At 37.9% G+C, this 122,916-nt stretch overlaps 6 protein-coding genes and 1 pseudogene across 12 annotated transcripts; 3 read left to right on the top strand and 4 right to left on the bottom strand.

Moving 5' to 3' along the window:
• Positions 1-4,819: 4,819 nt before the first annotated feature.
• LOC148872295 (uncharacterized) lies at positions 4,820-8,363 on the top strand. Of its 2 annotated transcripts, none has more exons than XR_016106669.1 (3): positions 4,820-4,946; positions 6,156-6,232; positions 7,728-8,363. XR_016106669.1 is itself a non-coding variant. In XM_088967821.1 (3 exons), the coding sequence occupies exons 1-3, from the start codon at positions 6,074-6,076 to the stop codon at positions 7,967-7,969; spliced, it is 324 nt and encodes a 107-aa protein (XP_088823947.1). In that variant the 5' UTR covers positions 6,002-6,073; the 3' UTR covers positions 7,970-8,363. The 2 variants fall into 2 exon arrangements, 1 of the variants encoding a protein (XP_088823947.1); XM_088967821.1 differs by lacking the exon at positions 4,820-4,946 and adding an exon at positions 6,002-6,078.
• Positions 8,364-9,778: 1,415 nt separating this feature from the next.
• LOC148872294 (threonine-tRNA ligase 2) lies at positions 9,779-13,918 on the bottom strand. Of its 3 annotated transcripts, none has more exons than XM_088970716.1 (4): positions 13,691-13,918; positions 10,640-10,682; positions 10,460-10,551; positions 9,779-10,382 (listed from the first exon to the last, which is right to left on the bottom strand). In XM_088970716.1, the coding sequence occupies exons 1-4, from the start codon at positions 13,763-13,765 to the stop codon at positions 10,275-10,277; spliced, it is 318 nt and encodes a 105-aa protein (XP_088826842.1). In that variant the 5' UTR covers positions 13,766-13,918; the 3' UTR covers positions 9,779-10,274. The 3 variants fall into 3 exon arrangements, 2 of the variants coding, with proteins under 2 accessions (XP_088826842.1, XP_088826841.1); XM_088970715.1 differs by having other exon boundaries at positions 10,460-10,584; positions 13,691-13,913; XR_016107409.1 differs by lacking the exon at positions 10,640-10,682 and having other exon boundaries at positions 10,460-10,584; positions 13,691-13,840.
• Positions 13,919-19,307: 5,389 nt separating this feature from the next.
• Positions 19,308-34,894, bottom strand: GPDHC1 (6-phosphogluconate dehydrogenase family protein). Its single transcript, XM_088970308.1, has 5 exons — positions 32,911-34,894; positions 31,307-31,528; positions 22,204-22,451; positions 19,977-20,116; positions 19,308-19,717 (listed from the first exon to the last, which is right to left on the bottom strand). Exons 1-5 carry the CDS (start codon positions 33,563-33,565, stop codon positions 19,594-19,596), a joined length of 1,389 nt encoding a protein of 462 aa, XP_088826434.1. The 5' UTR covers positions 33,566-34,894; the 3' UTR covers positions 19,308-19,593.
• Positions 34,895-35,339: 445 nt separating this feature from the next.
• LOC148872292 (pentatricopeptide repeat-containing protein At4g18520, chloroplastic-like) lies at positions 35,340-75,730 on the bottom strand (annotated as a pseudogene).
• Positions 75,731-76,484: 754 nt separating this feature from the next.
• LOC148872291 (zinc finger BED domain-containing protein RICESLEEPER 2-like) lies at positions 76,485-76,946 on the bottom strand. Its single transcript, XM_088970114.1, has one exon. The coding sequence runs from the start codon at positions 76,944-76,946 to the stop codon at positions 76,485-76,487; it is 462 nt and encodes a 153-aa protein (XP_088826240.1).
• Positions 76,947-80,131: 3,185 nt separating this feature from the next.
• On the top strand, positions 80,132-89,774 carry SFGH (S-formylglutathione hydrolase). 3 transcript variants are annotated; one of them, XM_088970306.1, is made up of 8 exons: positions 80,132-80,315; positions 80,392-80,583; positions 81,816-81,933; positions 84,429-84,476; positions 86,063-86,259; positions 86,595-86,693; positions 86,805-86,870; positions 89,432-89,774. In XM_088970306.1, the coding sequence occupies exons 2-8, from the start codon at positions 80,446-80,448 to the stop codon at positions 89,609-89,611; spliced, it is 846 nt and encodes a 281-aa protein (XP_088826432.1). In that variant the 5' UTR covers positions 80,132-80,315; positions 80,392-80,445; the 3' UTR covers positions 89,612-89,774. The 3 variants fall into 3 exon arrangements, with proteins under 3 accessions (XP_088826432.1, XP_088826433.1, XP_088826431.1); XM_088970307.1 differs by having other exon boundaries at positions 80,202-80,315; positions 87,009-89,774; XM_088970305.1 differs by lacking the exon at positions 80,132-80,315 and having other exon boundaries at positions 80,328-80,583.
• A 26,872-nt stretch (positions 89,775-116,646) lies between these two features.
• LOC148872289 (putative disease resistance protein RGA3) lies at positions 116,647-120,218 on the top strand. 2 transcript variants are annotated; one of them, XM_088968251.1, is made up of 2 exons: positions 116,913-117,052; positions 117,183-120,218. In XM_088968251.1, the coding sequence occupies exon 2, from the start codon at positions 117,284-117,286 to the stop codon at positions 119,906-119,908; it is 2,625 nt and encodes an 874-aa protein (XP_088824377.1). In that variant the 5' UTR covers positions 116,913-117,052; positions 117,183-117,283; the 3' UTR covers positions 119,909-120,218. The 2 variants fall into 2 exon arrangements, with proteins under 2 accessions (XP_088824376.1, XP_088824377.1); XM_088968250.1 differs by having other exon boundaries at positions 116,647-120,218.
• Positions 120,219-122,916: the final 2,698 nt, after the last annotated feature.

Raw genomic sequence — 122,916 nt, 5'->3', positions numbered from 1 at the left:
GCATCTATGAAGTTGAGTAGCTCGTACACAGTAGTGGCGTCGACAAGGTGGTCTATCCTTGGTAAAGGAAAACTGTCTTTCAAGCAGGCTTAGTTAAGGTCTATGAAGTCAATATAGATCCGCCATTTCCTGTTAGCTTTCTTCACCAAAACCACATTTTCCAACTAGTTTTGGGTAGTGTACATCTCGGATGAAGTCGGCGTCGAGTAGATTGTCAACTTCCTCTCCTATGGTCTTCCATAACTCCGGTGCAAAGTTCCTCTTCTTTTTCCGAATTAGCCTAGAGCTCGGGTCCACAATCAACCTATGAGTAATGACCAAGGGGTCAATTCCAGGCATATCAGCGGCGGACCAAGCAAAGACGTCAGCATAAGTACTGAGGAAACTTACCTGTTCGGATAGGCGTTTAGGGGGAAGGTTGGACTCGACGTGGACTGCTTTCTTAGGATTTACCTCATCCAGGGGAACTGAGACGAGGTCCTCAGCCGACTGGCCTCAGCTTGATGGTTCCTCCCTGAGGTCGAGACCCTCCAATGATAGGGTCTCCTTGTTCTTGCCCTTTAGCATAGCCACATAGCACTGGCAAGTGATCTGCTGGTTCCCACGAACAACTCCAACGCTGTGCTCGGTGGGGAATTTGAGGACCAGGTGGTAGAAAGACATGGCTACCCTCAGCGCGTAAAGGGTAGGCCTCCTCATTATTACGTTGTAGGGGAGCCAACCTTCACTACTAGGAACTCATGCATCCAAGTCACCTAGTCCGGTTTAGTTCCTACTATGATGGGCAGGGTGATCTTTTCCTTTGATCTGATGACATTATCGGAGAAGCCAACTGGCTGGAGCCGCTCGGGCGCGAGCTTCATCCTTTCGAAGGTGTCGTAGAAGAGGATGTTGACCGAGGAGCCGCTATCCACTAGGATCTTCTTCACCTTGTGGTTGGTGATGATTGTTTCGACCACGAGGGCATTGTCATGGGGGACTGTGACCCCCTTCAGGTCCTCGCCCATGAAGAGGAGGGCCTTCAGATAGCTCAGTTCCTTTGAAGCGCCCGAATACTTCTACTTCTTCAAGGCTGGCCTTAGACGTTCAACTGCCTGTCGTAGGCCTTGTGGCCCGAGGCCGAGGCTCCACCCGAGGCCATGCCCCCGGTGATGATGTCAATGACGCCTACCACTTGTTGGTGCTACTACTATTGCTCCAGGTGGTAGAAAGACATGCAATCCTCCATGTACATGCCCGGTCCATGGTGGTACTTGCAGTATTTTTTGGGATTTCCACTCCTAGGGTTCCTTTTCAACTTCTCAGGCCACTTTACATACTTCTCCTCCCCGATTTTCATTAGTGTCTGGGAACGGGTGGAGTTAAGTGGCATGTACTCCTTGTAAGCCAAGGCTGAAGGCGATGGCTTCTTGTTGTCCTTGCCGTTGTTGTTGTTGTTGTTGTGGGGGTTGTCTCCACCCGTCCTCTTCTTTTCAAGGGGCCCATTGTGGCGCTCGACTTCCCTTTCTTGATGGTCCCCAGCCAAACCCTCTTCAACCGCAATATACTTCTGGGCCTTCTTAAGGAACTCCAACTTCGTCTTTGTGGGGTCTTGGCAACCGAGCACTTGAGGGTCGAGCTGATGTGGAGCCCATTAATAGCGGCGTGCATAGAGACCATGGGGTCGAGGTCACAAATCTCGAGCTCTAACTTTTTGAAGAGATTGATGTAGGACTGCAAGATTTCTCCCTGCTTCTGCTTGATCGACATCAAGGAGACCACACTTTTCTGACATTGTCTACTACTGATGAAGCGATCAAGGAATAGACTAGTAAACTACTCCCATGAGTCGATTGACCAAGGTGGGAGGCTGGAGAACCAACGATGAGCTTCCTCGCTGAAAGTGGCATGGAAAGTCCGGCACGTCAAGGCATCAGAATACCCATAGAGTATCATGAGTGCTCTGAAACCTTCTAGGTGGTCATCAGGGTCGGAGCTCCCATCATACGTCTCTAGCGTGTAAGCCTTGAAGTGCCGGGGGAGAGGTTCCGAAATGATGTCTGGGGTGAAAACGTCCATCCTCCCCGTCTGATTGCTTTGGTCGATCAAGGCGTCAGCTCGACTTTTGTGAACTTGTCGGATCTCATCCCTGACAGCCCCGAGCTCAGTGATACGAGGGTTGATAGGAGCTTGTGCCCCCCCCCCTGTCTTCACAGACACGGTGGTGGCCGGCTCGGACTCCAGAGTGTTCCAAGGCGGGTCCGCGTGTCTCCCGCCTTTGTGATAGAGATGTGGTGTCAGTCCTCGGCCTTGGAATGGGCATTGTGACGGCCGAAGCACCGCCTTTGTCTCGAGTGTTGTCCCTTCTGCCATGGTGATGTTGCTCGAAGGTCTAGTGGTTGTCTTCGGACACCACTGGTTCTTCCTCCCTTCGGCTGTGAGGCCTTTCGTTCCTCCGAGGTGGGTTGAGGGGTCAGCTACTGCCCAACTCAAAGGGCTCTACCTGCCGAGTATTGACTTGACTGAGGGCTAGTAGTTCGGTCTGCTCGTGCTGACCCTGATGTTCAGACACCCCAACGAGGCGGTCGCCTAGGGGGCGACCTCCTATCTTGGGGCATGCTTGCTCCATGCGTTGTGTTAAGTATTCCAAATGATCAAGGACCGCCTGGAACTGCTCATTTGTAACCAGGTTTTGAGTGTTCCTAGCTCTCCATACCATGGTGTTTGAAGATGGGGAGGTGTTTAGTTCTTAATGCTTTAGGGGATCGTCTTAGCAATGTTCCCACAGAAGGCGCCAATTGTTGATGCTTGGATTGGTGAGGACAACAAGGTAATTTCATTCTCGAGCTTCGATGAAGATGGTAGAGGCTCCGAAGGTTTGGAGGAGGGGAAGCCGAGGTCGAGGACTGTCTTCGAGGCAAAAGGTCTTCTTCGGATACTATAGGAGCCAAAGGCTAGCACCGTGTACAGTGTGCGAGGGATATGAAGGAGGTCCTGCAAGGACAGAGGTGTCAAAGGCCTCAGGTGGGTACTCTAGACAAGGACTTCGACAATCAAGTTAGTATGGGGGTTGAAGAGAGGGATCTGGTGCAGACGATGGCTCTGAAGAGGGTGCTCGTATGCACTAGGCTCCCAGGAGGTAAGGTCCTTCACTTAAGTTTCGAGTTAAAGATGGTATTCAGGGGATCCTTTACCTAGAGGGGGGTACCCCGTTTTATACTTGAACTGCCTAGAGGTTGGTGGAGATGGACGCCCCCGATGAGCTTCGTACGAGGGTGCAACAAGAAAAGAGGGGACGTTGAGGTGCTCCGCTATGAGCTCTGTATGAAGAGAGCAAAGTAGCCCCCGCCGTGCTAGACCGGGACCCTGGCTGGTGTCCGTGGGCTGGGCCCTCCCGTAATGGGCTGGGCCAGATTACCCTACCTCAAGAAATATTCTTAATTAATTTAACATTTTTCTATTATTGGTGATTGTAAATCTTATGGGTCTAAAATCCGGATTCACAATTAAAGGACCTAATCTAGATTTGAATCATGTCAGATTCTGCGGGAAACATGCCGCAAACGGATCGGATCGGATCAAATAAGACATTACCCAGTTTGATTGATTAACATTTGGATTGGAAATCTTATCCATATGATTTTATTGGATTAGAATTCAAATTGGGTATGGAATAACATCAATAAGTTAAACTAAAAATGATCAATCTATTTTATACTTTTAATAAAATGAATTAAAAATGACTTTCGTATTTTATAACATTGAAAAGATTTCGAATCATATCAGATTGGATAGGGTTGGATCCATATTCGATCCATTATAACTGGATCAAATTCTACACACCCTTTTATTGGATCGAATTTGAATTGGGATTATTGGATACAATTTGCAATTGGGATACTGCAACGCGTATCATATTACAGTATATGAATATTCTAGGTAGAGCCCTTGCCCAATGTTACATTAAGAAATGATCAGTAACTGGAATCATTTTGGTCATTGGTTTTTGAGTCGATAGTTTAATCGTCTAGTATAAATAAATGGTTTATTCTGACAAAATAATTAAAAAAATTAAAAAATTAAAATTAAAATTAAAAAATGGTTAAAATCCGTTGAATAGGTCAAATGGGTCAACAGTTCAACCACCTGGATCAACGGTTTATTGACCGATTCAACAGTTTTTGGCCAGGGGTCGGGTTTGGGGTAAAACGAAACCGGTTGTTTGGATAGTTCCCAGGCCAAACGGTCCGACTGTCCGAGTCAATGGCGGTTCAAAAACCATGCCCTTGCCTCAGAGAAAGACAAGATTTCCTGCAAGTAAACTGTGTACACACTCTGAAAGAACTGAAATTCAACATCTCCCCATAAATTTAACATACTTGTATAAGAGATATTCCCGGTGTGCAGCTGGATACTATGTCAGCTTTGACACAGAACGCAGGGCTTAGACTGGAAACTTTTTGCCGGACTTCCCGGCCCGGCTGGAACTCCGGGCTGACTGGGGATGATCAGTTGATCACCCCTATCAGACTTACAGACCCGACTATTAATCGGGTCAAGGCTGCAGACTGTACCGATCTAAATCTAAGACTGGTTGTGTCAGGTGATTGGTGTTGGTAGTTGGTAAACCATTGAACTTTCATTCTCACTTCATTTATTCGGATTCTCATGTACTCAAAGTACTCAGGAGAGGAGAGAGCAGAGAGGCCTAAAAAATATGAGAGAACAGACAGACTTTCATGTTAATGGAACTGCAAATTTCGTACCAAAATGTGTAGAATTCATTTGGTTTCCTTGTATAGGAGATGCTCTGATCAACTCTTTTTCTGCACAGCTGCTTCAGTATCAACACTCTATATATGTAGTTAAACAATCACAGAAGAGAGCTGAGAAGCAATCAAGAGAGGGAGAGAGTTGTGAAAGTCGGGAGTTGAAACTTGGGAAGCTTGAGTTCTTGACAAGAGAAGGTATGTTAGAGTGTTAATTTGATCCTGTGTTTATCTTTGTTTTAGTGAGTTGATTGACTGGTTTTAGGGTTTTTCTTTTGCTACTTCTGATCGATAAAAACAAATTAATAGAATGTTGTTTTTGTGGGTTTTTCTTTCTGATCATTGTGAATGCCTCTGTTCAAAGCAATGAATTGTAGGTTGTGTAACAACCAAGCTGTTTGAACATTATTGTAGCGATATTTTTGGTACATATCTGGTTCAACCTATAAACCCCAGGAAGCAGTTTGGTAGCGACCACTGTGTTGTTGTGTAAGATTGACCAGGATTTCTCTAGATGACCCACTAGTTCTGGGTTAACCGGGTGACCCGGATGGGGTGGGTGAGATTTGCCTTAAAAGCTTATCTGAAATAGCTATATATAACAACATTTGGGTATCCAAGTTCCATAAATCCAACCTAGCCCAGCCCATAGCCCACTGTGTCTGGAATTGTACCCAAAAAACAGATAATATCAGACACTCAGATCCGGTCTAAGCACAGCCTGGACCGGTAACTCATCAACCGGCCAAAACTTCTTGAACCGAACTTATAATGTTACCCACTTACCTTATATCTACCAATCTGTTCCACATTGGCACCAGTTAATAAGACTCGGCCTGGACCGGACACGTTGACTGTGAAAAATGGGAACGGATGGCCTTTCCGGGTCCTGGTTAAATGGCAGTTTTGGCAGGTTTTCATGGGTTGAATACCGGTTAAAAAACGGACCCTTGGGGCATTCCGGTTTTTAGTCTGGTCCGAGTCTTAAAACACTGGTTAATATCATTGAGTTCAAACTTCAAAGGCTCAGTGTACTGGTCCGGGAATGGCCGGACCAACATGTAGACTCAAACTTAATGGGTCAACCTCCAATCCGGGTTTGAAAACTGGACTCAGATTTAAAAAAAAAAAAAAAAAACCATGTAGACCGTGGGTCCCAGAAACGAGGCAATCAGCTAGAGTGGCGTCTTCTCGAAGTCTTGATTCTTGAGTGCAAAGTAAATAGCTCTCAGTAGTCAAAACACAATGAAAACCATCCTTATTCCTTGTTGGGGTTCAGCCGTTCAGAGCTGAGGATTGAAGAAATTAACAGAGGCTGAGAGGTTATGATGTATGAAAGAACTCAGAGTTTTGTTTTCTGCATAAATAAAGCTTAGATTAACATTCTAAGTTGTTTCTTTCTTTCAGGGCTTCTTACTACTACTTGGTTGGATCACGCAACAGCATGGACTCTCATAACTCAAGCTTTCTACTTCCACTTCCAGGTCTCTCTCCCTCTCTCTCTGTCTCTCTCTCTCTCATTATATAGAAAAAGGTTGATCCAGTGATTTACATATACATGATATAGTAAGGGTGGTAAATCGATCAAGCCACATGTTTGCCACGTCACTCTCTTCTCAGTCCTATCTTCATGTGACACTTTTCAGGAGAGGACCCATTTGCCACGTGGCAAAGGGAAAGGGAAGATACCTCTATACACATAAACAATACAGTAGATTCACGGCCCTCAAGCCTCTGTTATTTTCAACCAACTGGTGTGGAGGAATGTGACCCGTTCAATATGACTGTCAATCAGATTTAAAATCTTCTGGGTTTTCCCTATACACACAAACAATACACTCTTCTGGGTTTGTTTTCAAGAGTTGGAATAATCCAAAAATCACAAAACTCACTTCCAATCACATTTTGTTTTCAAGCTTTGAAATCTATACTGTTGCCTTGTAGATGTTTCAATTTTTTTTTTTTTCTTTTGTTGTCTGGGATTGGAAATAACAAAATGAAACCCATTCAGAAAAATGCATTTTCCTTCAGTAGGGCTCATTGAGTCTCTCTTGTTCTTAGAATAGCCATTTTTTTACTTTTCCATGGAGAAACTTTAATACAGGTTTTTCTATATCACATGAATATAGAATAGCCAATTTGATTTTGGATATGCCTAAACCCATAAGTGCTTATTTAAAGCAATCCCAACTCAAAATCAACAGCAACTATACTTGTACATTCTATAAAGGACCATTTTCTACTTTCTTCAACCCATGCCTTTTTTTTTTTTTTTTCTTTCCCTAGCTCTTTAAGTCATTAACCCAAGAAACTAGCTTACTCATCATTGAAATTATCCATAATTACAATCTTTGGTTTCATTAATTAAGGCTCTGTATGGATAAGTTTTTGGTGTCGAGCTTTAAGCCGTGAAAAACAATTAAACAAAAGGAGGTTAAAAGTATTTTGAGCATCTGGTAAGAATTGCTTTTATAATACTAAAACACTTTTAAGCCCCACAGTACAAAACCAAACATCGGGTCTACGTGCTTTTGTGCTTTAGAAGCACAAATTGTGATGCTTATCCAAACAAAACCTAACTCTCCAATTTAATGTTTAATACCCTGGAAGATTACAGGCAAACGTGTAGCATATAGGTCATCAATTTGACGGCCCTAGGGTGCAATTCCTGCAAGAAAAATAACTATCCTTAATACACAAATATACCTAAGAAGCCATCATTTCATTAACAGTTCAAACATCTCAACTTTTTGATGCATTGAGTTCTGATTCGGTTCATTCTTCTGTGCACTGAGAAGTTTCTTTTGCAAGACTCCATGGGTGAAGGACATTTTGGGTTGATAGTAGCTACACTTAAAAACATAATAATAAGTCATTCAGTTCAGCCACAATCTCAATTATTCTGATTTTTATTACTCACTAGAAATGTTTTCCAAGACTTTTAACTTTTGTGAAGTAATAAATTTAAATTTCTGTTAGGAGATTCGACCAAGAATCTGTCCAAGCTGAATATGTTACAAAAAGAGTTGGAAGATAAGGAATCAATGATTAAAGATCTGAAGCGTGAAATCGAATCAACGGAGATTCGTTTAAGAACTAGCAACCATGAAATTCCAAAGGAAAAGAAGGAAGCTTTCAGAACCTTGAGAGAACAGTATAACAAGCTGCGAGATGAGTATAATGCATTATTGGCAGAAAATATAAAGAAAATAGAAGAGTAAGGTATGATCAAGTCTTCATATTCCAACTCTTACCTCCATGTGTTTATCAGAGAGAGAGAATTTGGGCATTAGTAGTTGGGTATTGTTTTCTTAGTAAAAGATCTTCAAGGTCAGTTATGTAGTAGCAGTAGTACAACCATGGCAAGCTATCTTTGCATGAATCCATGTTTTTCAGATGAGATTCTTAACAAGCTTGGTTATGCTAGTTTGTTTTTAAGAGCCATTAACAAGGTCAAAATTGTTGAATGACCGCGATTAAGAAAAACTGCATGAAATAAAGTGGTTAGGTTGATTCAGTCCCAGCTCTTCTGCTCATGGCTTCGTTGAAGCTAAGGTGGCGTTTGTCAAATCTGAAAATTCATGTGAAAAGTCAAAAAGATATTAAGTGTCTGAAATCTGAAAAGAGGCATAGAAGCTTTTCTACTTTTTAGAGGATCTGAATCCATAAGTTTGTTTGTATTGGATCAACCCTTTACAATCTAAAATTTACTGATTTTACTATTTTACCCCTAAAACATATTATTTGGAAATGTCGAGTTCAATTTGCATTATCTCATCAAAAATAATTTTCAACCTCAAAATAATATTGAAATGATACAAGTAAAAAATAATAAATTAATAAATGAAACAATTAAAATCTAAAAAATAATGACTATAAAAATATTAAAATAATTAATAATTTACACAAATAAAAATTAAAATAAATTTTAAAAATTAATGAAATAATTAAAAATTACTAGTTAATAAAAATATTTAATAATTAATAAATAACACAAATAAATTTAATAAAAAATATAAAAATAATTAATGATTAATAAAAATATTATTATTATTCACTAAACCACCACTGTTGCATGTTGCAACGACGGTGATAGTCGAGCGAGAGAGAGAGAGAGAGAGAGAGAACCGATAGGGGGGAGAGAGAGCCGCCACTGCAACTTACAGCGGCGGTGGCGAGAAGATAGGGCGGAGACAGGGCAGAGAGAATGAGAGCAAGAGAGAGAACTGGGAATACAGGGGGGGAGAGAGAGAGAGAGAGCCGCCGTTGCAACTTACAGTGACGGTGGTAGGAAGACAGGGTGGAGAGAGAGAGAAATGGGATGACAGGGCAGAGAGAGAAATGGTAAGACAGGGCAGAGAGAAAGAGAGAGAGAGAAACCAAACAAGTCTAAGCGCACGAGAAGACAGGGGTAGTGCACATCATTTCCAAAATATTGTAAGGGTTTTTTGGATTATGCACCAGCTTTGAAACGCCTCTGAGCAAGAATCGGCCCAATCTTTTCATATTCAGACCTCTGAAAGTGCAATCAAATGACCCCTAATAGTACCGTTTTGCAGATTTTGGAGGCTTTTTGCATCCTTGTCCCTCCCTATATCTTTGTAATTTTGTATTTCTCCCTCCATTTTTCAAAATTTGCATTGATACTCGTATATAATTTTATGGATTGACTGCATCCCATCCAATGCCCCTACTGTTGAAAGCAACTCAAAAACAGACCCCTAATAGTACTGTTTTGCAGATTTTTGGGGGCTTTTTGCATCCATGTCCCTCCCTATATCTTTGTAATTTTGTATTTCTCCCTCCATTTTTCAAAATTTGCATTGATACTCATAATTTTATGGATTGACTGCATCCCATCCATGCCCTTACTGTTGAAAGCAACTCAAAAACACTGTTAAGACTATTATATCAAATATGAACTCTTGTACCCTAACGACTTTCATGTGAGTTGGGGTTTGTTGTTTAACAGTGATAAGGTGCTTCTAACAACAGGTGCAGAAGTAGTCAATCTGAAAACAAGGGGAGAATGCAAAATCTGAAAATGTAGGGTTGTTGATAAAAAAAATAAGGAAATGTAGGGGATGCATACATCTGGGCCAAGATATTGCCCAAGCACAACCCAAACTAAAATTTTGAAGTCCTAAAAATTGCTAAGACTCGGTACTGGGGTCAGGGTGGCCCTGCCCCGGCAATAACCTTTCTTACATACCCCATCTCCAAGCCACTGAAGTTCCCATAATGAGGGTGAAGGTAAAGAGAAATAAATATTCATACATCCAACTCTGTTTAGCTCCTGTCCAACTCATTTTTCTCTCAGGATCTTTTTGATGTGTAGATTCCAGGAAATCAGTCCTCCCCCTGCCCCCCCAAAAATCACAGTTTGTGGCAAGTACAGATTCCACCATGGAAAAACTGAACTAGACTTAAACAATGATGCCTTAGGATAAAAGAAATACTGTGATTCCTGTCATGATGAAAAGCAGGAAACATATTCTCAAATGCCATTAACTGCAGTTAGTAGATTCAACTTTCCAACTTGCAATCTGCCTCCCTCAATGATCGGACTAGATGGGCTATTCGATATTGGAGCTTTGCATTTTCAGCAGTCAGCTTCTGCATCTCCTTTGCAGCCTATACACATCATGAGCAAATGTAAGTTTTATTCATCACCTAGGAAATCTACAAACACAACAAAAAGTAAGCCCTACCTTCTCTCGCTCAGCTAGTTGTTCTGCTTTTACTTCATCTAGCTTTGACTGGAGTTCACTAACAATTTTTGATAATTCTTCATTTCCAGAATCTGGATCAATGATGAAGCCAAACAAGCTTTTACCTGTATTTTCCAATAAATTAGTTGGATGAGTAGAAAAGCTTGGATTGGAAATTACCTCTCTTGTCACCAAGTGCATTTTCAAGTCTTGCTAGTCGATCCTTCAGTGAAAACAAAAATACTAATCAGACAGGAAATACATTCATTTTCTCAATCCATTCATAAAATTAATCCAATGAGTGCACAAGGAAATTGATGCAACATTTTTCATCCATGTATTGTATGGTCTTCACAGGATAAGTTACAAGTAGGGTTGAATCAAATGCAGAACCATTTTAACATTTTTTAGCAAAAAATGGACCTGGCCAAACAATTCTAACAACTAAATAACAACACTACCTAAATAATTAGCCCAATATTCTTAATTGTCAAATTGAACAAAATTGATTGGGCAATGAGATCAGCCTCATTGGGATGAGTATGGGTTATTCATATAAGCTGGTTTCCCTTCAGAATTTGCACTATTTTGAGCCTATATAAAATCCTATTTGTTACATTTCGAAATCTAAAAATTATTTTTATTTTATTTTTCACTTCAGATTTTAAGTGCTGCCACGAAAATCCTAGTGCGAGTTTACTTGTTGGTTGTCTTGTGTGGAATTAAGTCCTTAAACCTTACTTGATGCTTTAACTCTATCCACCCCTGCATAGTGTAATTTGCAGGATTCCTGGAACAGAAGCTTGCCCTACATCATAGTTCATAATAGTTTATACAACAACACATTAATTATTATCATTATCTATCTAGTCTTAAGAAAACACATTAGCAAGGAAATCATATAATACAAAATATTTTTGTAAGGGACAAGTCAAAAGAAAAGTAAAAAAGCAATTACATGGCATAAATCTAAGAAAATATTGGTGAGTGAAAAAGGAAGATAGGAGAGTGGGAATTTGTATAAATGGGTATTATTCCCACTTAAAGGGATCACTTCAATATAATCTAGCGTATAAGAACCAATTCAACATAATTAGATAACATATATAATTGATTCTACAAACTATCATTATAACTCCTACTCAGCAGTCATGCAAATAGAAAATCCAATTTTGACAAACTGAAAATATGAAAAGGAAAAAGAATCTTCTGGTTTTTGGCATCACTACTTTCTTTTTTTTCTTTTCCTCAAGCTTCAGCTATGTAGTTTGCAAGATCTGGCAGGCTTCTTTCAGGGAGTCATCTAGGTAAGAGGTTGAAGGAACCATAGAGGATTGTAGAAATGTGCTTTAGTAGAAAAAGAATAAGATCACAAACCCAATTCATCACTGGCAAAGTAACTCATGAGTCACAACCAATAAAGAACACCAGTGACTAAATGTTAATAGTTGCGAGTTGACTCTGATGCAACTGTTCTGAATATATTGTTTCTGCATGCAAGTCTCAGAAACATAGAAATAAAAATCCTGATGGAATAAAATGTATTTCCGGAATGTATTGGCTCAAAATATGCAGAACCTTATAAGCAGAAGAAAAATAGCAGAAATAAATAAATAATTATTCCAGAATAGGAAATACTTTATGTTCATATTTACGTATAAATATTTCTAACAATATGCAACTATGCTTACAAAAGCTTGTTTTACACCAGAATGGTGTAATGAACTAATACATGGAAGCTTTATTTTACTATGTTTTCTTATAGTTGTTGAAATCAGAAGGGAAAACATCTTAAGGAATACTGAATTCCTTGCAATGTATTAAGATCAAAATATGCAGGAACTTCTAAGCACTATAAAAAAATGCGGAAAGAAATAAACAACCATCTTTTAATACTCTTTTTTTATGCTTGTACATAAAAATGCTGCTGATAATATGCTTGTTAAAGGTTGCTTTCTAGATTTTGCACCAGAATAAAAGTGGTACTGGAAATTTTACATTGAGAAATGTTTCTACTAACGCACAGCATCATCATTCTACTACATTTTCTTAGAGCTTTTGACCTTTAAACTGAAAAAATTGAAGACACATTGAGGAACTTCTGTTCCTGGAAGGAAAAAATGTTGTAACATATTATAAAAGCCAAGAGCAGATATAAAGAGAATTCGTTTACTTATTAGGGATGGGCATAACTGTATAAATTTGAAGACAATGTGATTATGAACAATTAATTTAACTACATGTGCCATTGTTTTACATAAACTTATGCTTTAACTTGGGTTGGTTGTATTGTTAACTTGTGCCACATTGTCTTAGATATTACAGGGACAAACTGAGTATCTTGACAATCATGGTACTCCATTTAAGTTAATAATTTTGTTTCCTTTTATGATTCAGAACCCATATCCAGATGTAGTTTACTTTTTTCCCTTTTGTTCAATTTTAGGAACAACTTTGCATTGTCTAAAAATTTTAGTAAAGTAAATAGAATATTATGAGTACGATAAATGGAAAAAGTAGCTACTTTCAGCACCTCCCTGTATGGTGAATATGCTTAGACAGTATTTCATGCTATTATATTTATATTTTAATGAACCTCTAAATTTTACCATGTTTATGGCACGTACCCTCTACTAGTCTATTTGAAAGGAGAAGAAAAAAAAAAAACAACTTCTGTTCATCTTATGAAAAGCTATTTTCTAGTATAAACAACAACCTAGAAAGTTACTGTTTCTCCAATATGCCAACAGTTTGAATGAAAACAGAGCATTTTTCTTTGTTTTACAGATCATCTAAAGCTAAATATAAATCCAAATCAGTTAAAAGATAACATCTATGCATAAAAAAAAGGTCTCCAAAAGAAAACCTAATACCAACGGCTTTGCTTTGCCTCATTAAGATCAAAATTACCAAATTTTATCTCATTTCCCGGAATCCATATCCTATTATCTCATGTAAAATTTAAATTAGAACCTTTAGCGCCATGAGCAACCATTTCCATATCCAAGTTACTCGCTCCATCACCAAAAGAGGAAAATGAGATTCCAGCATATAACAAAAAGTAATAGAACAGAAGCTACTTGTTGAGAAAACCCTAATTATGGGTCTTAACAGAAAAACTAATTCAACAACAAATAAAACCCTAAAAATTTATAAGTGGTTCGAGAAAATAAATGTTTAATTAGGAAAGAGAAAAGGAATTGGAGGGGATAGAAGATGGGGTCCTCTAACCTCAGCTTCAGATGCCCTCTGATAGAAGGGCTTCAACACCTCCTTCAGATCGTTCGATTTCTCTGCTTCCGTCATTTCTCGACACCAGACCTTACTTGTACAGAACGACTTCAACTGAAAACGGCGCGGCCGTTTAAAACGTATGGAAGTATGGAACTTTGGAAGTCAAAGAGTTTTCCAGAAATTACGAGGATGCCCTCGTCAAAACTGCTTGCTTTAGATTGAGTTACCTGTACGACGCAGATAGGTTTATTTGCAAAAAATCCGGCAGCGAGAAAATAACATTTTAGGTTCAGTTCCAAAAATACCCTTTTTGTGTATTTGTGAGATCATTCTCAAATAATCAAACGCCTCTCCACGCTGACATTCTCGCATAGACATCAAATAATATATTTAATTTTTTGGATGATGATTTTACTCTATAGAATGATATAAAAAATACACGAGAAGGTAATTTTTTAGATTATGTAATGTTTAACTGACACACTACTAACCAATGGACCCTATGTCTATTTTTAAGAGCTCAGGTATTTGTCACTACCCCAAAAGTATAGGATACTTATTTGTATTTTACCCTTATTTTTATCATTTTATTTATATTTTATGAATATATAATTATTATTTTATTGGTATTTTGTTATTATTATTTTATTAGTATTTAATAATTAGTATCTTAGTTTTCATCATTAATTTATAAATATTTTATTAATATATCATTATATATTATTACTTTAATAATATTTTTATTAAGAAAAATTCCCGATTAGTACCTTGTACTTTGGGCCTAATGCCACTTTGGTCCCCAAACTTTACAATGCAATAATTCAATACCTAAACTTTCAAAATATGCCAATTTAGTACATACCGTTAAAGCTGCATTTGAAAAGACAAAAATGCCCTTTGAGTGTCATCTAATTTTCTTTATTAACCATCCAAACATTGATAAAAAATGAATAGTCTCACTCCTATTCAAGAAAGTTGGGGTCACCATAATGCCCACTAAATGTGACCCCAACTTTCTTGAATAGAAGAGGCAAGGATTTGAGACTATTCATTTGTTGTCAACATTTAGATGGTTGATAAAGAGAATTAGATGGCACTCGAAACCCAACTTTCTTGAATAGAAGAGGCAAAGATTTCTGGCTATTCATTTTTTGTCAACATTTGGATGGTTGATAAAGAGAATTAGATGGCACTCGAAGGGCATTTGTGTATTTTCAAATGCCGCTTAATGGCTAGTTAACAGTAGGTATTGGATTGGTACGTTTTGAAAGTTCGGATACTGAATTGTCATGTTTTAAAGTTTGAGGACCAAAGTGGCACTAGGACCAAAGTATAAGGTACTAATCGGGAATTTTCCCTTTATGTTGTTATATTTTATTAATAAATTAATATTTTATTATAATATTATTATTTTATGAATATTTTACAAATATTTTATTATTATTTTAATTATTAATACTCTTATTTTATTATTATTATTATCCTATTTTTACTTTCATAATATTTTATTATTTAATTATTAATGTTTTATTATTATTATTATTTTATGATTAATTTAATTATATTATATTTAATATTTGTATACTTTATTATTATTATATTTAATAATTAACATCTTTTCTGTCATTATTAATTTATTAATATTTTATTCTAGTACTATTGTTTTATTATTATTTTACTAATAACTTCTTAATATTTATTATTTTATTATCAATATATTATAATTTATTATTATTATTATCTTATTATTAATTTAATATTTTACTATTTTATTATTTTATTAATATTAGGGTTTTGGGGGCTTTAGATATTATGTATGAATTGGCATGGAGAAGGCAACATGCAACTAGAGTGAGAGCCACCTAGAGTGAAGCTCTTGGTGGTGTACAAATGAACATGATAAGAAAAATGTTGATTTGGCAATGGCATGACATTGTTTATCAAAACACTTATCACAAAACGCCCACAGAACCAAACATACACTTTTAATGTGTTTGATTTTTTAAAATACCAATTTTACCCTATCTCTATCAATTCAAATATAAATTTAAAACACCACCGAAATGTCTTTCTCTTGTCTTGGAATGTGTAAATACAAGTTAAAATATATTTTGGGATATTTTAATAAATTTATATATGAATTTAATAAATTCAATCTAAGTCAGGCTTGGGCAAGATATCAGGCCCATAGGCTTGGGCTCAGGCTTGACCTTTTTTTGGGTCAAGCTCAGGCTTTCTCAAAAAAGCCCGGCTCGAGCCTAAGCCTGACTTAATAATGTATTTATATAATAAAAATAATTTTATACAATAAATATATATATATATATATATATATATATATATATATATATTATCTTTATTATTCTTATCTTTTTTTTTTGAAGTAATAGTAAAATCTTTCTTTACTTTTTTAGGTTTTAAGGTCTTTTAATATAAATAAAATAGTTTTTATATTGAATAAAAACAAATATTTTTTCAATTTTCTGACCAGGATCGGGCTTGGACCCAGGCCCAGACTTCGGGCTTTATATAAGGGCAGGGCTCGGGCCTGAATATATTCTGTTAATACAGAGATAAAGCCTGGCTCGATTTGGAGTGTTAGGGGCTGTCTAACCACTAATAACACCCATGTTAGGACTAAGTCATCAAAGTGTACATATCCCACAACCATTCCAATTTATCACTTTGCATGCATGGCTGATTGGGCGTAAGGCATTACCATTACTTAAACAGCGCCTAATGCAGTCATCAAATGCAGCTAATACTGTAATACCATATAGAATTGGAAAGTTGGCATAGCATATTTTGCAAATTCCTTGTTAAAGGTGATGGGAGTATGAGAGAATACCATATAGTTACCATATTAGAAACCATTAGATTAAAGAAAATGATTAGGGCTGTCAACAGGTGAGGTCCAAGTATAACCAAAACCGACTCAATCAGAAATACTAAGGACCCAGAACTGAATCAGACCCGATAGGGTTTATAATTTTAGGTCCAGTATCAAATCGACCAGTTTTCAAGATAATCGGATCTGACCCAATGGATTGGAACAATATATCAGAAACGGGAACAGGAGCCAATCCATCAGTTCTAGTTCCTGGAATGAGAACCTACCCAATTGGTTCGGGCTCATTGGATTGGACCTGACCCATTAACAGTCCTGGAATAACCCTCTACTGTAAAGTCCAACTTTGAAAAGAAGAAACCTGTGAGATACTATTTTTTTAGGGTAAATCTCTTTAAACCTCCCCTTCAACTTTGGCCTACCCTTAAACCTCCCCTGACTGAAGAAAGAAGCAGAATCTAATAGTTGGCTCAAATCTTTGACCCTCTAGACCTATATATTGATGGGGATCACAGAGTGTATGGTTTTGTATGTAGAACTAGAAGCAGAGGGTAGAACCAAAGCAAATTTGTATATAGCAAGTTACAGTGTATGGTTTTGTCTTTGTGAAGATAATGTGCTTTCATGAGCAAGGGGAAAGAATTGGTCCACAGATATATACAGACTAAACCTTGAATGCCACATCATTTTACCCTTTTCCCGATTTTGAGATGGGTGGATTTAGAGTCTGACATGTCTTTTCATTAGCTTCACACTGGGCTTGCCATCTTTCATGCTTCCACAATTTAGGTTTTGTGCATGCCATTTTCAGAAAACCAATGACTTGGATTATAATTAAACATTTTATTTTGGAATTTTGGTTTACAAATCAATAGAAACTGCCAACAGCTGCATTTGAATTGGGTGTTGTTGAAAGCACCCAACCTGGGGTTTGTTAAAATATCATTGAAAGTTCATCCTTTTGAGAAGCCTGATCCATAATCATGATATCACTGGAACCGAGGGGATGAGGCAAGATTCAAAAGTGCATTATAGAAGATAAAGTAGGTGTACCATGGATCCCAGTCAAATGGGTGAAATAAAAATGTATTTTCTTTTTTCTTGGGTATGGTTGCAGTGATTGTTTATGGGTTTCTGGCAAGGCAGGCTATGTCTTCTCCTTTGTAGTCAACACCCATCATTGAGCTTCCATTTGTTTGGTTCATGGACTGGAGACTTGACAGAATTGAGACTCATCACCTGCATATTTCCCAAGTCCAAACTAGATCTCAGTTTTCCATCCAAGCATGTAAACCAGTTTGCATTCATATGTGATTAGGCTGGGTTTGAATCAGGAAAATCCACAGGGAAGATTGAATTTAGACCACAGGCACTCTCGCTCAAACTGAAATGCAAAGGGCACTCAGAAAAAAAAATATGTATAAGCATTGATTTCTATTAGTTCAGCTTGAGTTCAAAATTTTGTCTTGCTGTTGATCAAGCCTAGAAGCCTACAACCCAGAATCACCTCAAATAGCTCCTAAGGTTTGGCACTGTAGTCAGGCTTTATCTAAGGATTGAGCTTGGGCTCTGGCCCTCAAAACAAATTAACCTGCCAGTGCTGTGCTGGATCCCGCTCAAGAAGCTCAATTACAGGACACCCAGTTCGGATAGCCATCTTTGTTAAGTTATATGCTTGAGTTGGCTTGTGATCCTCTGCAGATTGTTTGCAAAAAATTTTGGGGAGTGCAAATCATTGAAGGAAAAAAGAGAAAAACTGGATAGAATTAAGGCTGCATTTGGGTGAGAAAATTATTGTTAACGATGTGATGCACTGATGCTGACACCCAGTTATGAGCAAGAAGCAAAGCCATCGGCTGTACCTTGATCTTCAGTATCAGGAGCAGCATGGCTATACCAGTGAGGTCTCAATAAAGTTAACAGGAAGGGGAAAAGATGAAAAGGGTAATATGATCATTTTGAACAGAGGTTAACTGCTGATGATTTGATCTAGATCTGTTAGCCGCCCCCGCTGGTTTGAGTAGAGAGAGAGAGAGAAGAGAGAAGAGAGGTCGGAAAGGAGGATGATGGAAGGTTGCCAGTTTGAGTAAAAAAGATGGTGATCTTCACGTATAAATAATCTGTAACGGAAAACTTAACGGGGAAGGAGTTGTGCGACAATTGTCAGAAATTTACCCTATTAATTAATAGTGGCAGCATCCACATGTATTAATTGTCCACTACCATGCAATGGCTCTAGAATAAATCAGGGATATGAATCAGAAAGCACATGCTTACATGCGACTTCTGTAACATACTTTTTTATGCATAACTTCTAAAAGTACAATTAACTTAACTCAAACGATTTGAATTGATTCTCCGAAATCCAAATCAATAATTTTAAATTTCTAACATGGTTCTTCTGCAATTGCAATAGCTGGGGCCTTGGACAAAACCCATAAACTGATCTGCATGTTCCTGGGTTCTCTCTAAGAAGCCTGAAAATGATGGGGCTTTGAACACACTCCCTCTAAGGCTTGCACCTAGTGCAGTATTTTTTTTTTTTTTTGATCAATAACTGTGTATCGTATTAATATTATGAAAAGTTACAGAGTAAGGAGCTCAACAATCTTAGCTCCCGAGAACAACCATTGAACACCAAAAACACGATTACAATACAGCCCAAAATATAGAATTTCTGTTCACCCCTTGTCTAGCTAGACCATCTGCCAATACTGCACCTAGTGCAGTATTGATATATACCAAGTAGTCAAGGCACAGATACTATTTCCGAATTGTTACTTAACATTAACTATAAGATAAAAATCATATGACATGCTATCAGGAAAGCTATTCTGGAATACTGAACCTTCTACAAGATCATAATATCATATATAGCAGCAAAGATACATATGAATGAATTTAGATACATAATCCATTACAAAACCCTCATTCTCATTGATTTTACAAATTGATCTACAACTTATAGTAAAGTTATCGATCCCCCTTCCCAACAATCTTGCACCATTTTGAAGAGTATCCACTAGAAAACAACCACAGCATCACCAGTTGATCAAGGTTGCCCAAGAAGTGATGGTCTGTAGAAGGAATGGCTCTGTGCAATCTCAATACGATCACGAGGATCATACATGGTTTCATCCCTTAATGCTTGTAGAATAGCTTGTGATGGGATTTCCCTGCAGAGATGGGCCTCCAAACTTTCATAACCAACTTTGGACAGTCAACTGAACAAAATGGCTTGTCTTTTAAACTAAAGCTAACAAATCTAAAGACATCAATTTCTTTCTGTTTTTAGCCAAAAAAAAAAAAAACAGATCTTTTTGTTTCTTCTAGGCCATTTACAGTTTTGCAACTCCTTGAATCAGAACATTCACAGCTTTTTCTATGTAAATAAAGATCTTCTAAAAGAAAGATAAGAGCGATAGATTTGTTTACCTTTTTATTAGAATTTTATATAAGGTCTTCAAGATGGGGCAAAGCTCAACAGGAGCAACAGGTTTGTTTTCATCAGGATGCAACACACTTAAGCTAGACTGACTTAGCAGCTCATAAAATGCTCCCACAGCAGAGACTCCCTGACAAATTCAAGGCAGAGTAAGCATTCTTACTAGGTATGACAGTAGTACTGGAAACAAAAAACAAGGGAAAAACATTAAAGGTTAAGTATGTGCAAGAGTCACTGTTAGAGGATTTAAAATATCACGAGTCTATGAATTTGTTTTAGTTTTTTTTTTTTTTTTTTAATTCATGGCAGTTCAAATATTCCAAATTCTCTCATATGTAATTGAGAGTTGTGGTAAAAATTTTCTTCCACATTTTTTCATATGTTTGTAGGTCATTCATCTCATTTGGTATCCACACAGATTTGTCGAGGTGAATAACATGAGACAATAGTTCCCAGTAACAGCTGCAAGTTGAGTAACAAGGTTCATTTCCAGGTGATTTTCCAATCCAATGAATAGATAGTAAAGACTACTTTTTTTCTCTTCCCCATTTATCCTTTTTCAGCCATTAATTACATTAATTATATGATACCCAACCAAAACATTTTCCATTTATGTATTAAGAAAGCAGAAATATTCTGTACCATACCCAATGATAAAAACACTATTTAATGGCTTAGTATCAAAGAAATACATAGATGCATTAGGGTATAAAGACCCTATCCAAACTTAGCATACCATATTTAGTATCCTGACTAAAAAGACCACCTTATGGTGATTTGGATTGAAAAGAGAGGCACTTCGGAGAAGGGTGGTGGCCTACAAATATGGGGTTATTGGCTTTGGATGGAACCCTAAGGAAGTGAAGATATCTTATGGAGTAAGTGTAAGGAAAGGGATTATGAGTTTCAAGGCAGCTTTTCTCAATCTTGTTTCCTTCAGAGTTGGTGATGGAACAACAATCAAGTGTTGGGAAGATGATTGGTTGGGTATTGGGAAGCTTCCCTCCCTCGGCTGTACAACTTGGGCATGAAGAATAGCTCCATTTCAGAGAATTTTGAGATTAATCAAGGCAGAACAATTTGGTGTCCGAAATTTAGAAGAGCTCTAATTGATTGAGAAGTTCAAGAGTGTTGAGATCTAGCAAAATTACAATTAGTGGAGCCTCAGGTGGAAAGGAAAGATTCAAAATGGTGGAAAGAATCAAGAAATGGTTTATTTTCAGTTAAATTCTTTTCAGTCCCTCTCAAGATCAAGTGGACATGTCTCAAGGGTGAAAGGCATTTGGGGAAACCCTATTCCACCAACGGTGGAAGTGTTTGCGTACTTAGTGGCTTGGGATAGTATCTTGACTTTGAATCACCTTCAAGATAGAGGTTTTTTCACTTGGCTAACAGATGCTACCTTTGTGAGAATGCCAAGGAGAATGTGTTCCATTTTCTGGTTGAGTGCCTAATTCTCCAAATTTATTTGGGGGTTTTTCTTTAGGCTTTTCAAAGTGGGTGGATGGTCTCCCATCTCAGTGGATGAAATTTTATCTAATTGGCTTAAGATAGCTGGGAATGTCGAGGCAAAGATCACCTGGATATGCATTCCTTTCGCAGCCTGTTGGGAGATATGGAAAGAAAGGAACAGGAGAATTTTTAATGGAAAAGCTCATTCAAGGGATCACATAACACACCTATGTGGCAAACAAGTCATGGACTGGATCTTGATCCTCCCAAAGTTCGAAGGAATCTCAAAGGAAGATCTTGGTACTGGATTTTGGAATACATAGCAGTTAGCTTGATGAGATTTTGCTTTTTTCTCTTTGTTCTTTGTTTTTGGGCCCATGCTTATTTGAATCATCTCTGTTGCTGTCCTTCCCTTGTATTTTTCCTCTTTTGCTCTCTCTTGTAAGGCTGTTCTCAAGTGATATCTCATCATTTCCAGATGTACTGTTTTTTCATATTAATAAAGCTTTCCTTTTATTGATTACCGAAAAAAATCTTTTAACAATGTCTTAGTCTCATGAAGTGCTCTAGACTTTCTTAATTAAGCTAATCCAATACAGTAAACATTTTATTTGGATGATCAAGCAAGAACAGCAATGCAATGTCATGGTCAAAAACATAGTTCTTGAACCAACATGCAGTAGACATGTTTGAGTAAAAATTCTAATCGTTGAACTTAATACATAATTAATGGATCTAATGAAGTACTAGAATCAGGATACGGACCTGAATCATTCCTTTTCCCTTGATACTGTCACCCATATCCAGGCTCAATTCTCCCTTAGCTAACATCTGACCATACCATGCATTACGACCTTTCAACAGGGTTACATAAGTGTCAGAAAGTAAAGGCCCAGCAAGTTTCTCTGGTTCTTCAGCCAACAGGTGTGTAATAAAAATCATTTCTGATGTACAGTGTGCAAAGTATACTGACTTGCTGGTAGCACTCTCATTGGTTAGAGCGGCTACCATTCCTGTGAGAAACCAAAATTAATAGTTACATGTATTGTGATTCCAAAACCTAGTATCATTCTCAAGACAATTGATTTGTTATTCAAAGTACTAATTCAAAATCTCAACAACTTGTTTATTATATAGTATTTTATAGATATTCTTGATGCTTCAAATAAAGGTTCAGCATGCTATTCATGAAGACAAGCATATAAATATGTTTGTGTAGCCTTTAAAATGGCAGAAACATGGCAGGTCATGTATGTATATGTCTGTATGAACAGATAATGGGGTCAATCCAAGCCATTCAACAAGTTGGGGCCTGGAGGCCTTCTGGAAATGCCACCTTTTCAATCCTCTTGCCCACATCATCCTTGTATAATCGTAGCTTTTAATGGAGTAGAGGGCATAGTGTTGAAATCAAGAAGTTCAGGGGGGTCTGTGTTGCAAAACAAAGTTCAGGGGGCTAAGTCTCACCACCCCCTAAGTACAGGGTAGCAGTCTGTAATTCACCCTTATAAATACACATGGATACATAGATATGGGTATTCCTTGTAATAAACCCTTTTTAATAGTAAGGGAATATCTGTTTAAGAGTAGCGATGATTGAAGAAAATTGATTTAGTTTATTGATTTAATCCAAATAATTAGTGATTGAGAACATCATGTGTTCCTATTGCACAAAAATTGTAATTCTTAATGCATGAATTGATGAATGGCACAATTGTCCTATTTTTTTCTTCTATTTTTTCCACAAGAAAAAAAAAGAGAAGAAATCATCATGCTAAAATTAAAATAAAACAAGCACTCATGAAGTTGTTGGTTTCTGAACTTGCATTAGGAAGCTAATATAAGTAAGGTAAGCCTATAATGTTTTTATTAGTATTTGACTCATAAAGCGAGAATAACAAGCTTGGATTTTGAGCAAAACTGTCTAGCCCATTCAAAATGATCTTTTATTTGTCCCCTAAGCTATGTTAGTTCCTCACTGCTAATTATACATGCATTAGCATTTGATGAGGCTGCATCTGATAATTGATGGTAACAACTCAAGATGAATAAAAATCTTCTAAGATATAATGATCTGATAAATGGATATACCATCAAGAAAGCTAATCTAATTATGGGTTAAGTGTGTATTGTAATTATGTACAACAATTTTCCAAAGCTAAATTAAAAAAAAAAAAAAAAAACAAATTTCCAAGGTTGAATCTAGTTAGAAAAGAATATGCAGAAGAGATATCTGTTACTTTGGCAGAAGTTACATCACTAATATGCAGAAGAGATACCAAGGTGCTTTGGTATGTCTGTAAGCATAGTTTTCAAGGCGCCAAGGCGAGGCTAGGCGACTGGGGGGCGCGCCTTGTCGCCTAGGCGACGGATTTTTTTATGTTAAAACATAGATCCTAGGATAGTTCCCTAGGTACCATAACCATATTTCTTTAATAATTATTCATGATTTTCATAAGAAAAGTATAAATTTCATATTAAAGTATAGAAAATCAACATATTCATGAGAAGAAAAGGAAGAAGGAAAATAAAATTCAAAAAATATAGGGGCTGAACCCTTATTTTTGTTATTGGAAAAGAAGAAAATAAAAAGTATTGTAGTAGTAGTAGTAGTAGTAGAAGAAGAAGAAGACGATATGGAAGAGGCATATGTGCTGATTAGATAAAATTTTAAGTTCTTCCTTACTTATTGGTTCAGGTTTTTAAGTCTTCAAGGGTTCAGAACAGCATTTAGCAATGTTTGTGTTGATTAAACCCTAATAAATAAGAAAATAATAAAAAAATAGTATATAAACACACAAAATTAATATTTTAGTTTAATGTCTATTTTATAATTATAATCTCAAAAAAGAATGAATAAAAAAGTATTTTATGGTAGGAAGTAGAAAACTGCTTGGCGATTAGGCGAGGCGAGCCTCAAAGGGCGCCTTGTCACCTTGACAACTATGTCTGTAAGGTTAATTCTTTGTTTTTAGGGTTGCTTTTGTTAGGGCGGGTCTGTCGTATTTTGGTTATGTTCTTGCTGGGTGATTCCTTATCACCCTGCTGTAATCTCCTTTTCCTTTTTTCTCTAATAAAGTTTATTTTTTATTTATTTTCAAAGAAAAAAAAAACATTCATCTCATTCACTGCCACTGTCATTGGATGAGAGTAATACCAAGTAGACTAACTAATGTGCTGTCTAGAGATTTGAAAACACGGTAGCGAAGTTATATCACTATCATTCATCACATCCACTGCAACCGTAATAGGATGAGAGTAATACAAAGTAGACTAACTTTTGTGCTGTCTGGAGATTTGAAAAAGAAGTTGCCTGCTGTCATTTATACCTCCTTTTTTTTTTAAAGATTGCAGTCAACTTTAGGTTCATTAATTGGAAGTCAACAGTTAGAAACTAGAAAAACATGTTCTCTACTATGAAGGCATATCTGCTATCGTAGAAGAACTTACATTACTGACATTCATCTATCCACTGCCACTACTTGCACCAAGTGAATTGACCAATATGCTATCAAGAGATCTAAAATACAAGTTGCATACTGCCTTTAACCTAACAGATTTCTTATATATTGTAATTGAAGTTTAATTGAGTAATTGGAAGTTTAATTGAGCAATTTTCTGGACTCCAGTGGTGGAAAGATTGAGAAGAGACTAGCTCGGTGGAAAAGGAACTATGTCTCATTGGGTGGGAGATTAAGCTTGATAAAATCCACTTTAGCTAACTTACATGTCTGTTTCATGTCTGTCTTTAGAATGCCTTAGGTAGTTGTAAAAGGAAATAAGGAATTGAGGAAGCTTATAAGGGATTTTCTTTGGGAACCAATGGAAGTGAAAGAAAGATCATTTAGTGAGATGGGAAGATATTTGGATTGGAGAGTTTCCATTTGAAGATGTTTTTCCTTCTTTGTTCGCTCTCTCCCATCTTAAAGAAAGACATGTGTCTGATTTCATTCAGCCTTGTCCTTCTTCCTCATGGTTGAATTGGAACATGGGATTCAATAGGAATCTTAGTGAGTCTGAAATTTCTTTTGTATCCAACCTGTTCAGTATTTTGAATTTTATAGTCTTTGATGATATGGGGAGAGATAGCCATGTGTGGTCTCTTAATCCTTTGGGGGTGTTTTCTTGTAAATCCTTTTTACTTCTCTTATAGCCACCTCCTCCTCTCCTCCTTCCCTATAAAAGAAGTTTGGTGTTTCCCTATCCTCCCAAAGGTCAATGCTTTTTGTTGGGAAGTCTTCCATGGGTGCATTAATACTTACAATTTCTTACAAAGGAAGAGACCAAACTGGATCTTGTCCCCTAATTGGTGTTTCGTATGTAAGTAGAATGGTGACATTGCTTTTCATCTCTTAATCTCCTATCCCTTTGTTTGTTGTATCTGGGAATGCTTTTTTTTTCCTTCTAGTTCCAGGTGCCCTTGCTAGTTTGGAAAGGTTGTTTTGTCCATCTATTCTAAGGAGCACAAAAAGGAGGGACAGGATTCTATGGAAATGACAAGGGCAATGGTGCCTTGAACAGTTTGGGAAGAAAGGAACACAAGAATATTTGAGGGGAGAGGAGTAAGAAAACAATGATTGAGATCATAAACTTAAGAGTTGCACATTAGGTAAAGACTTTGAAACTCTTTTCAGAATTTAAGGTGGAGTGCTTCTTTAGGAACTGAGGGGCAATAGCTGGCTCTTCCTCTAGGAAACAAAAAGTCCAACAGGTTTGGTCACCCCAGTTGGAGGCTAGATGAAATTGAACTTTGATGGCAGTAGTATTGGCAATCCAAATCCCTCAAAAACTAGTGGGGTGATAAAGAATGAGGGTGGCAACTTATGTGCTTTGTTCTCCGGCCCATTTGTGCAAGGAGATTCGGTAAGCGTAGAACTATTAGCAACAATTTTGGGAGCACAGAAAGCTAAAGAAATGGGAATTGGTAGATTGATTATTGAAAAGATTCGATGATAGTAATTGGGTGGTTGAGAAAAGGTGAGCAATGATCAGAAATGTGCTTGCACTTCAAGTGGTTATCAAGAGACATGGACATTCAAACAAGATGGGTAAGAAGATCTGCTAATAGCTTGGTAGATGGCTGAGCAAAGCATGGGGTTCAAAGACAACAAATGCATTGGGCACAATTGTAATTTAGTGTTGGGTGGGTTTGCTTTGTAAAGGATATTCCAGATTCTCACAACTTTTTGTCATAATCTTTTTATTCAAATATATTAATGAAAGAATGATTTTCTATGTTGCTGGTCAAAAAATAAAATTTTTTATGGTCTGAAGCTAGCTTCAAACCATATAATTTAACATTCTGTTTAGATTACAAGAGATTCAAAGTACGATTTGACAGAACTGATGCAATAGCTTGTGCATAGTTTGGTTTTCTCCTCCTTGGAAGCCCGAAAGGAAGCCATCAAATCTGAAAGGAGAAGAAAAAATTGCAAAAAGATTCCGGTCTCATTTTCATCTCACAAAAGGTATCTGAGATATAAGTTGGAGAGAAGCAGAAGTAGGGCCAACAGACTCAGTGAAACCAGCTATCCAGCTTATCTTAGGGCTTACCTAGAACATAGTACTACAACAGGAAAATAAAATTTCTCACCCATGTAAAGGAAATCTGATTTCTCCTCTATCTGGGACAACAATGGTAATTTCCTAATTTTCTGGTGATTCTACTTTGAGACAATTTGGGTCTTTTGAGAGTTATTTTCCAGCTTGATAGTGTCTTAGGAATAGGTTTTTATCATATTAAGCAATCAAACTAGTTTAAAGAATCTTATCTTTGAGTTTTCTGAATGTTAAAAAATATTAGTTGGAATAATATCATTTTTATTTTAACCTATTTTTCAGTGGTCTAAACTTATTTATTTTGTTTGATTTTAGTGTCATTAGATAGGTTGTTTAGCTGCCCCTGGATGGAAACAAAGATTTTGTAAATCCAACGTGTTTTTAGAGAGTTATTGTCATTTTATTAATAGATTGTTAATCATTGATGGGATTTGAGTTTCTACTCTGCATTGGGGGTATTTCTAGTTTGGTCAAGTTTGGAGGAATAGTAGTGGGCATCTAGAGTTGTTATAAGAGTTTAAATCCATAGCTATTGTTTCCCTGTCAACCCCACATAGCACACATTTCAGGAATCTGCATACCCCTTCTCATCAAACCATCTCTTTTGAGAAATTTGTTGGAATAATATCTTTCAGTTTAAACTTATTTATTTAAACTTATTGGAGGTATTTCTAGTTTGGTCAAGTTTGGAGGAATAGTAGTGGGCATCTAGAGTTGTTATAAGAGTTTAAATCCATAGCTATTGTTTCCCTGTCAACCCCACATAGCACACATTTCAGGAATCTGCATACCCCTTCTCATCAAACCATCTCTTTTGAGAAATTTGTCAACCCCACTAGTTTAAAGAATCTTATCTTTGAGTTTTCTGAATGTTAAAAAATATTAGTTGGAATAATATCATTTTTATTTTAACCTATTTTTCAGTGGTCTAAACTTATTTATTTTGTTTGATTTTAGTGTCATTAGATAGGTCGTTTAGCTGCCCCTGGATGGAAACAAAGATTTTGTAAATCCAACGTGTTTTTAGAGAGTTATTGTCATTTTATTAATAGGTTGTTAATCATTGATGGGATTTGAATTTCTACTCTGCATTGGAGGTATTTCTAGTTTGGTCAAGTTTGGAGGAATAGTAGTGGGCATCTAGAGTTGTTATAAGAGTTTAAATCCATAGCTATTGTTTCCCTGTCAACCCCACATAGCACACATTTCAGGAATCTGCATACCCCTTCTCATCAAACCATCTCTTTTGAGAAATTTGTCCAGCACTGCAGTCCATAACGAAAAAGCTACCTTCAATGTTATGTATGGAATCCAGAACTGCTTATAAGGAAAATCCATCTCCAAAGAATCACTCAGCTTCTTATAAAAGGACTTAACTGTAAAATTGCCTGAGTTGCCCCATCTCCATCTTCTTGCATCCAAGGCTCCTGGATGCAGAAGGTTACAGTTCAGCAGTCTAATCATGGACTCCAACCCCTCAATTTCCTTCATTAAAATTCCTCCTCAAGGTGGGGCACCAAATAATCCCACCCCACCACCAATGATCTCATGCAAGTCTGCCACCCTTTCCACCCTATTATCTGCCAGAATGAAAAAGACTTGGGAACCTGTTCATCAAAACTCTATCTTCACACCATCTATCTCTCCAAAAACTAGTTCTATCAAAATGAATGTTTGATGTTTATGTATTGCCAAGAATTGGTGTTGGAGTTTCCTTTTCTTTTCGATCTGTTTTCCTATCTTCTCCTTCTTTTCTATCTCTCTTTTAAAGGTATGATCCCTTCCTCTTTCTCTTTGTCTATCTATTCCTCTTTTTTTTTCCTTTTTTATAGATTATCTATTCTTCTGTTACTTTCTTATAACTCCTTCAATCCAACATTATGAACACTTTACACAAAAGGAATACGAAGACTTTTAATTGATGAAAAGGCATTTTAGTAAAGAAAAAGAGGAAAGATACAATAAATTCATTACCTCCACATTAAAGGATAAACCAAGAAACCAAAGTCAAAAACAAACCATACCTGTGAAGCCAAACATGGATGCCAACATGGACACAGATACAGGAAATCAGGAAATATGAATACAATTCCCCATGTTCTCAAAATCCTGGACATGAATATGGGTATGGCTATCCCATATAAGATGCTTATGTATCTAGTTTTGAACTATTTTAAATTTATCAAGACTTATGGCTTGCCAAATTTAATTAAATTTCTAAACATGCATATTTTTATAGTATGACTAATGATTTATTAAAACACACCATTTTACATAATTTTAAAATCCTTAATGCTACAGATTTTATCTAAAAGTGCCTATGCAGTATCTGGTGTCATATTGGGTATATAATATGTCTGAAAACATTATGGTAGGCTATAGATATCCAGGTATTATAGAACCACACCCAAGCTGGCGATGCCACTCTTTGTAAGCCCAACTTCAATGTCATGATTTGTGAAAATATAGGAAGATTAATAATTTCTAAGTATTGATGCAAGCGATGCCAACTTTCCCTCTTAGAGAAGGATGCATTGTTTTTACCAATGAGTATAATTATGCATTAAAATCCAGGTAAATCTATAGTTCAAATAAATAACTAATAAAGAAAGTCTTTATTGGACTTAAAATACAAAAAAGAAGGGAATGGAACAATGTAGTCAAGGTGTCAAGGTCTGGCAATAAATTGATATAGCAACAGCCAAGTACCACATCACAATGCACCTTTAGGTAGTGAAATGTGACAATCCAATGCAAGAACATATAGATTATATTCAAAGAGTATTATAATAAAATTACACAACAATTCCTGTAATAATGCAAATCAAACTGTTATCTAGTTAGCCATTCATATGATAAGCTAAACTGATGCAGGCATTGGTCACAGAAAAGGTCATGGAGAATGCAACTGATTGAATAGGCATTATTATTCTCTTGCATTGAGAATGTTGAAGTCAAGAATTTGAGAGGGTTTCTAATTTATTTCCAGATTCTTCTATTTCTTTCCTCACTTACTTACCAGATGGTTCCAGAAATAACTTACAATAAAATTAGAGAAAGTAGATAGTCACATGTAGACCTGTCCATGGACCGGGCTTGGCTTTTGCCAAAATTTGATTGGGCCTGGCCCAAATCCCAAGCCCAAAACAGTGTAAAGCGAAGTCTGAAGCCCAGCCTGTGAACAGGTCTAGTCACGTGCATAAAAGACCATCAATAGCACCTGTAAGAAGTGATCTGTTGCAAGTTGAAGGGGCTAGAAGGGGTAGGGGTAGACCAAAAGGGATATGAATTGGAAGTGAAAAGAAATGACTTTTTTTTCTCAACTTAAGAAATGATGAAGCACCCATAATTTAACAATGGATATGGCACTAAACAGAATGGAATGGCAAAACAGGACTCATTAGCCAACCCCATATAGTTAAGATAAGGCTTGGATGATGACCATCATTATCATCTAAGCCCCATCCCAACCATTAATAAAAGATATTACATTAATGGCTGTATAGTATAGACATGCAAATCAATATTCTCAGATATATTTTCTCAAGCAGAACAAAATATAGAACTAACAACATTGAGTAGTAATAGGGCTGAAAAAATGTGTTATGTTCATATGCAATATATCATATTCTACCATGTCATAGGATTGATTAAGAACCTATAGTAATCTAATTCTGGAAATTCTTTGCAAAAGTTCTATCTAAACAAAAAAAGATATGGCATTGATGGTTGTAGAGTCTAGACATGCATATTAATATTAACATTCTTAGATATGGTTATGGTCCCAACTCCCAATTGATCTAAGGTCCAAATATACACTCTGATTCAGGTGCCTTCTCCATATTTCCTCAAACTCAATTTCATGTCACAAGAAAGGCTGCCAACCCTAGGCACATGATCAACTCAGCTCAACCCAATCAAGCTCAGACCTAACAATATGGGTCTAATGAATCAGCTACATGGATCGTGTTTCGCCATTTAGCCATTTCACCTAACAATCAGGCTGCCAATTGCAAGTAAGTGGTTAAATATGGGTGACTAGATCATTCATCATATAAATTCAATATGAAAATGCCTAGCCTGAGGCACTGCCAGTACCAAATATTCAACATTTAGTATCAATCCTGTAGCCCAATCAATAGGGCCTTCTAATTTTTGTTTTATTTACTATAGTCTTAATATCAATTTTAAACTTCCAATCACCTATCAAAAGGAGAAAAGTCAATAAAAATCTCTTTCACAGTCTCACTTCAGATTCTGTTTAATTAAATAGATCCTACTGATATGTATTGATAAACTAAAAACTTACCAGCACCAATAGCATAAACATTCTTCAAGCCTCCCATAACTTCATGAGTGACAAGGTCACTGTTATCCCACACAATGAAGTGGGGCTGCCTCAAAAACTTTGCTAGAGGTTTCCTCCATTTATCAGCTCCACATATACGCGCATTAGCATACTCCTTGTTGTAAATCTCAGAGGCAATATTTGGTCCTCCAAGATAGAGAATGTTCTCCATAGGAATACCAGCTGCCAGGGTTATGCACAATTCAGGCTTAGAAGGGGCATTTTTATTTTATTTTTTGATAAAAAGTACAATCAAACAGAGAAATAAATCAGTCCACTTTTTTCATTAAGTACACTAATATACAGGGAAAGGGAAAAAAAAAACAAAATAGTTGCAAGAAATCCATACTTTTTTGGTGGGGAGGGGAGGAACAATTTCTTTTTCTTTTTTGTTTTCTTTTGATAAGTGAAGCAATTTCAAGCAATTAAATCGATATTAATATTTGCAGCATAATAAGTCACTGAAGGCATGTATGTTATAGTTAAAGGCAGTAAATATTCTAAAATTAAATTCATACATCTATTCTATCATTACATATACAAAAATGACATTATGAACCTAACTGTCAAAACATATGAACTAATTAAAAACAAGAAAAAGAAAGTCCTCCATGTGTTAGAATATCAAGAAATTGTGAAGACTTACGGTAATTATTGCTTCAATGAATGAAGATACATGTTTCTCCTCCAAAATAGATTTTAGAGTGTTATTTACACACCTTATGGTAAAGGGAAAATGTGTTCTATTACAATGAAAAAGAGGAAGAACCTACTCATGAGTTCATGAATCAATCAAAAGAAAATTTTGGATGAGCATGAAATTGTTAAAACCAGCAGATTCTAAGTTACAGCCAACTAGGACTACAACAATATGAAATCCATAGATATCTGAGAAAATGTGTCTGACATTACTTTAGCCCATTTCCAAATCGACTAAAGCCATCATATTAACCCCCTGTCCAAGGTTGACCTCCCGAATACAGCCACGGCACCTTTTTCTATTCTCATACTACAACCCTGACTACCATTACCATAATTCTACTGTCTAATCAACTGTGCAACTGCCAGTTGGTCATTTCTGATTCTCTGACATCCTAAGCTTATAAGAAGTGACAAACATACAAATTCAACTCTTAACCTCTATTTAGCAGAAGATGCTAAAGTACCTGCTTCCTGAATTTCTCAAAGGACAATTATGTGCAATTCTACTGTCTAATCAACTGTGCAACTGCCAGTTGGTCATTTCTGATTCTCTGACATCCTAAGCTTATAAGAAGCGACAAACATACAAATTCAACTCTTAACCTCTATTTAGCAGAAGATTCTAAAGTACCTGCTTCCTGAATTTCTCAAAGGACAATTAAGTGTTCATTCCATAACTCCTTAACAAAACCATACACAGAATTGAGATTATGTTAACAACAAGTGAGTTAGAGATGTATTCAAAGAAAAAGGTAAATAAACAAACGGATCTTTAATGTAAAACAGAAAAAATAAATAATAATTGGAGCAGGCATTGGAACTACAGAAACCCAAGTGAAGGAAAAAAGAAAAAGAACTCTTACTTGCGCGACTAATCATTTGTGTTGGAGTTATTATATGGGGAACGGGATTCAATGCAGCCTCTATACCCTTTGCCAAAGAGATGATAACTGGAGTTGTTAGTCTCTCTTTCCAATACCTGCTGATCTCTTCGAAAAGCTCACGAGTTTCTGTCGATGGCAAGCCATTGATCACAATATCAGCATCCCAGACGGCCTCCTGTAAGTTGGTGACAACCTTTAATGGACAAAGTGGCGTGTCAATCATGTTCAAGCAGAACCCATCTCTCAAAATTTCATCAGCATACAGTGTCCGGTCACCTAGTCGTGCCTCAACATATTTCAAGTATGCACAGCGCCTGATCAGGCGCCTCAATACATCCTCCCTCGAATTGATCACTTCAAACAGGTGCTCTGCCGTGGCCCTGTCGACAGTCCTACCCGGCCTTCTCCAAATCCTGATCTGCACTTTTTCTCGAAGATGGCCATAGCTGTCTTGCAGCAGAGCTGCAAAAACACTACCCCAGGCACCAGCCCCAACACCCACAATCCTCAGTAGGTCACCTTTAGCTTTGCCCAAAAGGCGACGGAGCTCGTCAAGCTTCTCCTCCGCACCATTGCCATTATGAATGGAGCCATTTGAATGCCCATTCTGGACCACTTCTGCAGTCCCAACCATCTTTTTTCAATAATCTCCAACACCAAGCAACTTAGAGATTACAGTCGATCACCAATAAATAAGAAAAATCAAATCCTCAAAAGGAATCGTCTTTGTGGGTTTACTGTTAAGATGCAAGATCAAAATGGCCTCTCTATTCAGCTTTCAGAAAATGTTGATTCCCATCGGCAAATCAATATCGAATTCGTTTGAACTTCAGGCACTCCTAGGCTACCCAAGCCTGATTCTTACATGGGTTATGCTTCACAGACAACCTAAGCCCCTACGGCACTCAAGCCTAAGTTTATTTTCAATTCTCCTTGAATATCTAGGAAAAAAAAAACTGAAACAAAATGAAAAGGCGTTCTGCATAGATTTGAGTCTTGTTTCTTTTCTTCAAATCCTACCAGAACGCATGAATAATTTCAAATATTAAACCATAAGTTTTGGTCATCTACCCAACCAAACCACCCAAAAAAAGTTACGAAGAAAGAAAGAGCAAAACCTTCCGTGACAGATACTCCAAAGCTCAGACGAAGATTTGGGTGTTTGAATTTTCTTCAACTCGTCTCAACTCTGAAGCCAAAACCGACCAAATTTTTCAAGATTGCAAATCTGGGTGCCGGCATTGCTGTTGAAAGACGAGATGGGTAGTTGAGTTTCTCCAAGTTTTGCCAAAATGGTGAACAAATTAATAAATATAAACCCAATTGAGCAGTTGTTTTGTTGATCTGTCTTTGTAACTAAAGAAAACCTTTTTATCCCTTTTGAGAGCTTCACTCAAGTCTCTCAACTCAGGAAGAGAGAGAAAGAGAGAGAAGAGGCACTCGCACGGACACGAGAAATGCATGCAAGCGAGGAGGGGAAGAATGCTCGAGTTTTTGTTTTGATTTCTTTGGGCTCTTCGCGTTTTAAAGATTACAGAATGCAGAGAGAGAAAAAAAAAGGTTTGGTTGGTTCTTGCAATTAATATCTGGATGTTGCGTCTCCCAACGGTCTTAAATATGAGAATGCCGACAGGTGACTTTTCACTGCACTCATGTCAAACCGTCAAAATCCAAGAGTTTTGTTTGTTTGCGAAATTTCATTTACACTGATTATGCAAATTCTGATTTACTTTTACTTCAGTTTTTTTTAGGGTTCTAGGAGATAAAGGGCAGCTTTTTGCCTTGAATATCGACAAAAAAAAATATTTTTATAAAATAATAAAAATAAAATAACTTATTTTTGAAAAATATAAAGGAAGGGTAATAATACGTTCATCGTCTCCCTCTTCCCATGTGCCTCGCATTTGCATGGACTCTCGTTACAGAATCTTCAGCGATCCGGTGGACTCTGCGACTTAGCTCTGTCGAGCAGCCCCAGAGTAGAGGAATAAGACCCAGGGGTGGGAGTGGGAGTGACTTCTTCCAACTGCTTAGCTCTAACCCAAGTATAACAACGGTGCAGTAGGGGTGTCAATGGATTCGTTTTGGGTTGAATTCCGTTTAAATCAAAATTCTTTTGGACGGACCAATAAGACATTGAATTTGGACGGACCAATATGACATATTGTATTGGACCTGATCCATTCATAATGAATTTATATTGGATTGAGCCAATATCTGGTCCATTGATAGAAAATAAGAATATAGGTGTCAATGGACCAGGTATGAGTTGAAATCAATTTAAATTAACAAAAATTTGACAATGTCTAACCGTTCCAAAATGGTCTAAAATATTCATTGGACTGATGAGTTAACAACCACTGTGGTTGCATTGCAGAATGCCCTTTCAGATACTAATCCACAATATGTCAGCCCTTCAAGAGAACGGTGTCACCGCCTGTGCCCCTGGTGAGGGCTCTCAAGACTGGAACAGCAACCGTGAAGGAGAATGCCGCCTGTGCCCTGCTCCGCCTAGATTCACCATCATGATCCCTGCTTGAGTTGTTCATCATCATGAACAGTGTCAACCAGCCGACACTGTTTGTCATCATGCACAAAGTCAGAACTATTCAACCAGCAACCAGCAACTGCCTCACCGAGGCTTCAAATTCAGTATATTCGAATGAATACAAAGGCAGAGGAAGAGGAAGATGATGAACAATGTCATTGCCCACCCTTGATATTTAAAAAAAATTACCTTATTTTTGTTATTTTATAAAAATATTACCTTTTATTGATATTCAGGGCAAAAAGTTGCCCTTATCTGCTAGAAATTCCTTTTTTTTTTTGTCAAAAGAGAAGAAAATATATATTTATATAGAGAAAGTTACATGAGGGGATTGTCTCAAGTTGTAGCCGACTCGGAATAGTCTTTTACAAGATAAGTAAGCTAAAGTATGTGATGCATGGTTCTGTTGCGTTACAATATGTGCAAAATGTATATAAATAAAGGAGTTAATGAGTCATCTCAAGTGACTTTTATTAACTGTTAAATCCAGTGAGCAACTCTCACTCGATCAATTCTTTCAAAATCTACTAAAGCAGCATTGTCTGTATATACCAAAAGTCGTTTATAGTCCACTTAACATGGCACTTGTATGTTTGCACGTGTGTAAGGAGAGAGAAAAAATAGATAGGCTAATGCAAGGTTATAAAATGCTTCGAACTTATTTATGGTTTGCATGAAAGCAAAGTATATACATTATATGGGACTAGTGTAATTTAACATTATATAGTCAAATTTAACTTTAATGACCTTCTATAAGGTAGTGGATATGTGATATATGACATGAAAGTTTGAGAATGTGGCAATCTGAACCAGAAAGAGGAAAAAGAGAAGAGAAAACAAAGGTGGTTAGACCCATAAGGGCAACCTACATATTCTCTGGTGAGGGATCAGGCTGTTGTAGTTTGCCTGAGTCAGAATTCCGACAAAGGGGAGACAAAGAAAGTGAGTTGGTGGTTGACAAAGAGAGGAGAGGAAAATGGGAGAGAGAAAGGAGAGAAATGGATCTCCAATTTCTAATGAGTTAGAGTCCCAAAATCCCTCATATTCTAAATTATTCATATATTTTTTTATCTTTGTTACTTTTACCCATAATTATTTTGGAATGTTCTCACACTCAATTAATGTACAAGTTTATTTTATATAGTATGGATAAAATATATGAATTTGATCGTACAAAAGAATAAATAAATTTATGCTTAGTTTGGAAGGAGTACAAATACAAATACATAGAGTACAAAACCTTATAATTTATATTATTTTATATATATTTATATTGTACATATTTGTGTTTGTACTCTTTCCTTAGGCTCAGTTTGGAAGGAGGACAAATACAAATATGTGCAATACAAATACATACAAAATACAAGGCCTTGCACTCTACATAATCATAATTGCATTTGCACTCCTTCCAAATGTAGCCTTACAGTCAAAACACACAAAGCTAAGAAAATTCATTTGCATTAAATTTAGTTGTACTCCCATACTTTTTTACTAGAGTGAATGGAATTGCATTGCAATCAAACTAGAGGTGAACTTTTACATACCACCACCGCCCCAGTAGTTAGTAGTTTGGGGTCAATCACTTAACTCCCTGAACAAAATTGGCCATTCCTTGTCCATATATGTGAGGGACCAAGATCGCTTAACTAATATATTACCACTACATCTATGGGCCGTATACTTAGTTCCATCTAACATTTCATGGTGCAAATTAACTGAAACCTTTTCACTTTCTTTAGATTTTATGGCTCCATTTTAATGGTTTAGATCTTTACTTAGAATGTTGTGATTGAAAATAATAATAATAATAATAATAATAATAATAATAATAATTAGTAATGGTCCTTGTCACTTAGCTACATAAATCCCTGTTTCATCATTCCAATATTCTATTTTGGAATTTAGATTTGCTCCTCACAAAAAGTGCATCACATCAACCTTACAACACATTGTAGCTGTGAATTGGGAATATCTCCCCCATGAATGACAACTTATAAGTATTAAGATGTTTTCGGTGTGTGATTCCAAGCGCTGTAAAGTTGGTTTGAGGCATGCTCTTTTTGGAGAAGATCCCAGTTATCTATTTAGGCTATGTTTGGTTTAAAGGAAAAAGTAGAGAAAGGAAGTAAAAAGTAAGGAAACTTTTACAAACCTTGTATGGAATTCTCTACCTTTCCTTTCCTTTCCCTACTTTCTCCTTCAAACCAAACACAGATGTCATATCCATTGTTAAAATATGGGGCTTAAATCATTTCTTATCACTTTCACCCAAGTCCTTTTCAATCTGCCCCTCTTCCAGCCCTTTAACTTGTAACAACGTACACTTTTTTAATAATATTAATGAGAAGGGTTAAAATTAGTTATAAAGAAAGAAAATGACATTTTGGTGTTCTTAAAATATATATCTGACAAGGCTCAGCATATTCCATCTATTTATTAGATGGATTAATGCTAAAAGTGGCTTATATAATAATCATGTGAAAGTTTTATGGGGAAGGGGATTTCACACAAAATATAAAAAATAGTTTAGGGAGTTAATGATAGAACCCAACCCCAACCCAAAGTATGGAGGGGGTATGGAATATACATGGACATCCCTTTCTTTGCTTGTTTAGATGGGGATTTGACACAAATAAAAAAACAGTTTATTTAAGTTATAGAGCCCCACCTCACCCCCAAAGTATGGAGGGGGTATGGCATATACATGATCATGTCTTTCTTTGCTTGTTTACTCTCTCTCTCTCTCTCTTGCTGACTACAATTAATGACCATATATGAAGTAAATTTTTTAGAGGAAAAAATAAGCAAATGTTAGACATTTAAAACCTTCGAAGTTATAAGGAAGAACTTAGGAATAGAACCCTTTATATAGTATTGATTGAGATGATTTGGTCACATTCATAGAAGATAACTTAGAGCACCTTAAAAACTTAGATAGAAATAATAAAAAATGATTTTTAAGTGCCCATAATTTGACAATGGACACTGAATAGAATTGAATGGAAAAACAAGATTCATGTTGGTCTGCCCCATATGGTTGGGACAAGGCTTACATGATGATGTGATGATTAGCATTTGGAGCATTAATCTTTGCTTCCATGATCCATGATTTTCAAAAGAAAAGATTAATGATTTGTTCTCATTTTTCTCTCTAAATAAGCATGTTTATACTATGTTAGCTAACATAGCCAAAATACATTCCTCCACCTAATCAACTGATCTTATCCATGGCTTTCATTGTGTCTATAAAGTAGACGGATGATTAATGGAGGTTATGAATAAGCAGTAGGGATGCAAATGGATTGGATCAGATTCAAATCAGGGTATATCCAAATCCGATCTGATATTGTTCATGGCAGATCTAAAGATCCGGTCTCGATTTGAATTCAAATCCTATTGTAAGTCAGATCTTCAGATTTGCTCCGATCAGATTTGTTTTCTTTAAATATTAATAAATTATTAAAAGAAAAATAAAATATACCAATTTAAGTAAAGAAAAAACAAAAAATACAAGTATTTTTAATTATTTTCATAATATATATATATATACATATTTTTTAATAAAAAGCAAATAATATAATAAATTTATAAATTAAATATAAATAATATAGTTATAAATAGATAAATAACATATATATATATATATTGTGTGTATTATATAATTTATATAAATAAATATATAACATATATTGGATCTAATCTTTTCGAATCATATAGGGGGTGATCCGAATTTGACCAAACCGGATCCCGATCCATTTGCACCCCTAATTAGTAGAGTATGTAATGAAGGGAGCAATGGTAAAATCTTAGTCCAGAAAGCAAGAAAGTGAGCTTCAGTATTAAAAAAAAAGAAAAAAAAAAAAACCCACACACCAAGCCTAAGGTTAGATCAGCATTCAGTTTGTCCCTCTCAATTAAAATAGGTTGACTAGGTTGAGATCAACCTAACCCAACAGAGATTTCAACCCTATGTTAGGTTCTCAATTCAACCCTAGGTTAGGTTGGATTGAAACTTTACATGAGATTCAAATTGAAAACTTACCTACCAAAAACTTACAAATAAATGTACAAGGACATGCTATCATACCATACTCATGTAAGCACACATCTATAATGTACACTATGGGATAAATGTCTTGGGTCCCATGCAAATCATAAAAATTAAATTTAGTAATATAATGTTAATTTTATCTTTTACTCTTTAATTACACACACATAGCATATGTCCTTCCATTAATATTATACATGAAAATGATAATAGACTTCATTTTTATAGTAAATATAAAAAACATCCACCATCTCTCCTCTCCATCCCACAAAACATAGTCATATACATAAATTAATATGTTTATCATACATGATGCATACATAATGATATAAGTTTACAAGTATACATTATGCATATTCGGGTTATGTCAGATTGCCCAATGCATAATGCTTGATTCTTCTCTGTATTGACAACTTGAAAGGCAAACGTTTGATAAGATATTAGCTGTATAACTGTATTTTAAAGGGGAAGGCAGTTAAATAATCAGAACTCTTTAATCTACCTCATAGTTGACTTATATAACCTTCACTTATTATTGAAGGGCAGAAAAAAAATTTAATGAAATGATAAACATTTCCCCTAGAGGAACAGAAAAAAAAAGGCAAAATGTTGCAAAGAACACTTGGCATATGATTTGCCAATTCAAACCAGGTTCTAAGCATGAACCATGGCCTTAATTTTGCATTTCGGTTTCTTAGAAAAATGATAAATAGAAAATTGTTATGAAATTATAAATAATTTCTTAAGAATTTCCCCTCAACTTTCTATTTCTCTCTCTCTCTCTCTTTTTCTAATAAACCAAACAGAGCCTTTTGTAGGTAATTCTTATACCTTCATCTTGTTGTCAATTCAAACAATGTTCTAAGCATCAGTCATGGCTTTATTTGAAGCTGTATTTGGTTTCTCAGAGAATATGACAGAAACAGAAAGTTGTTAAAAAAATGAAATTTCTTATAATTTCTTACAAACTTCCCCTCAAATTTCTGTTTCTCTCTTATTTTCTTCTAAATATCAAACAAAGCCTAAAATTTTGAATATATTTTTATACCTTCATTTCTTCTTTCAATATGAACTGTAATTATCTGATGAACTGTTAGACTTAGACCATAACCCCAATTCTACATAGAATTTTGCAATATGTTCAACTAAAGGACTATGGACCTGTTTGGCATTAAAATCTTTTGCTAGCTTAATCAGGAATTACATGGCTGAGCCAGATGTACTGTGGGATCCATGTTAACCCAGGAATGCCATGTGGCTCAAGGTGTTGTCATGCATTAAATGTGGATAGTTGAGAGGCAACATGATTGGAGGGTGATGTGGCAAGCAAATTAATGAGCCATTTGGCCCACCACCTTAAAGCAGTCACAATCTAAGTAGATAAGTTCCTATTAGAGATTGATTATGTTTGGATAAGCTTTTGCTTTTGAGCTTTGGACTGTGTAAAATAAAAATGTGAAAAAACTTGTTTTAAGTGTTTGATAAGTGTTTCTTTTTAATGTGTCAAAACACTTTTAAGTTCAGAATGCAAACCCAAATTGAGGGGTTTTGTGCTTTGAAGCTTTTAAAACACAAATCTCGAAGTTTATCCAAACGCAAACATACTTTGCATTATTTCGTTTTAGATTGCTGAACCTACTAGTGGCCTTCCGATAATGGATACAATTAAATTGGGCCCTAAAATGTACCTAAGTTTATAGTTCCACCAACTTTTGTTCTCATTCAAACCAAGATTAAATGCAGCTATTGTCACTATAATTCTCCATTCCATGTGAAGGGTAGTGCTTCTAAGTATTAATAATGTGCATCTGCTTTATACATGGAAATTTTTTATGACGATGATGATTAGGGATGCAATTCGGGTGGATTGGGTTGGGTTGAAGGTCAACCTAGGCCCAATCCTAAAGGTGTAAACCTTGGGCCTATGCTGGTTTGGGTCAGGTTAATCAGGTTTAGGTGGGTTGGTTTGAAAGAATTTATGGGTAATATTTTTATGCATTCATTTTTTAATGGCCTTTTCACTCAATTTAAGAGTAGAATTAATCAAAAATATGTATAAATTTCATTTACAAATATGTGTTTACATGCTTTATACACATGTACACATAATTAGAAAAAAAAAGATATTTTATATAAATATAATACACATATGCATGTATTTTCTTGAGCAGGCTTGTGGTACCGGAGGCCTCAACCCAAGTCTAACCCAAATTTAGGTCAGGCCTGAGTTTTCTAGCCCAAGCCCAGCTCAGCTCAGCTCACAGCCTAAAAACTTATTCTTTTTCACACTTATTTTTCTTTAGTATGACTAATTAATATAGGATTAAGTGAAAGAATGACAGTTAATACCCTAAATATAAGATGTAATGAGAGGGAATTGAATGAGAAATGTAATAGTCCAAAATACATTTCGTGACTTCACAATTAGAGAGGGACCCAATTCGACAATAGGGGTATTCTAGTCAAGAATAGAACTCAATAAATGTTAATGGAAGCTAATTCTTTAAATATAAGACTTAATGAGATGGATTTGAATGAGGAAAAAGTGGTTGTTCAAATTACATTTTTGTCCTCACAATTAGAGGGGTATTCTAGTAAGGGTACATGTTAAAGCATGTGACAATTTTTTATGATGATGATAGTATATTATATGCTTCCAAAATTTTCTACAACTTTTTTATATCTCTATTTCTATAATAGTTTTCTTATTTGCCACAGTTATTTTTCTTTAATATGGTTCATTAATATAAAATATTAGAGATATGTTTCTACATAACTTATATATTTTTTGTATTTTTTGTATTTTTTATTTTTTTAATTATGACTTCATGGATTAACACATTTTACTTGAAAGATTGAATTGTTAATCTACCACCAAACAAGAAAACAATTTCACTTTTGGATTAGTTTTGCATTTTATATTTTATTTACATCATCAATAAAATGTTAAAAACAATTATTGTTTATTGTTTCTAACTTTTAATATGACTAATATAAAACAATATAAATGTGTCCAAATATTTTCTATAGAGTTTCTTTGTTTTTTCAATTTTATTTTGTATTTTTATCTACTTTAATTTTTATTATTTAATTATGAGATCAAGGGTTGGCACATATGACCCAAAAGGTTGAGATGTTAACTTGCCACTAAGAAAACAATTTCATTTTTGCACCATTTTTAAATTTTATATTTTATTCAAAAATCAATAAAGCAGCTATTATTTATCAAACTCATTTTTATTTAATATGATTAATATAAAATATTAGATATGTTCATAAATATTTTTTACAAATTATTTGTATTATTATATAATGTATTTGTGTTTTTTTTATCTTTTCTATTTTTATTTAATTATGATATCAAGGGTTGATATTAGAGGTGTACCCGATTTTTATGCATTTTTTATTTATTTCAAATTTAAAAGTTTTTATTTAATCATGACATCATGGATTGATCCATTTGACCTGGATGGTTGAATTGCTTACTTGCCACTGGGTAGGGGTGTTAATTGGACTAGATTTGGTCCAATATGAATCCATTATAAATGGATCAAGTCCAATCCGATCCAATAAATACTTAGGACCAATTTGGATTAGTCTAATTCAATGTTTGGATTGTCCAATCTGTCCAAATTGGTTTTATTTTTTATTGATTCCATCCCAAACCTGGTCCATTGACACGTGTATTCTTATCTTCTATCAGTGGGCTGGGTATTGGTTCAATTTGACCCAATTCAATATAAATCCATTATGAATGCACCAAATCCAATCCAATCTAATAAATACTTTAGTCCATTAAGTCTGGACTAGTCCAATTCAATATATGTTATTGGTCCATCCAATTTGTCCAAATTGATTTTGATTTGGATGTGGTTCAACCCAAAACCGACCCATTGACACCCATACCACTAGGATGGGAAAATGGTTCTATTTTTGGGTCAATTTTCAAAAGCATATATTTTATATTGTTAAAAGTATTGGATGTAGATCTAATTGATAGAATTTGTTTATTTATTTATTTTATATTCTTTTGTGAAAAGAATAGCTTAAACATAGGATTCAATGAAAGAATAGGAGTTAATATATATCATAAATATAATTCAATGAGAGGGAATTGAATTAGGAGAAATATAGTAGTTTAAATTACATTTTGTGCCCTCACAGTTAAATATAACACTAGAGATGTGTCCATTTTTATATATTTGTTATTTATTTCAAGCTTAAAAGTTTTTATTTGATTATGACATCATGGATTGACCCACTTAACCCGGATAGTTGAATTGCTTATTCGCTACTAGGATGGAAAAATAGTTCCATTTTTATGTCAATTTTAATCATTAAAAGTATTGGATGTAGATCTAATTGAAGGAATTTATTTAGTTATTTTCTTTTGTGAAAAGAATAACCTAAACATAAGATTCAACTAATAATATAAATATAAAACTTCATGAATGGGAATTGAATGAAGAGAAATATAGTAGTTCAATTTAAATTGTGTGCCCTTATAATAGAGGGACCAAATTCAAAAATAAATTTAATGAATGTTAACGGGAATTAATACCTTAAATATAATATTTAATGAGAGGGATTTGAATGAGGAGATAAGTGTGTTTAAATTATATTTCTACCCTTACAATTAGACATTAACCAACTTAAAAAATTAGGGTAATTTAATCAAACAATCAAAAGTGTAATAATATTAGAACATGTGGACCCGAGAGGTGGGATATAGAAAGACAAAAGGAATTCTGCAAATATAAGTAATGCTTTGGATCACCCTTCAGCCCTCTTTACATAGTACAGAGTAGAGGAGACTCATTTGTGGGGACAGAACAGCTGGGTGCACGTGAAGCCCACTGGTATACCGATGAGAGCCTGTAGTTCCATGTATTTGGTTTTGTGCGATACAGAATTATAATCACCCCAAAATCACCCATTGGGTCATCTAATCTTTTTTTTCATTTTCATGATTAAGAAATCTAGTCTCAATGAATTTATGTCGGCTTTGGGTTTCTTAAATTTGATATAGATGAATAATTTAATAGATGGAAAGCTCTGATCTAGCTCAATAGAATAGCATCTATATATATCAGAAGGCAGAAGCATGCTTCTTATTCTACAACCTTTTTTAATAGAAAATAAGAGAGAAAAAGAAAGTTGAGGGAGAGACAGCAATCTTGTCACCTTTAGGTTATGTTTGGTTTGAAAGAAAAAGTAAGAAAAGGAAAGGAAATTTTACAAACTTTGTATAGATTTTCCTGCATTTTTCTTCATTTCCCTACTTTTTTCTTCAAACCTAATATAGCCTTGTTGTCTACACGGAACATCGAGATTGACGTGGTCAATTTAATGGATAAGCTTATTTTATATAATTGGTCCCAACTCAGGAAAATGGTTACATTAGATTAACAGTTGGCACTAAAACTTTTGTCAAACTCTTATGATCATGGATCAATGATAATAATGTTGATTCAATGCCACATCGACCCTTTAATTTCTTGCATAGATGGATAGCTTTCATTATCATGACAACCTTGGAAGTTGAGATTTTTTAATAAAATATGAAATGGTAGTGGCCACAGCCCACATGAAAGAGGGTAATATATGTGGCATGTATATGCATAAGGGTGTCAATGGACCGGACCAATAAAACATATTGGATTGAACTAATCCAGTCCAAAATATTTATTAGATTGGATTGGACCTGGTCTGTCCGTGATAAATTTATATTGGATTGGGTTGGATTAAGTCAATATCTAGCCCATTGATATAAGATAAGAATATAGGTGTCAATGGACTGGATTTGGGTTGAAGCCAATCTAAATTAAAATGAGTTTGAACAGATTGGATGGTCCAGACATTGAATTGGACTGATCCAAATGGTTCAAAATATTCATTGGATTGGATTAGACCTGATCCATTTGTAATGGACTCACATGGGACTGGATCGGATTGGACCAAATCCAATCCAATTGACACTCCTATATATGCATGTATGAATCTGTATTTGGCTTAGAGAAAAAAAAATCATCCACCCAAGTGTTTCTCTATAGGGCTCTACGTCTTTATGGGCTAACAGAGATAATACAAGCCTGAATTGCAAGTTGGTTTTTTCCAAGTAGTATTAGATCACTTTCACATGACTTCACTTATTGGTTACTCTATATTTGTACAACCAGCTAGTATTAGATAACGTTTACAAAGCAATAAATCATTCAGTTCAGCCATTTCAGCCACTGTCAAACAATACCAAGTTTCTTAAACTCTGATAAATTTCAGACCAAATTAAAATAATACTGCCCAAGAAAAGGGAATATGAAAGGTTGGAAGCTACAGTCCTTTGACTTATTGGAGAATATCCATGGATACGAATCACTCTCCTTGTAGAACACTCAAACTTCACCTCATCTCTAAGTTTCCATCTACTTTCTTTCTATCCCATTCACAGTGCTGTAATTTATCTTACACTCTCCTAGTAACCTCTTTACTTCACACAGTGTAAATATACAGAGATTTGTCAAGCAAATTCACTGCACCTTTCTTCCTTCAACTTGTTCTATTGTTTTATTTATTTAACTTGGTATCACAGCTTGATATCATTGCTTCTAATGATGATTTAGTCTCAGTCAGATATCTTAGAACTCTGCTCGAACCTCCAACACTTCCACAACTGGAGGGACTATTTCTTCTTCTCAAGTTGAGCTAGCAAAAATGAGTTTAGGCCCAAGAAGTGCATTGAGTAGGCCCAATATGAAATCGAATGGAAAGTAACTATTGGGCCCACTAAGAAAAAAATGACAAAAAATTGGATCTCAAATCAATTTGGTGGATCCTTCGCCTTACAAAAAATTGGTGGATCCTTTATTAATAATATTCAATGGTGCCTAGATGGCAGATATGTAGAAGGAAACTATAATTGGAAAATCAAACTAGCAAGTAATTGGGATTTATTTCCATACTAAGGCTTAGCTTCTTGCTAGCTGGCTTCTTTACAAGGGCTCCCATCCAATCTTCACAATTTGATTGGCAAAATTGACAAAGGGAATCACATTGTTAGTTGGAGGATTTTTTTTTATTATTATTTCAATCAATGTAGTGGATGTTAGACAGTTTTGTATGCCCTTACCTTCAATCAAGATGATATACTTTATGAGTTTATTTTAAATGAATAAAAGTGTATATTTGATTCATGTTCCCTTTGTATGTTTCTGTGTAATACCCTTAAACTGGACACTTAATGAGACTCGTGTTAGTTTAGAATGTTCACAGCCAGTGGGTCGATCTAGGGAGACCTATCCTGACAAGACTGACACTGTGGTGCCACCAAGTCGATTGGGGTGGCTTGTCTCAGCTACCAGGGTGAGACCCTAGGCACATACAGTGTAGGACTAATTGAATCTTTGAACTGGACCAGATTTCCAGTATTGCCCTGGTCCTTGGAGATTGATGGGCAAAACTAGAAAGTTACACCTGACCCCTAGACTCGATTATGATACTGCACTAGGTGTCGTATTGGGCTGTCTTTGATGTACCAATCAGTGAAATCCTTAGTGGGGGTCAAAACCTGGGTATGTTGGGACAGTCTAAGAAATTCATTTGAGTGGGTGATCATAGTGACATGATCAGCCCCTTTGTCGGACAAAGGTAATGATCGGGGATGCACTCTCACTGATGGAAACCAAGACTACCGACAGCCGATTTTAATCGTTGAGATTTGTTTTGCAAAATATATTTTATATTAGATATAAAAGTATATATATTATGGTTTCTAAAAGGTTTTAATTCTCGAGATCCATATAAGAGAGAGTGCAACACTGTTCCTTGCAGCCGAGGGAGAGGTCCTCTCTTGTCGGGTAGTGTATGATCATTATGGGCTGAGAGGTTAAGTGTAAGACCATTGAGGATAATACCTGATGGACTAATCTTGCATTTGCCCGCAGTCCCTGGGTGTTACAAGGTGGCTTGGCCTAGGGACCACTTAGGGTAAGTGTTGAGCCCATAGAGCCCCTCTGATGGGTTTCGAGGGGTGCACTGTCCATAACAGTGTATTCGGCCAGGCCTTGTAACAAAGCCTGAGCTGAACCCATGTGGCTGATGTGTAGATCAATGTTTGGGTCCCACGCCATACAAGGAAGCCCAACTGGCCAGCAGTTTAGAAGGCTGAATGAATACATAACCTTAAATGGGCCTTAAGCCCATTTCAAACTGGGCTAATTTGATTAGTCACTTAAGTGGCGAATTCTGAGATGGATCAGTTGATAGGATTGGGCCCAGACCCTATCCACTTAGAGAGTCCATAGGAGATGGATGATCTAATCTGCAGATAAGATAAGGGTTATCCCTTATCACTTAAAGGGACTTCTAATCCAAATATGATTTGGGTTAACAACTCCTAATGGAATTAGGAGCTGATCCCTTTGAGACTATAAAAGGAGGAGGGGGCGGCAGCCTTTAGACATGCAATGCAATCCAGAGATCCTTGTCTTTAGAGCTGAGATTGCTAGAAGAGAGAATTCTGCACCCTGCAAATACTCTCTTGCCGCCTCCTTCCTGCAACCGCCGCCTACAACAATTCGATCTCCAGTTCTTGGGAGAAATCAAGATTTGATCTTGATACCAATCTTTTAGAGAAAAGATTGGTGGAAGTTGTATTCGCAAGCCGTCCAGTTGATTCTTGCGAAGGGTCAAGTTCTTTTGGAAGAACACTGCTGATTCTGCTCCACCCTACACTGCGCCATCTTCAGTGGGAGCAGATTTTGGATCCTTCCTTGGGCGTGAACACCTCCATTGGGAGATACTGCTTCTCTGTATCAGGTATTATCCCTCCCTACTCCTTTTGGTTCAGATCTAGTTCAGTTTATGGTTCAAGAATGATCATTGAAAATATGATTTTCTAAATAGGGAATTCGATTCCCAGTTGAAGGGAGAGAAAAATATTTGAAATTTGCCCCCCATTATTCCGCAATCTTTGGGCGTCCATGTGATGGATTTCTTATCCCCTCAGTAGTATCAGAGTCAGGTTCAAATCTTGAACCATTCTGTTTCAGATATGAACCTGCGCAAATAGGGAGAAGGCGTTCTACCCAATTTGTGCTTATATGGGTTTTGGGAAATTTGTTCCCAAAATTGATGGGCAAATAATCTGAAATTAATTTTATATAAATCTGATTATTGTTTAGAATAATTCTATATGATTTTCTTGATTTATGGGTTGTTCGTACAAGAGGAGATCGTATTTTTTATTTGCGCAGGGAGAACTACAAGATTTGTAGTTTCTCGATTTATTTATTACATTTGGTCTATAAATAATTTTTTTAATTTTTAGACTCAATGTATATGCATTTGATATGATGTAATTATTAATAGAAATAGGATTTCTATTTTATTTTATTTTGGATCGAAGATGGCGACGCAGAAAGGGAAATTTTGCAAAGAAGGAGATTTTGCAGATGGGACATTCGCTATCTGCGATTTGTAGTTTATGAAACTGTAGATTATGATCTAACCTTTGTTTTGTAGGATGGATTGTGCAAACAGCCCTAATTAACTGATTATTGATTTTCTTTTATCAGTTATTTAATTTCATATTGTTTTCTTGAATTAAAGATTTAATTAAAGATCAAACCCTAGACCCATTCGAACCAAGATTGGTTCAAACTGTTTGGACCAAATCTAGGGTTTAATCAAGGCTGAAAGTCAACCCTAATTTTCCCACTAATGGGCCTGAGGATTGATATTTAATTAAATGGTTAATTCGGCCCAACCTCTAAAGGCTTAGTTTTAAATAGTTAAAACTGCTAAAAGCCCAATTCAAAGGATAAAGCTATATGGGTCGAATTGGGTAACACTAATTCAGCCCATATACCTAGATACTATTAATGGTTAATATTATGGATCTAAAACGGGATTCCAATGGGCCTTACAGATAATTAATTGATTGGATCAATTTATCCCTACATGAGATGTTTGGATGTGTGATGTGCTGCGTAAATGAGCCATAAGTGCTTGGCCCATGCTCATTCGACAATGGCTCTTGCACACTATGGCTGAATGCACATCATTTCCATGGTGTCCCTTTTGGTCATTGGATGACCTCCCTCAGTGGTGGGCCCCACACCTCATCAAGAGGTTACGTGCGGAACCCTAGCCGATTTAAGGCCCACCGAAAACTGACTTTATGAAAGTCAGTGGGAGCCACTTTGGTTTGACCTAAATCAAACTGGGGCGTAATAACTATTCCCTCTAGTTAATATGAATGCATGTGATAGGGAGATTCATATGATGAACTCTCTAAAAGCCTTCCATCACTAGCATGAGGATGGGTCCTTCAGTAATGAGGAAACGCACCAGAAAATGGGCTATCCATTTGCTGTTGGGCTTGTCTAAGTGTTTCATAAGATGATAGGGGCGTCATAGACCGATGTGGGAGGGGCTTCACCAGAAAATGGGAACTCTCTCACGGTACCTTGGCGTTCACGAATATGATGGGTAAGCACTCACTGGACAGAAATGTTTACCTGAAAACGGCTTTGAACCTTGTCTGACAGAGGCCAAAGGGAAAACTCATATGATGAGTGGATATGATCCTTCACCGAAAGGTGGTGGGGTTATGCAGCTGAAACAATTGGCTCCATGCACCCTATGTGATTTCCCACATTTCCAGAGACAACCCGTAGTCTCCGTCACTAAGAAAGGAGGGAAATCTCGGAGATGAATAAATGAAAATGGATCGTAGATTAAAATCCATATCTATGAAATGAACATGAATCAAATTAGGTTATGGAATGGTGTTTGTTTTTTTATCAGAAAATGGCAAACGGATCTTTTGCAAAGTTTCTTGACGACAACAAGCTTAAGGGCCCAAACTATGCCGACTGGTACATGAACCTTATGCTGGTCTTAGCTTCTGAAAAGCTAGACAAAGTGGCAAAGAATCCTGCCCCGGAGCGTCCGGGTGACAGGGCTTTTGAGGCCCAAAGGAGAGACTATTAGGAATCGGAGGAGAAAAACTCCATTGCCCGATGTTGCATCATTGCCTCCTTGGACAACCCAATACAGAGGCAGTTCAATCAGATCGAACTTGCCAATGACATATTGGACAGTCTCAAGACGATGTATGAAGAGCAGAATCGTTCTACTTGACAAAAGGTCTTGAAACAGTTCATGACCGCACAAATGTCCAAGGGTCAACAAGTTCACGACCATTGTCTTCGGATGATGGGATACATCAATGAATTGGAGGCTCTTGGATATGGGCTGGACCTTGCGACCCAGATAGATGCTATCCTTAATTCTTTGCCTCCTTCCTTTAATCCATTCATCATGAACTATAACATGAACAAGCTGAATGTCAGCTTGCAAGAGCTCAGCAATATGTTGCAAAGAGTCGAAGAACTAATTAGAAAGAATGAGCCTGTAGCTATGCTTGTTGAAGCTAGCAAGACAGGCAAGAGAAAGAGGAAGGCAAAGAAGCCTCAGAAGAAAGCCACTACGGGTAAGAAGCAGAAGAAAGACAAAGCATCGGATGCCTGTCACTTTTGAAAGAAGACTGGCCACTGGAAAAGGAACTGTCATGCCTACCTGGAATCCAAGAAAGGTAATTTCGAATCTTGTGTTATAGAAACCAATTTATTGGTAGCTTCTACGTCCTGGTGTATTGACTTCGGGGCTTCAACTCATGTGTGTAACTCACTACAGGGGTTCAAGGTAAGCAGAAGGCTGAGTGAAGGAGAAGTCACACTCTACATGGGGACTACTACAACTGTTGCAGCCGCGGCCATAGGAACCGTGGAGTTAATTTTTAGAGAATGAATAATTGTACTGAAAGATTGTCTTTATATACAAAATTTAAGGAGAAATTTGATTTCTGTCTCAAGAACTGTGTGTAGATGGTTATTCTGTGTTCTTTAGTAATACGATTACTATTAAAAGAAATAACAGATTCATCGCATAGGGGAATTGGAGAACAGTCTCTATGTTCTACATCCTTCTCTAGAAACTAACATAACCGAAACTACGTTGGCTGAAATCCCCAAGAAGAGAGCCTGTGATACAGTTAATCCCACGTGTCTGTGGCATTACCGACTTGGCCACATCGGTGTTGACCGAATCACAAGGTTGGTAAAAGGATGGTCCTTTGGATTTTCTAACTGTAGAAGATCTCCCCAACTGTGAGCCTTGCCTACAAGGAAAAATGACAAAACAACCATTTAACGGTAAGCCTGAAAGATGTACAGGCACACTTGACCTAATACATACTGATGTATGTGGTCCCATGAGTGTTAGAACATGAAATCAATACGTGTATTTCATCACCTTCACAGATGATTTTTCACGATATGGTTACGTGTACCTAATGAAACACAAGTCTGAATCTTTTGAAAAGTTCAAAGAGTTTAGACAAGAGGTCGAGAAACAGTTAGGGAGAGAAATTAAGGCCCTTCGATCAGATCGAGGTGGCGATTATCTCTTTGACGAATTCAGGGACTACTTAAAGGACAATGGGATAGTATCACAATTAGCTCCTCTTGCTACACCACAACTTAACGGTATTTCAGAGAGGAGGAATATGACCTTATTAGATATGGTCCGGTCATTTCTCATACACTCAGAGTTACCCACATCCTTTTGAGGTTACGCATTAGAGACTGCGATTTATGTGCTGAATCGGGTTCCAACCAAGTCGGTTCCGAACACTCCATATGAACTTTAGACCGGAAAAAACCAAGTGTCAGACGCTTGAAGATTTGGGGTTGTCCAGCACACGTTAAAAGAACGAGTGCAGACAAGTTGGAATCCAAGACCAGCCGTTGCCTATTCGTAGGCTACCCAAAAGGCTTTGTAGGTTACTTTTTCTATGACCCAAGTGAGCAGAAAGTGTTCTACAATCGAAATGCCCAGTTCTTGGAGACCGATTACATCCTGGACACCCATCGTCGGGAAATTGTTCTTGATGAGGAGAGCTCAGGAGCAGTGGGAGATGTCCCACAAGTTCTAGGTAGTGACCAATTTAGAAGATCCACTCGGGTATCCAGGCCATCAGTCCATTATGGTTATGACCAGGATAGTTACTTGGTGGAAACCTTGACTAGTGAGGAGGATCCCATGATTTATACGGAAGCTATGTTGGACATAGATTCCCAGAAGTAGGTGGAGGCCATGAGAGCAGAGGTTGACTCAATGGAGACCAATGGAATCTGGACTTTAGTAGATCCACCCTTCGGGATAAAAACAATCGGTTGCAAATGGATTTACAAGAGGAAGAAAGGCCCCGATGGTAGGGTTGAGACCTTCAAAGCTCGTCTGGTGGCGAAAGGGTACACTCAAAAAGAGGGCATCGTTTATGAGGAAACCTTTTCGCCTGTGGCCATGCTTAAATCCATTAGGATCCTGCTAGTTGTAGTAGCATACCATGATTATGAGATTTGGCAGATGGATGTCAAAACTGCATTCCTGAATGGAAAATCTTACTGAAGATATCTATATGCAGCAGCCGCAAGGCTTCATTACTGTAGGTCAGGAAAACATGGTATGTAAACTTAATAGATCCATTTATGAACTTAAGCAAGCTTCTAGAAGTTGGAACACCGTTTTGACTCTACTGTCAAATCGTTTGACTTTGAGTAGAATCCGGATAAACCCTGTGTCTATAGGAAGTACAGTGGAGATAAGGTTACCTTCTTGGTTCTGTACGTAGATGACATTCTACTCATTGGGAATGATGTAGGAATGTTAACTATGGTGAAAGTATGGCTTTCACAGCAATTCTCCATTAAAGATCTTGGAGAAGCCTCCTATATACTGGGTCTTCGACTCTATAGAGATAGATCAAAGCGGATAATAGGATTATCCCAATCTGCTTACATTGACACAATAGTCAAAAGATACAGCATGGAAAACTCCAAGAAAGGAAATGTTCCTTTTAGACATGGAGTCACTCTCTCCAAGAAGATGTCTCCCAAGACTTCTGAGGAGATTAATGGCATGAAAGACGTTCCCTATGCCTCTGCTGTAGGGAGCATCATGTATGCCATGCTGTGCACTCGTCCTGACATTGCTCAGGCAGTGAATGTAGTAAGCAGATTTCAGGCCAACCCAGGGCAGGAGCACTGGACTGCTGTGAAAAACATACTTAAGTACCTTCGAAGGACAAAAGAGTTTTGTCTAGTATTCGATAGTAATTCACTACAGATCCAAGGGTATACAGATGCCGATTTCCAATCGGATCCAGATGATAAAAAGTCTACATCTGGATATGTTTTCATGATATGATCATCAGTTGTTTGCTAGAAAAGCAGCAAACAGGGGTCCACTGCAGACTCCACGACTGAGGCCGAGTACAATGCCGCAAGTGAGGCTGCCAAAGAAGCCGTGTGGATGAAGAAGTTCGTTCACGAGTTGGGAGTAGTTCCGTCCAGCACATCACCCATCCCATTGTTGTGTGACAACAATGGAGCTATTGCTCTGGCTAAGGAGCCACGAGCCCACTCGAAGTTGAAGCACATCGAGAGGAAGTACCACGTACTACGGGAGATTGTTGGTAGAGGGGACGTCCTGATTCAGAAGGTAGCGTCAGCGGAAAATGTAGCAGACCCATTGACAAAGCCACTACCATAGAAAGTGTTTGAGAAACACATGGAAAGCATGAGACTCCGGCTAATACCTAATTGGACCTAAGTGCAAGTGGGAGCTGTTAGACAGTTTTATATGCCCTTAGCTTCAATCAAGATGATGTACTTTATGAGTTTACTACAAATGAATAAAAGTGCATATTTGATTCATGTTCCCTTGGTATGTTTCTGTGTAATACCCTTAAATTGGACACTTAATGAGACTCGTGTTAGTTTAGAATGTTCACAGCCAGTGGGTCGGTCTAGGGAGACCTATCCTGACAAGGCTGACATTATGGTGCCACCAAGTCAGTTGGGGTGGCTTGTCTCAGCTGCCGGGGTGAGACCCTAGGCACATACAGTGTAGGACTAATTGAATCTTTGAACTGGACCAGATTGCCAGTATTGCCCTGGACCTTGGAGATTGATGGGCAAAACTGGAAAGTTACACCCGACCCCTAGATTCGATTATGATACTATACTAGGTGTCGGATTGGGCTGTCTTTGATGTACCAATCAGTGAGATCCTTAGTGGGGGTCAAAACCTGGGTATGTTGGGACAGTCTGAGAATTCATCTGAGTGGGTGATCATAGTGACAGGATCAGCCCCTTTGTCGGACAAAGGTAATGATCGGGGATGCACTCTCACTGATGGAAACCAAGACTACCGCCAGCCGATTTCAATCGTTGAGATTTGTTTTGCAAAATATATTTTATATGAGATATAAAAGTATATATATTGTGATTTCTAAAAGGTTTGCAAAAGGTTTTAATTCCCGGGATCCATACAAGAAAGAGTGCAGCACTGTTCCTTGCAGCCGAGGGAGAGGTCCTCTCTTGTCGGGCAGTGTATGATCATTATGGGCTGAGAGGTTAAGTGTAAGACCATTGAGGATAATACCTAATGGGCTAATCTTGCATCTGCCCACAGTCCCTGGGTGTTACAAGGTGGCTTGGCGTAGGGACCACTTAGGGTAAGTGTTGGGCCCATAAAGCTCATTTGATGGGTTTCAGGGGGTGCACTGTCTATAACAATGTATTCGGCCAGGCCTTGTAACAAAGGCTGGGCCGAACCCATGTGGCTGATGTGTAGATCAATGTTTGGATCCCACGCCATACAAAGAAGTCCAACTGGGCAGCAGTTTGGAAGGCTGAATGAATGCAAATACAACGGTTTCTTCTACCATGTTGGATGTTGGTAAAAAATAATAACATAAAAACAACCAGCTACTCCCAGCATCAATGCAAATACAACGGTCTCTTCTACCATGTTGCTCCCATGTTGTGATATTGGCACTCCAGGAAACAATATCTCGTTCAGTCATGGAAGAAAATACTCGAGAAGCATCATAGATATCACTCTTGATTGGACTCATCCCATAACAAAGGAATGCAACTCGAATCCTGCTTTTATGATGTAACCACGGATCTGCTTCCCTTGGTTCAGTGCTGGAAGTCTTGTGCAAGCCCGAAGAACAGCTACCAAGGTGAATTGACTTGGTTTTACAGACTTCGAAGAGCTGATCATATCAAACAACAAGCATAATGCTTCCTCCCACCTCTCTGATTCAGTGTAATTGGATATAATAGTTGTCCAGCAGAACTCATTTGGAACATCCATCTCTTTAAATACCATGATTGCTTCGTCAACAACTCCACATTTAGCATGCTACTCAATAAGAGCATTCCCAGTGCCAAAAATTAGAGTCGGAATCAACAAATGTTTTAACAATATGAGAATGGAGAGCTCTGCCTTCTTCCAACTTATGCAGATTAGCACAGGCTCTGAGAACAAAGCTTATTGTGGAATGACCTGGTATCAATCCAAGCTCCCTCATCTTACAGAACAGTTGTAGAGCTTTTCCATCTTCTGAATCAAAGGTTAGACCTGCAATCATGGCATTGAAGCATATCTCATTCTTATGCCTGACCTCAAGAAAACATTTGTAAGCATGACAAACCATCCCTGTACCAACATTCATATTGATGAGGGCATTCCAAATAAAATAATCCAATGCAAAGCCAGACTTGATAAAACTGCAATGCACTTGCGAACCAACTGGCGTCACCTCTATATTTGAACACAGACTAAAAGCATTAGCAAAGATAAAAGGGTCAAACTGATGACCTTCCGAGACAAATGGGCGAAACAAATACAGGCCTTGTTCAGCAACCCCACTCTAATGGAAACCGTCCAGCAAAGAACTCCAGACCACATTGTCCTTCTCTTCTAGTTCCTGGAACACTTTATAGGCATCCTCCAGGAATCCCAACTTGGAATAGGTGTCGACAAGGGCTCCACCAACAAAATTATGGTTATCCAAGCCTGCCTTAATAGTACGGCCATGAAAAGACTTAACCAGGTGGAAATTTTACAAGTCTGTGTATGATTTAATAAGAATAGCATAAGTAAAACATGTCGGTGATACATTAGAATGCATCATCTGATGAAAAGTTAATGGCTTCCTTAGCCTCTGATACCTGAACACAACTATCAAGCAATGTATTCCACAAGGCCTCGGATCTTTCATTTAGCGGGATTCCATTAAAGAGCTTACGGGCATCATCCAATTCTCAAGATTTTACATACATATTGAAGATAGAGCTATTACAAAAGAAGCATAGATCAAAGCCAGATTTCAGTGTTTGACCATGAAGAACTTTTCCCATCAGCAAATTGCCCGTAACTCCACATGCCTTCAGTGCCACTGAGAACCCAAACTCGTTGGGCCACAACCCTTAACAACACACAAGAGAAAAAAACTGCAGACCAAGGTCGTTGTAACCGTATTGTACATAGGCTGAGATAATGCTTGTCCAAGAAATCAAATTTGGTTCTGGCATCTCGTCAAACAGTAGACGAGCATTCACCAACTCCTCACAAGCAGCATACAAACGGAGAATGTTGTTCTGTACAAAGACATCTCGATGTAGCCCGCTTTTGATGAGGATTGAATGAAGTGACTTTCCATTGTTAACATCTCTCAGATCACTGAAACGCTGCAAAAGTGAAGCACACTCTTGTAAGGAAAACTGAGGTCTATGGTTCTTGATGTAGGGTGATTTGGCCCGACCTATAGGGGGACACGTGGACACGACCTAACTAGCAGGATGACAGTTCAGTCCGACACACCAAATCTGCAATGGATCGAGCTCAAACAACCAAACCACCTCGGGACGAGTTCACCTCGATGCACGATCGCATCAGAACCACCTCGGTACCAAGACACTTCGGCATTCGTACCAGGTCGGATCCAAAGGGCACTAGCTCGGGTAATACTAACCGACCACTGCATGGCAACCCCGAAGATCTCGCCACCAGATTCCGCGCCTTACGGGATCACGCCTCATAACAGCTACATTATCTCCCCCATCCGATTCGGGCGGAAGTGATGAATCTTATTAGTTGGCAACGTTATCCCCAATTTACGCGGAAACGGACCTCATCGTAACGAGAATCCCAGAACCACTCCGCAAAACCCGCAAAGGCTCCACTATATAAAGGCTCCACCCCCCGGGGGTGAAAGGTATGCATAATCTTTGCTCTCTAGATCTCTTGCATTCTAAACTATTATCAGCTGGCAACCAAGTACTAACTTAAGCATCGGAGCGACCTCGTCGGGTAAGCAACCCCGAGTTCTCTAATTCACTTTTTGAAGATCAACTGAGTTCGTCATCTACTGGAAGCCAGATCACCTTCAGCTGGGAGCAGCCGGATTGCGCTACATCATTTGGCGCCGTCTATGGGAAACACTACAAGAAGTCTCTTTCCTCGAAAATCATCCATGGCATCCTCTAGTAATTCCAGACAAAATGGTGAAATGAACATCTCCGGGGGGCAACCTCAAGTCCTAGCCGTGTGCATTAGTCAGTTCACCGTGCCTCTTTGCAGATGGGGTTCCAACATTGAATATACCTCGAGACATAGCACCAATGAATGCCCCACTCCCTCATATGGTGGGTGCAACCTTTACTGAACCCTCTATGGTCCCCCCTGCAGTCAAGCAGAATCAGCTTGATGACCTGGTACACTGTGTGCGGACTATTCAGGTCCAGATGCAACAGGTCCAACAATTCCAACAATACCAGTAGCAGGTCTTGCACCACTTTTATCAGCAACAGTTCCCTCCACTACCGCAGAATCAAAAGCCGATTCCACCTCTAAATCCGGCCCCACAGCAAAGCAGATCCCGTCATCAGAATACTCACCCTTCTTGTCGAGGACAGACTTCCCAGGTTCCACATCCCCTTGGGATCCAAGTCTCGTCTCGCGGCAGGAGGGACAAACAGATCACTCCTCTTGCTTCGGAGAACATCAACAAGTCGGGAGACACTTAGCCCGCCAAGGCCGTTTCACTAGGCCATCGCATCAAGAAGGTTCGCTCGTGGGGAATCGGTTCGAGGTTCTGGCCGTGGACTCCAGGCAAGGCCCCTTCATCCACAGCAGCCAGCACCAACAGTCCAAACTACCCCATGCCCGCACCATACCTGATCACACCGAAGTTAGCAACGCAAATGCAGAACCAGTCAAGAAGTAGCAAAAGTGGCGTTGTAAGGCACGCCGAGCTACAATTCCAAGCCAGCTCTTCAGTCCTAGTCAGCCCGAACAGCCTAAAAGCAAAGAGGAGGCAAGCTTGGAAGCCATGAAGACCGCTCCTCTCCTCTCTGTGCCATCTCCTTTGTCTTCCGAGCTCTTGGCCACCCCGATGCCGAAGGACTTCAAAGTACCTCTACTAGATAAGTATGACAGGTCATTTGACCCGAATGATCATGTAGACTCCTTCAAGTCCCAAATGCACATAGCTGGGGCCGATGAATCCAGCATGTGCGTTGCCTTCTCCACGACCTTCAAAGGAGTAGCTCGCACGTGGTACAGGAACCTCACGCCTGGGACGATCAAGAGTTGGGCGCAGTTCGTGCAGATGTTCACCTCACACTTCATCACCAGCAAGAAGTATCCGAGGTCACAAGAAAGCCTCCTCAACATAGTCTAGAGGGAAGGAGAGTCAATTCGAAGCTACATAAAACGCTTCAACGACACTTGTCTACAAATTCCTAATCTGGATCCCGCTGTAAGACTCACGACAGCAAAGAGAGGTATCACTCATAGGGAGTTTAAGTGGCACGTGGTAGCCAACAAGCCCAAAGATATCACCGAGTTTCTCAAGCTCGTTGATCAATTCATTAGGATAGAAGAGGAGATGAACCAGAAAAGTGAGAACCCAATGGAGAAGAGGAAACGGGAAGGTGACACCTTGAACAATGGGGACAACAAGCGAAGAAAGAGCAAGTCCCCAACCAGGGGAGGGAACAAGTCAGATCAGCATTCCCGAACTCCTCCGGTCAAAAGAACGAGCTACACACCCCTCAATGCGAAGCGGGGAGAGATTCTCATGGTGATCAATGATGCCTCTTATGTGAAGTGGCCACCCCGGTTAAGGGGAGATCCCGCCACTAGAAACAAAAATGTATACTGTCATTTCCATAGAGATCATGGTCACAGTACCGAAAATTGTAGAAACCTCCACGACGAGATTAAAGAATTCATCTGTCACGAATACTTGAAAAATTTTGTACAAAAATATAATAAAAAATAGACAGATCGGCAGGGGGAGTAAAGGAGAGATGCTCCTGAGTCTAGTAGCAGACTGAGTGAATAGAGACAACTGCCCGAAGAAAGACCAATCCGTAGAGTAATCGACATGATTATAGGCGAGTCTATTGTCGCGGGCTTCACCTCGGCAGCGGGGAAGACCTCGGCTTGCGAACTAGAACGAGAAGAACAGAATCCTTTGAAGCGACCAAGGCTCGAAGACCCCATATTCTTCACAGAAAATGATGCGCACAGGATTCAATACCCCCATGATGATGCGCTAGTCATAAAGATGAGAATCAACGATTTTGAAGTTAAGCGCATCCTAGTGGATTCAGAGAGCTCGGATGACATCTTATTCAAGGATGCCTTCGACAAGCTCCAATTCTAGGAAAGCGACATCAAGCCCACAAGTACTCCTCTAGTAGGCTTCAGTGAAGAAGAAGTTAGGACCCTAGGGCAAATTTCAGTACCTGTGGAGGTCAACACGTGGCCTAATATCGCAAGATTCGAAGACACTTTCCAAGTGGTCACGACTCCCTCCCCATACAATGCCATTGTAGGTCGACCCATCACCTATGTGCTTCACGCAGTGGTATCCACCTACTATTTGCTATGAAGTTCCCCACGGACTTCGGAGTAGGGGTAGCACGAGGCGACCAGCTCGAGTCTCGCAAATGCTATGTCGCCACCCTCAAAGGGAAAGCCAAGTTAGCGGATGATCTCGAGCTAGAGTGACCTACGAACTACACCGAGGAGCGAACTACACCAATAGAAGAGTAAATCCACGTCCCTGTTTCAACAGAAGATCCAGCTAGAACTCTATAGATCGGTGCATCGGTCGAGGAACCTCTTCGTTCTCAGCTGGTAAGTTTTTTAATTAAAAATTTAGATATATCCGCATGGTCCGCAACAGAGATGCCCGATATAGATGCAAAGATAATAACTCGTAAGTTAAATACTGATCCTGTAGTTAGACCCGTTAGACAAAAGAAACGCAACCTTGCCCCAAAGTGCTGGAGGATAGTCGATGGTGAGATCGAGAAGGTCCTCGTAGCTGATTTCATCAGGGAGGTCCATTACCCGAGCTGGGTAGCTAACCCTGTTCTGGTAAAAAAGGCCAACGGTAAATGGCGCATGTGTGTTGATTATACCAACCTGAATCGGGCTTGCCCGAAGGATTGTTTCCCACTCCCTAAGATTGACTGTCTAGTGGACGCGACCTCAAGGCACGAGTTGCTGGGTTTCCTGGATGCGTACTCAGGATATAACCAAATCAAGATGGACCATACCGACGAGGAAAAAAACGACATTCATAACCGAACTAGGATTGTACTGTTACAAGGTCATGCCCTTTGGACTAAAAAATGTTGGGGCGACATTCCAAAGACTTGTAAGCAGAATCTTTGAGCCATTGATCGGCAACAAGGTTGAGTGCTATGTAGACGACATGATCGTCAAAACCCAATTTTCAAATTGTTTAATAAATGATTTACATTGTGTTTTTGAAATTTTGCACAAGTATAATATGAAGTTAAACCCTAACAAGTGTATCTTCGGTGTCACCTCGGGTAAATTCCTGTGTACATAATTAACCGATGTGGCATCGAAGCCAACCTTGAAAAGATAAAGGCCATTCTAGATCTAAGGACATCTCGTAAATTGAAGGAGGTTCAAAGGCTGAACGGTCATATAGTCGCTCTACTTCATGTCCAAGTCGGCAGATCACTACCTGCCTTTTTTCAAGGCAATTAAGAAAAGTAAGTATTTTTGATGGACCGAAGAATGCTAGCTCACTTTCAACGAGCTAAAAAATACTTAGCTAGCATCCCGATTCTGACCCAACTCGAGGAGGGAGATGTTTTGAAGTTGTACCTCTCCACGAATGATGAGGTAGTCAGCTCGGTATTGATAAAGGAAGTAAATCGGGTCCAACGCCCTATCTACTATGTCAACACAGTTTTGCAGGACATCAAAACAAGGTACCCAGAGATCGAGAAACCGGCATACGCGTTAGTTATCATAGCTCAGAAGCTTCGTCCGTATTTCCAAGCCCACACCATCGTCGTTCTCACCCACAAATCTCTGAGGCAAATCTTACTCAAGCCTGAGGTATCTGGCAGACTGACGAAGTGGGCCATCGAACTCAGCGAGTACGACATCCAATACGAGCCTCGGACAGTGATTAAGGCCCAAGCCTTGGCCGATTTCGTTGCAGAATGCACCTTTAGCACCGTAGTCCCCAAATTAATTGAACTCGAGTACAAAGAGAAAGCTTCAACCAGTGCGGCACCAGTCCCGGTTAGAGCATGGCAACCTGGGACAAGGAGCCCTGGATCCTCCACGTAGACAATCCATCTAATCAACAAGGAAGCGGAGTCGGCATTATTTTATACGGGCCAAGCGGGGTGAAGCTGGAGTACACACTTCGGTTCGAGTTCGTAGCATCTAATAACGAAGTGGAGTACAAAGCACTGATAGCCAGACTCACTCTAGCGAATGAAGTACAAGCAAAACACATCGTCATCTGCAGTGATTCCCAGCTCGTGGTCAACTAGGTCACCAGCGATTATGAAGCTTGCAACCCCACCATGGCTGCTTATCTAGCCAAGGTCAGGGAAGTTCTACACAGCTTATAGTCATACTTCATCAAGCAGATTCCAAGGTCCGAGAACGCTGAGGCTGATGCCTTGTCCCGGTTAGCCAGCACGAGTAGCAACACCATGAGGACCGTGTATATAGAGAACCTACCTTGGCCCAACATTCTCGGGGGGACATAAGAGGTCGCTCCTATTGTACAAGCAAAGCCAACCTGGATTGACTCACTCGCGAGCTACCTGCTTCACGAGACCCTCCCTGTAGATCGCAACACAACTAGAAGGGTAGAGCATCAGGAAGCCAAGTATGTCATGATAAACGGACGGTTGTACCAGAGATCCTACACGCTCCCCTACTTGCACTTCTTGTGACCCTCAGAAGTCGAGCTCGTTCTCCAAGACACTCATGAAGGCCTGTGTGGCGGACACCTAGGGGGCAGGGCTCTTGCCCAGAAAGCGCTACGAAAGGGGTACTACTAGCCCACAATGAAGGCAGACACACTCAAGCTTGTCAAGAAGTGCGATAAATTCCAAAGACACGCCAACATCCACCACCGACCTGCTGCCAACCTGAAGTACCTCACTTGCCCATGGCCCTTCGCACAGTGGGGAATCGACATTCTTAGACCATTCCCGCCAGCAACAATCACAACCCGAAGTGTACAAAACTTCTTTTGGAGGAATATAGTATACCGCTTTGGGCTACCTCGAGTGCTTACCTCTGACAATGGTAAACAGTTCGAAGATATCAAGTTTCAGAACTGGGGTGCCGAGATGAGGATACAATAGAATTTCACTTCGATGGCACACCCTCAAGCAAACGACTAGGCGAAATTCATGAGTAGAGCTATACTCCATGGACTAAAAGCCCGCTTAGCCCGAGCTAAGGGACTATGGGTAGATGAGCTGCCTAGTGTACTATGGGCCTACCAAACTACCGTGAAACCTATGGGATGGAAGCGGTAATCCCAACTGAGATCGAGGTGCCTACATTACGCCTGGAGGCATACGACAAAGAAACCAACGGTGACGAGCTCCGTACCAACCTCGATTGGTGGAAGAAGTACGGGACCTCGCATATATCCGGACCACAACCTACCAGCAAAGAGTGGCACAGTACTACAATGCCCAGGTCAAGAAGTGGCACTTCCGTGTCAGAGACCTGGTCCTTCGGAAAGTTATGGTGCCTAAGCCTTGTGTCAGTAAGCTTGGACCGAACTAGGAAGGTCCCTACCAAGTAAAGTGGGTACTCGGGGAAGGTACGTATGAGCTCAAAACCTTAGAAGGAAAATAGGTACCTCGAGCGTGGAACATTAGCAATTTAAGGTGATACTACCTGTAATTGTCGAAATAGAGAACAAACTGCGAGTCACTCCCAGAAGTCGAAGGACTAAAAGTGCTGAGCTGATAAAAGACCTCGGCATCATATAAGTCCTAGTCGCCTCTTCAGCTTGGGCGAACTAGTCCTAGTCACCTCTTCGGCATGGACGATTAAGTCCCAGTCACCTCCTTGACATGGGCATATAAGTCCCAATCGCCTCATCGGCATGGGCATATAAGTCCTAGTCACCTCTTTGGCATAGGCAAAGTACCTTTAATGCCTAAGGTGTAGACAGCTCGGGTGTGAGCCCTACGAGGTCTAGCCCACTTCAGCATATATCCACAAGTTGGGACCGTTAGGGACAACCAACATTTAAATGAGTAGCCCGTGCATGGACAAGTCGGGTATATACCCTGCAATGTCGCTCACCTCGACGTACATTACGTAAAGTTTCCCCTACTAATAGTCCAAGTAGACAGTTTGGGGTAACAAACACTTAAATAAATTTTTACTTTGGTTATCCTTACTTGTTGTCTAGCTCGGTAGCTCAACAATTCAGGTAACCTATACACTTGTTGCCCAGATCAGGAGTCATTTACACAGAACATTTTTGCACAATGTTCGTATTTCATTAATGAAAAGAGTGCAAGTACAAAGATTTCATTATAACTCGAGCTCGGTGCCCTCGGGGTGTACATCCAAAACACAAAAAGAAGAAAAGGCCAGAATCATGCATGAGGACTGCTAGTTGGGTCAGTCTCCATGTGCTCTCCCACGTCCTCTTGACCTGAGGGGCCCGCCTCTTCGATTTCGTCATCACTTTCCTCCTCTGATGAGCCGGTCTCTTTGTTTGCTGCCTCTTCCACCTCGGGGGTAAGGACGACATAGAGATGACTTTGAGATAAAGATCAGGGATCTTCTAACACATTAAGTACCTGCACAGCTTGAAACTAGAACGATAGAAGCTTGATCCATATTCGACCTGGAGAACTCCGAGAATCCCTTGAAGCGTTCGATGGCGCGACTTCTTTCTTCTGCTCATGCCTCTTGGATGGAGGTCTTGAAGATCTTAGTCCGCTCCTAGATCGTCGCTTCGAGATTCTCGATCTCTTGTTGAAGCCTCGCCTTCTCCCCGATCATCGTTGAGATTAGCTCCTGTTGTTTCATCTTCTCTTCGGTCAGTGCAGAGATTAGTTCCTGTTGTTTCACTGCCTCCTCAGTCATGACCAAGATTAGCTCCTATTGCCTTCGAGCTCCATTCTTGGCCCGAAGTATCTTGCCCCGAGCTATGTCCAGTTTGTGATGAAGCTGCCATGCCTTTTCCTTGGCATCCCGAGCCTGTTCAGGCGGATCTTGGACTGGCACATTAACAAATGAATGGTGGAGTTCACCTAGAAAATAAAACCGAGGTAAGTACATTTGAAAACTTGACAAGGAAATAAAATGTAAAGTAAGATACTTATCACCATGTAATAACTGGCAGCTCGGCCTCCAAACAAGGCTGTAGGCATGTCAGCCCACTCCGCGATCTCATCAGGAAAGATGGCATCCCTGCTCTTGCGCATTCCGAGCCGAAGAGTCATTACGCTTTCCTTGGGGGACTTGGGCCTTAGTGCAGAAGCGCTCTCAGGCTCATGAGGTTGGACGCTTTCCTGCTCGGGTACAGAAGTGCTCCCCGGTTCATGAGGCTGAGCACCTTCCTCCTAGTCGTCATCCAGGTCCACTACAGGGGGTTGAGGATGGACCTCCTCCTCGGGGAGCTCGACAGAGATCGGTTCCACGACAAGGACTTCAGATGGGGCAAGGACTGAAGGATCGGCCTCCGGGCGAGGCTTCTTTAACTTCATCTTCTTCCCTCTCTGAGAGCACTTGAGAAGGTTCTTGGCATCGATCTTCGGCATGGTAACTGCAAGAGCAAAAGGTTAACCACGAACTAAAGAGAACCTTAAAGTAAAAACCGAGGTAGAAACCTACTAGGAGGGCTCAGACCAGCTCGCACAAGCTTCTCCTCGACCAAGAAATCTTTCATCTCGAGGCCGAGGTCCCTCCACGAGTTGATAACTGCCCTAGTTTCCGCATCTAAGCTCACCCCGGGATCCTTGATAGCCACCCTCCAATGGGATGGAAAAGACCACCCTTCAGGATTTCGGACAATGAAGTACCTCCTCTTCTAGGCCGGAATGTTGTTCGAGCAGCCAAACAAGATTTTGAACCTAGGCCAAGGAGAGATGTAATAGCTTTGTCTGACATCCCCGCGCAGACAAGCAGAATTTCTCTTGATCGCACAGATCAAGCTGAAGATATCTAGGGACAGTGGTCGGTTATATGTGTGGAATAAGGAGATGGTAACAACTATATTCTGGATGGAGTTCGGGTGTAGCTGGTCGATGGTGATGTTAAAAAACTTTACTATCTCTATGATGAAGGGGTGAAGCGAGAAGCGCAGCCCGACTGCGAGCTCATGGTGATTGTGAGCCCAAGGATATTGACCAAGAGGAAGACTAAAGACTAAGCTATCGGGAAGACTATAGCGAGCTACTAAGTACATTAGCCTATCCGAGGTCAAAGTAGAAGGACCGAAGTCGTCTGGATCCCGACCCCAGGAAGAAGATAGGGCCTCCGTTCTAGAGGATGGACCCTCTTCCCGAACCACGGTCTCCCCGAGCTGAGATGGCTCAACTTCGGGCACAGAAGTTCCCTCTAAAGACCAAAGAGGGGAGTCGCCCAACAATGAGTTGACCTCCCCAGCAGGGGCCGCGGGTTGCAGCTCGCACCCTCGACCTCACTAGAGTGATCTAAGAGCCTATCTATGCTAGAGCTAGACATGATTAAAAAACAAAAGAAGAACAAACTTAAGAAAACACAAACTCACCAAGAAAAGAGTGACCTCGGAAAACGAAGAAGTAGCAAGCTGAAGGATTCCATCGTGACCTCAGAACAAAGACTTGTGAATTTGTTGCGAGAAAAATGAGTCACGAGCCCCCTATTTATAGCCGCTATGTCCGCAAACTAATCGTCGAGATCTAAGCAATTCAATGGCTCCTAGGAAAACCGACTGCGCGACCCCTGGGGATAAAATCGGTTTAGTGCATTTTTTTATGTCCACAGAGTTTATGGATCATGTGACGTCTGCGCGTAGGCCAGACGCGACCTAGATTTTTCCTGGTTGAGCTAGGTGGCCAAACAAGTCTGACCCGTGATTCATTTATCTAGCTGCCTGGACCTCGGACCAAATTCACTTAGCTCATCATGAACTCCCAGTACCGGGTCGGGACCCCTGGCTTGGGGAGTGGGGGGCAATTGATGTAGGGTGATTTGGCTAGGGGAAATATCAGCTCGCAACCAAGTACTAACTTAAGCATCGGAGCAACCTCGCCGGGTAAGCAACCCCGGGTTCTCTAATTCACTTTTTGTAGATCAACCGAGTTTGTCGTCTACTGGAAGCCAGATCACCTCTAGCTGGGAGCAACCGGATTGCGCTACATCAGTTCTCAATGTCGGAGAAGCTATTGATGGCACGAACCGTTCTCTAAATCCCAGAAATACAATTGTTAAAATGAATGAAAAGATTTGTACAATTCAGTTTTGCAGAGAGGATTTCTCTCTGAAATGGGAAGGAAAGCCAGAAACGATTCACAAAGATCATGTTCGAAAAGATTCATCAGTAGGTTCTTGAGTAACACGTCATGGCCCAGTTTCTAGTATTCGATAAAAATCTGACATTTGAATTTTCAGGGAAATAAACGAAGTAGGGGTCCAACTTCTGAGAAATTGTCCATGCCGTATATGGTTCAAACGGTGCATAATCAATTGTGAGAAGGTTACCAATCCCCTACTGAAACCACATTTGTCCAGTTCAGCAGAGAATCGCTTATACTAGAGAAGACGACCTGAGAACGTATTAATATGCCCTAGATGGACTCACCCGTGTTGCAAATGTTTGGTTGATACGAATCACTCCCATTTTTCCTCAACAAATGGTTCAAGCCTGTGAAGAAGAAGAAGAAGAAGAAGAAGAGATTCGCGAAGCTTTAGAGTTGCTCGCCTCTCCTCTCTCTCTCTCTCTCTTGGGAGCTCAAAACCTATTTACTTCGATTGGAGCAAATTTTTCTTTCCTTTTCAGAAAGTACTAGTAAGAACCCGTGCGATGCATGGGAAAATTCAATGTCTAATTTGCTAGTAAAAAAATATCAAAAAGATATATTGAGTGTCGGCTACTGATAAAGTTCTAAAAGTATATATGCTAAATTATTGATTTTTTAAATATATTAAATGCTTTATTTTATTTTTTAAATATATTATTTATAAAATTACACTAATATCTTTTATTTTTCAATATAAGTTAATTAATAATTTCCTTTTCCAAAATTTTCAATACTATACTAATTTATATTAACAATAGAAAATTTGTGTAATTATTGGTTCAAATTAACGTTTTCCTTTACCGATACTAATTTATCTTTAATAATTTAAAATGAAAATCACATGATTTTTAAATAATTTTCCAAAATCTATCAAATGTAATAAAATTTCCCAAATTTCCAAAATATTCCAATAATTTTCAATAATTATTTACTACATTTTAAAGAAATTTTCCAAAATTACATTATTTTTTTTTAATTTCTTCTTCAAAATTTTCCAAAACTCTGATATTTTGTTTGCCAATTTGCAAACTCCACCAACTCTTTCCTAGAGCTATAATTGTTGAATTTACTTTTCAAATTTATAATTTTTAATTAATTTTAAATGACATTTATAAAGAAATTTTTGGTTGAAAATTTTGTATATTCATTGATTTCTAGTAATTTTTCTGGAAAATAACACAATTTAATTGTTAGTGTAATAAAATTAATTTAAAGAAATTGTAACTATAGTAAAACATTTATTATAATGATTACTTTATTTAATTACTACACCAAAATTCCAATAATAATTATTAGTGTAATAATTATTTTGAAAAAAATAATTAATTTAACTACACTAGTAATTATTATTGGAATTACAGTTATTTCAAAATTACTGTAATTACAGTATTTTGAAATTAACAAAATTTACTATAATAATTAATGTAACTTAATACTTATTACTACACTAATAAAATTACATTAATAAATTTCTGAAAATGTAATAAGATGGAAATATATTTTAATGACAGGGGTATAAATAGAAGAATGAAATCAAGGTCCTTTGACGATAAAGCCATATCCATTCTTATTTTTATTAATGGGTAAGATAATATTTTCTCCTATTCTCAGTACAAACCTAAGAAAGTATACAAATTTGCATCGAAAATAGATGCATTTTTTAAACTTAACCAAACGAATGTATATCTGAACCAGAGTGCAAATTTGCAACGGTTTAGATTTGCACTCCAACCAAACGCAGCCTAAAGGATGACTATATAAGAGGAAACTATGGTTGGCTAACGGATCTGTTGAAAATCAATCTAGTATATGTTTGGCATCGATGCTACAGATATAGCATAGTTTTCTTACGTGTGGGTTAGAAGTACCATTTTTTGAGAAAACGGTGTCTTTTTTGTTTGGAAATATTGCTGCCAAATAGGACATTTCCTAGAGCAATAACAACGTTTTTTGTTTGGTACCAATGCTCCAGGAAACGTTTTCAGCACTGGTACCTATTATCCAATGCCGTGTCATTGCCACCTCACATCCTTGTTGGCAGCAACGAGCTAATGTGACACTGACGTGTCGTCGTTTTATGGAAAAACGGCTCCAAACAAATAGACGTTTCCTGGAGCACCATGTTTTTCCGATGTGGCTCTAATGTGTTGCCGTTTTCTGGAGCAATGACATCAATGCCAAATAGACGCCTAATATATACTGTGTCTTCCTTTTATAAGATGGGGGAAGGGAGTAATAATTGGTTATGGGAAATAGGGGTGTAAATGGACCGAATTTGAGTCGAACCAAGTAATATCCAAATTTGAATCTGATTAGAAAATTTGATATTTGACATTCAAATTCGATTTGATATCCAATGGATATTGAAAATCAATGTTCAAATTTGAATTTGATTAAATATCTGAATATTCGATTAATTTCGAATTCTACTGATTAATCATTTGAAGTAATTAATAAATATATAAAATAAATATTTTATTTATATAAAGTATATAAATTATTTATATAGTTTAATTATTATATATAAAAATTATATGAAATATTTAAATATTTTATATATTAATTATATATAAGAATTAAATAATTGTTCGAATTTGGATATTTATTGAATCGAATCAGGACATATCTGAATTCGATTCGACTATGCTGAATCTCAAATTCAAAATCGAATTTTTGAATGCTATTAACACACCTATTAGAAAGTAAAAAACAAAGAATTTAATCGAGAGAGAAAGAGGGAGAGAGATAAAAAAAGAAAGAAAGAAAGAAAGAAAGATAATAAAAGATAGAAGATAGTAGAGAATAGGCCAAGAATTCCAGCTTGCATGATATACATTCTTCTATGGTTAGAAATGAATGTTCAAATCAAATTATTACAGTCGCATGTACATTGGGAGGTATGCCATAACCAAGTTGAAGTAGTTCAACCTTATTTCCATGAATTGATTCATTTCCCAACCCATCAATAGGTTTGTGACTTGAGAAAACCCCTCTACCCAAAATCTAATATCAACTTTTGCTCGTAGCTGCAAGTTACAGTAAGTTTGCTTCCATGTTTCTCTCTTAAAATGTTCCATGCAAATACCTTTTATAAGATTGGGCCTCAAGGGCATTATGCAGGGTTTCATTTTGCATTTTGAAATCTGCCTCATTTGAAATTCTCTAAGTGCAAGCAACTTGTAGATCATATTACACATCCTTGGACCTAGGGATGTCAATTGGATTGGATTTGGTCCAATCCGATCCAGTCCAATGTGAGTCCATTACAAATGGACCTGGTCCAATTCAATCTAACAAATAATTTGGACCATTTTGGACCTGTCCAATTCAATGCTTGAACCATCCAATTTGTTCAAATTCATTTTAATTTAGATTGGTTTCAACCCAAACTCGGTCCATTGACACCTATATTCTTACCTTATATGAATAGACCAGATATTGACTTAATCCAACCAAATTCAATATAAATTTACTATGGATTGGTCCAAACCACTATGTCTTCTTGGTCCATCCAATCCGTCCAAATTGACTTTGGATTGGACAGGGTCCAGTCCAAAACTGTCCATTGACACCCTTACTTGGACCCAATCTGTGACAAGAGAATCAAAGGGCTTCTTTTGTTGTAAAAAAAGAGAGAGATTGTATTCCCATTTACATCTAAAAAAATAAAAAAATCAAATTTCTTTAAATCCGTCCTCATTTTTATTGTGCTCCAAATTTACACGTGAAATTTATGTTGGCATGCTCAACCCAATTTGCATCGCTATTGTTCCAACCAGGGCTGGGCTCAGGTTCTGACTCTGGCATATTCAAAATTTCACAAATGCTCAATCCAAGGACCCAACCCAACCCAAGTTGCATCCCTAACGTTTCAGCTATGACTGGTAATGGGTCTTAATAATCAAAACTTGAGGTGAAAGCCCATATCATATTAATCTGGTTTGGACTCGGACCTGATTGAATCCTATTATACTATGGATTTGCATTTTGAGCCTTTTGATTGTTAAAAGGGTTGGAATTGATTTGACTTGTTTCTAAGCCTTATAACTTAGGTGAAGTTCATTCATAAATGCTCCAAATTTCAATCCAGGAAGCACAGACAGCAAGAAAAGTGAAAAACACATCTCCATAAAAGAGAGAATGAGGGCTGTAATTAGATAGTAGATCCAGCTGCACTCACATCTACATAACCTCTAAATCCACATTTTCATCTGATTATTTTTGTCAAATTTTAGATTTAATCCGCACAATCATCTATTAGGTTTAAAATGATAAGAGGATTAAGAAAGTTTTAAAAAAGTAATTATTTTAACTTATATATATGTATAATAGATGTATATAAATATAAAATATTGAATTTATCAATTATAAGTTTTATATAATTATACATTATGTATATATAATTTTACTACATATATACATAAAGTAAAAATATTTTATTGGATTAATCAAATTGAATGGGGTTAAATCTGCATTTGATTCAATTGTTAATGGATGAAAGCTCTAACATCCAAATCCATAACTTTCAGAGTCCATTAACAGCCCTGGACATTTATCAAAATACCAAAAGTTGGAAGCTTGTCAAATATGATCAGGTTATACTCCATAATCTCTATAATCCAATTAATAATAGAACCTGTTCTAGTACATACATTTAATCTTTGACAAATGTCTCAATACTGCTTGTGAGATTGGGTAGAGTACTTCCATATATGAATCAAACCGGACCAATATCTATTTAGAAAATAATAAAGGAATACTGTTTTCCATGCAACCTAACAATTTTTGAGGAAATCATTCATTCTCCTTAAATTTATATAAAACCAAATGAAGCCATAAAGATACACATTTTCCTGAATTTTATAGTGCTATGGAAACGGATATATAAGCAACAAAATCAGATGAGACAAAAGAGATCAAATCAGCCCCCAACAAAACTGTGCTCCACAACGTCTTATAGCACATCCCTGCCGTGTATTAGGAACATCTCTCGATGATAGTACCAGAAATGATGATGTCATCATTTGAAGATGTTCTCAATACATGGGGGGATGTACTCTGAGATGTTGTGGGGTGCAGCCTTGTGGAGGGCTGATTTGAACTTGAGACAAAATTATCCATAACCAATTTATCTATATTTTAATAACATTTGGTTGTTATCCATAAGAGAAAAGTGAAATTACTTATTTAAAACTTCAAAATACCAATTATCTGAAATATGTGAATTACAGGGTGAAATGGAATTTAGTTCTATTGTCCAATCCCTAAATCCTTTGTAATCCAAACACAACTAAGGGTTTTCTTTTTTTTTTCTCTCTTTACTTTTTTCCCTCATTTTTAAGAATTTATCCAACTCCCCATATTGCCAACCACTAGAAATTTCCCTTGCTTTTCAAAAACAAGCTTGAATAGCCCTTGTTAGAGTGTCCTTTTTTAAGAGCATTTTATATTAAAAACCTGAAATACAAATATAAATGTGTAGTAACAAGAAGGTTACTAATGATTGCAGCTTCTCTTTAGATATATGAACTGGTATAGACTTGTGCGATGCACGAGACTGGTGTTAAAAAGATGTCCATGTTACCTTCAATTTATTAACTAAAGTGGATGTGAGTAGGGGTGGATACAAGCCGAATATTTGACTATTCGAGCTCAACTCGACAATAAAACATCAAGCTCAAATTTGGGTTTGAGCTCGATTTGAACTAGAAATATCAGTTTGAATTCGGCTAAAAAAAACATTTATGTTCGAGCTCGATTCAGCTCGAGCTCGAAATGAACGGAGCCCATCCGAGATTGAATTTGAGCCTACCTGAGCTCGAATTCGAGCTCAAATCCAAGCTCAGTGTTTACAACCTCTGAATAATTCACGGTCACACAAGTTTTCAAGTCAAATGACAAGTGACAACTATTTCCACCGAATATTACTAGCTAAGCCATCTGGCAACTTTTGTGTCACACATTTATCACAAAATTATTATTCAAAGAGAACATTTTCAAGGGAAAAATAATGTATCCCTCCATGTCCCTTGCACTTGGAGGAAACTTAACTAGTCAATACACAAGACTAGAGAAAGTTAAAATGACAACATAAAAAATGAAACACTTCATTCAGACCAAAAGACCAGATATTTGAAGTTGACATTTCAACCATTTTCCAAAATTTACTTAAATTCAAAAACAGAAGTATGCTCATTAAGTTGAACTGAGATAACTAGTTTTCTTTAATATTTTCTTTTAGTTGCCTCCAAGGACTGGTGTACAAGCATTTGAAATTTCAGCTTTTGAATCCTCCACAGTGGTGCCAAAAGCAAGCGATCAACTCAGAATGTGTATCATTTGTTTTAGTCTAATTGGATGAATGCAACCAAGTGATCTGACTTTTCACTTTGTCAATTGGGCAGTGCAAAAGCACCTATTACAATTCTGAAATTATTCTACGAATCAGATGGTCAAAAATACCTACTAGCTTCAATTTAATAAAAGTTTATTAGCCTGCTCAAGGCTTGCCATTGCCCCTTTCAACTAGTGGTCTTCATTTGTCTATGCCATATCCCAAGAGAAGTTTCTTTTACATAAATTTACCCTTCAAGCTTCAAGAATCAATCATGTTTCAGAAATCAGGATGCATGATGCTAATTTTCGAATTGGTAATTGGGGAATGATTTCCTCATCTAGACTAGGGGAAGTGTAATTCACAACCTATAACAAACATGTGGCAATGGGTTCAATTTTGGAAAATAATATTGATGTTGCGCAATCTAACTACTCCCTGCTGGATGTGATTTGGCTTCCAGTAAATGGCGGAGTAGGTCGATCTGCAAAAGGTGAATCAGAGAACCCGGGGTTGCTTACCTGGCGAGGTCGCTCCAATGCTTAAGTCGGTACTTGGTTGCGACCTAAAAGCTTTTGAATGCAGAGAGCTAGAGAGAAAAAAAATTACGCTTATTGTGTACCCCTAGGGGGTGGAGCCTTTATATAATGGAGTCCTCACGGACTTTACGGATCGGTTCTGGGATCTTCGTCACGATAGGAGTCGTTTCTGCGTTAATTGGGGGATAATGCTGCCAACTGATAAGGTTCATCACTTCCGCCTGAATCGGGCGGGGAGATAATGCTAGCTGTTATGCGACGTGATCCCATGGAGTTTGGGAACTGTTGGAGGGATTTTCGGTATCACTACGTAGTGGCAGATCGGTATCCCTGAGCTGACGCCTTTAAGTCTTGAACTGGATTGAGTACTGGGGTGACTTGGCATCGAGGTGCGCTTGTTGTGATCTAGTGCCGGGGCGATCTCATATCGAGGTGGCCTTGTCTCGAGGTAGCTTTAGCTCGTGGTAACTGGGTACCCAAGGTCATTCTGTTGTGGACTGGTCATGCTAAGTTGTCGTCTATTAGTCAGGTTGTGTCCACGTGTCCCCCTATTACGAGGTCGGGCCAAATCACCCTTCATCAAATATACACAAGTAAACATTTTTTAACTGATTGCATAATTACATCCACTACATTTCAAAATCAAAGAAAATAAAAGAATATAATTCTTCAGATTGTGCCCAGTCTCACCCCCTTATTCTTTCTGCTTGTTCTATCATTTACTCTTTTTTTTCTCTATCCAACTGATTAAAAGAATGAAGAGGCTTAACATGACCCATTTTCACAATGTGTACGAACAACAACCAATGGTGAGTGAATGACTGTGATGCATAAATTAATGTTTCCAATTTTGTGAGGGAGTGTATGTGTCTTAGTGTCTATGTGGATCAGACAAGTAGGTAGATAGATAGTGTTGTTAACATATGGATAGATAGATAATAAGTAGATAGAGTAGACCAATATTAAGAATTTACCTAAAATTAGTTTACCAATATCCACTCCATTAAACCACAAAACTCCTTACCAAAAACATTATGATAAGTGCATTAACTATCCACCGTCAGGATTGATAAACTTCAGGAAGTCAAAGACCAAAACTAGTAGCAGATTTTCCTAGTGTTCTTTTCATTTCATCTGAGTAACTCCTTACCAAAAGCCGAAGACCAACAAAACTCCTACAATCATTTAGCATGCATGAGTAACCATTAACCAAGAAATAATGCAACATTTCTATTGAAAAAGAATTACCTGTATGCACACTTTCAGCTTTGAAACTTGCAAGCCACTATCCAGAAATGGGTAGAATTAGTGATAAGTTAGTGATAAATAAATGAAAGTATAAATGAGGTATTACTAAGTAATAATAAGCTGCAATTAAATGTAGTATACCTTTTGTTTCTTCTTTACCCCATGAAGGCCACGAATCCAATCCCCTCCACAAATCAAGACTTGAACAATTTCTGGAGCCAAAGATGCACGATAAGGATCAATTACCCTACCACCAGCACTAAAAGTAGCTTCTAAATCTACTGTGGATATTGGAATGGCAAGAATCTCAACTGCCATCTTTGATAACACTCGATATTTCAAATTATTAACCTTCCATCATTCCAAACTATTGAACTCATAATGTGCTCTTTCTTCCTCGCAAATATATACACCCTCCTCAAGATACATATCTAACTCTGGTTTTGGTGAGGGGATGGTCTCAACTCTCTTCGCATAATTCATCAATTTTGACCATCTGGAACTTGATGATTGAGACTTGGAACCAAAACTTATAGAAGATTTGTGACTACCATTCCCTTTAATAGAGGATTGCTCACTACTAGAAGAATTATAAGTAGCCACATACTCATCATAAAGTTGGTATAAAGCACCTCAAACCTGATCAATGTTTTTTCTAGCTTCATCTTCTGGATATATTTCTGGAAAACACATTTCAACCAACCTCAATTTACACCTTGGAGCTTGGATCCAAGGCAGAAGCTACTGCCATTAATAGATTACATTCACCCCAATACTTATAAAATTTCTCTTTCATTTTCCCAGCCGTTCGTCGAATGAAATCATTTTCATCCATTGACTTCAAATTCAGAATTTCCTTTACCCTATAGATCTCACTAAGGTACAAATTAGAAGTAGGGTAGTCACTACTAGAAATGATGTTAGTAACTATACTAAAAACTTCAAGTACCTCACACACTTTCTCCACTTTTTCCCAATCTTCAAGAATTGGCAAGTAATCATAGTTTGGCTCTCTTTCTTGAAACCTTGGAAATACATCTTTGAATTTCAAAGCACAAGACAACATTTCAAATCAGGAATTCCAACGGGTGGAGCAATCAATAACCAACTTCTTCGCACCAAGTTGTAATTGTTGTATAATTTTAGAAAAAGTTTGTTTCCTTGCCTTGGATTGGTTAATGTACTTCACACTCTCACGCACATTTTCTATGATATAACCAATCTCACCAAGACCGTCTTGAACCAATAAATTTAGAATGTGTGCACAACATCGAACATGAAATAACTTTCTATCACAAAGCAACTTTCTATTTCTAGAAAATATCTCTCTCAAAAACCTCAAGCATGAATCATTATACAATGCATTATCCACTGAAATTGTAAACACCTTATTCTCAAGGCCCCACTCCTTCAAACATTTATAGATTGCATCTGCTATATCAACCTCACGACGAGGTGGAGGAACATGGACAAAGCTAAGGACGCGTTTCTGTAACTTCCAATTGGCATCTACAAAATGACCAGTTAATACCATATACTCTATCCTTTGGTTTTGTGACTTCCAAAGGTTAGTAGTAATGCTAATTTTGGAAATACCCTTTAAAAAGATTATTCAACTTCTTCTTTTGGTCCTCATACACAGCCATGCAATCATTTTTATGGTCTTTCGAAAGATTTTCTCAAAAGAAGGATTACACATTTTCATCATGAAGTTAAAACCTTCTTCTTCTACTATAGTAAATGGATGCTCATGCATAAGAACCCAATGAGCAACTGCTTCCCTCGTTTGGAATTATCGTACTTCCCAACAACACTAGGATCTAAAAGAGGAGGACCCACAATATCCACATCAATATTTGAATCTATTGGTTGGAAATTCAAAGTCATTCGTTGCTTACCCTGCTTCTTAGCATTCTTAGCCACTTTTCTTGGTATACATGATTTCAAATGTTGACTAAAGTGACTTGTCACACTAGTAGATTGTATAGACAATTTAGCCTTACAATAGACACATTGGGCCTTCTTTGTTCCATCATTAAGTTCAACTTTGTGAATTCCAACCATACAGGTGAAGTTTTTTGTCTTTTTGACTTTGGTATTGGACCATCTTCTTCAACAAGACTTTGAGATCCAGTCTAAGTACCTTCTGTGGTAGAAGGGGTGGTAATGGAATTCATTGCATTATTTGTTGTTTGACTAGCCTCATTTCGAGAAGAGTCATCGGTAGTGTCAACCATGATGAGATTGATAGAGGAAGAACCAGACACTGAATGAGAGAGTAAGGGTGGTCCTATAGAGGTAGAGGGAATATCTGCTGATAATATGTTGTGATCATAGATAGGGGACGATAGCATTCCTACACAAGGAAACATTGTTATGAAAATTTCTCTAATCAGAATTAACATGTTTTGATAAAAATGGGTCATCCAACAACATAGAAACACATCGGTTTTAAGTTGACATATAAGTTTCTTTTTTGATAAATATACTTAACATTTAAGTTTTGAGTTCAATTCTTTTAATGATATTTCAGCATTCTAAAAAATTTCAAATGCCCAAAATTAAATATATTTTTTCAGAGAAATATTTCAGAGAAAAAACAACTTGTCTGATTATGTAATATACAAAAAGAATCCAAGTTCAGCATAAAAAATTAGAAGAATATTCAATCCATAATAAAATGCACATCACATGCATGTTTGATTACAACATGAAGATTCCGAGATCAACAGTATAGAAACAGAGGGCAAGCATATTAAGTTACCAAGTTCAAAAACCTAGCATTCGTGCAAATTCAAAATTGAACTTATTCCCATTCATGTTTGGAATATGTAGCATGAATTTCATATATGCATTTAGATATGATGTCCCTTTTTAAGAATGTCAAACAAGCATTTATATGGTGAAAAACTTAAAAAATGTTAACTAGTTATTATATATTAACTCATGAATTTCAAGATAAATAAACTTAACTCATGGGAATTGAAATCCCATTCGGCCCAACCAAATGGTTAGAATTAGAATGGGTAATTCTTTTGGGAGGTACTACTTTAATCCCCCCTTTTCCTTCAAATCAAATCCACCCTTAATTTTTACAGAAATTTTGGAGGTACTACTTTAATCCAACCCAACTCTATTCATTCACAACTATGAAAAATTCTTTTGGGAAACTGATTATGATTGTTTTCCATAAACATTTTACATTAAAACCAAAATAGAAAAATATCAAAATTTCTGATCAGTGATCAAAACCATTCATTTTCTTCACTTCAGTTTATGAGAGAATAAAATAACCCTAACCAAGAGTAAAATAAAAGAAAAAGTAGCCATGCATGTTATAATTTAATTGGGAGACAACTTTCTAATTAAAAAATGACTTGTGGAAAATCAGAATGAATGTTATTACTCTTCAACTAAAAATTACAGATTTCAAATACCTTTTTTAATGGCGTGGATGCAACTTGCAAGACGAACCAAAATCACAAAGTCCCTGTAGAAGCCATAAGAAAATCCGAAGAAGAAGAAGAAGAAGAAGAAGGAGAAGAAGAAGAAGACCTGGAGTCGCAGAGTCACAGACTTGTTGCATACTTGTGTAGTCGCACTTGCACTTGCTCTCTACTCGTCTCTCACAGTTGCAGACTTGCAATTTCGTGTTTGGCAGTTTCATCTCAAACCAGTTTGAGTTCGGCAGTTCAAGTCTTCAAGATTCAATTGAGGGTTTTTTCTTTCCCTCCCATCCCAGGCATTAGATAAAGTAAGAGAATATAAAATAAAATAGGGACCACAATAATGTGTACACCAATAAATTTAAATATAAATTATATAATTATATACGAATATTATATATAAATATATAAATATATAAATTGTATATATATAGGGTTCAAATAGGCTCGCAAGCCTAACGAACCGAATTGCATAATATTTGAGCTCGGCTCAATTAGTAAATGAGCTTGGTATTCCAACTCGAATTCGGTTCAAAGCTCGGTCTGGACCAAGCCGAGTCGAGATTTTCACAAGCCAAGCTCGAATAGCTCGTGAAAAGCTCGGTTCACATCCACCCCTAGATGTGGGTAAGTCTAAATAGCCCCATACTTAATTTCTTATTTTTAAAAATTCGAAAAAGCCTATCTAATGTGGACAACTACATATTAAAAAAAAAAGGTTTTTTCTTTGTAAAAAAATTGATCTCTGATACTAAGTTTATGTTAATCTTTTCCCTTTTCCTTGTTAAATTCAATATTCAGTCCTTCCTTTGTAGTGTGTTTGGACTCTCTAGATTTTCCCCAACAAAGTCTTACTTCATGGACCCAACTTTGAGATAATACCAAACATCAAACAGCTGGTCGGTATTGATATCAATATAGTGCCTATTCGGGTGGGTTTCCATAAGTTGTTTGGAGCATAATTTTCAAAATCAGACTGGACCGGACAGTCGGATTGGAAAAATTAGGAATCGGTTAAGTGTCGTTTTATTTTACTTCAGAACCATTATTTCGTCAAAAACTATTGATTTAGTGAGAAAATTGTTGATCCAGGCGTTAAACTGTTCTAACCATCCAACGGTTTTAATTGTATTTTATTTTATTCATTAAAACGGATTCCTTATCCGATTCGTTAAACTCGGCCCGAAGTACGAACCTCAAATAATGTAAAGTCGGACCCGAAGCCCGGCCCGTGAACAATCTCTATAATCCATATATACGTTAGTGATCAGCCGTTGATTTCCGGCTCATGCATGTCTGCCACGTTGTCGAGATATAGCTTGACGATTTCAGTTGCCCTCCCTTCAGATTTTTGCCTTCTTAATTGACACAAATGCTCTGCTACAAGCGCATCCAGTTCCAACAAACCGACTTCTGTCAGAGTGTAGCCGTGTCGGCTTCTCAACAAGGCTAATCTGGTAATTTCAATCAATCAAACAACAATAATCGTCGGAAGACGAAGCATCTCACATTGCTTTCAGTCTATTTTCACAGTTCACTCCCTGTTTTCCTCCACTGAAGCAAAGAGAGCGCAGCAAAGCAGGGAGAATGGAGAAGCCAAGCGAGATCAGCAGTTCGAAGATGTTCGGAGGGTACAACAAGAGATACAAACATTACAGCTCGACTCTGGGCTGCTCCATGACCTTCCACATTTACTTCCCTCCCTCCCCCTCTCAGAAGATCCCCGTAAGTTCTTCTCTCCACCCCCTTCATTCCATTCCCCAAAATTCTTGATTCCCATGTTCTAGGGTTCTTGATCTCCCTTACGGGTGATGTTAAATCGGGACCCCTGAATAGTATTTTCTATGTTGTTGCATTGATTATTAGTAACCGATTATGGTTAATCAATGGATGCCCCGTAAGTTCTTCTCTCCACCCCTCTTCACTCCATTCCCTCAACACTTTATTTGTAGCCATGAGACCACGCAATTTGTGGATTACATTTCGAAATGAAGTGATTTATTTGTCTATGATATAAACGTTTCATAAACAGTTGAGATGTTTTGACTGCATAACCATTAGATTCTAATTGTTCCTTCAGTATGTAACGTTTTGATGGGTATTTTCCAAAAGATTGGTACACCATTAATATCTATATTTTGTAAGAAAATCCACTATTCGTTTCTGTTTTCGATAAACTGGTGACTGTGTAGAAATACTATGTAAAGATTCGTTATGTTAAGTACTTCTTGAAACAAAATTAGCAGAACTGTACATTTTTTTTTTTCGATTATTTCTATTATATGATACATAGGGAAGCATTAAAGAATGTCTTGCATGACCCTGGAGGTTTATATATTCTGGCAGTTAAGGTGGCATCCCAAAAGGGTTTCACTTGCTTCAGATGGATTGCGACAATCCAAAGGACATGTTAAAGCGGCCCTTTTCTGGGCATCTAAAAGATGCTGGTTGTAATAAGTAGAGGAACCCAATAAGGCACAGAGAAATGTTTAGAATGCTAAAACGTTAGGATGCCATTAATTATTCAACTTAAATTGCGAAAGCATATGGTTCTAATAAATTAGAATTACATCAATTATTTGTATCCTGTGGTTCAATGGGTCTTTTATTTTTATTTGGTCATTCTTTTGATATTATATTAATTGTAGTTGGATATCAGATCTAAGTAATAACTGCCAAAAGATTTCATTTTTCTGAAGTATTGTATCTCTTTAAATTCCTATTAGATGTTCATAAGGTGCCTCTAACTTCAGATTATGAACAAGCTTACACGCTTAATTTGAGGCGTTTTCTTCACCCTCATGAGCATGCATTATTCAGAGTTGTACTTTTGGTACTTTTGGTTGCATACTGCCTCAAGGCACATCAGAGGCCTGCATGTCAAAACACCTCTGTATATGCTGCGATAGAAAATGGGGCCTGACTACATTGTTTTGATTGTTTTTCATTTTCTACAGGTGCTTTACTGGCTTTCTGGTCTCACATGTACAGATGAAAATTTTATAATCAAGTCTGGAGCTCAACGTGCAGCTGCGGCTCAGGGGATTGCACTAGTTGCCCCTGATACATCTCCAAGTAAGTTATGTTTTCATTTATAAATATTGCCTGGTATTTTGGTAATGGAAAGTTTTTATAATTTTTAGGATGGTAGTGCATCTAGTGCATTTACAACCTCCTATCATCCTCTGTTGTATAAGATATGTTGGATGGAAATTGAACTGAATTATGATTCAAATCAAGGAAGAATACCAAGAAAACTACATGACATCCCCATCTATGTATTGGAGCCTTTATGGTGGGTGAATGCATTCTAGTGTTCCTTAGGCTCAGTTTGGAAGGAGTACAAATACAAATATGTAGAGTGCAAAACCTTGTATTATGTGCTATTTTGTATGTATTTGTACTGTACATATTTGTATTTGTGCTCCTTCCAAACTGAGCCTTTGGAAGGAGTACAAATACAAATATGTAGAGCGCAAAACCTTATGTTTTATATTATTTTGTATGTATTTACACAGTACATTATTTGTATTTGTACTCATTCCAAATGGAGCCTTAAGAATATTTGGCAACATGATTCTCTTTGATTTATCATGGACATTGAAGGCTGACTCTTGTCTTTTTTGGGTATGGAAAGCCCTGAATAAATGATTATAACACATTAGGAGGTATTGGATACTGTATTAATATTGTTAAGGGCAAAAGCCCCGGAGAAGACTATACAGGTGTAGCTCTTCAATGATAAGATCCAGATGTACAAAAATCGGCTATATATCCACAACCATCTCATGTATTATCTTATTCCCATCAGAGTCAGAGTTTTAGTACTGGATTCCTTCAAAGTTTAATTTTGGTATGTGTTTTGTTAGATTTTCCTGACTTCTGAGGGTGTAAACCCTTTGAAGTTCTCTCTTTGAAATTTGATTTTTGTAAAAGATTTTTATGTGTATAAGTATATTTGTTTAATATGAATGAGGTTCTTTACATCCTTCACTCTTTCCTATAAACCAAGATAGATAGTGTATGGAGCCATTTGTTGCAATTGTAAGACTTTTACAAATAGAAGACATGCATACATAGATCCCCTGGTGAGTGTACAAATGCATATGTGAACCCATGTCCACCTATGCATATTTGGAAATAGACTTTCACATATAGACTTTCACATATGCATATTTGGAAATATCCCTACTAATATGTGTATGTTTGCAATATGATGTCAAAGGAGGAGGTTGTATTATGGCTGCTGTTGACTCTTAGGCGTAGTCAAGGTCTTCAACCCATTGTTGGCCCAGCCAGTTGAACCATTCAACCCATACCTGGTCATAATACTGCTTTGTCTAACCCCATGCCTGCTAAAACACAAGTAACCATTGACGGTCAAAGGTTTGGTGACCTTGGTTGACCCAAACAGCGGTTGATAGGTTGAGCTCTTTCAACATATTAAATTGTTAATTTCTGTATTTTATGTGTACAATTTTTTTATGGGAGCCATTGTTCTATCCCTATTCCCCTTCCCTGTTATACTTCGTTTTCTATCCTTTTCATTTTTCACTTCAGGCTTCAAATTTGAATGCTAGCTCTAAAATCTGAAAATAGAATGCCATGCCTAACCAAGCAATGCTGCAGTGGCACACCGACAATAAAGAAGACAAGTACTTGAAATGGTGAACCATTAGTCAAAAAGAAAAAAAACAGAACAAATAAATAAATAAATAAGGAATGAGAATTTATATCTAGTGATAAAGACATATGTGACAAAAAACAAGGATTATAGCAGCCAATGGTTGAAACAGAACTTGATATCATAACAACAGCAGGCAACTGAAGTTCTTTTCATGCAGCAGTATCTCTTGATTCTCTTCTTCCCAGGAGAAGATTGGCCCCATGTTCATTTCAGATTTTAGTTTTCTCTAATCCCTTCAAGAATGGAGAGTCACCGGTCCATCTCTTTTTCACAGGTGGCAGTCTTATCTCTTATTTTCAAGCTGCATTAAATGCTTAACTGCTTGAACCTATGAATGTAGATCACAAATTCATTGAGAATCTAAACTATTGCAAGCGTGGTGGGACGTAGCTTCTCCCTTATCATTGCTGCTGCACCACCGCATCTAGTCATCATTGCGTTATCATTCTTCTATGGTCTTACTAGATCTATTTCCCCCCCACCGCCATTATCTAGGGTTTCATTGTAGTTGCATGTCCACTGGTGGTTCAGGTTTTAAAAACACTGGGTGGAGCCTGTTGTAAAGCATTGATGAACCTTAATGTCTTGGAATTTATGGTTTTTATGCTTACTTAACAGTTATTACTGATTGGCAATTAAAAAACAGGGGGGAAACTGCTACTGATGTTAGGTCATTTTGTTTGTTTACATTGTCTCTTTTAACTCCAAATAGATCATAGGATAGTCGATGCCTTTAATTTTAAGAAACAAAATATATCACTTTATATTAATTTGTTTTCAGATTATTTTCAAGCTGTTTCTATATCTGGTCTCTGTTGTGGTCATGTAAACTGTAGTGTTGTTGACTGGATGTTTTTATGGTGTTTTCTTTTCATGTATTAAGGAGGCCTTAATGTGGAAGGAGAGGCAGACAGCTGGGACTTTGGTGTAGGTATGCAACGTTGTGCCACTCATAGTTTTCACTTTTGTTGAATAATTCAGATAGAAATGCTTTAGTAATATTTTAATCCTAGTTACAATTGACTTTTTATTGGATTGCGTGATCCCTATAGCTTTATGGCTACGGATTTAATCCCAATTTTCATATTCCCCAACTTCACTATATGATGCCAACACTTGGATTTGCAAGACTCCATTGCAAAATACAAAAACTGATATATGTCCTATTTGTTGCTGCTGATGCCCAGTATTTTCAGACTTTAAATGCCAAAAGGGCTATTATCCAATGTTGGCTTTGGATAACCAGTGTCTTAAGAGGGTGGTCTGGATACGGACCTGACCTTTGGCATTTTTTTGTGCACTGGCCACTCTTAGACTCAAATCTGTGTTCTCACATTTGTACCAAGCATTGATACCTTATGGATATGCTTTAAATGCTAATGTCTTAAATAAAGAAAAAGTAGAAGTTTTATATGGTTTACCCTATTATTCTATAAACAATTTAAACTCTGGTTTACATTTTATAAATACCTCGATTCTTAAAAGGAACCTTACTTCATTAGTGGACAGTTGGTCCTTGTGTGTTTGCACTTTGCACAAACTGCTAAAAAATGGTGAGACAATTATATTAAAATGGTACTTGTCTAGGAGACAAGAGGCCCACCTAAGCAACAAGGCAGCTGCTTAGGGGACAAAAATACAAGCAAGCACCTTTTTTGTTGTTTTAATACCATTTCTGCGTTTTATTATGTTCTTTTCATATATCTCATCATATAATACATATTTCTTATGTTTTATTTAGGGCTTTATTATCAAATATAAAAGATTCAAAGGGATTTGAGGAGAGATAAAAAATAGGGCAAAAGAGGAGCTCTCATACATTTTCTTTTTCCTCTTTTTCTTTTTGAATTATATTCTCTTTCACTAAACAGAACAGAGAAGAATATTAGATTTTTTTTTTTTCTTTCATTACTCTCTCTCTCTCTCTCCATCTTAATTCTTTTATTAGTAGAAAACTACAACCCTTCTTGGCTGCTAGTAGTTTTTTACATCCAGATTCTCTATTAATTACTTATTACATTACAATGTTATGTTTGAAATATTGAAATTAATAGACTTAAACTCAAGGTTCAAAATTGCATCACGTATCGGCCAATACGTATCACATCGGGGCCTTCCCGATACGCCCCTACAGGGGGTGTATCGGCTCAGGCCATGGTTCAGAGGGTAGCTGGGACTTAAACCGACCCCTCTGAACTGGTTTTGAAAAAAATAAATAAAACACAAAAAAAGCACCAATATTTCGTATCGACCTGTATCGATATTTAGAACCTCGCTTAAACTATTATTTCCTTTTGGATATGATGAAATAATATTGGCCGATATAAAGTTTGTTGTTATTTAATAAAGTGCATTGGTACTTTTGAATTTGCTTGCTTGTTAGTTGATATATTAAACTAGGGAAATAACCTATAAATTGTTTTTTTTTTTCTTCAGAAAGTTCCATTGTGTAGGCAATTTTTATTTAGACATGGGTTTTTAATGGAGTTCTTGTTGACTACCATGCGTTATAACTAGGTGCTGGATTTTATTTAAATGCTACACAAGAGAAATGGAAGAATTGGCGCATGTATGATTATATTGTTAAGGAATTGCCGAAACTTCTGAGTGAAAATTTTCAGCAGCTTGATACATCACGAGCATCCATATCTGGGCATTCAATGGGTGGACATGGAGCTTTGACAATCTACCTCAAAAACCTTGACAAATATAAGGTACTAGATCATCCTTTTTAACTGTTGGGGGAAATATTGGTGTGCATAGGCTATATTATTATTATGTTCCAAAGGAAAATATTGTATGGGGATATCCGGGCCAGTTGCTGAATTGTAAATTAATATGTTTCCTGTTTTCTTCAGTTCATGGGGCTAAATAGTTAAATGCCATTCTCTGTGCCCTGCTCATTATTTTTTCTGGGAAGGATTTCTTTCTTAAAGGAATGAAATTTTGTTTATTGTTGATGATAAAAGAAGTATTAACATGCTGTTTTTTTTTGTTTTTTTTTTACAAGCTGCATTAACATGCTTTTACTTAACTTATTCTTTTTCAGTCAGTGTCTGCTTTTGCGCCAATTGTGAACCCTATAAACTGCCCCTGGGGTCAGAAAGCTTTCACAAACTATTTGGGTGGTAATAAATCTGATTGGGAGGTGAGCTTTTAGAAAATCTAGCTGATTACAACTTTAGCTATGCTCAAATTGTAAGAGTTCCTGTTAGTTCTGGAAAGAGCATTGAAGTTGTTAGTTGGTACAAAATTGCAGGATTACGATGCAACTTGCTTGATTTCAAAGCGCAACAATGTTTCAGCCACTATTCTAATTGATCAGGTAAAAGCATGAGAATTTTAATTTTAGTTATTTGATTCCACAAAATGTACATTCAACTTTTCAGGATGAAATGTTTCAGCTATTATTTCAATTCCCTTTAGTGATTTCATTCCGTAAAATGTGCATACAACTTTTCAGGATGAAATGTTCCAGCTATTATTTCAATCCCCTTTTATAGCAAAAGCTTTGTTCTCCACCCTTCTAATTTGTTTTTGATCTAAACGGTAAGCAAAAAAAAAAAAAATCATTGTAGAAGAGATGAAAACTACAGCTGAAATGTTACAGTCTGAATGTCAGCCTTTTGATATTTAGTACATTTTTCTAAATGGGAGATATTTTCCTTTGATATTCATTTATCAAAAAAAAAAAATCTTTGATATTGGCATTTGTAATCTGGTTATGTCTATTTCTGTCATTTGTGGAAACTATTCAGATTTTTTAGGAATAACATTAATAGAAGTAATTGTTAAATAATGAGGTGTTCATTCTAGATGCCAATGATCTAGCTTCTCTAATTGAATGTCAAGAGTTCATAGTCCTTCAGAATTCCAATTCATCCACCCAGTCATTACCTGTGAATCTACCTCCACTTCAACCTGATCTTAGCCAAAGAAAACAGTGACCTCAAGGCCTGCATCAATGGGTTGCTCATGCTTTAGTAGAGTCATCTTGACCAATGGGTACAGAAGAAACATGGATAATATCCACTTCACTGATAAAATCCACCAGCTACTCCTAAAGGGTTTGGTTGCATTACCACTTGTTTTGAGTATCCAGCAACCTCCTGCCAACCCGTAACTACATCATCCATTGAGAAGTATTTGAACTTTTCAATGTCCAATGTGCAACTCTATTGGTGACCAAATCAGTCGCTTTGACCATTGTTACCAAGGTGGCAAGGTGCGCCTAGGTGATTGTTTTAAACAGAAGATGATCCTTTTAGGATATGTTCCCTGTTGACATGGAACATGTTTCTACTTGGATATGCCTTTCATATAGGAACTAGGCAGGTTAGTACAACAAGAACCAATCAAATAAACAAGGTAGTAGCATATTTAATCCAAGAAAACAAGTGTTGTTGTAGAATTCCAAGCAAAAGGCAATAAAAAATTCAATCTAAGCAATAAATATTACAGGAAAAAAAGCAATAAGCACAACTAGAATTTAAGTGCAAAGCAAATAAGCAGAAATGGAATTTAAGTTGAAGATTCAAGCAAGAAATCAGAAACTCTAAGATCAAACATCCAATTTGAAGTTCAAAAATATTAAGAAAAACCGTAAATTAAAGTTTTATCCCAAAATGAATTGGTGAATCCTTCAAAGGATAACAACCAAAGGCAGGCTCTAGCAAGGTGATAATAGGAGTGATCAAAGGAGGCCTACGTTGCGGCTTAAATCATCAGATACCCAATTAAGGAAAGAGAAACAAGTAAACAAGGAGGGTGTTGAAAGTGCTGACTCTGGTGGGAAACTGGGAACTTGCCAATACAATCAAGCGACAAAAAGAAGGATGATTCAGATGGCATGTTTATCCAGAAATTAGCAGAAAGAGAGGTAACAATTGGAAAAAGCATGGGCTTATGATTTTGGGGTGGCAAGGAATTTGCTAGAAGGGCTTTCAAGGAGTTCGGGAGGAAAAAAAGGGATGAGAAGTTGAATAAAAGAGCTCGACTGAAAGAAGGCAATGTTTGGGATGAGGAAGATTCTGGGCAAGAAGATGCTCTGGTGGACGAAGATTGAGGCTTTGTTCATATCACAAGTAGAGGCTTAGTCGGCTCATGGTCAGTATTGTGGCGGTCTCAGCTCTAGGGGTTTCCGTTTTAGTGTCTGGGGTTTGTAGCTGTCCTCAGGTAATGCGTGGTGTTTGCATCTTTGTGTGGTTTTGGGTTGGTTATGGTCGCTGTTTAAGGGTCTTTTGGATGTGCCTCTTTCTCAGGTGATATCTTATCACTTTTCTTTTGTACTCTTTTTCTTTTAATAAATCTTTTTTTTTCTGATTCTTAAACAAAAAGCCTCTAGCAAGGTGTCAACTGGCTAGTTGGTATGGTCTCTTGCTGGTTGTAGCGGAGACTTGGAATGATATGCAAAAATCGAGAAATGGTCCAAATTTTTTATTTATAAAAGAACCCCACCTGCACCAGGGTTGGGGGGGATGGGCTACCCTCCGTTGTGTAGCGCCCATGGAGCAAAAAAAAGAAAACGTTAAAAACATCTGAAAAACATGTAGCCATCTTTGATTAGATCAATGGAACACTGGTATCTTGCAAATCATCTGCTATCCGAAGGATTAATTGATTGGTCAAAATATGAACTACCACCACCTCGGATCAAATGGAATCTTTGAGGACTGTAGCAAATGAAGAAGTGCTTAAAATGCCAAGAGGTAGAGCAAGGAAACATGATAGTAAGAAAATAGTGAAGTAAATCAATAAATTCGATTGAGACTTGATTTGATTTAGTTTCACTGCTTAAACTCTTCAATCATTTGCTTTTCTACCACATAATGATTCTGCATTCCTTCCATTCGATTATACTTATAATTAGCTGATATACATATACAGGGGGATGATGATAAGTTCTTGCATGAACAATTGCTTCCTCATAAGTTTGAGGAGGCATGCAGGAATGCAAATGTTCCACTGCTCTTGCGCTTGCAGCCTGGGTATGATCATTCTTACTTTTTCATTTCGACTTTCATTGATGATCACATTCGGCACCATGCCCAAGCTCTTAAGTTGTGAAACCTGCATCGTTGGAGGCTTTGAACAATCTAGGATGGATGTGTGCTATTTTTCTTGTTCTTGATTTGAGTTTCCTGGTGTACCTAAACTTCCTCAACTCCGTAATGCTTGAACAAGTTTCTCTACTATCTCCTGCATGAAATTACTCTTTGTAGGTTGAGCATTTCTCTTGGTTCTTACAACAATTTTCGACAGATTTGGCATGGGAAATAGGGAATAGTGCTTGAGATTACTTGTTGGTCGAGTCTATCATGTGGTAGCAATGACCAAGGTTTTTAAAACCGACCCAGAGACCGAACCAGTCAGGGGTCCGGTTACTGGGTCGAATGGGGTTCAAACGCTCAGCCCTTTCTGACAAAAAAACTAAAAAAAAAATAAAAAATGGTCAAAACCATTGAATAGTTTGAATGGTTCAACCACCTGAGTCAGTGGTTTGCTGACCAAACCAACAGCTTTTTGCAAAAACCCGATTTTGGGGAAACGGAACTGGTCACCTGACCAGTTCCTGCTTTTTTCGGTCTGATGGTTTGGTCCGGTCTGGTTTTGAAAACCATGGTAATGACTGGTGCGTTTGGTATTATCTGATTACTGTTGAATTTTACTTGGGCGGGTGTCACCTACTCACCTATTGAATGCTAGCTCTCACTATTGCAAGTTAACACTATGACACCCGAATGCTATTTATAACAGCTTGGCCAGGCCAACCAACTCAGGTGGAATTTGCTAAAGTTGAAATCTGAAATCTGAAAAGCAAAAAACCTTTGTTTAACCATTTGAAATCTGAAAAGTGAAAAGCAAAGACCTGTATCTCTTTTTTCTCCCCTTTTTAGATCCATCGTAAGTTAAAGTGGGGGCTTTTAGTCCTTATGAGCCAATAAGCACTTAAATAAGCAATTGTGAACTTTTTATTTTTCATTTTCTTTTAAATTTTCAAAATATCTAATCCAAAGGTGAATGAATAAAAATACTTTGATAGAATTTTTTTTATAAAAGTGTTTTCATAAAAGTACTTTGATAAAAGTATTTTCATAAAAATATTTTTTATAAAAGTGATTTTGTAAATGTTTTTATAAAAGTACTTTCATAATTTTTTCTTTTTATAAAATTGTTTTCGTAAAAGTGATCTTATAAAAGTGCTTTTATAAGTGTTTTTATAAAAATATTTCTGTAAAAGTGTTTTTGTAAAAGTACTTTTATAAGGCTACTTTATAAAGTGCATTTGTAACTGGGTTTTTGTAAAAGTATTTTTATAAAAGTGCTTTTGTTAAAGTACTTTCACAAAATGTATTTCTATAAAAGTGTTATCATAAAAAGTATTTTTATTAAGGTGTTTTCATATAAAAGTACTTTTATGAAAGTGCTTTCGTAAAAGTATTTTGTTAAGTGTTTTTGTAAAAATACTTTCATAAAATTACTTTTTATAAAAGTGCTTTTGTAAAAGTATTTTTATAAAATGATATAATTGGTATTCTAAAATTTTAATTAGGACAATTATGGGAGACAATTTTAATAAGTGCTTATTGAATGAGCACTTAAAAAAGCTAGAAATTAAAATAAGCACTTATTTTTCAAACATCAATAAGTGCTTAATGGTGTGGTTTCCACTCAAATAAGCATTTATGTATAATAAGCACTCCTAAATCAGGCCTAAAACACATTTGAAAAAGGTATGATTCAAATATTAATACTGTAAGTACATAGTAGTCACTAAAACCCTCGGAGTATAAAAAGTGTTAAACCAACACTATATAGATGCTTGCGATGAATTTAGAACTCATTGCACGATTGTGATTAGTTCATCGTAAATCTATGATTGTGATAAATTCATACCTGGGACAAGTTGCGATGAATTTCGACTAGCGTGAATCTTCGGTAAAGTTAAGACACATGAGCGATTGTGATAAACCCCATACACATGGATTTACGATGAACCTGGACACGTATAAAGTTGCGATGAACCCGACATCATTATAGAACCACAGAATCACGGTAAAACGAGAATAGATACCGGTTATACGTATGTTTTTAAGTTATGCATATGATTTAATGAAAGTATGCCTGCCAAACGATGACTTTACCCGCACTATGTCAGTATAATAGGATTGCATTCGGAGAGAATTCGAAAGTGATAAGATTCTCTAATAATGATCATTTAATATAACAAAAGGAAAGATCTTCTTTCCTAATAGAAAAGATATTTTCTAACAGGAAATAACTTCTTCCTTAATGATCTTAATTTTCTCCCTATAAAAAGGAGAGCAATTCTTCTTCAGGGGATACCGGTTATACGTATGTTTTTAAGTTATGCATACGATTTAATGAAAGTATGCCTGCCAAACGATGATGTCACCTGCACTATGTCAGTATAATAGGATTGCATACGGAGAGAATTTGAAAGTGACAAGATTCTCTAATAATGATCATTTAATATAACAAAAGGAAAGATCTTCTTTCCTAATAGAAAATATCTTTTCTAACAGGAAATAACTTTTTCCTTAATGATCTTAATTTTCTCCCTATAAAAAGGAGAGCAATTCTTCCTCAGGGATACCAGTTATACGTATGTTTTTAAGTTATGCATACGATTTAATGAAAGTATGCCTGCCAAACGATGACGTCACCTGCACTATGTCAGTATAATAGGATTGCATACGGAGAGAATTCGAAAGTGATAAGATTCTCTAATAATGATCATTTAATATAACAAAAGGAAAGATCTTCTTTCCTAATAGAAAAGATCTTTTCTAACAGGAAATAACTTCTTCCTTAATGATCTTAATTTTCTCCCTATAAAAAGGAGAGCAATTCTTCCTCAGGGAGACAACACAATATAACCCTGACCTAGGGTTTCTCGGGAGGGTCCTCTCTCTCTCTCTCTCTCTCTCTCTCTCTTTCTCTCTCTCTCTCTATTTCTTCTTTTTTCTCTCTTCTCCACCCATCTTCGGACCTTCAGAGATTGACTAACTACCCGGAGTCCATGGTGAAAACAAATACAAATGAGACATAACTTTTAAAAAGCAAGCTTTTCAGATTTAGGGATCGATTAATCAAGTGCCGCCCAAGTTCAGGTTGGATATGTTTTGCTCTTGTTTTCCTGGTTCACTGGAAGTGCTCTTAGCATTGTCTGAACTACAGGTGTAAATAGGCCTATAAATTCATCGAATTCAAATTGAATAATGTCATATTCAAATTCGTTAATCGAATATTTAAATCAATTAGAATTTGATAAATTAATAAAAGAAGTTGAAGAATAACAAAAAAATAGAAAACACAAAATAAAAATAAAAAACTCAGAACAACTGATGAGGGCAGATTTGGCCCTCCAGTAAAATTGTGACACGTGGCACCTCATGACAACTAGGAAAACACCTAGCCAACAAACTTACGAAGTTGGTGACCCACCCGGGCACCAGTCTGGCCGGCCTGGCGCGACCTACGCGCAGCCTGACGTGCGCCTGCGCGACCTGCGCAAACTACGCGTGGCCTAGCGCGCGGCCTGTGCGAACTGTGCACGGCCTGCGCGACCTGGCTGACCTGGACCAGCCGAGCGCATGATCCGGCCAAGGCGCTAGCTTGACGACCTGATCTAGACACTGACCCGCCGACTGACACAGGCGCCGACCTGACGACCTGGCCTAGACACTGACTAGCCGACTGACGCAGGCACCCCTCTGACAACCCGGCCTAGGCGCCAACCTGGCCGCCTAACACAAGCGCCAGCCTGACGACCTCGAGGAGTTCACCACCGTACCCCGGTTCTGACAGGATGCGACGAGTCTTACCGTTTGGAGGCTTTTCACCCACCTAACCCGCGAGGACTCCGGTATATAAAGACCTCACCCCCCAAAGGGGAAGGGGATGAAAAAGAAAGGGAAGTAACCCTGCTCTCTAGCTCTCTCATATTATCTTCAAAGCTCTCTACAATAAGAGTGCTAACTTAAGCATCGGAGAGCCCCCACCGGGAAAGTACCCCCGGGATCTCTGATTCAGTTCTCGCAGGTCCTTTAGCTCCCGCCGCCTACGAAGAGGAGGAAAAGATGCAGTTCTCAGAAGTCCCTCAGCTCCCCCCACCTACAAGGAGGAGGAAGAGATGGAGTTCTCGGAGGTCCCTCAGCTCCCCCCACCTACAAGGAGGAGGAAGAGATGGAGTTCTCGGAGGTCCCTCAGCTCCCCCCACCTACAAGAAGGAGGAAGAGATGGAGTTCTCGGAGGTCTCTCAGCTCCCGCCACCTACGAGGAGGAAAAGATGGAGTTCTCGGAGGTCCCTTAGCTCCCGCCACCTACAAAGAGGAGGAAAAGATGGAGTTCTCGCAGGTCTCTCAGCTCCCACCACCTACAAAGAGGAGGAAAAGATAAAGTTCTCGCAGGTCCCTCATCTCCCGCAGCCTACAAAGGAAAGAAGACCACCTCATGCTGAGGGTAGTCGGATTGTGCCGCACCAGGGAGCTCCAACATTCTGTAAGGCGTCGGCCGCCTAGTAGGGAGTCCACCAGGGAGTTCGCCACCAGGGAGTTCACCACCAGGCAGTTCGCCCCCAGGTAGTTCGCCACCAGGGAGTTCGCCACCAAGGCAGTTCGCCCCCAGGTAGTTCACCCTCAGGTAGTTCGCCACCAAGGCAGTTCTCCCTCAGGCAGTTCGCCACCAAGGCAGTTTGCCCCCACGCAGTTCGCCACCAAGGCAGTTCACCCTCAGGCAGTTCGCCACCAAGGCAGTTCGCCCCCAGGCAGTTCGCCCCCAGTTCGCCCCCAGGCAGTTCGCCACCAGGGAGTTCGACACCAGGCAGTTCGCCCCCAGGTAGTTCGCCACCAAGGCAGTTTTCCCCTAGGCAGTTCGCCACCAAGGCAGTTCACCCCCAGGCAGTTCACCACCAGGGAGTTCGCCACCAGGTAGTTTGCCCCCAGGCAGTTCGCCCTCAGACAGTTCGCCACCAAGGCAGTTCGCCACCAAGGCAGTTCGCCACCAGGCAGTTCACCACCAAGGCAGTTCGCCACCAAGCAGTTCTCCCCCAGGGAATTCGCCACCAAGTAGCTCGTCACTAAGGCACACCACCACCGGGTCGAATAACGAGGTACTTTGCCAAAAAATTTTACATCACAAAACATTGGTACGTGGCCGAAAACGGTTACATCAATTGGCACCGTCTGTGGGAACCGGCTACAAAAAGCTAAGTTCTCATCCTACCAAAGCTAAGTTCTCATCTTGCCAAAACTAAGTCCTCACTTTTTAGAAATTGAAGCTATTGCTTTATAGTTTACATTTTTTATGAACTCAGAGACTATGCAGGGAGCTAACGGACTAAGTAGCTCTACCAACCTTACTTTCAATTCAGATAATGCCACATCAGTCATCTCCGCAAGGTCCCCCCTACAAAGATGAGCTCTTCGTGGCTTCCGCGGGAGTTGGCGGCCAACTGACTACATAGGCGCCCTCACTGGTCGAGCCTTCCAAGGCTCCCGTGTGAGCTGGCAACCTAAAGTTAGTGGTGTTGCCCCCGAAGGTCGAGCCCCTAGTAGCTTCTTGTAGGAGTAGGTGACCGGCATTACGAAGCTGATGCAGGCCAAGCCTACGGGCCACCTCACTGCTTAAGACCCGGTCGCCTCTCCGGCACGGGCAAAAGTAAAAAAAGAGTAGACTACGAGTCGCTCCCAAAAGCCTACGGGCCACATTATTGCTTAAGACCCGGTCGCCTCTCTGGCATGGGCAAAAGTCAAAAAAGAGTAGACTACGAGTCGCTCCCAAAATCCTACGGGCCACATTACTGCTTAAGACCCAGTCGCCTCTCCGGTAGGGGCAAAAGTAAAAAAGAGTAGACTATGAGTCGCTCCCAAAAGCCTACGGGCCACATTACTGCTTAAGACCTGGTCGCCTCTCCGGCACGGGCAAAAGTCAAAAAAGAGTAGACTACGAGTCACTCCCAAAAGCCTACGGGCCACATTACTGCTCAAGACCCGATCGCCTCTCCGGCACGGGCAAAGTCAAAAAAAGAATAGACTACGAGTCGCTCCCAAAGCCTACGGGCCATACTAGTAATTGGATCAGCACTTACTAGCTCATCGACTTACGGGCCAAAAGAAATCTACTCCCTTCGCTGAGTTACTATCAGCTCGGGAGTGGGGGGCTATTGATGAGGGCAGATTTGGCCCTCCAATAAAATTGTGACACGTGGCACCTCGTGACAACTAGGAAAACACCCAACCAACAAACTTACAAAGTTGGTGACCCACCCGAGCACCAGTCTGGCCGGCCTGGTGCGACCTGCGCGCGGCTTGACACGCGCCTGCGCGCGGCACACGCGACCTGCGCGGCGCGCGCGCGGCCTGCGCGACTTGGCCGACCTGGACCAGCCTAGCGCATGATCCGGCCAAGGCACTAGCTTGACGACCTGATCTAGACACTGACCCGCCGACTGACACAGGCGCCGACCTGACGACCTGGCCTAGACACTGACCCGCCGACTAACGCAGGCATCCCTCTGACAACCTGGCCTAGGCGCCGACCTGGCCGCCTGACACAAGCGCCAGCCTGACGACCTCGAGGAGTTCACCATCGTACCCCGGTTCTGACAGGATGCGACCAGTCTTACCGTTCGGAGGCTTTTCACCCACCTAACCCGCAAGGACTCCGGTATATAAAGACCTCACCCCCCAAAGGGGAAGGGGATGAAAAAGAAAGGGAAGTAACCCTGCTCTCTAGCTCTCTCATATCATCTTCAAAGCTCTCTACAATAAGAGTGCTAACTTAAGCATCGGAGAGCCCCCACCGGGAAAGTACCCCCAAGACCTCTGATTCAGTTCTCGCAGGTCCTTCAGCTCCCGCCGCCTACGAAGAGGAGGAAAAGATGCAATTCTCGGAAGTCCCTCAGCTCCCCCCACCTACAAGGAGGAGGAAGAGATGGAGTTCTCGGAGGTCCCTCAGCTCCCCGCACCTACAAGGAGGAGGAAGAGATGGAGTTCTCGGAGGTCTCTCAGCTCCCGCCACCTACAAAGAGGAGGAAAAGATGGAGTTCTCGCAGGTCTCTCAGCTCCCGCCACCTACAAAGAGGAGGAAAAGATGAAGTTCTCGCAGGTCCCTCATCTCCCACAGCCTACAAAGGAAAGAAGACCACCTCATGCTGAGGGCAGTCGGATTGTGCCGCACCAGGGAGCTCCAACATTCTCTAAGGCATTGGCCGCCTAGTAGGGAGTCCACCAGGGAGTTCGCCACCAGGGAGTTCGCCACCAGGCAGTTCGCCACCAGGGAGTTCGCCACCAAGCAGTTCGCCACCAAGGCAGTTCGCCCCCAGGCAGTTTGCCCTCAGGCAGTTCGCCACCAAGGCAGTTCACCACCAAGGCAGTTCACCACCAAGGCAGTTCACCCCCAGGCGGTTCGCCACCAAGGCAGTTCGCCCTCAGGCAGTTCGCCACCAAGGCAGTTCGCCCTCTGGCAGTTCACCACCAAGGCAGTTCGCCCCCAGGCAGTTCGCCACCAAGGCAGTTTGCCCCCAGGCAGTTCGCCACCAGGGAGTTCGACACCAGGCAGTTCGCCACCAAGGCAGTTCGCCCCCAGGCAGTTCGCCACCAAGGCAGTTCACCCCCAGGCAGTTCGCCACCAGGGAGTTCGCGACCAGGGAGTTCGCCCCCAGGTAGTTCGCGACCAGGGAGTTCGCCACCAAGGCAGTTCGCCCCCAGGCAGTTCGCCACCAAGGCAGTTCGCCCCCAGGCAGTTCGCCACCAAGGCAGTTCGCCACCAAGCAGTTCTCCCCCAGGGAATTCGCCACCAAGTAGCTCGTCACTAAGGCACGCCACCACCGGGTCGAATAACGAGGTACTTTGCCAAAAAATTTTACATCACAAAACATTGGTACGTGGCCGAAAACGGTTAATGGCCTCCATGAAGTTTGAAATGCCGGAATTCTGTATGTCCGTTGCTTCTTATTTCCCATTCAGTCTTGAGTCTTTCAACAATTAAGCATGAAGGTAGAATACGTGACAGGTATAGCAGCATAGGACACATTACTTTATATAGGTAGTTATTCAGGTAATATATATATATATATATATACTATTTTATTCAAATTCGATTACAGTATTTTGCAAATTTGAACTCAAATTTTCGAATATCATTTACACCCCTAGGTGTAAATCTGGTTGCATGACATGGCCTATTGGTTGAGCTGTCCTTGCTACCTCTGGGATGTTTCAAAAGTCTGGTCTGGCACGGCCCATGGGCCTGAAAACTCAAACCTGACATTGCTCAACCCATCATGCTGTGCCTGGCATGGCTCATGTGCCGTTGTATCGGTCACAGGCAGTACGACCCAATTTACATCTCTAGTCTGAACAGACGGTTAAATATTAAATGCCTAAAGAACAATTTTTTGAGAGCCTTGATAGGGTTATGCTATTGAAGTAAATAGAGTATCCTTCTCAATCGGCCACAAGGAGAATAGACTGAAGGTTCAGAAATGAATTCATCCTCCATATATCTTGAGCTGTATGCATTTCAGACTAATATATAAGTTTGCAATGCCATGCATGGTTTTCAAAATCGGACCGGACCAGAAAAACCAGGAACCGGTCTGACGACTTGTTTTGGTTTTCCCCAAAATCGAATTTTCTTCAAAAACTGTTGATTTTGGTCAACAAATCACTGACCTGGGCAGTTAACCGTTCCAACGGTTTTGACCATTTTTTATTTTTTTGTCAGAACAGGTTGACCATTTGGTTCGAACATTTGGACCATTCGACCCGGTAATCGGACTCTTGACTAGTTCGATCTCTGGATCAGTTTTAAAAACCATGATGCCATGTTTGTCAAAAGAATGCAGTCAGGTTGACTATGGGCTGCAAATGGATCGGATCAAACTCGGTAAAGGGTATATTCAACTCAGTTTGATAAAAAATTCCTAGCGAGTTAAATCTAACAAGAAATCGTTGAATTTTCAAGATTATGATTCAAATTCAAATTCAAATTTTTTATCATATACGAATTTGATTTTAATTGTTATAAAAAAATTGATGATACCGGAAAGAAAGGTTTTAAAAACTAGTGTGGCCATTAGTTTTTGGGTCAGCGGTTCGACTGTTCAGGTCAAATGGTTTAGGCAGTTTAGAATATTAGGGTAAATAATATTCATTACTCTTAGTCTTTTATAAGAAAAAAGAGATGGTTGTAGGCTGATAAAGAAAGAAAGACAAAAAAAGGAAAGAAAAAAGGAAGGAGGTAAGAAGAAAAGGAGGAGCATCCAATGTTCACTGGCTATGACGACAACAACGGCGATGGTGGCAGCAACAAAAAATGCTATGGCAACCATTCAGATCTCTTTGAGATCTCAGATATGAGATCTCTTTTCTGTTCTCCAGTCTCTCTGTCAGATCTGAGATCTAGCCCGAACGTACAGGTCAATGACGGTTCAAAATCACTGCCTTGACCAATTGATGCACCCTAATGAATTTTGATTAATACCACCTGATTGATCACCTCTTTTGTGATATCAATTGATTGGCTATAAGCTTTTTCCAATATCATATATTTTTTTTCTACATCATAGTTGAACCTTAATATATTATAATATACAATATAATTATATATAATTTATGTAAATAAAATATAATATTTTATATTTTATAATTAAGTCGATCGACTTTTCCGATCCAATCCAATTTGTTAGAATCAAATAAGGGTTTGAATCCAGCTCTTATCAGATCGAATTTGTATTCGAATCGGATCTCATCGGACTTATTTACAGCCCTAGTTAAACCATCTTCAATGGAGCCATAGGTTTCACCCATCAACTGACGGGGCATGGTACTAATGAGGTCCTAAGTCCAATAACTAGTGAAGCGTTTCATGGGAAATGAATTAGTAAGTTGTCTGGCTCGGTATCTTAGCAGTTTGGCCATGTGGTTGTGTGGCTCATCCACTGTAATATTCGAAGTTGTGAAAAACTCATGTACTTGTACCCTTGCAGGTTGTCTGTTCACCTGGGTCAATGATTTGCAGATTGGCTGTCTGGGTTGAGAATGGTTTGAAAAGCATTCCTCATGAGTGGCCTTTCCCCTGAGGTTAGGGGTGGATTCAAGCCGAGCTGAGCAGAATAGTATGAGGCTCAAGTTCAGTTCGTCAAGGCAGTACAAGGTTTGAGTTAGAATCTTGAGTTTAAGTTCGATTCGGCTCAAGCTCGATTTGAAATTTTTTTTTATAAAAATGAAAAAATTTATATATAAAAATATTTTTATTATATATATTAATTTCTATAATTTTCTATATATATATATATATATATATATATATATATATATATATATATATATATATTATAATATATCGAGTCAGATTACGAGCCTCACGAGCCAAACTTTTTATGAGTCGAGATCGAATAGCTCATGAAGAACTCGGCTTGTGGCCACCCCTACCTGATGTGCTATCCATTTAGCTATGGGATTTATCTCACTAAAGGCTTGTTTGTTTTTGCCTTTTTTGAATTTTGAGAGGGGAGGAAAGTTGGTTAATAGGATTTTGGTTCCATTTGACAGCGATATCTATGTTCCTTTTTCAGATTTATGTGGGATTCATGGAAAATTCATTTTCTCTAAGTATCTATGTGGATAACTTTCTCACCTATATAAGAAAATTTGCTAATACATGAATGAGATAAAATTACTCTTTTTAATAACGACTTTTTATGACTAAAACGGCTATTATGTTATTTATCTAGGAAATAAAACATGGATGAGGACTAAGATCGTTGGATCTATTAAATTAAATTCCTATGGAAGTAATATGCAAAGTCTGATGAACAAAGGTGCCAATGAAGTTAGTGCCACGTTCTAGTAAGGTTTAAAATATTGATGTTGTATTTGTTTCCTACCTGCAGGGTGAAACATGCTGATTTGTATGTGACTTGTATTGAATGTATAGTTTTAAAAACCAATCCAAAAATGAAATTGCTTTAACTACTGGTTCTTAGATCAAACAGTCTGACCATCCGGTCTGAATCTGGTAAAGTGGTTTTTTTTTTCTAAAATCAGACCCAAAATAATGATCGATTCCTGATTAAATGGTCCAACCATCTGGTTCAGTCTGGTTTTTAAAACCATAATTGTATGCATCTGCTAGGGACTGATATATTGATATTTGGCTCCATATCAACCAATGCAAATTGTAATTTGAAATTTAAACTTAAATTTTATTTTTTAATAATTAAACTTAAATTCAAATTGATGCTTCCATTATTATTCCACCATTCACTTCAATGATTGGGGATAGTCGGATAGATACAAATTTAAAAGTAATGCTATCAAAAATATTAAAACCTAGTAGGCTAGGGCTTCTAGACTGAAGGCTTAAGTGCTCATCAGTCACCACCAAGTCATTTCTATTAATGTGATAATAACTAAGATGATGGAATATTTGTTTATATCAAGGGCCATATTATATAATTCAAATAATTAGTGTTATATATGAATGTTCAACCAGAAAAAAAAAATTAAAGAAAAAATAATCATCAAAATTAGGGTATGTTTGGTTTGCAGCCGGAATCAGAATTGGAATGGTCAATTTTCATAGTCTATTTGGTACAGATAGGAATGTGAATGGGGATTAAAAGGAATCAGGGGCAGAGCCAAGTAGATTAGTGGGGGGTCCTTGGCCCTCCAAACTTTTTGTTAGATAATATTTATATATAGTTACTAAGTAGAGATAAGGTAAAAAATGTAATAAAATGGGTCTTTTGCCCTCCTCTCCCTTTCAACTAACGTTATGCATCTTTATTCTTTTTAATATAAAAGATTTTTATTAAAAATGAAAAAAAAAATGAGATTCCCCTTCCTCTTCATCCTCCTCCTAACCCCCTCTTCTTAAGGAGGCTTATGCCTCCTATGTTCTGAACTACGCCTCACGCCTCTAGGTAGTGGAACATCTCGCATCATGCCTCTATGCTTTAAAACATTGTTACTGATTGTGGTGAATTAGCTCCTGATTTTGAATTATTTGTATATTTTGTGGTTTATTTTGTTTAGTGGTGTTTAGTGTTTAAATTGCGATGGATTATTATAATTTAGTGCTTAAATTGTGGTGTATTTAATGAGTAATTTACTAAAAATTAATAATCCTAGGCCACAACCCACTTTACCTTAACCGAAGCCATATAGGCCACATAGGGGACTACCCAATTTGCCCAAGCTAGACCATATAATTTACATAATTTTTCCACACTTAATATATCCTTTTGATCCTTTTTTATCATCGAGTTCAATATTAAGTATGAGATTTCCTAGCATCGCATGGTCTCTGCTAGTTTAATATATAGATATAGATTCTAGACTTATATGATCCCAACACTTATTCTAATTTCTAAAATCTAAACCCATATAATATGGCTATTTCATTCTTCTTCCACTTCCACGTCGATTGGCAACTTGTAATTCTTGAAGATTGAGTATTCTGTAACGTAGATGAGAAATTGGGTGGTGTGTTTTCATCCGCACCAAAAGTGTGGTGAGGTTGAAAACACACCACACCCCAATAGGATAGTTGTTCTACACCATGGACAAAAATGTGTATACTGATCCATACCGCACCTTAATGGGCATTCTATAAGGTGTGGCACATTTCTGTCCACATCATGTGTTTGATTCCATGCATCTCAACTACAACATGTGAGATTATCTATGTTGTTAATGGTTAAAATACAATATTATATTTTTAGTAATATATTATAGAAAAAACATCAATAAATTATAAAAAAATTAATAATTAACAAAAACAATATTAATAATATTTAATAACAAATAATTATATTAATATTAACTAAAATTATAAATAATTATAATAATTAAAAAATATTTATTAATATTAATAAAAATAATATTAATAATTAATGATTAATAAAATAATGTTAGCAATAATTAACAATATTAATAATAATATTTATAATATTTGATAATAATTAATAATATTGTTACTAGTCATTAACAATTAAAAATGATTAATAATATTAATAAAAATAATATTCAAAATTTATTAATTAATAAAAATGTTATTAATAATATTACTAATATTGTTTTATGATGTTATTGACAATTTGACATTACTACTATTTATTTATGTAAAATAACATGGTTTTTAAAATCGGACTAGACCGACTGGTCAAACTAGAAAATCGGGAATCGGTCAGGTGACCGGTTCCGTTTTTTCCCAAAACTAGATTTTAGCCAAAAAATGTTGGTTTGGTCAGCAAACCGCTGACTTGGGCGGCTGAACTGTTTGAATCATTCAGCGGTTTTGATCATTTTTGTTTCTTTGTTTTTTTTTATTTTTTTCTATCAAAACGGGCCGACCGTTTGACCCGAGAATCGGACCCCTAACCACTTCATTCTTTGGGCCAGTTTTAAAAACCTTGTAAAATAATAAATAATAAAATATGCATTTATTCAATTAAATGTTACTACTTTTTCCATGGTTTTCAAAACCGGACTGGAAAAACCAAGAACCAGTCAGGTGACCGGTTCCATTTTTCGCCAAAATCGAATTTTGGCCAAAAAACATTGATTTGGTCAACAAACTGTTGACCCGTGCAGTTGAACAATTCGAACCATTCAAACTGTTCCATGGTTTTGATCATTTTTTATTTTTTTTTATTTTTTCTGTCAAAATGGGCCAACCGTTTGACCGGGAACCAGACTCCTAACCGGTTCGTTCTCTGGGTCAGCTTTAAAACCTTGTAAAATAATAAATAATAAAATATACATTTATCCAATTAAATGTTATTAATTTTTCCATGGTTTTCAAAGCTAGACTGGACTGGACAGTCGTACCGAAAAAACCAGGAACTGGTAAGGTGATAGGTTCCGTTTTTTGCCAAAACCGGATTTTGGCCAAACACGTTGATTTGGTCAGCAGACCGCTGATAGTTCCCAGGTTGACCGTTCCTAGGTTCCCAAGTTGACGGTTCGACCATCTAGTTCGAAAGAATGACCCGTTTTGACAACAAAATTAAATTACAAAAAAATAATTAAAATAATAATAACAATCAAAAACTATTGAACGGGTTAATGGGTCGACGGCTCAATTGCCTGGCTCAACTGGTCGTTGACCAATACAACGGTTTTGGCTAGTGTTTGAGTTTGGGGTAAAACGAAATCGGTTGCTTGGACAGTTCCCAAGCCAAACGGTTCGGCCATCCGAATCAACGGTAGTTCGAAAACATTAATAAAAATGTAAGATAAATTGAATAAAACATATTATGTAAAGCATGGGATCATTGTTGATAAAAATTCCACAGTGGCATGAATCAATCCACAATAAAAACATGTGGATGAGAAATTGACTTGTGGTGTGGACTCATCCACTAGATAGTGTGGATGAATCCACACCACAGGATAAGAAAACACCTTAATTTAGTGTAGTGCATTTCAAAATATAACACATCATGGTTTGACCACGGTATTGAACACCCACTAAGTATGTATTTGGTTTCGTTTACGTTTTCTCATCATTATAACTATTTATGACAACTAAGCAGCACATCAGCGTAATAGTGAAAACGCCTAACTATTACATCAGCGTATGTATTTGGTTTCGTTTGTGTTGGATTTTAATCTCATAAGAGATTAAATCCAATGGGTTTGATTTGTCAATTACATGAGAAATTGCATATGCACACTTGATTGAAAAAATTACCTTTTCTCTTACAAAGCCCAGTTTTGAACTTGTCCTACATTGGAAAATTATAAGCTTTGTTTTCAGTATTTTAATAGGAGTTGATTTACACTCCTTAGAAATAGTAGAAGAGAGTATGGGGGTTTGAAACCGTGCTACATGCGCGTACGCGTGTGCACGAGTTGTACGGCGCAATGAGGTGCTTTAGAGGCACACTTTGCTCGCACCCACGTGGTTCACGAAGGGCGGCTTTGGTTTTGGTGTGATGTTGACCGTTGATCACCGTTGATGAGATCAATGGTCATGATTCAATTGGGTGTGATCAATAGGCACAATTCAAAGTTAACAGTCATTAACTGTTAACTACTTTTTAAAAAGTCACAATGTTTGAAATTGTGACTGTTCAAGGTGCCTTCTCTGAACCAGCACCTACCTTTTCTTCATACCTCTTCATAAACTATTTAAGGAGCATGAATCAGACTTCAAAAACACACATTTTTGAAATCCACTTTCTCTCTCTCTCAGTCCGGTCTGCTACAGTCTCACAAAAGGTTTCTTCGGAGATTCTTCAACTTTGTTGATTCCAAATTCTCGCCCAAGGCTCTGTTGTATCCTGGGAACGGATTTGCCTGTAACCCAACAACAAACTCAATGAAACTGAGTGGGGGCAAATAACATTCTAAAGACAGTATCTTCAAATGCACCTCAGAGCTTCTCCTCCAAATCTATAGTGACCCCATTTTCTAGCAATTTTATAACGTTATTCTGCAATGGAGGCGGAAGAAAGCATGACTTTGATCAAGATGATGAACCAAGATCTTGTTCGATTGGACCAGTTCGATGGAGCAAACTTCAGCCGATGGCAAGACAAGATGATATTCTTTCTAACCACACTAAAACTATATTATCTGTTAAACCCAAATCTGCAATCACTTCCTGAACCCATTGACAAAGACTTAGAAAAACTAAAGAATGAAAGAGCAAAACGAGAAGATGACTCACTTCTGTGCCGATGATACATACTAAATACCTTATCAAACCAATTCTACAACTTCTACAATGAACTTACATCTCCAAAAGAAATATGGAAGGCCTTGGAATTCAAATACAATGTGCAAGAAGTAGGTACGAATAAGTATCTTATTGCAAAATACTTTGACTTCACCATGAACGACCATAAACCCATACTGGAGCAAGTTCATGAACTATAGGTGATAGTCAACAAAATTTGATCCCTTGACATCATCTTTCCTGAATCTTTTCAAGTGGGAGCAATCATTTCCAAACTTCCATCCTCTTGGAAGGATTACAGGAAGAAGCTTTTGCACAAGACTGAATAACTTAACTTGGAGCAAATTCAGCAACACCTTTGTATTGAAGAAGAGTCTCAAATTAGAGACAATAGGGAAAAGGCCCTAGCCGGTATGCTGAACTCTAAGGTCAATTTTGTAGAAAACGGATCGAAGAAAACTAATCATGCATTATAAGTAAAGAAAAATGATGGGAACTTCAAGAAGAGCAACAATAAGAAATGTTCCTGCTATGTTTGTGGAAAGAATGAGCATTATGCCTGAGTCTGCCAACATCGGAAAGGCGGAACCAAGTCTATAAACATAGTAGAAGACAATCTAGTGGCCACGATTACTAAAGTCAACACGGCATAATCGTCTTTTGGATGGTGGTTGATTCAGGTGCCACGGTCCATGTTTGTAAGGACAAGTCCTTATTCAAGACATATGGAGAAGTAATTGATGGCCAGGAGGTATAGATGGGAAACCAAACATGTGCCAAAGTTGCTGGAAGAGACAGTGTAGAGTTGAACTTCACCTTCAGAAAGACATTGACTCTCCTGAATCTTCTCTATGTTCCTAACATTAGAAAGAACTTGGTATCAGTAAATCTTGTTTGTAAGAAGGGATTCAAAGTTGCTTTCGAATCCAGCAAACTAATCCTATCTAAGAATGAGATGTTTGTTGGAAAGGGATATGGTTGTAATGGTATGTTAAAATTAAGTATTAATGAAGGAAAAGTTTCTGCTTATATTGTTGATTCTTTCTCTTTATGGCATGATAGATTAGCACACTTGAATTTTAAATCCATAAAGAGCATGAGCAAACTTGGTATAATTGCTTACAGTAATGAATCAATTAAAAAATATAAGATATGTGTAAAATCTAAAATGGCTAAGAAACATTTCCCTAGTGTTGAGAGAAATTCTCAACTTGTACAACTAATTCATTATGACATCTGTGAACTCAATGGTGTATTAACTAAAAGATGTAAGAGATACTTTATAACATTTATAGATGACTTTTCTAAGTACACCTATATGAAAACTAAGGATGAAGCCTTTGACATGTTTAAACTGTACAAGACTGAAGTTGAAAATCATATCGAAAAGAAAATTAAAATCCTTAGAAGTGATAGGAGTGCTGAGTACTTTAAAAATGAATTTAATTCTTTATGTAAAGAATTTGGAATAATACATAGTGTTCTGCTCCTTATACCCCTCAACAGAATGGTCTGGCCGAAAGGAAAAATAGAACACTTATAGAAATGATAAACTACATGTTGTTAAAAGATAATCCACCCTTAAAATTGTGGGGGGAAGCACTTCTAACAGCCTACAATTTACATAACAGAATTGTTTCTAGAGTTAATAACAAATGCCCATATGAATTATGGACAGGAAGAAATCCTAATTTAGCATATCTAAAAGTGTGGGGGTGCTTAGCATATTATAGAGTTCCAGAAGAAAGCCTAATTTAGCATATCTAAAAGTGTGGGGGTGCTTAGCATATTATAGAGTTCCAGATCCTAAAAGAACCAAGTTAGGACTCAGAGCTAAGAGAAATATGTTTGTTGGATATGCAGAACATAGCAAGGCCTATAAGCTTCTAGACTTAGAGTGCAACATAATAATTGCAACTAGAGATGTTGAATTCTTTGAGAATAAATTGTGTTCTGAATCCACAGAAAATTGTAGAGAACTTGAAAGAGAAACTCAGATTTCAATACCTATTGATAATAATGAGATTGAAAGAAGAAATGACACAATTGTAACACCTATAATAGAACCTAGAAGAAGTCAAAGACAAAGAACAGAGAAACACTTATGTTTAGATTTTACCTCTACTCAGTCAAATGTATTTTTGGTTGAGGCTGATAGAGAGAAGATTTTAAATAAAATACCCATTGTTCTAAACATTGAAAGTGATCCAAAAACCTATAGTGAGGCCATGACCTCTAGGTATGCTGTCTTTTGGAAGGAAACTATAAATGATGAAATTGATTCAATAATATCAAATAACACATGGGTATTTAGAAGAAAATACAATACTAATGAAACTGTACAAACTAATGGAACTGTACAAACTTTTAAGACTAAATTGGTAACCAAAGGATTTAGTCAAAAGTAAGGGATTGATTACTTTAACAACTATGCACCAGTGGCTAGAACAACTTCTATTACAACACTCATAGCAATAGCATCCATTTATCACTTACCTGTTCATCAAATGGATGTTAAAATTGCATTCTTAAATGGTGATTTAAATGAAGAGATTTATATAGAACAACTAGAAGGATTTGTTCTTCCTGGAAATGAGAAGAAAGTCTGTAAACTGATTAAATCACTATATAGATTAAAACAAGCACTTAAACAGTGGCATGAGAAATTTGATTCTTGCATTGTAGCTTTTGGCTTTAAACATAATAGTGCTGATAAATGCATCTGCTCAAAATTCATTGAAAATTATGGAGTAATTGTATGTCTTTATGTTGATGATATGCTTATTGTGGGTATACATATGGTTGGCATAAATGAAACTAAAAATTACTTATCCTTTATTTTCAAGATGAAAGATTTGGGAGAAGTAGATACTATATTGGGAATAAAAGTTAAAAAGCATAGTAGGGGTTATGCATTAAGCCAATCACATTATATTGAGAAAGTACTTGAGAAATTTAAGCATTTAGGGTTTAAAGAATATAGTACACCATATGATTATAGTATAAAGCTAGTAGAAAATACTGGTAGAGCAATTGCACAACTTGAATATGCTAATGTAGTAGGAACTTTGATGTATGTTATGCTTTGTACTAGATTTGATATTGCATTTGCAGTAAGTAAACTTAGTCAGTTTACAAGTAATCCCGATGCAGAGCATTAGAAGGCAATTGAGAGAATTCTTGGGTATCTCAAGAAAACTTTAGAACTTGGCTTGTTTTATTGTGATTATCCAGCTATACTAGAAGGGTACACTGATGCAAGTTGGATTACCGGTAATGAAGATAACAAATCCACATCTAGATGGATTTTCATCCTTGGTGGGGGTATGATCTCTTGGGCATCCTAGAGGCAAACTTGTATATCTCACTCGACCATGAAATCTGAATTCATAGTCTTAGCGGTTGTTGGAAATGAGGCTGAATGGATTAGGAATTTATTATTGGATATAAAACTTTGGCGTAGCCCTATGCCTCCAATTTCCATTTACTGTGATAGTGAGACAACTCTGTCAAGAGCCTATAGTGGTACCTACAATGGTAAATCCAGACATATAAGTCTGAGACATGAATTTGTTAGGCAAATAATTCAAGATGGAGTCATCACTATAACTTATGTGAGGTCAAGTGAAAATTTGGCTGATCCTCTTACCAAGGGCTTGGCCAGAGAATTGGTAAGAATGACAAACAAAGAGATGATATTAAAACCCTTTACTTAGTCACCTGTAAAGGTAACTCGATTGAACTGAAGAGCCATCAGTATTGGGTTTAATGGGTAACAACAAGTTATAGCAATGTGACTGTTAGCACTGATATTGAGAAATTTTCCATCACAACATAAACAGTGATGTCCGTTATGATGAGAGGTTGAGTTAAACTCTTAATGAAGTTCTGAAATGTGTTAAATAACAGAACACATAGTGAAACTTCACCTATGTGAACATAGAAGTGGTGCCGCTTCTCATGAGAGTTTGGGTTTGCTCTCGGGATTGTTTATGAAACCAGGAAAGAAGCACATAGCCATAACAGTGTTGAGCAAAACTTGAAACTCTTGCAGAGAATAGACATTTTTGTGTGTATAGGTGTCTCCGATCTATCTTGAGAGTAATTAGTTTAAGGTCTTACCACCAATAACTTTGGCAAGGCTTTGAGATATCTATACTAACAAAAGGTTTAAGTTGATAAACACATTTTGTATGCATAACTGTGTCATAGTAGTTTGGATTGAGAGAGAACTATGTAATTGGTCAATCAATGTGGGGGATTGTTGGATTTTAATCTCATAAGAGATTAAATCCAATGGGTTTGATAGGTTAATTACATGAGAAATTGCACCTGCACACTTGATTAAAAAATTATCTTTTCTCTTACAAAACCAAGTTTTAAACTTGTCCCATATTAGAAAATTATAAGCTTTATTTTCAATATTTTAATAGGAACTGATTTACACTCCTTAGAAATAGTAGATGAGAGTATGGGGGTTTGCTACTGCGCAATGCGTGTGTGTGCGGCATAATGAGGTGCTTTATAGGTGCACTTTGCTTGCACCCGCGTGACTCGCAAAGGGCAGCTTTGGTTTTGGTGCGATGCTGATCATTGATCCTCGTTGATGAGATCAACGGTCATGTTTCATTCGGGTGTGATTAAGAGGCATAATTCAAAGTTAACAGTCATTAATCGTTAACTACTTTTTAAATAGTCACAATGTTTGAAATTGTGACTGTTCAATGTGCCTTCTCTGAACTAGCACCTACATTTTCTTCATACCTCTTCATAAACTATTTAAGGAGCATGAATCAGTTTTCCAAAACACACATTTTTTAAATCCACTTTCTCTCTCTCTCTCTCTCAGTCCGGTCTGTTACAATCTCACAAAAGGTTTATTCGGAGATTCTTCAACTTTGCTGGTTGTAGATTCTCGCCCAAGGCTCTGTTATATCATGTGAATGGATTTTCCTATAACCCAATAACAAACTTAGTGAAACTGAGTAGGGGCAAATAACGTTCTAAAGACAATGTGTTCAAATGCGCCTCAGAGCTTCTCCTCCAAAGTTATAGTGACCCCATTTCCTAGCATGTTGCTATTCTCAATATATAAACAAGAGTATAAGAGAGGAATTGATGCCTATGTGACAACATTTATTGAAATGCTCACGGAACCAAAACCCTGTAAATCTAAAGTTAGCATGTGTTTAAGGGTTTTGATCGGCTCACTCGTCTCCAACAGGGTACCAACTAATGACGCCAAATAATTCAATGAAAAAGGAGAGAAGAAGACAATCAACTCAAGGTTGGCACCCAGAGAAAATGATAATCAATCCGATGGAAAGCTCTAACCATCTCAATTGGTTGAACTTACTTATGGGCCGTCAATCATGGAGTAGGTTCTATGGATTTTCGAGCTGGAGAATTACAATGGTAAAGAAAGTATTACAATCCAAAATGGGTCCGTCTTGGGTCCCTACTGTCAACCCATGATCCTTGTCCTGATTTGAGACTTCATTACTTTACATGGGCAAAAACTAAAATGTAAGAAAATAATAAAAAGTATTTGTCTAGGTTTAACGAATCAAAAGTTACAATTGTCCACTAACTAGCTAGTTTAATTTTGAAAACATTAACCCACCCGTAGTTCTTTTTTAAGCCAAAGCCCAGTAGTTGTTTATTTAAGTGGGTGTTAAAATTTGTACTGGGAAATGGGGTCATTGAAATTTGGAGGAGAAGTTTTGAGACACGTCTGAAGATACTGTCTTTAGAACGTTATTTGCCCTTACTCAGTTTCATTGAGTTTGTTGTCGAGTTATAAGCAAATCTATTCCTAGGATAAAATAGAGCCTTGGGCGAGAATCTGCAACTAGCATAGTTGAAGAGTCTCCGAAGAAACCTTCTGTGAGACTGTAGCAGACCGGACACAGAGAGAGAGAGAGAGAGAGAGAGAGAGAGAGAGAGAGAGAGAGAAGTGATTTTCGAAATTGTTGTGTGTACAAATGCTTGATTTGTACTCTTTAAATAATCATTGAAAAGTCATAAAGGTGTTAGTTCAGAAAAGGCTCTTTGCAAAAGGTAGTTAACAATTAATGACTGTTAACTTTGAATTATGCCTCTTGATCACACCCGATCGAATCATGGCCATTGATCACATCAACAGTCAACATAGCACCAAAGCCAAAGCTGCCCTTCACGAGCAATGGGTACTTCTAAAGTGTCTCATTGCGCCGCACACATGCACACACACATTGCATGGTAACAAGTGTCCATACTCTCTATATGTAAGGAGTGTAAATCAACTCCTATTAAAAAACCCAAAACAAATCTTATAACTTTCCAATGTGGGACAAGTTAAAACTGGTTTTAGTAAGAGAAAGATTATTTTTCAAAACATGTGTGCAGGTGAAAATACTCATGTAATTGACCAATCAAACCCATTGGATTTCATCTTTAATGAGATTAAAATTCAACAATTTGAATATATAATTCTACCGAAAGAAGCCTTGCAATAATTTGTTATAAAATCTTCCACTAAAATTATGACACCATGGCATTTCATGTACTATGAAGCCCCACCTTAAGGTCTGATGGGAATAAAAAGTATCACATTTTTATCCCCAAATATTCATTTTTTTACATTAAATTAGCACTTAATTGGACTCATTACTCTTGTATTTCAATTCAGGACAAGCAAGAAGGCAACAGGAGGAAAATAAGGCTAATCGAACGATTTTGCACAGTTTCGGCACCATTCAATAATCTGGGCATAACTCTCACATCCGGACTCCGATTGGAATGATTCAAGATGCATTGGAACGATAAGGAATAACTCTAAAACTTCATGTTTTGGGTTTCGATAGATTCAGTCTGCATCAAGGTCAAAATTGGGCCCGAAGTCGAAGCAAATTCATAGAAAAGTCCACCTCATAGCTAAAGCCCAATTCTTAGAAAAGCCTTGTAGCGGCCCAAATTATTAAAGAAGCCCAACTCGAATTCAAGAATAAAGAGTCCAATCATATTTAAATTTCAATTGCAATCCTATAAAGATAAAGAAGATTGAGATTACTAGATAAGAGGTATTATAGGATTAGATCAAAACTTATTAGGACTTTCTATTTTTGAGGATAATCTCCTAAGAGGAGTTGGAGAGAGCCCCTCCTCCTAAAGCTATATAAAGGGGGGGGGGGACCAGCTTTAGGCATTAATCAATCAATCAAGGACCCAATCAATTCTGAAGATCAGTCCATCCATCTGGAAAGCAAAGCAAGAGGGAGTTGACAACCATGAGCGGCTAAGCTTTTCTTTTCTGATTCAAGGGGGATTTTCGATTCAATTGTGTCATTGTGAGGTTCTGTGTTTAATTTAAATTCTTGCTTTTAATTCAAGTATTTGTTGATTCTTGTGCATGTTCTTATGGATGTTAATGTTAATTAGTCTGACAAATTAATTAATGTTGATCTTCCTACTGCTATCCATGGTTCGATGATCCGTAATTATCACGAATAGTGGTACAAGTAGCAATTAGGTTATTATCTTTTTGGGTCAATTGTTCGTGACAGCTTTTGACCAATGTATTGGCATGCTTTAACCTAAGGGGAATCAACAGAACAAGATTCGATAATTACAGCTATCTCAACTATTATTATTTTGGTTTAACTGTTTTCACAAAGGTTATTGCTATCATTAATTGATATGGAACGCTATCGTGCCTAGTCGGTTAATGATAAGTGTTGATCGAATGCTGGGTTTGGTCAACTAATCCAGGAAAACACGAGGTTTGTTATGGCTATCCTAATAAATCCTAAAGTTAAATACTTGAATTGCAAGACTACTGAAGTTTACTATGATCGATGACCAATTGACTCAATCCGAACCCTTAGATCAGAATTCGATAAGACTAAATTTTCATTGTTAATTGTTATTTGCTATTTTGCGTTAATTGTTATTTTAGAAATTTAATCATTCGAATTTCCCATTCTTTAAATTGCGCATTCGACTGAGAAATTACTAGCTTCCTGTGGGATTTGACCTGGTATCATTTTTACTACAAATTTATTGTAAGGTGGGACCAGCATTAATTTTGAGGGCTTTGACAACCCGTCAAGGTCACACATCTAATTCAAGTTGGGGTCATAGAAATACATCCAAGGGCCGTGATTCTAGTTTTGTAGCCCAAGGCTATACCAACGGGTATAGCAGATTGCAGTTTTTTTTTTTAATACTCCTTCAATGGGTAAATGGGTAAGTGAATATTATCATTATTAATTCCCGAAACAACTAATATATTTTATTAGCCACAAGAATCCATATTGAGTAAATTTCTAAAACCTCCCTTGAAGTTTAGTAAGCACAATTATTTCTCTTCAACTTTTTGATACAGTTGCAAATAGACCCCTTCTTTTAAAATCCTTCAGTCTAACAAGAGGCATAAAAATGTCCTAAATACCCATACAATTACTATTGAAGTTGGTTTGTATAGACAAAACAATAAAAACTTTGTGAACAACAAAAGAAGAGAATTCAAAGAGGTAATTCTACCTTCCAACCATTGATATAAAGGGTAAATTTGAAAAATAAATAAATTTTAATTTAAAAATTGATGAAAAGGGTTTGGAATAGCAATTGATATGAATAACAATTTTAAAAAATAAACATTTTGACTAACTAATGTATATTTTGGGCATCTCAGTGCCTCTTGTTAAAGGATTGTAAATTGTCAAACTTGAGAAAAGTTTCAGTTTTGGTTAAGCACTTACATTGTGTTTGGTTTCAAGGAAAAAGTAGGGAAAGGAAAGAAAAGGTAGGGAAACCTTTACAAACCTTGTATGAGTTAAGTTTCCCTATCTTTTCCTTCAAACCAAACATAGCCTTAGGTGGAGGTTTTAACAATTTATTAAGGGAGAATTATAGTTCAGTTTCCCTACCTTTACAATTTATTAAGCTTGTGCTTGGTTTGAAGGAAAAAGTAGGGAAACCTATACAAGCTTTCCTTTCCCTACTTTTTCCTTCAAACCAAACATAGCCTTAGGTGGAGGTTTTAACGATTTAAGGGAAAATTCCCGATTAGTACCCTATACTTTGGGCGTAGTGCCATTTTGGTCCTCAAACATTAAAACGTGACAATTTAGTACCCAAACTTTTAAAACGTGAAAATCCAGTACCTGCCGTTAACTAGCTATTAACCAGCTGTTAAGTAGCATTTGAAAAAGACACAAATACCCATCAAGTGTTATCAACCATTTAAATGTTGGCAAAAAATTAACAGTCCCAAATTGTTGTCTTTTCCATTCAAGAAAGTTGGGGTCATGTTTGAGTGGGCATTCTAGTGACACCAACTTTCTTGAATAGAAAAGACAAGGATCTGAGACTGTTAATTTTTTGTCAATGTTTGGATGGTTGATAAAGAAAATTAGATGACATTTGAAGGACATTTATGTTTTTTTCAAATGCCACTTAACGGTTGGTTAACGGATAATTAAGAATAGGTATTGTATTGTCATGTTTTAAAAGTTCAAGTATTGAATTATCGCATTTTAAAGTTCAGTGACCAAAGTGGTAGTAATTTTCCCATAATTTAATTATGTGCATCATTTCAATAACTATTTCAGATATGGACACGACTACGGCCTATGGGAATCCGCCTCCTACAAAAGACAAAGTGTCGGGGTTCTGTGGAGAAGACTTCTATTCTATTACCCACATGTAGTTCCAAATGCGTTTGATTTTTTTAGGATAAAATACAAAAACCTCCCCTATAGTTTTACTTTAGCAAAAACCTCATCTCTATTTTTGAAAAATTCAATAAATACCTCCCTTCTTTCAATGACCAAGATGGAAAACATTAAAGAGATGATATTTTTTCAAAATGCCTATTTTACCCTTTTACGAATTAATGTGCATCTATTAAAATAGCCATGTTTCAACAACTCCATAATCTGCTTGAATACTATTCATCTTCTTCCTTAGGATGCATAGCAGCAGAATGGTGGTGCACTCCCCCGATTGCATAGATAAACCTCTCCATCAAAGCCATACATCGGTCACAATGTCTGAAACCGAGATTCCAAAAATATCATGTTTCACCAACATTTAAGACCATACATCAGAGCCGTCATCTTTTAAAAGTGAAATATTCAAATAATAGTTCCTCCTCAAATTTGTGTTCGTTTTTTCTTGCAAGAGTGCAGTGTTTTTTACACAAAGATTTCTATTCTACGCCTCTACAAGACTGTAACCGAAGCCACATAAAGTTCCATCTATTGCATATTTTAGTCGGAAAAGGAGAACCCTGGAAGTCTACTCATTGAAATCCTTCTTTGATAAGCCTTCGATAGGAAGGCATTTCATCTGATGGTGTTATGTGCCTTAGGAGAACTAACCCCTAAAAGCTAGCTATTAGAGGGAGGGAACCCAGACACATATACACCCCACAATAGCATCCCATACTACCGATGTGAGACCAATGGATCGTAACATTCCACCACACTCTGTAGTCCCGACACTCACGCAGGCTAGCTTTGCACTAGTCCACCTAGTCCCAACTGAACACTGCAATACCAACATCACCACCTGCGCCATACGATTGCAACTAAGAGGTATAGTGTAGGCTCTGATGCCATTTGTTATGTGCCTTAGGAGAACTCACCCCTAAAAGCTAGCTGTTAAAGGGAGGGAACTCAGACACATATACACCCCACAACAGCATCCCATACTATCAATGTGAGACCAATGGATCATAGCAGAGGGTCTTCAATCTTTTTAGGGTTTTTTATTTTTGTTCTTAGTGTTAGAAGGATGACCTCAAGAAAAAAGTTCTAGGTCCTATGAAATAATGTTTGCTTGTTCTCAGGTCTATAGCTATAGACAAAAGAAAAAAAAAACATAGAAACAACAGAAAATAAGCAGTCAAATATCCACGGTTCCCCCCTTTAGGGTTAGTTTTAAGGTCTTAGGATGTTAAAGTATGGATTATAGAACTCTATATGTGCTTGTGTTAGAAATTTTGGTTTATTAGATCTAGGGAGAGAGTGTTCTCACCTTGAAAGTCAACCCTTCGATGTGGCCTTGATGGAGAGGTCTATCTATCGCTGTTTGAGGAAGAAGATGAAGTGTGTTCGAGACAGGGCTATTTTAATAGATGCACGTTAATTTGTAAAAGGGTAAAATATGTATTTTGAAAGAAATGATCACCTCTTTAATGTTTTCTGTCTTGGTCATTGGCAGAAGGGAGGTATTTGTTGAAGTTTTCAAAATAGAGAGTAGGTTTTAGATAAAATGAAACTATAAAGGAGGTTTTTATGATTGTTAGAAATTTCAGGGGATAATTTTGTATTTTACCCTTTTTTATAAGCAGATGCGTTTGATTTGTGATTGGTTGTTATCATTCTACCCGTGTTTGACTTTTCTCGCAGTCGCAGTATCTTCGGTATCAAAGATAATTTCTGCTTTTATATTTGTTCTACTATCAATCACACTTGATTTCTGGACGTTCAGATGACAGAAGTAATTCTTTCTGCTTCTGTTTCTTCTACTGTGAAGATGATATTATGGAACTTGAGCTCGCTAATCTTCCAGGAGTTTGCATTAAGAGAGGGTGTCCCAATAAGTGAACTGGAAATGCTTTATTCCACGTTATCACTGATCCAAACCGTGATTCATGATGCAGAGGAGAGGCAAAGTCACGAAGAAGCAGTAAAGGATTGGCTCAAAAGTCTTGGAGATGCGGCTTGTGATGCAGATGATGTGTTGGATGAGTTATTGGTAAGGGCTCTGCGTTGGAAAGAGGACAAGGGCATGATGAAAAAGGTAAGACAATTTTCTTCCCTTTCAAAATTAGTGTTTCGCTTCAAGATTGGTCATAAAATTAAAGAAGTTATGAGGAGGTTAGATGTGATTGCTAAATATACAGAAAATTTTAACTTCAAAATGTATGTAGTGAGTCCAAGACGTCGAGTGGAAAGAACACCCACTGATTCCTATATATTAATCGATTCAAAAGTTTATGGAAGAGAAGCAGATAGAGAAAATATTGTAAAAATGTTAATCAGCAGTGATGATAAAGATGAAATTTCAGTCATCCCCATTGTCGGCATGGGGGGGCTGGGTAAGACAACAATTGCTCAGTTGGCATACCGAGATGAAGGAGTAGCAAGGTGTTTTAACCTACAAATGTGGGTTTGTGTTTCTGATGATTTTGATGTGAAAAGGCTTGCTAGATCAATTATAGAATCTGCTACAACTGGTAATAAATGTGATATCTCAGACATGGATCAGTTGCAGCTTCGCTTGCAAGAGGTATTGCGGGGAAAGCTATTTTTACTCATTCTAGACGATGTATGGAATGAGGATGAGGAGAAATGGGACGAGTTGAGAAAATATTTTATGTGTGGATCAAGAGGAAGCAAAATTCTAGTAACTACTCGTAGTTACAAAGTGGCAGAGATAATGGGAACAATGGTCCCATACGCTTTGAGTGGTCTGTCTGATGATGTCTGTTGGTCTTTATTCAGGGAAAGAGCTTTTAGGGGGGGAGAAGAAGAGACTAATCCAAACCTGGTTGCTATAGGAAAGAAGATTGTGAAGAAGTGTGGAGGCCTACCATTAGCTGCAAAAGCTCTAGGAGGTTTACTGAGGTCGTTTGATAGAGATGAAAGGACATGGTTATCTGTTTTATATGATAGCAATTTCCCGGAGGATGAAAGTGAAATCTTACCTGCCTTGAAGTCGAGTTACAACCATCTTCCATCATCCATTAAGCAGTGTTTTGCATATTGCACAATTTTTCCTAAAGGCTATGAAATTAAAAAGGATGTTCTAATTCAGTTGTGGATTGCACAAAGCTTTATTCATGAATCATGTGGGAGAGGTATAGAGCTGGAGGATATTGGGAATGAATATTTCAATCACTTGCTAATGAGGTGTTTCTTCCAAGATATAGTAAGAGACGAGTATGGTAAGATTTTAAGATTTAAGATGCACAACTTGGTGCACAATCTTGCTCAATCTGTTGGAAGGATGGAATGTATGAATGTTGATAATGAAAATTGGATAGAAAGTATTCATAGAAGGGTTCGTCATGTATCAGTAGTTGGTGATAGGAAGAAGGTTGCAGAAGTTTTCACACCTCTTCACAAAGCAGAGAGTCTACGAACATTCCTTATATTGCACCCATACAGGTTGGATACCGTGGATGTTCCTCATAACTTGTCCTTAAGATTCAAAGGATTACGTGTGCTCGATTTACATGGTACAAGCATTAAAAAGTTGCCAATTTCCATCAGAAAGCTTAAGCATCTACGGTATTTAGACCTCTCTGACACTCTTATTACCAAACTTCCAACATCCTTTACTTCCCTCCTAAATTTGCAAACCTTGAAGCTCTTACATGTTAGATACCTTGTAGAACTGCCTCAAGACTTGAGAAAGATGATTAACCTCAGGCATCTTGAATTCGATGGTTGCTCTATGGTGAGTGAGATGCCATTAAGGGTGGGGCAATTAGCTGGGCTACAGACTCTGACAAAGTTTATTGCTGGTAAGGAGGATGGTAGGACCTTAACAGAGCTACAAGACCTCAATAGCCTCCGAGGACAAATTAGGATTGAAAGCTTAGAGAATGTAAGTAATGCAGTTGATGCAGTGAGAGCCAACTTGAAGAACAAGCCAAACCTATGTAGGTTAGAATTATGCTGGGGATATTTTAGTTTGAAACAAAAGGTGGTGGAGGATGTGATAAATCGTCTACAACCACACCCAAATCTGAAAGAATTATCAATGGAAGGATATCCAGGAATACAAATTCCACCTTGGATGATGAAGGGTTGTTCCTATTGCAGGCTTGTCAAAATATCATTAAGTAGATGCCTTAAGTGGGAATGTCTCCCCCCTCTGGGGCAACTGCCTGACCTCAAGGAGCTTTCCATTGTAAAGATGGATGGGGTACGATACATAGGCAATGAATTATTCTATCCTGATGATGACGATGATGCAGCGGCCATGGTAGATGCAGTCATATTTCCATCATTGATCAAGCTTGAAGTATCCTCTATGTGCAATTTGGAAGAATTGTCGTTGTTGGGTTTTGAGGTTGATGATCAAGGAGGAAATCGACAACAACAAGTAATATTGCCTTGCCTTCAATCTCTGTCCATCAAATATTGTCCCAAGTTAAGAAGTTTGCAGTTGGGACATCTTGCTTCTCTTAAGCAATTTGATATCACAAGATGCTCCAATCTAAATTGCATACCTGAAGATTCAATTACGAGCTTGAGCTCTCTCTGTCGTTTGTATATTCCAAGGTGTTTTACATTGTTGGGTGGGGCACTACGATGTCTCACAGCTCTTGAGGAGTTACATGTTTATGAAGAACCTGAGATGGAATGCTTACCAGAGAGCATGAAGGACCTCACCAAACTTGAACGTTTGGAGATTTGGGATTGCCCTAAACTGGGATGTTTGCCAGAGTGGATTGACAGATTGGTATCACTTCGAGCCCTCGAACTTGAGGATATTCCAAATCTGAGGAATCTGCCAGCAGCAATAAAACATCTCAAATCACTTGATTCATTAGCAATAAAAAGATGTCCCCAGTTACAGAAACAATGCAAGATGCGAGGTCCAGAGTGGCGTAAGATCTCTCATATAAAGCATGTATATATTTGAAGTATCATTATCCATCCCATCATCCTCACACTATATGATAATAAGATGTAAATTCCTCTCCAGTGCAAGGCAAGTTACTTCTCTCATAATTCAATTCCTTTTTACTAGCATATATAGGAAAAATGGTCATTTCAGAATTGTCTCCTCTGATTTTTCATGTAATTATTTTGCTCAAACGATTGGGTTCTGATTATTTAGTACCACTGTAATACCAATATCATTCGGTCTCAATGAAACAGAGCACATGTAATACAATTGCATGGCTGCTTAGAAATGCTGTTGCTTTCAATATAAATACCTTTGTTCTAAATGTCTGTTGCTTTATTCACTTGTTGTATGAAGCATACAATAAATTCTTTCTTCTTAACGTTTTTTTTTTATTTATTTTATTTTTTTTAGCTTAAGATTGTAGATTCATATTGAGCATATACTTTCTCTTCCAAGCCTTAAACCAGTTTTGTATGGATAATCCCAACCGCTGTAATTAGGGGTGAGCATGAGTCTCTTCGGTTTGGTTTCATTGAAGAATCTGAAACCTACCCTGTAGGGACCGGTTCCAGGTTTTTAGAATTGGAACCTACCCCATGAAAGTCACTTCCAGGGTCAGTTCTAACCTTGGAGGTTCAAATGTCAGTTTCAAGGTCTACTTGTGGAACCTGTTTTTTATTTACTCTCCCCTTCAAAAGAAAAGAAACATCAAACATGTTCTTTAAAAACATAATTTTTTTTTGATGAATTCTTTAAAAACATGATTTCAATAAATATAATATATAGTTTAAAACTTACATTATTTTTGTTGATCAAATTGAGTAATTTAATATGTAGATTATCATAATATATTAATATATGGTTCAAAACTTGTCATTATAATTTAAATTTGTAAATATTACCTTTTACATTACTTATTATACCCATTCAAATATTAAAATGAAAACAAGTGATCAAATCACTTAAGTAACTCAATGGTAAAGTGAGACCATGGTCTTTGTAACCATGAGTGCTTGGGTTCAAATCAGATGTAAATCAGTCCTCTAATATCATATTTAAAACAGTGAGAAACAGAACAAATAAGAGCTGAATAATGGTGCAAGAGATGTGTATGTCGAATAGAAGAGGTAAGAGAAGGAGTTGAATGATCCACCCTTCTACCCTAACCCTATTTATTAATTTCCAAAAAAAAAATAATGATGACAAATATGCCCTTGAGTGGGCAGCCAACTTGGCGGTTACATAAAGAAAATAAAACATGAATAAATAACAAGCCCATTAAGAGAGGCCCATCAACATAAAATAAAAAATAAAAACAAAGATATCACATAAGAGGCTATTAGGGCCCATTCGGCCCAGTCTCTTTACACTCCCCCTCAAGCTGAGCATAGATGTCAATCATGCCCAGCTTGCTTATATAGTGTGTCAGCTTCCCTTTTGGAACTCCCTTGGTCAAGACATCTGCTAGTTGCTCTTCTGATGTGATAAATGGCAAACAAACATCCCTTGAAGAGACTCTTTCCCTTATGAAATGCCTATCAACCTCAATGTGCTTAGTTCTGTCATGTTGAACAGGATTATGTGCAATGTTGATAGCAGCTTGATTGTCACAATAGAGCATCATTGGTTTCTCATAGTCCACCCCCAATTCCTCTAGGAGAGATCGTAGCCATAGTAGTTCTGATACACCATGAGCCATAGCCCTGTATTCTGCTTCAGTTGATGATCTAGCAACCACTGATTGTTTCTTACTTCTCCAAGACACAATATTTCCTGCCACCAGAGCACAATAACCTGAGGTGGACCTCCTGTCATCCACACATCCTGCCCAATCTGCATCAGTAAAGGCCTCCAGCTTCATGTGACCATGCTTAGCAAATAGAATACCCTTCCCTGGAGTACCTTTCAAGTAGCACAAAAAAGGTTAGATAGGCTGGTCATATGGTCTGATGCACTGGAATCTATATTCCAATGGATGTTATGATTACCTGAGACTAAAGCATGATGTGCTGAGGCATATGTACCTGAGTGAGCAAAAGCTGATGAAGAGGATGCACTGTTGGACGGGAGGGCAGAAGAAACTGTAGCTTCCAAGTGATTTAGGAGCCTCCCATACTTCTCAAAGTCTAATTTCATTGCGGCCAACTACTCAATGGTTAATTTTTCCTCACTCTCCTTCCCCCTTCAGGTACTATAGCAACATTAGCAGTCTTGGGTTTTCCCACTTGATTGCCCTTCTTAGGATTGTTCTTGAACCTCTCAGGGAGTAGTCCAGGATGAAGTTTCCAGTAGGTATCCTTGGTATGCTGTGGTTTCTTGCAATATTCACACACCTGCTCCCCTTGTTCAGTAGGCCCCTTAGATTTCATTCCCGCATGTACAAGGTGTTCTGTAGGTGGATTCTATAACTGAACCTATCGTCTACTATCCTCACTACTTATCATGGCGTATGCCTGTGATAGGGTAACCTCATCTCTGGCCAAAATATTATGTCTGATAATTTCAAACTCAGGGTTGAGTCCAGCGAGAAACTCGAACACCCTATTTCTCTCCACCAGTTTTCTGTACATTTCAGCATCCTTTTTGCTCTCCCATACCACAGTTTCCATAACATCAATTTCCTGCCATATGGATTTTAGCATAGAGTAGTAGATTGCTACACTCTTCTCCCCTTGTTTCAAGTTCTTCACATCACTTTTCAATTTATATGCTTGGGCAGCATTCAATTTCTGTGAATAAGTCTCAATTACACTGTCCCATATCTCCTTAGCAGTAGACATCCAGAGATAGTGTTGGCTTATATGAGGTTGCATAGAGTTAACTAACCATCCTATAATGGTATAGTTCTCTTGCATCCATCTCTCAAATTCAGGATCTGTTTCTTCGGGTTTCACCTTACTGCCTGTAAGATACCCGAGTTTTCCTCTACTACAAACATAAATTTTTATAGACTGTGCCCAGGCATGATAGTTTGTCCCATCTAGCTTAATTGTGGTCACACCCGTCAAAACAGAATCTAC

The sequence above is a fragment of the Nelumbo lutea genome, chromosome 2 (genome assembly GCF_056320005.1).
Source record: "Nelumbo lutea isolate HS-2025 chromosome 2, American lotus-T2T, whole genome shotgun sequence".
Taxonomy (NCBI): Eukaryota; Viridiplantae; Streptophyta; class Magnoliopsida; order Proteales; family Nelumbonaceae; genus Nelumbo; species Nelumbo lutea.
This window is presented reverse-complemented; position numbering and strand designations above follow the sequence as displayed.

Bases quoted from the DNA above. Each gene is read 5' to 3' on its own strand.
- LOC148872295 (XM_088967821.1), top strand. The intron at 6,233-7,727 runs GTCTCTCTCCCT...AATTTCTGTTAG, and splicing joins CTTTCTACTTCCACTTCCAG to GAGATTCGACCAAGAATCTG.
- LOC148872294 (XM_088970715.1), bottom strand. From the start codon at position 13,765: ATGACGGAAGCAGAGAAATCGAACGATCTGAAGGAGGTGTTGAAGCCC. The intron at 10,585-10,639 runs GTAATTTCCAAT...TGGAAAATACAG, and splicing joins TGCACTTGGTGACAAGAGAG to GTAAAAGCTTGTTTGGCTTC. The intron at 10,383-10,459 runs GTAGGGCTTACT...TGATGTGTATAG, and splicing joins AACTAGCTGAGCGAGAGAAG to GCTGCAAAGGAGATGCAGAA.
- GPDHC1 (XM_088970308.1), bottom strand. From the start codon at position 33,565: ATGGTTGGGACTGCAGAAGTGGTCCAGAATGGGCATTCAAATGGCTCC. The intron at 31,529-32,910 runs GTAAGAGTTCTT...TAACCCTGGCAG, and splicing joins ACAAATGATTAGTCGCGCAA to CTGGTATTCCTATGGAGAAC. The intron at 19,718-19,976 runs GTAAACAAATCT...CCATCTCTGCAG, and splicing joins TATAAAATTCTAATAAAAAG to GGAAATCCCATCACAAGCTA.
- LOC148872291 (XM_088970114.1), bottom strand. From the start codon at position 76,946: ATGGTATTAACTGGTCATTTTGTAGATGCCAATTGGAAGTTACAGAAA.
- SFGH (XM_088970306.1), top strand. From the start codon at position 80,446: ATGGAGAAGCCAAGCGAGATCAGCAGTTCGAAGATGTTCGGAGGGTAC. The intron at 84,477-86,062 runs GTATGCAACGTT...CGTTATAACTAG, and splicing joins CAGCTGGGACTTTGGTGTAG to GTGCTGGATTTTATTTAAAT. The intron at 86,260-86,594 runs GTACTAGATCAT...ATTCTTTTTCAG, and splicing joins AAAACCTTGACAAATATAAG to TCAGTGTCTGCTTTTGCGCC.
- LOC148872289 (XM_088968250.1), top strand. From the start codon at position 116,741: ATGACAGAAGTAATTCTTTCTGCTTCTGTTTCTTCTACTGTGAAGATG.